Here is a 144,179-nt window from a genome sequence, read left to right as displayed (position 1 = left end):
AGGGCCCCCCGTATATATATGTATATATGTATGTATGTATGTGTGTATGTGTGTGTGAGAGAGAGAGAGAGAGAGAGAGAGAGAAGGGAATAGGTGGAAATGGAGGGAGGGTGAGAGAGAATGAATAGGGGAAATTGGTGAGTGTGTAACAAAGAGTGAGAAACAGAAGATAGAGAGGGAAAAGAGAAATTGGGAGAGAGAGAGGAGCAGCAGAGAGATCAGCCTGAACAAGAATATATAATAAAAGTACTCACTGTGGTGGGGGGCTGACAGGGAGATCCTTGCTGCAGTGTTTTCTTTAGATCCTTGTGACTTGCTGGGTCCTCCTCCTCCCCTCATCCGCACAGGCAGTGCACCATCTCCAGCACCACTCGGACACCTCCTGAGAGCAGCTCTCACCGAGAACTGCTTCAGGCATCCATTAGTCTGGTCTGCTCTGGTCCCGGACAGCAGGGGTTGCTGGGACATGTAGTTTTGTTTTAAGTGCCTGGCTGCCAGACAACTAAAAGAGAAATCAAGGGCAGAGATAGCTGGTAAGGAGCTATTTAATATTTATAGTTGTAGGACCCGGTCCGGGCCCCCTTCTCTGTCAGGGCCCGGGACTCCAGACCCCACAGACCCCCCTGTCGGCAGGCCTGTCCTTGCAACAATAAAATGGCACTCTGAGAAGGTGGCTGGTAACTTGGGTGGTACCTGGCAGCATAGGTGCCGATTTAGATTTTTGCTGGTGGGTACTCAAGCCAAAAATATTGGGGAGTGGCTTCATGGGGAAAGGGCGTGGTCACAAAATAATACCAATTTATATTACACAGCACAGTTGTCTCCAATATTCAAATTACGGAAGCAGAGTTCCCCTTTTTACACATTACAGCAGCAGAGTACCAAATACATAAATGCCCCCATAGTGCAGGTAAATAAATGCCCCCACAGTTCAGGACTCAGGCCCGTGGGTGCTCATCAATTTCTGTGGGTGCTCGGGCCCTTGAGCACCCACAGAATCGGCACCTACTGTATGCCTGGCAGACGAGCAAGTAGCAGATGAAGTAAGCAGTGAGTGATGATGAACCTCCTCCTCAGATGTAGACAAGGTGAACATGTTCAGCTGTTCACCTGCCACGCCAGTCACTTCTGTCACACTGTGAGAACTCTGTGAAGCATCCATCTCTGTCAGCTACTCACCTCAGAATGATTCTGACAGTGCCCGGGAGCACTTACGTAAGTTCTGACTGACTACGCTACAGAGACGTGTGGTGAGGTCAGTGGTTGGTGAGGCACTGGCAGCAGAATGACTTGGTGAAGGGGAGTGGCGAGTCCTACAAACATCAAGGGCGCCATAGCAGCCTCAACCTCCATAATGGTACCCTTATATGCCGTATCCAACAGTAATACACCATTTACACATATTGCCACACAGTAAAGCCCCTTACACATATGGCACACCTTAGTAATGCCCTTTTAAAAATTATGCCACACCTTATTAATCCACTGATTCAAATAATTCCCCCATACACAAACTGTTTGCTACACATTATTTATGCCCTTATACACATAATACATCTTACACATATGCCCTACATGTCTAATGCCCAAATACAAATAAGGCCTTTTACACATATGCCCCACATTATTTATGCCCTTCTATACGTAATGCACCTTACACATATGCCCCTTATATTTAATGCCCATATAAGGCCCTGTACATATATGCCCCACATTACTTACAGTATGCCCTTATACACATAATGCACCTTACACATATGTCCTACATTAATAATGCCCATATACACATAAGGCCCCGTACATATATGCCCCACATTATTATGCCCTTATACACATAATGACAAATAATGGCCTATACACATTTTTAAATTCCCATATACACATAATGGTCTTTACATTGCCCCACATTATTAAAATTGCTCTTACACAGATAATGATAATGCACCTTACACATATTCCCATTGTCTGCTCCCCGGCTCTCAAAGTGGCAGACGGTATATCCAACTCCCAGACAGGTGTCCCCCGGCACCTGCATTTCCCCTACAGCCCTCCCGTCTCTGGCTTTCACCCGAATACCCAGTTCCTGCCCTGGGGCTGCAACTTACCCTCATGCTCCGGGCAGGGCTCCTGGGTTCTCCTGCTGGATGCATGTCCCTTTGGCATGTAGCTGTCAGCTGACAGCGGCCATGTGCTTGGAACACACAGCACTGCAGAGGCGCCCACAGGGGTTGGGAGCCGTGTATGCCGGACATGCTGGGGTGCGGAGATCCATGTGGGGAAGGAGCGCTTTCACCTGCCAGGTGAGGGGGGAGTCGGTATTTGGGTCCGTGCAGCCGCCGTGCAGCTGGGTTGCTTCTGCTGCGCTTGACAGGAAGCAGAGTGAGACCAATCATAGCTGCCTCAGTGACAGGACAAGCACCCCCTGTCACTGAGGCACCGCTATAGGTGCTGCTATACAGGTTTTTTCAATGGCATTTTGCAGCCTGCTGCTTGGCCCCGCCCCCTGCCCGCCCCCTGTTTCTGGGACCTGAACATTGATAGCCGGAGGCACGGCTCCCAATGCCTCCAAAACCAATACAAAAAAAAATGATGGTGTAAAAATTAATAGGATGATATAAAGCATATACTTATGACACATAATATGTGTCATAAGTATTTTCTTTGTATTATTTTATTATGTTTATCATTAACGACAGGGGAGGCACTGCTTAAGCTTATTCAGAAAGCATAGCTACGGTAACTGACAAACGTCTATCAGTACTCTATCCATATTTACTACTGAGATCGAATCGCATCGCATGGATTGCATGGCACTAAAACAGACATGCAATGCGATGTGATTTCCTTGCACAAGCGTAGGTATGTTAATTGGGCGCACGGCTATTACATAAGAACCTTCTAATTTTATTTGGGTTGGGAAAAATATGTCTATATAATGTCAACACCCATCATGTTGAAGCGAGATGGTCATAATGTCGATGTTGCAAATGTTGATTTTCATCATGTTAACAGTGATGAAATTATGACATGCCTAAATGAAAGCATACAGTATCGTCCCCTGTGGCCCAGTAGTGATTTCCTGTACCTGCTCCCGATGGCTACAGTGGCATCTTTCGGCAGGGCCGTCTTAACCATTGTGAGGACCTCTCGGTAAAATATCCCCAGGGGCCCACCCCACCTACAGACGTAGCCAGCCTCTTCCTTGCAGGGGCTGGCAATTCTATCACCAGCCCCCACCAGCAGCTGGCTCTCACCAGGGGTGCACGCGCACGATACACTTGCTCGCGCCCTGTGGCTACAGAGCTGGCTCCACCGCCTCCCCCGGTGCCCCTCGCTGCCCTGCTGTCCCCCATATTCCTGAAGTGGAGACGGGCGGGGACCCGCAGTGGCGCCATCCTGAAACTGGGACACGCGTGTGTGTTGTAACGCTATTTGGTGGCAGGGTGGGAAGCGCTGCTGAATTAGAAAATACTGGCCGGACGCTGATTGGTGCCATCAAATAGCACTACAAGCTCCCAGACCCAGCCTCTGCTGCCCAAACCCCGCTGCCAGCGACCCGCCACCACAGCCGGTCCCCGGGGCAGTGCTGGCCACTGGCATGGGTTGACTGCATGGCGACCAGGCCTGCATGATATGTGGTGCTCTCCCTGATGGTGCTGATACACCTTCCCCTCCCTGCCCTAATCACTGTTTGCAGCCCTACCTGTGTGGAGGCTTGGTGGTACTAGGGGACCTGCCTGTTGTGACCCAGAGCCCCGGTGGAGGACCGCTAGGTGCTGACTGGTCATGCGGCTTGCTTGCTTCCTGCTGCTGGTGAGAGGGTCAGCCACCCTGTGGGCAGTGATGTGGCTGGTCTGGGAGTCAGGTAGGAAGAGCGGCTGCACAGTCGGAAGGTGCCAGAGAGATGGGGCGGCAAGGTGACTGCGTGCCCGGTGATTGCTTGCATGGCCCCAGGCAGAGACGTACGGCATGGGGAGGAGTTCAGGGAGGTCTGCAGAAGTGGCAGAGAAGTGGTGGCTAAGCACACCAGAGTCTCTGCTCCAGAGTGAGAAATATAGGAGATGCTGCGGCGCACCCCTCTCAGGCCAGGAAGCTGTGCCATCTTTCCCATTGGGGTGGGTCCCTAGAATCCTTGGGCCCCTGGGCAACTGCTCATTGTGCCCAATGGGAAAGATGACACTGTCTTTTGGGTCCCTGCAGTGATGTGCTATCCAGGTCAGAACTCTGACCCAGAGGCATTTCAGTCCAGTGAGTATTTCTCCATTATCCCTAACCCTAATTGTGAAAATCTGGAACTCTTTAGTTAGAACCGATCTCTGACACAAATCTGAGAATGTGTCTTTTCACACAGGGACTAGATTTGCAGAGTTGCAGAGTTGAAATTGTAGTTAAAAGACAGACAGACATAATATATTCAGCTATATGACTTGCTTGTGGGAAAACTATTTTGCAAGTACAGTAATTAGAAAATTCAGCAATCAGCGGCCAGACAGAAATGGACATAGAGTGTATATCATATTATTTTTTAATTAGGTCTCTGTGTTTATGCCAATACCACTTAAGCATTGCAAGCAAATGTAAATTGACTATACAATGCCCAGTGTAGAGATGTGTGTGGTGTGGGATATAGTTGGCATGCCGGCAGTCAAAATACCAGCACCGGAATCTAAACATTAGTGAAGAGTCCTGTTCTAGAACCCTGACACTTCTCACACTGGGTGGTGGTGGGGTTTGGGGGAAGGCAGTGGGGGAATAGGTTAGGTTTAGGCAATAGAAGGAGAGTTATAGTGTGGAGAGGGTAGGGTTAGGCAATGAGGGGGGTTATTAGGGTTAAACTATGGGTTGCAATGGCGCACACAGCAGGGGTTTCTGGGTATACAGAAACAACCCATTCTGATAAGTGCTGTCCTGCAGAGACTCTGCTTCTCGGGACAGAGAACGGAGTAGCTGGCCGATGTACATTGAGAACTGCTGTCAGTGATAGAGAAGGGTCGTTCGCGAATGAAGCAGAGCTTTTGGACGGATCACATAAAAGACTGAGTAAGCCGCCGATCCCAAAGAGGTGAACCATCATTCTTTTACCTTCAGTTTCGTTTTTCATTTCAATGCATTTGCCTGATCTCAGCACTGCCACCTGTGGCAGCTAAGATGTACTAACTCTGGAGACTGAGTACAGTGCGGCGATTGCAAGTAAAAGAAAGAATAACAAGGCTGCTGCTGCTAGGGATGGCCATCAGTGCAGGCGCCATCTGTAGATGTGTGTGTATCAAGGAAACTCACGGACACCTGTGCAGCTTCAATCAGGTGCGTCTTTATTCCAGCTCCGGCTAACACTGACTGCCCGGCCAGCCGCGTGACCGGAAGTGATGTCATACCTGGGTACTACAAAGACCAAGATGCATCAGATGCATCTACACCATTGATGGTTGCCATCGATGGCGATTCTGCACCCACCTATCGATCAGTGTTTTACTCTACTCGTCATGTATGGTCTTATTTGTTCAGCTCACTTTAAAAAAAAAAAAAAAAGTAAAAAAAAAATGCCAATAAATGATTATTGTAAAACTAATTATGCTTTTTTATTATCAAATTAGCTCTTTTTTTTTCATAGTGAGCCGAGGACCCGTGTAAAAGATCTGTATCTCTTCATGGAGTGATCCCCTGTATCCCGGTTTGTCTTAGTGACCCGTTTTGCCCATCTCTAGTCAGTGACACTGCAGTTCCGCCGGGTACCTCTAGGGGCCGTCCTCTCCACTTGTGCCCTGCTTTCCTTAGTTTGAGCACAAAGTGAAAGCAGAGCTGACGAGGGACAGTTCAGCTGCAGGATAGAGCTCAGAGGCAGGAGCATCAGAAGCAGGCAGCGTGTGGGAGAGATCTGCCGTCACACTGAGCAGCTGGGATACTGCAGTGCAAGTTATTGATAATATTGTGTGTGTGTGTATTTTCTCTCTCGCTCTCTCTCTCTCTATCTCTCTCTCTCTGTCTCAGGAGCAGTCTGTACATAGACATGCACACATGCACACACATTGGAAACCCCCCGTATAAATCCTGCGTTTGTCCCTGGGTTGGGGGTAGGGGGCTGTTCAATCACAGCAGCCCCTGTCAATGAAGCATTTATAGAAGTGCTGCTTTTACCATGTTTTTTTTTAAATTGGGCTTTTATAGCCCACAGCTTAGCCACGCCCCTTAGCATTACACTTGTCACTTACACACTTTTTCATTTCCCTTCTGCCATGTCATCGCACAGTATATGTATGAATTATGGACTGAGCATTTGATCACAATAAACAAATGAATGGTGGAACCGCTCTACCAATTGGGTTACTTTAAGGAAAATGTATAATGATGTCACAGTAATGTCTTTTTTTCAAAGCTATATCTTCTTGTTTCCAAAGTGTAGTTTCATCTTCTTATATCCAAAGTATTAGCATCCCATTGGCCTCAAAAATAAAAGTGAAAAGAGAATCACTCAATAATATTCTCAATAAATGTTGGCTTCCTGCTACCATGAATTAACTGTATTGTCTAAAGGCCTCAACCAGGCCTGTTATGAAGCATGTAAAACAAAGCCAGACCACTGGATCTCACAAATCCCTGGAATTCTTCAGGAATGTTGCTCCCAGTGTCCTCAAATGTAAGTATAAGAACTCCATATAGGGCAGTATTCAATGAGAATACTGACGACAAGCAGCGAATCCTGTTTAGGATTCGCTGCACATTCGCCACTGCTCGCTGCGTTCCGAAGCCTCGCCGGCTCCAGTATTCAACGAGTCAGGGGCTCACTGCCCCTGACTGGCGAATTTTAACTCCTGCGGCGATGCCGCAGGGAGCCCGAGGACGGCGGCAGGCAGGGAGATGGAAGTCTCCCTGCCTGCCCCAGAATGTTTGTGGGGGAGAGGTGGGCTCCCCGGGTGCCAGGCAGCACAGTCTGCCCCCCAGGGGTGCCAGCAGGGGACCGGGTATATTCACTACACCCGATCATGCATATGTAATGTTCGGGTGCAGTGAATATATGAATATCTAATGAGCGGCTCCGGCCCCCTGCTGGCTGGTCTGTGTAAAAAAAAAAAATTTAAATTAAATATACAGCACATGAATAAAAATAGCATGCCCCTCCTCAGAATAAAATTCCTGATTTTTTGACACCAAATGTAAAAAACAAAACACTTTATTTTAAAAGTTCACATTCCACTTCACCATAAAAAGATAGCGATTGCTACTCGGTGAATCATGGCGAAAAAAACCTTGAAATGTATTCGCCATCTGGTCATTGAATAGGGTGATTTACCGTTTTAGTCAAAAATTTGCCTTACAGCACAAAATCGCCATAAAAACTTGGCGAATCAGCCTCATTGAATACCGCCCATAGTGTAATACTGAAACAATTTATTCAGATAACATTCAAGTAAAAACAAAATGCCTGGTACCATAAGTAGACAAATGCAAAATGGGTGTTTGTGATCATGTGCAGAGATGGATCTTATCCAGGTACTGTAGGATCTCTAAACTATTCAAACGCATGAACCACAAAACGTGCAACAGGATCCTCCACAAAACACCTACGTGTATCAACCTAAAGAGGTCTTCATCACAACCTGAGGACCTCTGAGCCCCTCTGCTTCCACTGGTAGTGTGGCCCCTCTACTAACACAAGATCTCTACTCCCATCTACTTACATAGGACCTCTGATTATCTCCGCTTACAAACGACATCTGCTCCGCTCTACTTATGTAAAATAATAAATGTTACCCTCAGTTTTACATTTTTTTTTAATACCAATTAACAATTGATTAATTTTGCCCATTTATTACACCTAAAAAATAATATTATCCTCTCAATAAAATGAAACAATAATTTTCCCACTAATATGATAGGGATTCTATTGCCACATGGAAATCTATTGCCACTTGGGGAAGGAAGGGGTTGGCGCTAATGTTACTAAGGGACCAATGAATAATGGGGGGTGCTAAACCCTCCTACTGTAGTTGTATATTTTTCCCACAAAAATATTTAACCATGTTTTTAAAAAGATATCATTAACTTATTTAAATAAAAATGTACAATTGGTTTTGCATTTTTTTAATGATAGCTTAGGGGTAAATTGAATATCCCCCCAAATACTTTTTTAGGCGATTCCACTCATGAGATCAATGGGGCGAATGAAGAGAAAAAATAAATAAAATCTGCATTTCCTGCCCAGAATTGCATAAAATCTCTTGGTAAAACAATTAATCTCCTATTCCTGTAAAACCCTATGGATGAGATTAATCACCTGCAACTCATGCCAGGCAATTAAAGAGCAACATTAGGTTGCCGACGGAGATCATCGCACCACACTGCGATTACAGCCTCCAAACAAGCGATCTCTGTTATGAGACTGGGTGATTAGAAATGATGATTATTATAAGTAGAATGTTACATTCACCAGCGCAATTTGAAGCAATGTCGAAAATAGCTACAGCACCAAATGATTAAAGGTCATTAATGTATTCAACAATGGCTATATCTCATTTACACCACACAGATATATAATACAATGTTTGTTATTTGAGGATTTTAGAGAAATGATATGCAGTTAGATAATGATTTTGTTCCTTAATGGCAAGGTAATTATATTATGGAATATACCAATAAAACAAATAACTTTATGTATGAATAATGGAGCATTACCAGTTTGTAGGCTGCTGCTACTGAGTAATTAAAGCATAAGTAATTTATGTAATTGAACAAGTGAAGACTATTACTGAAGACAACTACCCACACGGCTCCACTAAGGGAAGGTATTTTCCAGCTGGTGCTTGTGAAATAAATATTAGTGAAATGAACAGTGCTGTATATTAAAATATAGAGAGAAAGAATAACATAAATAATAGAGTATATTAGTTGCTGGGAAGATACATTGCTAGAACTTACACCTTGCACTTTAACGCAAATAAGGTAGCATATATGGTATAAGACCCCACCCCACCCCACCCCACATGCACACACAGCATTTGTGGTTATCATATATGCCATTCAATAAAAAAAAATATATACTGTATATATAATTTTTCCTTTTTTTAATATTATATATCAGACCTTTTCATACCCCCACTATCCAGGTCGGCGTGGAGTTGATTTTAGATAGTGTGGCGAGCGCAGCGAGCCACCGAGCCCGAAGTGTGGTGAGCGGATTACTTTACATGTATCCCGCGTCCCCTCGCCACGCTTTGGGCTCGGTGGCTCGGTACGCTCGCCACACTATCTAAAATCAACTCCACGCCGACCTGGATAGTGGGGGTATGAAAAGGTCGGAGGACTCGTACCGCCGCCCCTGGCAGGCTCGCTGCACTCTCCACGCTTCGGGTTGGCGTTGATAGTCGGGTGGCGTTGACAATGGTGGTGCATTTAACATTGTAAGCACCCATCAGGGTGCTTGTACAATTAGAAATCAAATTGCATCACATGCTATATTGCATGCCGCTATATTGCATGCGATGCACTACGATGGAAATCGGGGGTGTGCAAGGTGTGCAATGATGGAACAGCATGCGAATCGGCTAAAAAACGCGGAAAATTGGCTGAAAATTTGCCGAAAATCGGGCAAAAATCTGCAGCAAAATCGCATCCAATTTTTGCATGCGATTTGCGCCCGATTTGCGGCCGATTTCGCGGGCGCCCTGATAATACACAAGTACCATTTTTTCTGATGCAAGTCTCATCTTACTGTACTAGAAAATATATTTTCAATTAAGCACTGCATTTGTATTGTATACTATCACTTTAAAACTGCACAGGTAATAAGATAGACAGACACCCATTGTATGGATCCCGAAGTCTTTAATTTATATGTGGTTCAATAACATGCTGCTACAGTATGTATATTACTAGTCTGTGATAGGAACAACATTCATCAAACTTCTACAATGTTGCCAGTTGATTAATGGTCTGCAACAACTAATCTATAATAGGTCTGGAAAACCTTGGAATCAAGTGCAAGAATGACCAGATTATATGGTTATGATACATCATTCAACCTTCTGCCTGCCTCATGGGCTTCTGTATACAGTGCGCACAAATTGCTATCTTAACCAGTTCATTTTTTTCATTTGCTGATCAGAAAATCATTTGAATTTCATCATGCACTGCAGTGTTTAATTTGACCAGCAGATGGCGAACTAATGAGATTTCTATATAATATACTGTAAGATGTATAGTGAATGCTATTTATGGAATCAGGCTTTTTTTATTATAGTATAGTATAATAAAAAAATATATTAAGTGCTAGTTAAAAAAAATGTAATACATTACATTAACAAAACAAATATTCATATTGTCATTGATTTATTTTAAAATAAAAAGGAATTGTGTTTTCACCAAACATTTTATTAATCATACCTTTCTGGTACACGGGTAAAATTTGCTGTAACTCATAGCTACCAGACAGATTAAAGATGAGCAGAGTGGAAAATAGCGATGAGGCCTCGTAACCTTCACCTTTTTCCCCCAGCTCTTTCACCCTTATTTATTTATTAACAGTTTCTTATATAGCGCACACAAATTACGCAGAGCTTTACAGAGCATAGTTATGAGCAAAAACACAACAAATTACATTACAAGACAATTTAGGACAAGTACATGGTTAATATGGATAGTTGCATCAGGGGAAAGGACACAATCATCAGGGTGGAAGTGGTTTTTATATTCTAAGAAAGGCACATGAGGAGAGAGGGCCCTGCTCGTGAGAGCTTACATTCTAAAGGGGAAGGTTAGACAGACAAGGGTGACACAGAAGGGAAAGAAGTGGGCATAAACAGTAGGTTAGGATGAGAGATGGTCAGGTTTTATGCAGGAGGGTGGGAAGGGGTCAGCTTAGTCTTTGATATTTTAAGTCTAAAAAAGCGCTGGGTCATCCAAGAGTAGATAGCAGAGAGACAGTGGATAGAGGGAGAGAGATCAGGAGAGGAGAGGTAGATTTCAGTATTATCAGCATAGATGTGATAGTGAAAGTCGAGATAGCACATAAGCTCACCCAGAGAGGACGTATAGAGAAAGAGAAGAAGAGGGCCAAGAATAAAATGTCGGGGGACACTTACTATCAATGGAAGATCAGGAGAGCTGAGGTCATTAGAGGTACAGCTGGTCATTTTCAAAACTGACAGTGCAAGTACAAGCTTTAACAGTGATAGTAAAAGTTGTTTGCAGATGTAAAATGCTGATGTTATGGTTGAATTGCCAGATTAAGCAGCCAGGAGTAGTATGTAGTGTGAATGAATTTAACTCACTCAAAGCAGACTTTGGTTTTCTCAGTTGTTGTTTTGTCCTTCAGTTTCACTTTGGTGTAACGCTGGTATAACGCTGTCGTTATGAATCAGTTTTCCCACTTTAATAATGGACCACTTTAATCTAGGGCCACAGATAAACTCTGGCCACAGCCTATCCGGCCACAGCCGTAAGCAATGACAACACTTCAGCTTTACCTTTTCTAGGGGCAGATTCTTCCCTAAACTATGCAATTAAAAATCACTACCTAAACCAGGCATGTCCAAACTATGGCCCTCCAGCTGTTGTGAAACTACACATCCCAGCATGCCGTGCCATAGTTTTAGCATTCCCTAATAGCAAAACTGTGGCAAGGCATGATGGGGCTTGTAATTTCACAACAGCTGGAGGGCCATAGTTTGGACATGCCTGACCTAAACTAAAGGCCTCCCTTGATAAAGCTGCGTCTAGCAGTGAAACGTGTTAGATTTATCTCTCTGCCCACTACCATCGCTGCTCAGCTTAAACCACACTGGTTGAATATCCATTGGACCTTGCCATCCATCTGGACAGTCTCAATACCACAGATTTTCTCTCGGTCTGCCCAATCGTGCAATTGCGCGGAATTTCGGCTTCTAGAGATTATGCCAGGACTCAATTCATCTCCTCCATCAGTTAAGGTTGTTGGTAATTATCCTGTGAAACCTGTTGACCATGGGTCCTCAAACTGCGGCCCTCCAGATGTTGTGAAACTACAAATCCCAGCATGCCTTGCCACAGTTTTAACACTGCCTTATAGCAAAACTGTGGCAAGGCATGCTGGGATTTGTAGTTTCACAACATCTGGAGGGCCGCAGTTTGAGGACCCATGCTGTTGACTGTCGCTAAGGAACTTTGGGGCAGATGTATTAAGCCTTAACAAGAGATAAATGCAAGGGTGATAAGGAGAGATAAACATCCAGTCAATCACCTGCTAACTGCCATGTTACAGGCTGTGTTTGAAAAAAGTCAGTAAGGAGCTGATTGGCTGGACGTTTATCTCTCCTTATCACCCTTGCATTTATCTCTTGTTAAGGCTTAATACATCTGCCCCATTTCTCCTTATGAACTTTCTTGGTCCTAACCAGTGATTTATAGGAACAAGCTCACCGGCCTAATATTGATGTGTCAATTTATGGGCATTTACTATGATTTTAAATGTGTTATTATGCATGTTCTCTACCCTGAAGCCAGCTGTGTTGAAAAGTAACCTCCCTCAATAGTGCTGAACAGTGTCAGACTGTCTTTCTTTTGATGAGAATTGGTGAAGTCTCGCAGTCATGTAGTAGTAGTAGCGGGAACACTGTGTATCATATGGGGGACACTGTGACATATACTGTAGGGGACACTGTGTGGCATAATGGGGACATTGTGCCATATGCATCAAACTATTAGGATACTATATGGCATATTGGTGCACTATGAGACACAATGTAATTTAATTGTTAAGGGCCTCCGAAAATAAGTTATCCTGGACCCCCACAATTCTTAATCATGCCTTGGGGAAGAGATGTATCAAACTTGAGAGAGATGTTTTAATCCTTGGAGAGTGATAAAGTCACAGATAAATGACCAGCCAATCAGCATCTAACCAATGCTACAGACGGCGATTTGAAAATGTTGAAGTGCTTGGTATCTGCACTTCATCTTTCTCCATTGGTCGATTCATCTCCACACTATGAAGTTGTCACAAACCGTGGGTCTCAGCCCCGTCTGAGACCACGTCCATTACCTTCCCGGTGGTCAGCGGTGAGAGTAAGGCCTCTGGTAGCTGTCAGCGCCTGGCGAGATGTCCCATGTTTGGCTGGTGTTGACCCGTGCAATCGACATGCCGGCACGCTGGAGCCCGCGCGTCATGGGCGCCGCCATGACACATGCGCTCAGCTGACCAGAGGGTCCAATCCCGCGGTCCAGCCAGGGTGACCTCTGACCCACACACCTGCACACCTCTCAGGTGTACTCACTCTTTCCCTGGACTGATTGGTGCTGCTGACGCTAACCAATCAGTGCGCAGCAAGGGGGATATATTCCGGCTTCTAACTCACAGTCATCGCCTTGAATATGTGTTCATCTGACCTCAGTCCCTCCTGTGTTCAGCTGTTTCCAAAGGCTCCTGGTTATCCGGTCTCCCCGTGTACCTCTCGCAGTTTCCTGCATACTACCTGGTTTATCATCTCCAGAAGACTCCTGCCATTCCACTCTGCAGTCGAGTATTACTCCTGTTACCATCTTTACCTGGCATACCATCTCCAGAAGCCTCCTGCAAAATAACCATCGTGCAGTTGAGTGATCTCATCGACCCTGCTGTCGACATCAGTGTTGACACTTTCACACTGTGCCCTCCAGAGACTATTCCAATTCCCAGTGTCTCCAATATCACTACCACTCTCCGCCTACGTCCAGAGGACCAGGGCAGAGGGCCGCGACCTGCCTGTCAGACGCAGCGAAGTCCATATCCCCTTGCGGGGGTCTCTGGTGAATACCGCTGGCAGGTTAGACTCCGCGCCTCTGTTTCTGGTTTCAGCCAACATTCTGGTACGCAAGGCAGTGCCTCTGTGCATGTCATTCATCAGGCCTCCGGCCTTCCGCTACACAGCGCCCTCCACTGGTTCACCACGGTCAGGGCCTGGAACACAGCAGACCCAGAACCTGACAGTATATTCAAGGCCGATGGACTCGGCCCAAGACCCAAGTGTGGGACCAGCGGTTCTTCAAAATGTTGCTGCCAGAATGGAGACCCAAGAAGCTACTCAGCAGCAGGTGATTAAATTCTTACAAGATGTATCCAGTCGGTTGGACACCCTGCAACAGTCCCTGTCGACTTCTGTGTCAACCACTACCGTAAGATCAGCAACACCAGCTTTATCATCCCGTCTCCACCTGCCAGCACCCACCAAATACGATGGTGACCCCAAGACCTGCAGAGGGTTTATCAACCAGTGCCAAATTCAGTTCGAATTGGTTCCTCATAACTTTCCTACGGCCATAATTAAAGTCGCATACATGGTGTCATTATTAACTGGCTCGGCCCTGAAGTGGGTATCACCCTTATGGGAAAAAGCAGATCCTCTGCTGACAGACTATGACCAATTCCTCCTGACCTTCCGCCGCATATTCGACTTGCCAGGTCGACCCGTGTCAGCAGCTACCGACATCCTCCAGGTTAAGCAAGGGTCCCGCCCCATGGGGCAGTATGTAATCCACTTTCAAACTCTCGCGTCTGAATTACAGTGGAACAATGAAGCCCTGACAGCTGCCTTCTGGTTAGGAGTTTCTGACCGGATCAAAGATGAGCTGGCATCTCGCGACCTTCCTACCCCCTTGGAAGATCTCATATCTCTATGTGTCAAGATTGATCTACGTCTTCGTGAGAGAGGACTAGAAAAACACAAGAAGTTAATTCCCAAAGTTTCTCCCAAGATTCGTTCTGAGTCTCCTACGCGTGAAGAACCAATGCAAGTGGGTAGACTGACTGACTCCCAAAGAACGCACCCGTAGGCAGCGCAATCGCCTGTGCATATATTGTGCTGCTCCTAGCCATTTCATTAACAATTGTCCCGAGCGTTCGGGAAACGACCGGGCCTAACCTGCAAGGGAGGAGTCAGGTTGGGTCAAGTGGCAAAATCTCCTCCAGAATATGACTTTGTCTTACCCGTATCTTTGGATACCCCTACTGGTACCCATTCCAGTACCGCCCTGGCAGACTCTGGCTCGGCCGGGAACTTTATTTCTCAAGACCTGGTCACTAAACTGAAGATTCCAATGGAACCATTAGTTCCACACCTAGCTGTGACAGCAGTTGACGGCAGCAGAATCCCAGGCAGTGAGGTTCGCTTCTGTACCAGTCTCCTCACCCTCAGAGTCGGCATGCTGCACCAGGAACAGATCAAATTTCTCGTTATTCCCAAATCTTCTTATGAAATCGTCCTTGGTCTTCCCTGGTTTCGTCTTCATAACCCAAACATCAATTGGAAGACGCTACAGATCGAGCAATGGAGTTCTCATTGCCAACAGCAGTGTATCAAGTCAGTGGTGCCCACTCGTTCAGCCAATGTAAAAATTCTTCCTGGCCTCCCTGAAGTCTATAGTGAATTCGCTGATGTGTTCTGCGAACAGTCCGCTGATACTCTTCCTCCTCATCGTGATTGGGACTGTAAAATTGACCTTCTCTCAGAGAAATTCCCCCCTAAAGGTCGAACTTACCCATTGTCCGTTCCTGAGACACAAGCCATGTCGGCATACATACAAGAGAATCTTCAGAAAGGCTTCATCCGGCGCTCAAGTTCACCAGCAGGCGCAGGTTTCTTTTTTGTAAAGAAAAAAGATGGAGGCCTCCGTCCGTGCATCGATTACCGGGGTTTAAACAGTATCACAGTCAAAAACAGTTACCCCCTTCCTCTTATTACAGAACTTTTTGACCGAGTGCGAGGTGCCCAAGTCTTCACCAAATTGGATCTCCGTGGGGCATACAACTTAATAAGAATCTGTGAAGGTGACGAGTGGAAGACCGCATTTAACACCCGGGATGGTCATTACGAGTACCTGGTAATGCCTTTCGGTCTTTGTAATGCCCCAGCAGTATTCCAGCAATTTGTAAACGAGGTCTTTAGGGACATGCTCTACGTTTGCCTTGTGGTATACCTCGATGACATTCTCATTTTTTCAAAAGACTTATCCTCTCATCGAACTCAGGTCAAGGAAGTATTGTCTCGTCTTCGCAGAAACAAACTGTATGGCAAAATCTCCAAATGTACTTTCGAAGTCCCTTCTGTGCCCTTCCTCGGATACATCATTTCTGGGTTCGACCTACGTATGGATCCAGAGAAGTTAGAGGCTATTAATGGGTGGTCACAACCCACTTCCCTCAAAGCAGTCCAACGCTTCATAGGGTTTTCCAACTACTACAGGAAATTCATTCGAGGCTTCTCCACGCTGATTGCACCCATCACCGCACTCACAAAAAAAGGGGCTAATCCAGCCAACTGGCCCTCAGAAGCCATCGCAGCCTTCCAGTTTTTAAAACAAGCTTTTGTCACTGCTCCTATCCTGTCCCAGCCTGATGTCGACAAACCCTTTTTTCTTGAGGTAGATGCCTCTCACATAGGAGTCGGTGCTGTACTATCTCAAAAGAACAGTGATGAAAAACTCCACCCCTGTGGGTTCTTCTCTCGCAAGTTTCTTCCAGCAGAAAGAAATTACTCCATTGGAGACCAAGAATTACTGGCCATCAAATTAGCTCTCGAAGAATGGAGATATCTTTTAGAAGGTGCTAAGTTTCCCGTGACGATCTTCACAGATCATAAAAACCTCCTGTACCTCCAGTCTGCCCAGTGTATGAACCCCCGACAGGCTCGTTGGTCCTTGTTTTTCTCTCGTTTTTCTTTCAAGCTGTTATACCGTCCTGGCACTCAGAATGTGAAAGCGGATGCCTTATCACGTTCCATGCAAGAAGATTCTGACCTACAGGAAAATCGGCCCATTCTGGACCCCATCGCCTTTGCTCCCACTCAGGTGTCGCCTGTGCCTCCTCCTGGTAAAATCTTCGTTCCCACTGAATTACGTCAGAAGCTTCTTTCCTGGGCTCACAAGTCATTGTTCTCTGGGCATCCTGGCGCTCAAGGGACATTAAAAATTCTTCAGAGATCCTATTGGTGGCCACAGATTGGCAAAGAAGTAAAAGAGTTCGTGGCATCATGTCCAGAATGTGCACAGCACAAAGTATCCCGACAAGCCCCAGCCGGCCAGCTCCATCCTCTGTCCGTTCCATCTCGTCCCTGGACTCACATTTCAATGGACTTTATCTGTGACTTACCCAAATCCCAAGAGTACAACACCATATGGGTAATAGTTGACAGGTTTTCCAAGATGGCCCGATTCATCCCATTACCCGGCCTACCGTCCGCTCCCACTCTGGCTCAGCTGTTTGTACAGCATATCTTTAGAAGTCATGGCTTGCCTAGCGAAATTGTGTCCGATCGGGGGGTACAATTTGTGGCACGGTTCTGGAGAGCTCTGTCTCATGCATTCCAAATCAAATTAAAGTTTTCTTCAGGCTATCATCCCCAATCCAACGGTCAGACAGAAAGGGTGAACCAAGATCTGGAGACCTTCCTTCGTCTTTATATATCATCCTCGCAAGATGACTGGTCGAGACTCCTCCCGTGGGCAGAATTTGCTCATAATTTCAGGTACCACACAACCACTGGTCATTCCCCTTTCTTTATAGTCTATGGACAAAACCCCCGGGCCCCCAATTTTGAAATGTTACCAGCGATAGAGGTACCTGCAGCCGCAGCAGCCATTAACCATTTCTCTCAAATCTGGCGAGAGGTTCATTCCAACATCACGAAAGCCTCAACAAGGTATAAATTCTTTGCAGATCGCAAGAGAAGAGCTGTTCCTGAGTTGCACCCAGGAGATAGAGTGTGGCTTTCCACACGGAATCTCAGACTGAGAGTTCCCTCTATGAAATTTGCTCCCAGATTCATTGGTCCCTATACGGTTCTACAAAGGATCAATCCTGTCGCATACAAACTGAAGTTGCCCAAATCTTTACGCATCCCCAACTCATTTCACATCTCTTTGTTACGTCCTCTCATCCTGAATCGCTTCCATACTTCCTCACCCTCACTACCCAAAGTTCAAACCAGCAGGGGAGTAGAATTCGAGATTAATAAAATTGTTGATTCTCGTCGGAGGTATGGGCATCTCCAATATCTCGTTGATTGGAGAGGATATGGTCCTGAGGAGAGGAGTTGGGCAGATGCAGAAGATGTACATGCCCCCCGACTAATCAAAGTATTTCACGAAGAGAACCCGTCCAAGCCTAAAGGGTGTTCGGTGCCCACCCTAAAAGGGGGGGGTACTGTCACAAACCGTGGGTCTCAGCCCCGTCTGAGACCACGTCCATTACCTTCCCGGTGGTCAGCGGTGAGAGTAAGGCCTCTGGTAGCTGTCAGCGCCTGGCGAGATGTCCCATGTTTGGCTGGTGTTGACCCGTGCAATCGACATGCCGGCACGCTGGAGCCCGCGCGTCATGGGCGCCGCCATGACACATGCGCTCAGCTGACCAGAGGGTCCAATCCCGCGGTCCAGCCAGGGTGACCTCTGACCCACACACCTGCACACCTCTCAGGTGTACTCACTCTTTCCCTGGACTGATTGGTGCTGCTGACGCTAACCAATCAGTGCGCAGCAAGGGGGATATATTCCGGCTTCTAACTCACAGTCATCGCCTTGAATATGTGTTCATCTGACCTCAGTCCCTCCTGTGTTCAGCTGTTTCCAAAGGCTCCTGGTTATCCGGTCTCCCCGTGTACCTCTCGCAGTTTCCTGCATACTACCTGGTTTATCATCTCCAGAAGACTCCTGCCATTCCACTCTGCAGTCGAGTATTACTCCTGTTACCATCTTTACCTGGCATACCATCTCCAGAAGCCTCCTGCAAAATAACCATCGTGCAGTTGAGTGATCTCATCGACCCTGCTGTCGACATCAGTGTTGACACTTTCACACTGTGCCCTCCAGAGACTATTCCAATTCCCAGTGTCTCCAATATCACTACCACTCTCCGCCTACGTCCAGAGGACCAGGGCAGAGGGACGCGACCTGCCTGTCAGACGCAGCGAAGTCCATATCCCCTTGCGGGGGTCTCTGGTGAATACCGCTGGCAGGTTAGACTCCGCGCCTCTGTTTCTGGTTTCAGCCAACATTCTGGTACGCAAGGCAGTGCCTCTGTGCATGTCATTCATCAGGCCTCCGGCCTTCCGCTACACAGCGCCCTCCACTGGTTCACCACGGTCAGGGCCGGGAACACAGCAGACCCAGAACCTGACAGAAGTCTAATTAGTTACCATAGATAACGGTACTACAGTATTTTTTCGTACTACAGTATATTTGATTTTAAGACTGCCATTGTAATGTGTACAGTATATAACTTATTTTAATGTGGATGAGGATTTGTTTTGTAAATAAAACTACTAGTACCCAATCAGGTGCTAGATAACTACTAGCTATCCTTACTTGAAAACATATTGCTTCTCAAGCTCTGAGTCTCTCCAAATTATTAAATTTGCAGTTGACATTGCTATAGTGGGTCTTATTGTTAACAGTAGCAAAACAGATTACAGGTTGGAAGTGTCCAGACTGGATTCCTGGAGTAGGGACAACTGTCTGGTCCTAAATGTGGATAAGACCAAAGAAATGATTGTGGACTTTAGGAGGTGCCACCAAGATTCATACTGCCTACTAGTCTTGAATGATCAACAAGTTGAGACAGTAGAGTCTTTTAAAATTTTAGGCATAAATATGTCAAAAGACCTTTTATGGAGTACGCACATAAACATTGTCATAAAGAAGGCTCACCGGCGTATGTTTTTCTTGAGGAAACTACGTTCGGCTGGTATGTGTAAGAGAACTCAATTGATGTTCTACTCTAGTGTTATTGAAAGTGTTCTCAACTACGGTGTTATAGTATCGTTCGACTCCTGCTCTGCCGCTGACCTCAAATCTCTTCAGAGAGTGGTATCATTGGCAAGTAAAATAATTGGGGTTGCCTTCCCAAGTATCCAACATGTATATGGAAATCGGCTCCTCTCAAAGGCAAAGAGAATCCTAAACCAGACGGTTTAGAGAGAGTTTCTTCCCAGTAGCAATTTGTACCCTGAATAATTAGTGGGAATAATAGTTGTATTTAAGCATGGTCTTGTATTCCGATTTCGATTCCTTTTATTTGTTTTTCTACGCTGTACTGTTCACACTTGAATTTCGTTAAGGGTTCATTGTATGTGGGCATTTGATGATAATAAAGATATATTATATTATGTGCCAATATATTCAACAATACTATAGAAATGAAGGTGAATGTACTGTATGCATTGCTGTATAACAGTTGTGGATGTTCTGTGTAGACGCATCAGGAAGTTAAAGATGTTTCTGTGACAGCTGACAATACAGGCTGACTTGAGGAGGAATTTGGGAAACACATTCAAGGTCATTTACCAAAGACTGCACAATGCTCAATTACTGTGATTGCCCATTATCGATATCATTATGTCTAATTACATGACTCTATTATCATTTGTGTACAAAAAAGACAGGCTGTGCAATGGACATTCAATGGATTGCTCTGCATGAGGAACAGTGTTAAGAGAATCCTATATCGTACTGTAGGACAGATGTACTAAGCCTTGGAAACATATAACGTGGAGAGAAATAAAGTACCAGCCAATCCGCTCCTAAGTGCCATGTTACAGGCTGTGTTTGGAAAATGACAAGAGCTGATTGGTTGATAATTTATCTCTCTCCACTTTATCACTAGCTGAAGCTTTGTATATTTCCCCCTGAATGATTGCTAAATAAATACCTCCCGGAATGGCCAGGAGGCTCCCGAAAATCATGTCTGCCTCCCGCGCCCCCCCCCCCCGGAAAGATGGGCAAGTCTCCCGCTTGCCCCCTTCCCCGCTGATCGTATTACTGGCATTTACCACAAATCGCGGGTCCACGGAGATGGGACGGGGCTAAAAAGATACAGATCGCGTAATTTAGTCCCACTCCCTACTCACAAACCCGCAAATCGCAGTGTTTGCATGGTTTAGGGGTGGGGCTTTGAGTTGTTCCCGCCACGTGACCATGAGATTCGGCTGGCCTCTACGGGCTTCTCCCTGAGAGGCAAATGTAAAAGTCAGCAAGTATGCTTTACCTGTGTGCTTGGAGGTAGAGATCTGTGTGTGACACTGCTGAAAGTGCAGGGGTGCTTTAAGAGAGGAGAGGCCTGTGTGCAGCATCCTCAGTTCACGCCCCCACCTCTTCTCTGTTGGCAGCAGTGTGAAGTCTTAGTACTAGAGGGCTCAGGCTCTACTCTGCATTCACAGATCTCCATAAAAATGGTGCAGCAGACATTTTTTGGGCAATCTCTGTAGTGCTACGGCCTTCACTGTGGGACTCAAGAGGGGTGAGCATAAATAAAATGGGTGCAGTATGTGTGGTGTGGGCCCCCCTGACCGCACACACTGCACCCATTATAAATACACCACAGTGCAAATGTCAGTATACGGCTGCCTACATACCGTAATGCAACAATGCATGGTGCTCACAGATGTGTACAGGACAGAATTTAAGTGATTGATGGATTCACATTCATGTGATGGATAAATGATGCACATTAGCTTTGTTTCTTGTTTCTTTTTCCAAGTGCAATTTAAAAAGATTAGATTGGAAAACTTAATATAAAAAACAAATTCCTGATGTTGTGTTCTATCTGGGTCCGGCACCCCCTGGACGCAGACTACGCTGGCAACAGATCATTCAGAGGATACAGATAATACAGCAGTAACTAGCACTAGAAAATAGCAGTATAACCAGCACAGAGTATAGGGCAGGCTGGGTAATATACAGTAGGGAACAACTCCCAATGAAAACAACCAGGAAGGACAAGCCCCCTAATCACCGCAGTTGGTCAGCCAAACACACAGGCAGACTGGTAATGGCCTAATTAGGACAGGTGGGACTGCACATACAGAAGGTAGGTTGCAGTAACACAGACCTGCCAGAGGCGGCTTGTAACATTAGACATCCATGAGACATGGTTTGGAAAAAAACATAAAAATCAGGGGCAAACGCAGGATTTCTATAGGGGGTTTCCAAATGTTTGATTTTAGTGCTTTTATTGCCAGCTCGTGAAGAATACTTTATAGCCTTCCCCAAACAAAGTACAGTTTATATAATATACAGATGGAGCCAAGCTCATCTAGCCCGGCTCCATCGCAAACATGCACTCCCTGCGAGACCCAACTCCGTTACGGGCAGTGGCGTAGCCACCGTGTGGCAGCCCCCACCACTGCTTGGAGGAGCAAGCGCTGCGGGGGGCGCCGGGTTCGATGCAGTACAGGTGCTGTCAGTGTGAGAAGTGCAGAGGCGGCCGGCGGCAAGATCAGCAAGATGCAGAGAGGGACCTTGTTGATCTTGCTGCCGGCCGCCTCTGCACTTCTCACACTGACAGGCAGCAGCGCCAGCAGCAGGAAGCAGGGGTTAAACCCTTCCCTCCCGGAGGACCTCACTGTCGCGTCGAGAAGACGCCGGATCCGTTGCCAGGGATACGCGGCGGGCTGGACATGGAGCCGCAGGTCCAGGCTTGGAGCTACTTTCACCGCAGGAGCCCTGTGACCAGGTACCATGGCGGCTGTGTGCCGTGGCCGGGGGGGGGGCGCCACAGATTGTTTGGCTTGGGGGCGCAAAATTTTAAGTTACGCCCCTGGTTACGGGAGTGCACAGAGGCACACACGTCTCACACACACCCACGTCCCATTCACTAGTGTTCTCATAAATCTTTAACATAAACGTAATGCAAATATACATTTGATACGTGCACAGAGATGGAAATAGCCAACAAGTTCTTCTATAACAGGAAAGCATGTGTCAAGAAAGTAAAATATTTCTGTTATAATTATATATTCAAACCAAGGCTACATCCGTAATTATCCTGGATAAGGAACATTATTTGCAAGAAGCTTTCGCTCAATTATCTGAATGCAAATATTATGAGAAGTTAAAATCTCATCCAACTAAAAGTTTAATTAGAATACATAAGGATCTTTAGTAGATTATACAAGAGAATTAGATTTATTTCACAATGAAATTCCAGCAATGGCAACCTTTTGTTCTTTCTCTGGACTTTGGTTTCTGGGGGGAAAAAAGCCCCTGTTTTCTTGCGCAAAAATGTTCTCTTTGAAAAATGACAGTTGTGCAGTGTTAAAAAGAAACCCGCAAGGTTTGCTAATTGTTTTTCATTTCCAAATAAAAGCAAGTAAATACAAATGTACAAGAGAGCATCCGTAACACCGTCAATGGACAAACAATAATTGAGCGTGGGGAGTGAATAAAATTGAGTAGAATGCTTCTACACAGAAAGACATACAAGTACTGGAACACGCAATCAATGCAGTCACATGCTGGGAAAGAACAAAAATATGCAAAATAAACTCAGATCAAAGAAAGGAAATGGGCAAAGGAGAAAGGGGGAGCATACAGGTGCGTCATACAGGTGCATCAGATCAGCCTACAGCAATATACATATATGATAATTACTGTACTGTATAAGGGGACTTCATAAAGTGGAAGCAATTACTGAACCAAGGTTGATAACTGATCAAAGTGGGATTTAAGGATGTCAACTGATCAAAATGGGAAATCCCTTACAGTGGGGGAGCTAAATAGCAGGAAAACAACTACAATTATAAATGGGCCTCCATCTCACCTATTTATTAGCCAAATGTGGGCATGGACCCAGACCGATGCATGTCCATACATTCTGTAGGCCCTTTACTCTTATGGAGCTGAAAGACCTATTGGAGTCTCGTATGTGAATGCATCAGACTCTAGACATACCCAACAGAAAAGATTGGGGCCCTTTGTAGCCATTCAACTAGCATTTTCTGGCAACCTTTACTACAGGTACCAGAGCCATGGTGCCACCATAAGGGCCATTTGGGACCTCATAGATGAATGCACCAGACTCTGAACATGGCAAAAACAAAAGACTGAGGCCTTTAAAAGCCAGTAAACTACTATATCCCTTCAATCACAGGCACCATTTTTACCATGGCACCAACTGCAAAGACCAGAACCAATCGGTACTCCAAATCCTCTATCTGGCATACGAATAATATTGGCATCCACGGGAGACCCGAAGACGTATTATCTCTAAGACATGAGTGACACAGCAATCTGACTCCCTAGCAATGCGTAATCATTCTGAAAATACTGTATATGGTGCAAAGGGTGAATCAGGGGAATCAGTTATCCAAGTCTTAATATACAATTGGATTTTTGTTACCCCACATTCCTTCCCTACATTTATGCCTAGATCCTGGGGTATTGGTGCTAAACCCAAGACATTTCTTTATTTATATAGTATATATTATAAGGGTCTGGGCCTGGATCTAGTAGGAAGCTGTTCACAGTAGATCCCACCAGTATCCTAGGGAGATGACAGACAAGTGATAGGCTAGGGCAAAATAATCCCCTTGGGGAGATTAGTGTCGACTTCTCCCCAAACCAATTTGATTATATAAGGGATTACCCTCCACTCCCATACCCTGCACCTTGTGTCTCATGGTAATAAAGGACACATCAAGCTACTTGTGTAGTCATGGTCCTCTTACAGACATTGCATTACCTATTGCCTAGTTCTTCTTTAATGGTATTTTTTCAGGTTTGGCATGTACAGTATTTAAAAAATGTATGGTGTATGGAGTTGCCAGCGAGTGTAATACTTAGGTTCATCCACCAGATGTAAGTTGCGCATATGTGAGGTCTCCGATTAAATACAGTTCAGAAATATAGTGCAAGAACTACAGTACTTTACTGTATGTTAAATGCAGTATACAGGTGTGTCGGCAGACACGCAGTGATCATATGTGTTGCAGATTAGCCCAGGGCTACAGTAACTAGAAATGTAAGCATACAGTACAGACAGTACAGTACTGTCTACCTTCCACATGGATGGAGGACCACTACTGTAGGAATAAAAAACATAGTAAAATACTTTCACTGGGCTTATTCAGCATCTGGTACAGCAGCCAATGAAATTCATTGAGCATCACGTTGTCACTGTAGTGATCATCTGCCTCAGTTGTCTTAGTTGGTTTGTCGATGGTTACCATGCCCTTTTCTTAGGGTTAGGTTCCCGCACAAAAATTCAAGGGGCAGCTAATAATGTCGAAATCTGCTCTGTTATCGATTTCATGCTGGATATATTTCACATGGGCCCTTATTCTGATCTGTGCGGCCAGATCAGAATATGCGGCCAGGACCGTGCAGGCGAATCCCTGCCTTCCATACGGATCGCCACCTCCGTCCGTACGCGGATATGTGGCGGTCCGCATGAAAGTGGACGGGGATACGCCTCCTCCATCTTGGGAGCAGCCCCTGCATTCGATGGTCGCCGAACATCGAATGCAGGGCCGCACGCTCCACCAGCGCCCGCCACCCTAGACCACACGGACACTTGTCCGTATGAAATCATGTATGGGGGCGGGCAGCTGACATCCGGCGATGTCAGATGCCCGCCCCCTACACATGCGTCACGGCTTCATTACCATGCATACGCCCTGCGTTTGCATGGGAACGCCCATGAAACGCGGGGCGTATGCATAGGGTAATGAGGCAAAGTAGCCCCTCACGCCCCTCTCCGCCCCCTGTGCGGCGTCTAAAGAATAGGTACGGAGAAACCGCCTGCACATGCGCAGAGTGACCTCTGCACATGCGCAGTCGGAAACCATCGGCGGTCCGACCGCATGCGGAAAAATCCGCACAGAGCAGAATAAGGGCCATGGTAAGGCTCCTTTAAATACACCCCCATATAACAGCAAGCAATTTTGTGCAAATTCGAAGCGTGCAAGATTGTGTGCCGTTGGCAGTCTTTACATGTCACAGCAACGGCACCTCTCAAATGAAAGGATTGAAATTCAATCCGTTCAAATTTACCCTCAAGTGTCAATATGATCGTTTATAAAAGGTTCAAAATAAGTACAGTATGTAACACCTGCTTTGGGTGCATGTAAGGGGCTCACTCTAAACCGGAGTCTCTTCACTTCAAAGTTGATTTCTGCCTGGTGTGGTGTCTGGATCAGAATGCACAGAGGCATTTGATGAGTGAATTTACATTTTCGGAGGATTTCATACCCATAGTAGCATGAAAGCTCTGCTGGGTGTGGCTTATGGAGCTTCTATTTGGTTGACAAATGCTCCCCTTCTTGGAGTCAGACCAGTCCTGCACAGGAGCCAATTAAATGAAAACATTAATATTCTGAAATGTTAAACATGAAGTCCTAATGGGCATATGGATGATAGGTGGACATTAAGTAGCTTGACAGTCACATGGTCGACTCCATTTGGTCAAAATGCTTTAGGTCAACTTGGTCAAAAGGTCTTCAGTGCTTAAAACTCCATAGGTACAAAAGGTGAAGAGGTTCAAATGGTTGACACGACAATGCTTGACACATGGATGTTTTTCTTATTACTATATTTACATTTTTCATCCTTTACCTTCCACGTGGACTAGGATTGGCAATAGTAGCCAGTTCAGGGTACAATATGGGAATAATTAAGCGCTTGAATATGTGTTTAAAGTGAGAAATTATATATATAAATTAGGGATAAAATGAAAAATAAAAATAACCATGTAGCATGCCGTTTTTAACCAAAATAAAAACATGTATATTTGACAGTTTAATGTTTACAACTCCTTTTGGAGTTTTTTGGAAGTGCCGTTAGCAATGATGTTGGTAATTGAATTCTCCGTTTCTCTGAAGTTATAGCGTTAGGTAATGTCCAGGCAGTTCGTTGTTACTATCTGTCCCTAACTGTTACCTTATCGCTGTTTTCCTTCTCCGTCCACGGGAATCTTCAGCCGTAGTGCTCACTCGTTACCGGAAGTGCGGGGTCCCGTCTCTGTGCAGCGTCTCCGTGTAGCGTGTTCTGCGGCTTACTTCTGACAGCTTGTGTCGGCTCTCAATTTTTCTGTATCCACAGGAACATCACCACTAGGGCAACAACCCACAGAATCTTTGCAAATGATGGATGAAGATATGGAAATTATTCTACAGCCGGTCGAGTCGTCTTCACCTTTTCAATTGGCGCCGGTCTGGTCTCCCATTCTCTTCTCCTATCCTGATTCCGTTCCTGACGTTTTCAGGTCCCGGGATGTTCGCCACCAAAATTGTTGTGGATAAAAAAAACGTGAACAGCTGCTTCCAAATTCAACGTTTTAGTTGATATCAGGGAGGGGGGGTTGGCCAGGTCCAGATGCTGGCTCAGGAGTCACCAACCTCAGGAGGGATACAGCAGCAAGGTCCACAGTGGGGGGGTCACACACTTAACTCGTTTCGGACTGCTTGGTCTTTCATCAGAAGTGATCCATGCTTGTTAGCTGTCATCTGTCCGATGTAATGTGGAGAGTAAAGTTCTTAAGATGACTGACAGATGGCTGGGCCAATGTAACTTACTGATGGAGCCATTACTTTACGTACATCGTGCTACAGCACCAGCTGGATAGCCTAAAGCCAAAGTCCCCTCCATACACCACAAGTATTAGAACCTACATGACAGTTGTATACCCTTCATTACATACACATGGGCAGTATGACTGGCGAGTCCCTGAGCACCCATATGCGATGAAAAATCATGCGACTTAATATCAGGGGCGCCGTGATAATACACAAGAACCCAGAAATTAATATAAAACAACAATAGTTTTAGCAATCCAACCTCAATCACTGGCTAACTATAAACAAACAGGGTTTCTATTACTGTAATCACAGTATAAGCTCAAAGCCCGTAATATCAAAAACAATAAACCACCACTGAACTTCACTTGAAATACCAAAAAATAATCTTGGAAGACAAAATTAGAATATCAGGCATCACAACAGTTGTCATTTATCTGATCGCCTGCTGTTGCGGAATACAATACATGGACAAAACTAATCAGAAAATAAATGTACAAATTTCAGAACACTAAATTTATGACCAAGAGCTGAGATTCACATTTTATCTAATCACTGCAAAATAAAAAAATCTCTCTAACCCCTCCAGCTTTGTAATCCAAATAGTTTTAAAAGATTTGAGGGATGACAACTACACGAAACATTAGAAAAGTAAAACATAGTAAAAAATGTTCTATGCAAAACATTGTCCAGTAATCGGGCTTAACATTGATTTTGAAATCACCTGCTTTTTGTAATATTAATGCAAAAAGGTTAATTACATCCAATATTGTACTTAGACACATTGGGGTGTAATCAACCCGCCCCCCCCCCCCCCCCCCCCCCCCCCCCGATGGGGAAAATAGCGGCAGGGCCCTATTCAATGCTGTCTTCCCTGACAGCATTGAACAGGGATCTCGGCAGAATGGGCCCGATTTTTCAAGCAGTCTGGCCCGTTCTGCCGAGAACTATTGTGGAGCTCCCGGCCGCAGGTCGACAATTTATGGCCGTATCTCGCGGCCACATCCCCGCTGCTTTATTCATCTATATATATATATATATATATATATATATATATATATATATATATATATATATATATATAGAGAGAGAGAGAGAGAGAGAGAGAGAGTCTAAAATACAGAATTGCAAAAAGTTTATTAATACATCACCAATTATTGCTGCAGGTCGATATTTTGGTCTACAACAAGTCATTTGTCAAGACAGACACAGATTACAGCCTGGCAGCAGAATGAAGAGCATTGTGGTGCACTCTGCCTCGGGCGCCTCCTTAAATGGTCATTTCTAATGATTAAGTGATTACACCTGACAAAGGAATTGTTGTAGTCCAAAATATCGACCTGCATCAATAATTGGTGATGTATTAACAAACTTTTTGCAATTTTGTATTTTGGACTTTGGTGAGTGCTCTCTATGCAGACCACACAGGTCTGTATCACAGTACTTGTATTTGGTACACTGAGGGCCTTATTTTGGTTCACTCTTTCTGACAAAATCCTTCTTAGATGGACAAAATGACGTGCACTGCAGGGGGGCAAATGTAAAATGTGCAGAGAGAATTAGATTTGGGTGAGCTATTTTGTTTCTGTTCAGGGTAAATACAGACTGCTTTATTTTTACACTGCAATATAGATCTCACTTTGAAGAAAAACCCCACCCAAATCTATCTCTCTCTGCACAAGTAACATGTGCCCCCCTGCAGTGCACATGGTTTTGTCCATCTAAGAAGGATTTTGTCAGAAAGAGTGAACCAAAATAAGGCCCTGAGTGTGTAACCTTAAGTGAAGCACCCTGCTGCTATATGTTATTTGGGAGTGCGGATTCCTGGAGATATATATAGATATACAGTATATATATATATATATATATATATATATATATATATATATATATATATATATGCAAAGAAGAAAAGAAATGAAGCGCACAAATCAGCAATAAATTTATAAATATTTACTTCTGTATATGCTGACATACATTGGGTTAAAATCTGAAAGCTTGCCGTGTAAGCAGGGCCAAACAGCCGGACCAGGCGCCGATGTAACAGCCGCAGGCAGTGATCAATTGCAGGCGGAGCGCATCAAAGTCGGGCAGTCAGCTGGGAGCCTTCAGGATACAACACGGACCAGACCAGGACGTCACCACGTCGGGAACAGGTAACCACGCCCAACGCGTTTCGTCACAGCTACGGACTTCGTCAGGGGGTGTGACTATCCCCTGACATCCACACACTTTTATATGGTTTACACAGGTGCTGGTCAGCAATCAATAATTAAAAAGGTATCAGATCATTACAAAGACCTGGTTAAAAACATTGTACACAGTATAAACGCAACATATCCTGTTTGCTGATACATATCAAAAAGGTTATAAGGACTATTATATAATTATGAATAGATAGAAAAATAGAAAAATATAAAAATAGGAATATAGAAAAATATTGAAGTAGAAAAGTAATATAAATATATATATTTTATTTATGAAAAAATAAAAAAGGACTCTCAACTGAGAAATATACAAAAAGTGCAAGTGCTATATATGAAAAAACATTTTTTTACTTATATATTATACTAAGTTTATTCCAAAAAAGTGCCAGTGCAGGAAAAACAGAATAAGGCTATAATTAGCCTACCTACACATTTAATTGACCATATAGTGAAAGTAATAAAAAATATATGAAAAAAATATATTAATTCTTTCCGAGCCGTATCAGCAAGCAGAATTCACAAATTCTAAAAGGAGACAAAAATACAAAAGAAAATTTTTATACAGAATATAATCAGTAACATATAATTAATACATCTTTACTTCATACTAAAAAACTCATTAAATTCAAATGGGATAAGTCAGCATACGAAATTCCTAAAAAAGTATATATGCAATATATATAAAATCCTGATAAATCAACTAACCTACGTAGACAGACATTGTTTATAGAGTATAAAATAAAAAATCGAAAATCGAAAATTGTTAAAAGTCAGTTTCAAATAGCAGCAGGGGATAAGGGAACATATACTAAGTTGCGGCAAAAGAATAAGGGAGAGTTACGGCCCCACACAACGGCATTATTGCGGGCACCTGTCATCGTGTCAACAAGCGGGGTTATTCACCCGACATCACTCATCGACACTACAGGTGTCCACAAAAAACGCTTTCAGTGCAGGAAAGGTGTAATCTCGCAGCCCTCATTCATGCCAGCAGGACTCAGTGTACCCAGCGTATATATCCAATATGTCTCACGCTTTCCAAGCTTCAGATTGAGATCCCCACCCCTAGTATCCAGGGTGACATGTTCAATAGCTTTAAAGGAGAAATTCTTCAGATCAGAGTGGCAACAATTAGAAAAATGTCTAGGAACACTATGAAGTAATACATTATTCTTTATACTCCTCATATGTTCCAAAATGCGAATTTTTAGTGGGCGTTTAGTTTTACCCACATATCGTTTTCCGCATCTACATTCAAGCAAATAAATAACATTATCAGTGGTGCATGTGATTCTACTTTTAATTTCAAATGATTTCGTTTTATCATCATTCCAAACCTTCTGCCGATCTTTACTGGCATATTGGCAGATTTTACATTTAGTACACGGGTAGAATCCTTTCAATTTCTGCAACCACCCAACCTCCTCATTAACCTTCAAGTTGCTAGGAGCCAAAACAGATTTAAGAGAATTAGCCTTTTTAAATACAACCTGCGGTTTCACAGGTAAGATTCCTTTCAAGAGTGGATCTAATAATAAGATGTCCCAATGTTTACTTACTATCTTACGAATTTCATTATCACAATAGTTGAATTTAGTGATAAAAGGAATAAACACATTATTAGTGGCGGCAGGGGTGATTTTTTCTTTATAAACCAGCAATTCCTTCCTCTCTAGATTTCTTGCTCTCTCTTTACATTTGTCGATTAGTACATTTGGATATTTCTTTTCCTCAAATCTTTTCACATAAATCTCAGATTGTTCATCATATTTCTGGATAGTGTTACAGTTTTTCCTTATCCTTCTAAACTGAGAATAGGGGATGTTAGAGATCCATTTATTATAGTGGCTACTGTCATGATGAATATAGCTATTGCTATCGACAGATTTTATATGCGTATATGTGGCCACCTCAGTTCCCTCAGACCAATCCTGAGTGTCCAAGACCAAGTCCAAAAAATCAATTTTATTAGGACTGCATTTCGATGTAAATTTTAGATTGTAATTATTTACATTAAGTCTCGCAACAAATGTTTCAAAGGATCCCACATCCCCATCCCAGATGATTAAGAGATCATCTATGTATCTCTTATAACATTTAATGTTGGATTTAAAAACATTATTTATCTCAACATTATTCTCCTCCCATTCACCGAGATATAAATTCGCCAAACTCGGAGCGTAGGGGGTCCCCATAGCAACCCCCCGTTTTTGTAGGAAATACTCTTTCTGGAAGGTGAAGAAATTGTTCTCCATAACCAATCTGAGACATTCAAGTAAAAAGGTACAAAATCGACCCTCTATGTCGACATCTTTTTCAAGATAATGCTTAACACCAGAAAACCCCCCCTCATGGGGTATGGAGGTGTAGAGGGCTTCCACATCTATTGTACACCACAAGTAGCTCGCTTCCCATTTAAAATTCTCAAGGAATAACAGCACTTGTGTAGAATCTCTAAGATAAGATTTAAGGTTAACAACATATTTACGAATGTGTATGTCGACAAATTCAGAGAGAGCAGACGTCGCTGAACCAATGCCAGCGACGATAGGACGCCCAGGGGGTTTTTCAAGACGCTTGTGAACCTTAGGCAGGTAATAGAAAATAGCAGTTGTCGGATGCAATTTTATCACATACTGTGATTCTTTAAGAGATAAACAATTCTCCTTAACCCCTCGGTTCACAAGTGTTTTAATTTTCTCCACTACATCAGTAGTGGGATCAGCGCTTAATTTAGAATAAGTTGAAACATAATTCAGAAGGCGATATGCCTCTTCCATATAATCTGTTCTATTAAGCACTACAATCCCCCCCCCCTTGTCCGCCTGTTTAATAATAATATCATTATTATTCTCAAGTTCCCGAATAGCGGTATATTCATTTTTTGACATATTAGTTTTTTTATGTTTGTCATCCTTACACAATTTTTCAAAATCCTGTTTAATCAAATAAGAAAAAGTTTCAATGTAGCTTCCACGCGATTCAACAGGATAAAAGTTGGATTTAGGTCTCAATCCAGACCCTGATCCATTATCGGGACCTTCCAATGTATTCACAGGGACATCATTAAATTTAGCGAAATGTCGTTTTAAAGTTAGTGATCTGCTAAATTTATTAGCGTCAATAAATAAGTCAAACCCATCAGGGCCTTTTGCAGGGGCGAAAGAAAGACCCTTAGACAAAAGCAATTTTTCATCATTTTTTAACTCGTAGTCTGAGAGATTAAATATACCAATATTATCTATTGATTTTGGCGTCTTATTTTTAGTCCCCTTTCCGCCTCTCTTTCCACGTCTAGTGTGTCTTGCTTTCGTTTGGATTTGACTACAGGACTCTCCCATCTGTTGTTTTCTGAGGGGTAGCGTCCCTTCATTTGCACTCTGTCTAAAAAAACTTCATTTCTGGAGCCATGGGCTTCAGTATTACTCAGGGCTTGAAATCTGTTACTTAAAGGAATATCAAATCTGTCATTCCTTATATTACTTCTATATTTGTTCCTATATTTAGGTTGTTGCCAGTCTGAATCACGCCGTTGGCGCCATCCTTCATTACGTTGTCCTTGCCATCTGTTTCTATTATAATTCTCATCTCTATTTTGTCTGATTTGGGGCCAGTTACGTACATTATCATTACGATAATCAAGCAGGTCTCTTTTAAATTTCTTTACCTTTGTCTCAATAACCTCATCCTCAATTTTATTGATTTTGAGATCACTAGCTCTTTTTAATACCAGGAACTTCTTCAATTCTTTAATAGGTTCCGTTTTCTTTTCAAGAACTGACATTTCAAGGTATACATCGTTAGTCTCCTTTTTTCTTTCGCTAACAATTAATTTCATTAATTCAAATGAGCATGAGTCTAGAATTTTAAACCAAGCATCAAGGAACTCTTTACGTTCATTACCAAAAGTGGGATTTTTTAAAATCCTCAATCCTCTTGGTATGCGTTTAGTGGCTAAATAATTCTCAAGTGTGGTTATTTCCCAACTAAGCTTCATTTCCTTCAAAGCTAATTTTTCTAATTGGGCACAGATGGAATCCAGATCACTACACTCATCAGAAGCTGGATTAACATTTTGTTGTCCTACATCTAAGGCTTCATTAAACCTTTTATGACAGTCCTCAAACCTTTTAAACCTTTTATCCATAGTGGATATCAGAAGATAGGGGTTACCGTGAAACACCAGACAATAATACAAATAAACAAGAGAATTCACAGATAAAATACAATGACTATAGGCTCAATGCAGCACTTGGTAAATGGTAGTAGATAAACAGGAAAGAAAATACCCAGCGCAAAAAAGTCCACAGTCTCGTTATAGGGTAGGTCCAATGTCCCATATAATGTGTGCAGCTTCACTAGCAGGATCCAACCACGAATCCAAACAGGGGTATGCTTGCAAAGAAGAAAAGAAATGAAGCGCACAAATCAGCAATAAATTTATAAATATTTACTTCTGTATATGCTGACATACATTGGGTTAAAATCTGAAAGCTTGCCGTGTAAGCAGGGCCAAACAGCCGGACCAGGCGCCGATGTAACAGCCGCAGGCAGTGATCAATTGCAGGCGGAGCGCATCAAAGTCGGGCAGTCAGCTGGGAGCCTTCAGGATACAACACGGACCAGACCAGGACGTCACCACGTCGGGAACAGGTAACCACGCCCAACGCGTTTCGTCACAGCTACGGACTTCGTCAGGGGGTGTGACTATCCCCTGACATCCACACACTTTTATATGGTTTACACAGGTGCTGGTCAGCAATCAATAATTAAAAAGGTATCAGATCATTACAAAGACCTGGTTAAAAACATTGTACACAGTATAAACGCAACATATCCTGTTTGCTGATACATATCAAAAAGGTTATAAGGACTATTATATAATTATGAATAGATAGAAAAATAGAAAAATATAAAAATAGGAATATAGAAAAATATTGAAGTAGAAAAGTAATATAAATATATATATTTTATTTATGAAAAAATAAAAAAGGACTCTCAACTGAGAAATATACAAAAAGTGCAAGTGCTATATATGAAAAAACATTTTTTTACTTATATATTATACTAAGTTTATTCCAAAAAAGTGCCAGTGCAGGAAAAACAGAATAAGGCTATAATTAGCCTACCTACACATTTAATTGACCATATAGTGAAAGTAATAAAAAATATATGAAAAAAATATATTAATTCTTTCCGAGCCGTATCAGCAAGCAGAATTCACAAATTCTAAAAGGAGACAAAAATACAAAAGAAAATTTTTATACAGAATATAATCAGTAACATATAATTAATACATCTTTACTTCATACTAAAAAAACTCATTAAATTCAAATGGGATAAGTCAGCATACGAAATTCCTAAAAAAGTATATATGCAATATATATTAAATCCTGATAAATCAACTAACCTACGTAGACAGACATTGTTTATAGAGTATAAAATAAAAAATCGAAAATCGAAAATTGTTAAAAGTCAGTTTCAAATAGCAGCAGGGGATAAGGGAACATATACTAAGTTGCGGCAAAAGAATAAGGGAGAGTTACGGCCCCACACAACGGCATTATTGCGGGCACCTGTCATCGTGTCAACAAGCGGGGTTATTCACCCGACATCACTCATCGACACTACAGGTGTCCACAAAAAACGCTTTCAGTGCAGGAAAGGTGTAATCTCGCTGTCAGCACCGAGGGTTCTTGTGTACTCGGCAGTGACCGTGGTGGGCCAGTGGAGGGCGCTGGGTAGCAGGATATAGAAGGTTTGGTATGTGACCTACACAGGGAAGCAGGGCACAGTAGCTCAGTGTTGGCAACTGACAGTGAACAGTCTGGAAGCTGTGGGAGTTGTTGACGTAGGATGTCGACAGTCAGATGGGAGGCGACTGGAGGCACAGGTATAGGAACAGGATGGATTCTCAGATGAGACTGGGAAGCCTGGAGTCTTGGGAGCTTCGCTGACACAGGAGAAACTTTGGGGGCAGATTTGAGCAAGAGACTTTATATAAAACATACACTGGGAACCCAAGCAGAGCGAACCAGAGGGTTGGCGGAGACCAGAAGCAGGGGCGCGGAGTCTAACTTGCCAGCGGTGTTCACCAGGAAGTCCCGCAAGGAACTATGGGCTTGGCTGCGTCTGGCAAGCAGGTCGCGGCCCCCTGTCCTGGTCCTCTGGACGCGGGCTGGGAGTGAGGACACTGGAGAAATGAGGAAATGTCTTTGGAGACGGCCTGAGAGCCGGGGAAGATAGTAGACAGCCTGGGAGCTGTGGGACGGCCTGGGAGCCGGAGTTGTAGTTGGCAGCCTGGGAGCTGCGAGACGGCCTGGGAGCCGGAGATGACAGTTGACAGCCTGGGAGCTGCGGGATGGCCTGGGAGCCGGAGTTGTAGTTGGCAGCCTGGAAGCTGCGAGACGGCCTGGAAGCCGGTGATGACAGCTGGCAGCCTGGGAGCTGCGGGATGGCCTGGGAGCCGGAGTTGTAGTTGGCAACCTGGGAGCTGCGAGACGGCCTGGGAGCCGGTGATGACAGTTGGCAGCCTGGGAGCTGCGGGATGGCCTGGGAGCCAGTGGTGATGACCTGGGAGTCGTCAGTACAGGATGTAGATAACCTGGAGAGAGTGACAGAACCTCTGGAGACACTTGGGAAAACAGTTGACACAGGATGTCGACAACAGATGTAGGTGTGACAATGCTTGAATGCGGCAACTGGTGGACGTCGGAGATGACACGGATGTTGTTAGTCACCAGGAGATGACGGCAGCACAGAGTCTCTGGAGGCCCTTTGGGAAACAGTTGACACAATGTCGACAATAGATGATAACGTGACAATACTCAGATGCAGCAACTGATGGACGTCAGGGATGACACAGATGTTGTTAGTCAGGGATAGACGGCAGAAGCTGAGTGTCGACTGTGAGGTAGACAGTGCCTGTCGGCAGATCAGGACTGAGATGGAAGAAAGTCACTGATAGGTTTGAAGGTAGTTTGGCCTGGGAGCCAAGGGGTCTAGCCTGAGAGCTAGTGGAGATTACTAGCCAGTGCCAGTGGTATCCTCTGCAGGGAATAGCTTGCTCACTCAACCGCAGGATGGAATTAGCAGGAGTCTCTGGAGATGACCGGAACCAGGTAAGTAGGAGCAGTAGCAGCAGGACACTTGGAGATGGGATCACAGGAGACTGGATAACCAGGAGCCTTGGAACTCTCTGTCTCTGGGGTAACCACTCAGGAAGCAGAATGAACAGTTGTTCAAGGCAAGGAGGACTCTGGGAAACTGGCTTATATTCCTCCAGGTGATTGCTAATTGTCTGCAGCTGCAGCAGCAGCAGCAGCCAGAACTAAGAATTATACCTTCAGTACCTGGAGCATGTGACTAGTGCAGAACTCAGGAAGCTTCATTGGAGTTAATCACTGAGGAATGGAAAGCAGCTGCAACAGCAGCAGCTAGGAACCAGGCCAGCATCAGGAAATAAATGTGAATCAAGTCAGGTTTGTGACACTCGCAGCCCTCATTCATGCCAGCAGGACTCAGTGTACCCAGCGTATATATCCAATATGTCTCACGCTTTCCAAGCTTCAGATTGAGATCCCCACCCCTAGTATCCAGGGTGACATGTTCAATAGCTTTAAAGGAGAAATTCTTCAGATCAGAGTGGCAACAATTAGAAAAATGTCTAGGAACACTATGAAGTAATACATTATTCTTTATACTCCTCATATGTTCCAAAATGCGAATTTTTAGTGGGCGTTTAGTTTTACCCACATATCGTTTTCCGCATCTACATTCAAGCAAATAAATAACATTATCAGTGGTGCATGTGATTCTACTTTTAATTTCAAATGATTTCGTTTTATCATCATTCCAAACCTTCTGCCGATCTTTACTGGCATATTGGCAGATTTTACATTTAGTACACGGGTAGAATCCTTTCAATTTCTGCAACCACCCAACCTCCTCATTAACCTTCAAGTTGCTAGGAGCCAAAACAGATTTAAGAGAATTAGCCTTTTTAAATACAACCTGCGGTTTCACAGGTAAGATTCCTTTCAAGAGTGGATCTAATAATAAGATGTCCCAATGTTTACTTACTATCTTACGAATTTCATTATCACAATAGTTGAATTTAGTGATAAAAGGAATAAACACATTATTAGTGGCGGCAGGGGTGATTTTTTCTTTATAAACCAGCAATTCCTTCCTCTCTAGATTTCTTGCTCTCTCTTTACATTTGTCGATTAGTACATTTGGATATTTCTTTTCCTCAAATCTTTTCACATAAATCTCAGATTGTTCATCATATTTCTGGATAGTGTTACAGTTTTTCCTTATCCTTCTAAACTGAGAATAGGGGATGTTAGAGATCCATTTATTATAGTGGCTACTGTCATGATGAATATAGCTATTGCTATCGACAGATTTTATATGCGTATATGTGGCCACCTCAGTTCCCTCAGACCAATCCTGAGTGTCCAAGACCAAGTCCAAAAAATCAATTTTATTAGGACTGCATTTCGATGTAAATTTTAGATTGTAATTATTTACATTAAGTCTCGCAACAAATGTTTCAAAGGATCCCACATCCCCATCCCAGATGATTAAGAGATCATCTATGTATCTCTTATAACATTTAATGTTGGATTTAAAAACATTATTTATCTCAACATTATTCTCCTCCCATTCACCGAGATATAAATTCGCCAAACTCGGAGCGTAGGGGGTCCCCATAGCAACCCCCCGTTTTTGTAGGAAATACTCTTTCTGGAAGGTGAAGAAATTGTTCTCCATAACCAATCTGAGACATTCAAGTAAAAAGGTACAAAATCGACCCTCTATGTCGACATCTTTTTGATGTCGACCCAACTTGTCGACCCAACTTGAACACGATAACAAACACTAGCACCACCCTCACACGCCAACTAGCGTTACAGCTCAGCTACACAACACTAGCAGCTTAAATACCACTTCTTCTACCCCCCACACCTCCATTTCAAACACACACCAACTTCAATTCCAAACAAAAATACACACAGACACCCAACTACCTAAAAAAACCAGAACACACTCATACACACAACACCATTACAACATCCCTTTACATGCACACCACCACTACAAACACTTATTTAATAGCGCACACAACACACCATACATTAAAACAACAAATACACAGAGTACTCTAAATTACTCATGACACAGACACTCAAACACAATCATTACTTTACTCATCTAAGCATCCCTGATACCGCTTTTTAATTAAACAAAACAATACACACCCCCTTCCACATCATATGCTCTCTATTTAACACATTTCACCTATAACTCAAGTTGCAATACAGGCATCTTTCATACAATTCTAACCATCTTTCTCATATACAAATGTTCACAAACTAAGGGGGCGCAGCCCCTTACGACGGTGTGAAGAGCGCCCGTAGGGCGCGATGAATCACCTAGTATATATATATATATATATATATATAAATATATATATATATATATATATATATATATATATATACAGGTAGTCCAGCAACGCTCTGGCACTCCCTGCTTAATGATTAAACTGCTCAGGTGCCCTCCCACAGCTGCACTGGTATCCACACAGACGGCTGAATACAAATCCCCAGCGGCGGCACTCAGGTAAAGAAATCAAACAAGCCAGCTATTCGCCAACGTTTCAAATGTAATAACACATTTTTCGTCAGGGCAACAATACATAATAAGAAACACTCACCATTTATCCAAGTGACTGCCATCACCAGACCTCCCACTCAGCGTGGCGCACGACCCCCTCCGCAGTCGCACCCGGAAGGCGTCACCCAGTGCACCCATCACCACCATTTTGGAAACTGGAACAACGTAAGGATTCAACATGAAAGTACAGGCAACTTATATACATGATACAGAAAACGCTGTATGTGTATTAAAACTAGACATATATATATATATATATACAATGGTTGGTAGGCAGTGGCACTAAGGAGTCTTTAAGGTGGTGGAGAAAAATTCTTTATTGCTAAAACGCTGACATCTCAATATTCCAACGTTTCGGGGTCAAACTCGCCCGTTTTCAAGGTGAAAACGGGGCGAGTTTGACCCCGAAATGTTGGAATATTGAGATGTCAGCGTTTTAGCAATAAAGAATTTTTCTCCACCACCTTAAAGACTCCTGAGTGCCACTGCCTACCAACCATTGTATTGACCTACCTTGCGGGGGGCACCGGAGCAGCTGTACCTGACTCAGCAGGAGTGCCGGACCGACCAGAGACCTATATATATATATATATATATATATATATATATATATATATATATATATATATATATACAAACAAAAAACAGGCACTCTGGGGAACTTTTTTCAAAAGTGTAATAGCAAAAAAAATACACCAACGTTTCGGGGGTCTGTGCGCCCCTTTTTTCAAGGTAAAAAAATGGTGAAAACGATTCAAAGTTTTCACCTTGAAAAAAGGGGCGCGCAGAGCCCCGAAACGTTGGTGTATTTTTTTTGCTATTACACTTTTGAAAAAAGTTCCCCTGAGTGCCTGTTTTTTGTTTGTATGTTGTCCAGTTACTGGAGGCACCAGGGGTCAGAATACCAGTTGGGAGAGTGCCAGGCCGCATTGCACACTATATATATATATATATATATATATATATATATATATATATATATAAATATATATATATATATATATATATATATATACATGCATCCAGGCTCCAGCACTCCAACAGCAGCTGCAAACTTTGCCTACCCCGGTGTCTTCCTAAGGACAATTGTCCTGATATACAAGGTACGGCAAACAGGCGTCACTCAGGGATTAATTATCTAAAGAAAACACAGACTTTATTCCAAGGAATAAAGTCCATGTTTTCTTTGCATAATTAATCCTTGAGTGACCCCTGTTTGCCGTACAGTACCTTGTATATATATATATATATATATATATATATATATATATATATATATAATATATATATATATATATATATATATATATATATATATAGTAGAAATAACTCACAACAGCGGCACTCAGCAGGAACTTTTCAACGTGTGTATTCAAAACCAAAAAAACCAACGTTTCGGGGCCCGTGGTGCCCCTTTGTCAAGGTGTGACAAAGGGGCACCACGGGCCCCGAAACGTTGGTTTTTTGGTTTTGAATACACACGTTGAAAAGTTCCTGCTGAGTGCCGCTGTTGTGAGTTATTTCTACTATTCACTGAACCCGGAAGGCACCCAGGCAGTTGTACCCCAATGGGTGAGTGCCAGGTCGCCAAACCACTTTATATATATATATATATATATATATATATATATATATATATATATATGTGGTATTATTATACTGTAGGTTGACTATATTATTATGTGGCTGTAGGGAGTATTTTATATTTATTTTATGCATCAACAATTCACGTTCACATGCTGGCATTTAAATATATGTAAATATATGTGTAACAATGGCTTCTTGATGTTGTTTGGAATATACATATATAGTGGTAGATGCTCAATTAGTTTAGTAATACCACTCAGGTGCATGGGAGGGAGGGGTAATACTGTGTAAGTAAAAAATGCGTTGTTCCCCCCAGCTCACTGAATTGTATTAGTGACCAGTCTAGAACACTACATGATAATAGAATTCAGAGATATTGGTTACATATATTTGCACAAATGTATAATATGCCCCCAAGCCATTGTCAAGACTTCACTGTATAATGGGGGTTCCTAGTGCTATATATATAGAGAGAGAGAGAGTGAAAAAGATGATAAACTGTAATTAAAATATTAAAGAGATAGTGTTAGTGAATATATATGGCTCCTTACTTAAATATATCTAAACTAATATTCCATGTGGCATATCAGGACCTGCATCTCCTCCTAATGCAGGCTCACAACAAACATATAGATATTGGCAGGTGCTCAATTAGTATAGTAATACCATTCAGGTGCATTAGAGGGAGGGATTTATAGTGGGTAAGTAAAAAATGAATTGCTCACTGAATGGTATTAGTAACTAGTCTTGAACACTACATAATAATAGAATTCAGAGATATTGGTTCCATATCTTTGCTCAAATGTTTGGAATAGTAACTTTGTATTAGTTTGAAAATATATATTTTGTAATCTAAACATAATCCTAACATGTGTGGTGGAGCCAGTCTAATACGTTTGAGAAGTGTTCCAGCAGCTTGTGGTCTACTTTCCCCACTGTTCTGTGACTGTAAATGTATTGATGGTATTTCTCACATCCCACTGCTGTAGTCAATATTTCTTTTTAAACTGTGCAAAACTGATCTGTGTTTGTGTGATAGCATGGGATGCATAGGCTCCAACTGGCTCGCCTTTTTTGCAAGCATCGCCCTTAGCATTTTGAGAAGCATTCACTTGAATCACAGCACTTTATATGATATCAAAGAAATACAATATTGTTCCTGTGTGTTGGGTTATGAAGTTTCAAAAGCTGTAACAGGAATGTTAGAATCGCATATCTGTTCTGTATACACTTTGAGTAAGGTTTTAGGAGTGTCTGTCCCTTGTAATCAGGAGGTGAATTAATGCTCTTATCTCAGAATTCATAGGAATTCTAGAAAGTATTTTTGTGATGAACTAATTGGTTATTAATATTAAAAAAAAGAGGCAAATGGATCACCCTCGGGCGCAGCAGCTAGTTTTGTCTCAACACCTGATGGAGAGACACCACTCATTGGAAAACCAAACAGTAAAACACAAATTCAAGTGGAGACACTTTCCTTATCATATATGATGTTCAGATTGAAGAAGATCCTAGTGTGGATCGAAACGCGTTGTGGGAGCAGAGGAGAATTGACCTGGTTCCTGACTTAAAGTCTGCGGCCCATAGTCGGATGCTTCCTGGTTGGATATTCCGGAATTCATTCCAGCCATTAAAAGTTTGTTGTGACCCTACATTGCATGGTCTCAAAGAAACCTTTATGGGAGCATCATACTATGTTTACCAGTGAGTTGGAGTATGCACCACGTATTCTCTTTGGTGACACTTCCTTGGTGGTCCTAAAAAGATACCTTTATATGAAAGAACAACATTTGCACACTGTGATTTGGGGTACAATCAGATTAAAGATACCTTGATAGGCTTCAGTACATCAATGTTGATGTGAGTCGGGTACGCATTCTGTTTCCTGAACACATCCGGTGGAAGGAATAGCCACACAGCCCCTATATATCTGCACGGGTGTAGATAAAGATTTTATGTGGACATACCTCACTATATATTGTGTATATTATTATTTTTTTTCATGGACAAATACATAGGAAAATTTGCTCATGAGGAAAAATCTGCGTACTTCTTGATGAACAATCTGAACATCATATACGATAAGGGAAGTAATTTTTCATTGTTTATAAGCGCTGGAGTGTCTCCACTTGAATTTGTGTTTTAGTGTTTGGTTATTAATACAGTATTTATTTATTATTTATTAACAGTTTCTTATATAGCGCACACATATACCCAGGGCCGGCGCCACCACTAGGCAGCTTTAGGCATCTGCCTGGGGCGCCGGCCACTGGAGGGCGGCAGGAGAGAGCAGGATAGATGGAGGTGGGGAACTCTCCCCCCCCCCCTTTGGAGCCACTCAGCCGCCGCCACCGCTTCTCCCCCCCCCTCCCCCTTGGAGTGACAGCGGTTGGAGGGAGGATGGAGATGAGCAACTACCCGCTCCCCCCTGCAACTCACCCACCCGTGGAGCCTGGAGTGACGCAGCAGGAGGGAGCCGAATTCAGGTGAGCAAACCCCCCCTGTGGAGCCGCTGCGGCATCTCCCCCCCTGGAGTGACGCGGCGGTCTCACCCGGAACCCCGGCAACCCCCACCCACCCCCCTTGGAGTGGCGGCCGAATCAACCCCCCCCCCCCCATCCCCTGGAGCGGAGTGGCGCGGCGGCCGAATCTCCCCCATCCCCCCGTGGAGCGGCAGCCGAATCCCCCCCCAGGCGTGTGAGCGCTGGAGTGCCCCCCCTGCCTGGGGCGCTCCGGTGCCCTGCACCGGCCCTGCATATACCACAGCGCTTTACAGAGAATATTTGAATATTTAAATCAGTCCCTGCCCCAGTGGAGCTTACAATCTATATTACCTAACACATCTACATAAACACAGACATTCTAAGGTTAACATTTTTGGGAGCCTACCAGTATATTTTTGGACTGTGGGAGGAAACCGGAGTACCCGGAGGGAACCCACGCAAGTACGGGAGAATATACAAACTCCTCACAGGGCCATGGTGGGAATCGAACCCTTGAAAGAGAGATAGGGTGAAATGTACTAAGATGGGAGTTCTATGTTAAACTGTATGTTGCTATGGGCAACCAATCAGAATATGCTTCTTATTTATTTAACACCTTCTATAAGATAATAGTATCTGATTGGATACCCATAGCAACAGCCCATGTGAAATAGAGAAAGTACCAGCCAATCAACTCTTAACTGCCATTCTATAGGCTGTTGATATATAGCAGTTAGGAGTTAGTTGGTTGGTTGGTAGTTTATCTCTCTCAACTGTATTTTTCTCCAAGGCTTAGTAGACCCCTATACTGTATGTCTGGTTTCTTATTTGGCTGCCGTATAGCAGTATACATGCACAATGTCGTCACCAGAATGTTAACATAGTTTGAATATTGACATGGGCAGATTGACAACAATTAATAAGTCAACATTTACATTGTCAGTAATTACAGAATATCAACATAGCATAATGTCAACTTTGTGAATGTCACCAGATGGGGTTTTTAATTTTTGGGTTAGGCAACAGTTATGCTTATGTACAGGGCTGTGGTTAGGGTTAGGTACAGAGTTATGCTGTGGTTAGGGTTAGGTACAGGGTTAGGTACAGGGTTAAGATACGATCAGGTAGAAGGATAGGTTACTATTAGGTATAGGGATAGACTGTGGTTAGGTACAGGGTTATGCTGTGGTTAGGGTTAGGTATGGGGTTATGCTTTGGTTAGGGTTAGGTACAGGGTTATGCTGTGGTTAGGGTTAGGTACAGGGTTAGGTACAGGGTTAGGACTCTGGTTAGGTATACAGTTATGCTGTGGTTAGGGTTTATTTACGATCAGGTAGAAGGATAGGTTCCTATTAGGGATAGGGATAGACTGTGGTTAGGTACAGGGTTATGCTGTGGTTAGGGTTAGGTTCCTATTAGGGATAGGGATAGACTGTGGTTAGGTATAGGGTTATGCTGTGGTTAGGGTTTAGTTACGATCAAGTAGAAGGATAGGTTCCTATTAGGGATAGGGATAGACTGTGGTTAGGTACAGGGTTATGCTGTGGTTAGGGTTAGTTACAGGGTTATGCTGTGGTTAGGGTTAGGTACAGGGTTATGCTGTGGTTAGGGTTAGGTACAGGGTTATGCTGTGGTTAGGGTTAGGTACTGGGTTATGCTGTGGTTAGGGTTAGGTACAGGGTTATGCTGTGGTTAGGGTTAGGTACAGGGTTATGCTGTGGTTAGGGTTAGGTACAGGGTTATGCTGTGGTTAGGGTTAGGCTCCTATTAGGGATAGTGATAGACTCTGGTTAGGTATAGGGTTATGCTGTGGTTAGGGTTTAGTTACGATCAGGTAGAAGGATAGGTTCCTATTAGGGATAGGGATAGACTGTGGTTAGGTACAGGGTTATGCTGTGGTTAGGGTTAGGTTCCTATTAGGGATAGGGATAGACTGTGGTTAGGTATAGGGTTATGCTGTGGTTAGGGTTTAGTTACGATCAAGTAGAAGGATAGGTTCCTATTAGGGATAGGGATAGACTGTGGTTAGGTACAGGGTTATGCTGTGGTTAGGGTTAGTTACAGGGTTATGCTGTGGTTAGGGTTTAGTTACGATCAGGTAGTAGGATAGGTTCCTATTAGGGATAGGGATAGAGACTCCCTATTAGGGATAGACTGGTTAGGTATAGGGTTATGCTGTGGTTAGGGTTAGGTACAGGGTTATGCTGTGGTTAGGGTTTAGTTACAATCAGGTAGAAGGATAGGTTCCTATTAGGGATAGGGATAGAGACTCCCTATAAGGGATAGACTGGTTAGGTATAGGGTTATGCTGTGGTTAGGGTTAGGCTCCTATTAAGGATAGGGATAGACTGTGGTTAGGTACAGGGTTAGGTTTATGCTTCTGTTAGGTGCAGGGTTAGGGAACACATCCCCTCGCATGGTACCGAGTGGATAAGGCAGGGGGGGAGTGGCTGGGCAATCGGCCGGGTGGTGGGCAGCTTTAAGCCACTTGCATCAAGCGGTGTTGAATCACCTCCACAATCCAAACAATGACCTATATGCTCACCTCTAGAGCACCCTAGCCAGTATGTTCGTCCAAACTTACGGTGTAATTTTTATACCAAACCACTGATGATGAGAAGGTGATTGTGGCTATATGCTAAATAAATAAGAAGTAGAATCTGATTGGTTGGCAATGTCCCAGCTTCAAATGAACTCCCATCATAGGAAATTTACTCTTTTACTTTGGTTGACAGGTGCCATGTTGTAGGACCTAATACCCTTCCAAAGCCTTAACCTTTACACACACACACACACACATATACATTTTTCTTTGTTCCTTACCTATTATTATACGTTCTTATTAAGTTGCAATATTTGATGACTCAAACACCTTTTTTTAGCAGATGAATGTGCTGCTGTACAATGTGCAATGTCATATGAATGTGACTAATATCTATTGGATATGCTACAGTGAAGCTGGGATTCATCAAACAACAATTCAATCACCCTAGACAGGATGTATTTTGTAAAATACATTGTTTTATCTTAAAACAAGTGTGAGAGTTATCCTATTAAAACAGTAAGAGAATATATATATAGAAGCTACAAATAATGTCAGGTTCTGGCAAATTGGTCTGAGGGGCAGTGAACTAAACCCTCCTATGTTGATTTTCTTTTCAGAACAAATTGATGGAATCAGCTCAGTTGCCCATTTTCTGAAGATGAACTCAGCGGGTGTAATACTGCTTTTTCAGGCAGTTGAACTAAATTACATAACGGTGTCAATTTAAGAGAAGGAAAACTTGTGGATTACACAAAATTGCACATATGTTTACATAACAGTTCAAAGTTTTCCAGTTATACATATCATAGAGTGACACTTATACAGTACAGGATATACTGTATATTGTGCAAACTTCTAAGGCCGAAATTTTGAAAAAAAATAAACGTATTCCCTTTTTGTTAGAACAGGGCGCATACATACATGATTACAAGTGTCAACTTGACTGGTAACTGGTTAATATAGCTAGTAGTAGTAGTTTGTTTATTTATAAGGCGCCACAAAGTGTCCGCAGCGCCGTACATAGCAAACAAAAAAAACAAATTACAAGGTAACGTACAGGGTGTGATGATAAAATACAGCATCAATAGGGGTATAGCTGGTAGAACTAAAATCAGCTTCAGTTCTGAAGTAGGTGTCGAAATTGTCGAGGAGACTGAAGATGAAGTAGAGGAAGGGAAGGGAAGAACAGGGCAGGAGCGCTGGTGAGGTAAAGAGGTAGGGTGAGTACGTGAGGAAGGAGGACCCTACTCATAAGGTAACAGACTAAAAGGAGGTGGGTGGACGAACGAAAAACAATAGGATAAGTAGGAATGGATGGGAACGGATGGAGGGGTAGGGTAGGCAGGATAGGAGGAGAGAAAGAGGTTAGGAGGAGGAGGAGGGATAGGCTGCAGCGAAAATGTAGACAATTGAAACGGTAAACATGCAAAAGGTCAACAGGGTCAAAAAGTCAACAGGTTCAAAACAAAAACTTATACAAGGGAAATCGAGCTGTGGAGGGGGCAATGTGCTATGTTGAATATTTAAATGTTTACATGTTTATAAATTCACTAGGTAAAAGCCATCTCTATTAGTCAATGGTAGTACTTGTGGAGGGCGACAGACTATTGGTGTGTATGTGGCATTGTAGTGGAATTAGCATAAAATCACAGACACAACTGCAGGAAAAGATACAATGGCTACAGAGCCATCTTAACCGCATTATAGGCCCCCAGGCAAAGCAGTGCAGCGGGGCCCCTACCTACACAATCACTCACAAAAATGTAAATTATGAAAACAATTAAGATAGAGATGGAACAGTATGACATTATAATACAGGTACTTGTGTATTTTGGCGGCGCCCATCGCATCGCATACCATAACGCATACGATGGTATGCGATGCGACGCGATATCGTACGATAGTGCACGATGGCATACAATTTTCAAATTGTATGCCATTGTACATGGCATACAATGCCATACGATGCGATGCGATTAAACATTGTATAAGCACCCTAATGGGTGCTTACAATGTTAAATGCACCCCCACGCCACCCCCCCACTATAAACGTGAACCCGAAGCGTGGCGAGCGGCGGCGGTACGCGTCCTACGACCTTTTCATACACCCACTATCCACGTCGGCGTGGAGTTGAGAATAGAATAGTGTGGCGAGCGCAGCGAGCCACCGTGCCCGAAGCGTGGCGAGCGCAGCGAGCCGCCGCAGATACCTGTGAAGCCCGCGAAGGGACGCGTTTACCTGTGAAGGTATCCGCGTCCCCTCGCGGGGCTCGATGCGCTCGCCACGCTTCGGGCCCGGTGGCTCGCTGCGCTCGCCACACTATTCTATTCTCAACTCCACGCCGACGTGGATAGTGGGGGTATGAAAAGGTCGTAGGACGCGTACCGCCGCCCCTCGCGGGCTCGCTGCGCTCGCCACGCTTCGGGTTCACGTTTATAGTGGGGGGGTGGCGTGGGGGTGCATTTAACATTGTAAGCACCCATTAGGGTGCTCAAAAGCACCCTTTAGGGTGCTTATACGATTTTTTATCGTATAGGGGGTCAAAATCGCGTTGCATCGCATGCCATCGGGTACATGGCAAGCGATGCGATACGTTCATCGTACGATGGACATCGGGGGCGCCGCCAAAATACATAAGTACCATAATACATTTGGCCCATTATTACTTGTATTAATTTGCTATCAGCTAAGTTAACAAATGCCCATGTGAACAGACCATAAGAGTAGATATGACATGGCCATTCAAAATGCTGACAGAAGAATGTTGTTATGGTCAAAATATTAGACTCTTCTGACCTTGCAAAGCTTTGAACAAGGGGATTGGCCATTTAAAAAAAATAAAATTCTGCTGCTTACCACGCCGCATGGGGAACCCAGACCATCATTGCCGCTGCCGGAGGGTTCAGGGCTACCGCAGATGGGGTCCACCAAAGTGACCCTGGACCACTGCCACAGGACTCAGGACCACAATTGCCACCGCCAGACCTGGGACCACCACAGTTGTTGACCTCCATGACCTTCGGCTAGGACTACCATTGCCGCCACTGCTAACAGACTGCTGCCAGGCATCCTGGCCATGACCCTATCCTGGACCACCAGCTGCACCCGGGACTACTGTACATGGGGGTCCCACCCCAGCCACAAGACCCCTGCCAGACTGCTTGCTGCAGGGGACCCCAGACCAGCACCGCCGCTCCCCCTCTGCCAGTGTATTAGCATAGAGGTCTGCCTATTGGCTGATCCTCGCCATATACCTGCCAATCAAAGCCCCGATAAACCAATATTTTTAAACATGTTTTAAAATCTGATTTGGCGATCCTGATCATTTTTTGTTTGAGATCGCCAGTAGGGCAGCCCATACATTAATGATTGATTGTAACAATAATCTCCAGAATGGAGGATTGACACAATTTATTGAAGGTGTATGATCCCCTTAAGTCAAAACTGCAAGTTTACATAACTTTAAAAACTATTCACGTATTGCTATTTTTTGTCTAAGTAAAGGTATTTTTCAAATAAAAATATGTTTTTGTTTTAACAGTATCTGTGGCCTTTCATTCTGAGTAAATATAAAGTGCAATTATTATCCAAGACAAAGTAACATATGTATAGCAATCATTAGTCAACATGTGCACGTTAGGTATAAATTGGGCTTTCACAATTAACTATATTAATGTTTATCAAAAAATAACTTGCTGTATTTTTAAAACTTAATGGGGACAAACAAATTACCATTGTTCTATTGTATGTTTGGTATTATTTAAATACAAATATCAACATATGCATATAAAAGTGTGTTTCTAGGACAGTCGTTACAAGTAGATTCGCTGTGATATGCAGCATGAAAGCTCTTTCAGGACAAATGACATTACATCTTTTTCTACACCAACATTTTGGTAATATGGCTCCTACACTTATTGAGGCGCAACTCTGGGAGGCAATGGAGTCATCTGCCGCCGGGCTCCAGCTCCCAAGGGGGCATCTCTCCTCCCCTGCAAGTTTGAATCAGTTCATTGAAATGAAAGCTGTCCATATCGCTTCTGTGGCTGACTTCCTGCCCTAGTAGGGCCATAGACATCACAATCTCTTTATTTTAAACATAATATATATAAAAAACATGCTGAACATACACACACATGCATACATATATTTATATAACGTGTTATGTGTGTGTGTGGGGGGGGCACCAATAATTATCTTGTACTAGGTGAATCATTGCGACTCAGGGCGCCCTTCACAGCGTTATAAGGGGCTGCGCCCCCTTAATTTGTGAACGTTTGTATTGTGTGAAATATGGTTAGAATTGTATGAAAGATGCCCTTTATTGCAACTTGAGTTATAGGTGAAATGTGTTAAATAGAGAGCATATGATTTGGAAGGGGGTGTGTATTGTTTTGTTTAATTAAAAAGCGGTTACAGAGTAAGATGTACATTGATAGTGTGGAGGGTACAGTGACATTTGTGGGTGTGTGGGGGGTGTGTGCATGTTGTTTAGGTGTGTGTGTGTGCAATAGTAGTAATAGTAGGGTGTTTTTGGGTCAGCAGCTCCCCATTGGCAGAGGTCACGACACAGGAAAACAGGAGGCTGGGTAGTGATAGCCGTGTGTGGGCATAAGGGGGACTAAAGAGGAGGGTGGGGGACACTGTGCAGCTTCTGCCAGTGGGTGAGGGTCCAGCGTGGCAGCTCAAGAGTACAGGACGGTGACCCTGAGTCAGTGTCTCCTCCTACTGGGTGGGAGTTAGGGTGCATGAGAGCAAGAGGCTGGGCTATGAGGCCTGATAGGGGTATGTGGGCGACACAGCATCAGCGACTCCCCAGTGGTGGAAGTTACGGTTCAGGAGAGCAGGAAGCTGGGTAATGATAGGGGTGTGTGGGCATATGGGGGACTAAAGAGGAAGGTGGGGGACACTGTGCAGCTTCTGCCAGTGGGTGAGGGTCCAGCGTGGCAGCACAGGAGTACAGGACGGTGGGTCCTGAGTCAGTGTCTCTTCCTACTGACTGAATGGGCCGTGGGTCAATCAGAAATCGCAGGAGGGGGGGGGAGTGCTGCGAATCGTGGGAGGGATGCATGGTGAATCGCGGGAGGGGGGTGCGGGGGTGCCGTGAATCGCAGGGGGGCCCATGAATCGAGGGAGGGGGGATCGCGGGGGGCGCAAATCGCGGGAGGGGGTCCGCGGGGGGGCCCACGAATTGCGGGAGGGGGTTTGGGTCTGCAAATTGCGGGAGGGGGGCACGTGGGGGCCGTGAATCGTGGGAGGAAGGGTCGCCGCGAATTGCTGGAGGGGGGGTCATGGGGGGCCCGCAAATCGCGGGAGGGGGGTTCGTGGTGGTCCTGCGAATCACGGGAGGGGGGGTCGCCGGGGGTGCCAGGAATCACTGGAGGAGGGGATTGCTGGGGGCCTGCGAATCGTAGGAGGTCGTCGGGGGCCCGCGAATCGCGGGAGAGGGGGGTCGCGGGGGTCCCATGAATCGCGGGAGGGTGGATCGCGGGGGTCCCGCGAATCGCGGGAGGGGGGGTCGTGGGGGGTGGCGCGAATCTTGGGAGGGGGGGGGAGTTGCGGGGGGCCCCGCAAATCGTGGGTGGTCGTGGGGGGGCCAGCGAATCACTGGATGTCGCAGGGGGCCCTCGAATCGCGGGAGGGGGGGTTGCGGGGGGCCCACAAATCATGGGAGGGGGGTCGCGGGTGTCTGGGGGGGGGGTGCTGGCAGAGGGGTGGGGGGTGCGGGAGTAATGGTGGAGGGTGGCTGTCCCTGGGGGGGGGCGGGTTTGTGTATCCCGCTGGGCGGGAACGTTATATACACAGGGGATGAGTGACAGATCTGGCTAAATATATCAGATTGTACAGTATGTATAGTACCTTGTGGCATGGATAGTTTATGGGCTCTTTGCTCACTGCAGTCCGTTTTTTTTTTTTTTAATATACATGGAAATAATTATTTATATGAATTCATTATATGTTCAAAGGTGTCTTAACCTGGATCAACGGGGTGGAGACACAGGAGTTAATTCAGACCACCCAGCATTCTATGGGCAAGCCCACAAAAACGGCGGGCGCGCCCATGGAAACGCCCAAAACAATTTGGCGGATAGTGGGCATCTCAAAAGTAAGTATAGACTTAACTTTTCAGAGCGAAGTTTAGAGATGTCATTCAATGGAGAGCGACCATTGAATGATTTCTCTTCCTTGCAGCCACATGTGAGCGGATGTGTTAGCGTACACATCCCCTTGCATGCTAGAGTGGGGATTCGCTTGGCGAGGGTGTGCGTTTGTTTGGCGAGGCGGCATTTACCTGCAGCGAACATATGCAGGCTAGCGAGCAGGTCTGAATCAGGCCCACGGTCCTAGGAGAGTAATTTGCATGATTTTGTATTAATTGAAGCTTCAACTTTTCAGCTTATTAGCAGGCGCAGTTGTAAGCGAGCCTCACCCTTTGATATTAGTCTTGATAGACTTATATTCAACTCAACTTATCAGAAAATACTGCAATGCTGGGTGCACAATGGCCGCTGTATTTGACGTTTCATTTTGAACGGGTGAAAAATCGCTGGTCCATTGGTGCACAGACCTATCATCCAGATAATGTTTATTTATGTCACACTGATAGAATTACTTTATGCTACAGTATGTACATTAGTGTCATAAAATATTTTGTACAGGTTGAGTATCCCTTAACCGTACATCCCTTATCCGAAATATTCTGAAAACCGTGTGTTTATGTTTTTCCCGCACCTTTTTTTTATACTTACCTTATCCCCCAATGTCCACAGCGGCCATCGGAATCTTCAGCGGTATCCCAGTCCCAAAGATGCATTGAACAGGTGTGCCGTTGACATCACCGGCGCACCAATGCAATGTCTCCTTGGGACCGGGGATGCCGCTGAAGAGGATACCGATGGCCGCCGTGGATGTCGGGGGGACACCATGGATGTCATGGGAGTATCAAGTCACCAGCGGGGGACCAGTAAAGTATGAAAAAAAAAGTATTCCAAAATCCCTTATCCAAAATGCTTGTGGTCCCGAGCATTTCGGATAAGGGATACTCAACCATTTACATCCGTTTATTGGTATATAAATGGCTTTGAGTTCTTTGTATTTACCGCTTTGACATTAATTTTCTTTTATGCAACTCATGCTTTTTGGAATCACTCTGGGCTCCCCCTTAAAACTATTAAAAAAGGGGGATTTTTTTTTTTTTTTTTTTTTTTTATTAATTTTTATTGAAAAGTTTTTTCTTTTTTCACCTTCATATACACGACAACAAAAACATTACAATTATGACAAATACAAATGACATACGACATACATAAGTAGTGCAGTGTAGAACAATCTTCAATCAATTCCGATAAAGATAAAAAGAAAAACAAAAGAGAAACGAAAAGGAAGGAAAAAAAAAAAAAAAAAAAAAAAAGAACAAATTCATTTTGATTTGGCAGGTCAAGTACATTGATTTGGTAGTAGCGTCAATTCTGTTCATATACAATCAGCTAGAAATACAGGTCATTATGCGAAAGCATTCTTCCAGGAACTTGATGGTGAAAGATTTGCCGTTAATTTCCTAATCTAGGGTCAATTTCTCCCTCCCTCGTCCCCCCCTCCCCCCTTCTCCTGAAGAAAAAAAAAAAAAAAAAAAAAAAAAGTGCTCTTTGTGATTCGTGTCCATGTTATTGCTAATATATACATCGCAATCCTAATTGCAGTGTAATCATTGTGGAATGTTTCCATTCAGAGTGAATTTGCATATGTGAAATAGCATTATTATGCTAGATTACCCTATTCGCCCACCCTCATCCCCCCCTTTTACCCTCCCTACCCCACATTCCCACCCTCTCCGCAATTCCCCGCCCTATTTATATATGTCTTGTAATGTGGCAGTGTACAATGTCATCCTTGGTGGGAAAAAAAAAAAAAAAAAAAAAAAAAAGAGGGAAAAACAGGGAGTAGATATGGAAACAAGACCGAAAAGAGGAATTATATAGTATAGTATTTTGAATAGTACCATTTCTCCCATATAACATAAAATTTGTCTATAGCGTTCCTGGAAGAGTACACATATCGCTCATGCATCATATTTATATTAGCCAGTGCAATCCATTCCTGGACATCTGGACTTTCTTTAGCCATCCACCTACGGGCGATAATAACCTTGGCTATTGCACACAAATTTATCAGTAACTGTCGGAACCCCGACGGGACAGAACTAGGCCATACCCCCAAAATAATTGTCAGCGGACGGAATTCTTCTTCCGCCAGCCCGATACTCATCAGTGCCTTGCCTATGTCTTGCCAAATCTTCTGTACGTCACAACAATCCCACAATAAATGCCAAAACCCACAACCCATGGCCTGACACTTCGGGCATCGGTTACAATAGTCCAGTGAGAAACCAGCAATCCTATCAGGAGTTAAATATGTGCGGTAAAGAATATTTAATTGAACTTGCTGAATTCTTATAGAGTTAGTAGACATACGGGGGATGTCCAGCGCTACCCTCCAATCTTCGCTATTAATCTCCGGAATATTTACCGTCCATTTATTAGTCAGCCCTTCCATATTGTCTATTTGCGTATTTGTCTGGAGGAATTTATACCATTTAGAAAGACATTTGTTGTTGCCTATAATTTTCACAAATTTTTTCAAAGGGGAAAAAAGGGGGATTTTGGATTAGTTGCACAATCCCTAATCTACTAGAAGGCATTCTCCCTCAATGCACAAAGCAATATCATTCCTGTCTTAATTAAACTTCAAAATGATACAATAGAGAACACTATTTTCCTCATCTGTTTATCATAAAGTACTCTACCTATACTGTACACGAAGAATGCAAAGTGGCAGAATGTGCCGGTAAAATGGGAGAGAGAATTGCAATTGGCTCCATTTGTAATGTCATTTGCATTTTACAGTTTTTTTTGTGTGGTTTAATAACATTTGAAATGTCGAATTAGAATGATTAATTCTTACTATCCTACTAAGATAAAGTGCGCGAAGGCTGGATCTACTACTCCTGGAATTGGTTAAGGAGCTTAAAGTTTCATCTTTATGTCGCATTTCCCTCCATTCCATGAAGTGAAATGAATCTTTGCCAAGGGCTGTAACGTCTTAAATGAGAATGTAATTGGTATACGTATAATCCACGGATTCACTTGTATGGATAATACTGTATAAAGCATTTTTATTTTTAGAAATTCGCAATAAGGAAAATGAGTAAAAATGCAATTCACCTCTATTTCATAAGTTGGGAAACAGAAATATTCTAAAAGTTCATGTAATTGGATGCATTTAAATGCATAAGATCCAGTGAGATAGTAAAGGTTGTATACCAAATGGCAAGTTTTTCTTAATTGCTTATATATTTAGTTTATCCTGCCAAACTTCTTTTAGATCAGAAAAGCTGTATACTTGATTTTAAGAAGTCATGGTACATAAATAGTTTTCTGGAGATTTATACAGAAAAAGTATAAATATGAGTTTCTCTGAAGGCCCCCATACACTGCAGAGATTTGGACCGATTTCACCCGTTTCCGCCAGATTGGGCTGAGAAAATAGACCAAAATCGGATTCATGTGATGTTCCATGGGGTCCGATGCATGGCCCAGTGTGCAGGTCCGACTTTCAACTTGAACCCCCCTCCCGGTGGCTGAAAACAGGACAGGGGTCACATACAATACATCACATGTGAAAGGACCGCATGCGATGTATTGCATGCGATTCTGCCGCCCAGGAAGGTCCAGGGCAGCTCGTAGGGGATAAGATGGCCATACAGAGCTGTGATATATTGCAGTAGTGTATGGCCAGCTTTAGTCAAAAAGAGCACATCCAGGGAAATGTAAGCCTATACTCCTACCTCCCAACTGTACCAATTTTTTACAAAAAGTCCAGTTTTTTGGACTATCCGACGTGTGGACAGCAAAGTCCTACGGAGGGGGGCAGATTGGAGGTCCCCCTACACAGCATCTAGTTACAGGAGACAGAGGGACTTTTTCAAGCCACACATGTGTCATCCCTCAAAGCCATGCCCCCTTTTGCTGAGGCCACACCCTGTTTTGGGTGGTGAAGGTGTCCTGATTGGGACAATGATGATGGTGTGATGTATGGTATGGAGTGTATAGCTGGCCATATATGATTTCACTGGAACGTGTGATGCATTGTGTGTTTTCTTTGTGCACATCATGAGGTGTTTAGGTACAATGCGCTATCCTGCGGTTGTGAGGTCAATCCTCAGATCATGTGTGCTGCACGAAGGAGATGCAGACTAGACACATAAGATCTGGGAAGCTGCTAGGGAAATCATGACACAATCAGGATCAGATACTGGTCTTTCTGATGTATGGCCAGCTTATGTATTTTTAGATACTGTACGTTAGTTTCTTAAGCTACTTTCCAGTCTTCCAGTGCCTTCCACTAATTATTGATTGTTTAACGTGTGTCCAATGTCCTGAGGATACACTCTTGCTACATATATACACAAAGCTTTGAAAGGTGCTTAAGGGGAAAGTGATCAAATACCAATTGGCTCATTGGTTGATTATTAATTATCACTTTCTATTTTATCACTTTTAAAAGCTTGGTGCAGCAGTTCTCAAACTGTGGGTCCCGGCCATCTCAGCATGGGGTCACGACTCCATGTTGCTGACCATCAGGCTGATGACTTTTCTCATTTCAGTCAGTGATTCATGGAGTCTGAAAAATCTGTTGAATTGTCTTATTTTAGTCTCCTCACATCATCTTGTGCCTCCACAATGCTGCCAGGTACTTCTTTACTTTCACGGCGCCAGCATGGCGCCGCGCGTCAGAGTCCCCTTGCGGGGCTTGCTTTGCTCGCCCGCGCTGCGGGCTCGGTGGCTCGCTACGCTCGCCACGCTAATTAAAATCAACTCCATGCCAACATGGATAGTGGAGGTATGAACTATCCATGTTGGCATGGCGTTAACTTCGTTTATTTTACTTAGTTTGTGGCGAGCGTAACCCAGAAGTACGCGCGGCGCCATGCTGGCGCCGTGAAAGTAAAGAAGTACCTGCTGCCATTATTATTATTATTATCGTTTATTTATATGTCACCACAAAGGTTCCGCAGCCCCTGACAATACACAAATGAGCAATAACACATAACAAAGTACAGTACAAGACAATCTAGGACAAGTACATGGTAAATATGGACAGTTGCATCAGGGGATAGGACACTGAAGCAATCATCAGGGTGGCAGAGGTTTATATATTCTAATAAAGGCACATGAGGAGAGAGGGCCCTGATTGTGAGAGCTTACATTCTAAAGGGGAAGGTTAGACAGACAGGGGTGACACAGAAGGGGAAGAAGAAAGTATAAACAGAATGATAGGATGAGAGATTGTTGGGTTTTATGCAGGATGGTGGGAAGAGGTAAGCTAAGTCTTTGATATTTTAAGTCTAAAAAGCGCTGGGTCATCCAAGAGTATATATCACAGAGACAGTTGGAGATATGAGTGAGGATAGAGGGAGAAAGATCAAGAAAGGAGCGGTAGATTTCAGTATTATCAGCATAGATGTGATAGTGGAAGCCGAATGAGCAAATAAGCTCACCTAGGGCATTATTCTGCTCGGAGCGGCCAAACGTGCGTACGTTCGCCATTACCGCATGCTAGCCGTACGCGGCCGTTAGGGTTAAGTCCACCCACAAATCAGCCGCTTACGTACGGGCAGAAATACCGTAGAAGGGGAGTGGCGTACAAATGAGCGTACGGCAACGTACGCGGACGGGCCAGCCCTTGCACTCCGACAACAGGCGTACAACTGAGCGTACGGCGCCGTCTACGGCCGTCTTTCCTCCGTCTCCCGACCGACTTCTTGCGGAGATCTGAGCGTACGCCAGTTTGCACGGACGGGTCCCTATTGTTTTCAATGGAAAACTCAGCTTATGTCACCGCTCGTGAGAGTGAGCGTACGTCCGTGCACGCTGGCATACCCTTCACATATATGGACCTGCAAATCTTGCCTCTCAACTACTTATCTGACAATTGATTAATTAATCTATTTGTTATTCACTTATTGTTTTCTATTAACTCAATTGTCTACCTTAATAAAGACCTAATAAAACTACATTTGAACCCACATTACATGTATATTTGTTATGTTCTAATGTGGCATTTTAATCACTATCTATGTGTCCCCATATTGCTGTTACTTTTAAATCAAGTTATGTTGGTGTTTCTGTATATGTACTAAATTATGTACGTAATTACTTTGTCCAAAATGTGTAACATGTATACCTACCCTGATGTTATGTGTGATGTTTTAATCGAACAACATTAAACATTCATGCATTTTCACTATGTGTTATTTTACTCAAAAACACACACATTCACACATCAATCATTACCCCTCACCTCAAATTACAAGTATAACTTACAGTACACATCTGTATGTACCTACCCTTACACGCCCTCTAACATATTTATTATTAAAAACACAGGCAATTTCGAACTGTAATCAAACTTTTATTTGATACAAAAATAAAAAGGGGGGGGGGATAAATAAAAAATTAAAGGCGTGCCTCCAGAAGTCCAAAAAGGAGCTGGAGGTACACCAGGGTCAGCATGATTTCCCGCATGAGGGCTGCCACCTCCTCCTGCTGCTGTTCAGTGTCTGTAATGAAGGGATAAAACAAAAAATTAATATATAACATACACAAATGTTTGTTGTATTTGTACATAATAAAAAGTTCAGAGTTATGTGTGAAGGCCACATACATTTAGAAACTACATTGAAGATGGGTCTGCATTAAACACAGTACTAAAAAAAAATATGTTAACACACACATACTGTACATAGTAAATAACATTAATTCAATTACTCCTTCATCAATGAATGTATGCTGTATCCCAATTGGTACTTTGTTTTTGGGGGACTGTCCTCTAACCTCACAATTAGCCTGTGCTATTTAAGGGTTATGACATTGTTGTGGCTTAAGCACTCCTTACTATTTTAAATTTAGGACATTGCTGTACAAATTATAGGCCTACAGCTATGTTTGTAAAGCATGCATCCGCATGGCCTCACACACTATTACCAAAACAATCTCTACATTTAAGTTGCACCAGTGGCAGATTAAGCCTCTGGGGGGCCCGGGGTACTTTAGAGCGGGGGGCCCCCTTGCACTTGTCATTACTGGCCGCACACTGCATGGGCGAATATTATACTGTCAAAACATAGAGTAAAGGCAGAATAAACTTGGTCAATGGTTACCTGCAGGGGATATATATATATATATATATATATATATATATATATATATAGACAGGGGGTTGGCGGCACTCGGAATAATAATAGACACCATATATATATATATATATATACACACACCACATGAAAAGCCTGTGTTTGTCCCTCTGCCCCTTACTCTGGAGGAGACCTCACAGTCCTAGTGCTGCCTCTGATTAAAAACCCTCCTATGACTAAGCTGCTGCTGCTGTTCTCCATGGACCTGAGAAGCATGTAATGAGCTCCACCAATCAGAGCTCAGCACAAACTTCTCAGCCTCTGTCCTCTGGTGCAAAGTGTCATGGGACTTAGTCAACTCCCAGAAATGCACTGCACACTTGTGCAATCAGTGTGCCTTGGCTCCCGATGCTCAGCACCATAAATCATTGTCACATTGGCAGATAGGTGAAGCTGCAGCACTACCCCACCCATGCACAAAACATTTAGCTAAAAAAAACAAAACATAACTTAAACATTTTATTTTTAAAAAATACATGAAAACCACAGGGGGCCCCTAGCTAGAGGGGGGCCCAGGGGCACTGACCCCTTGCGCCTCCATTATAATCCGGCCCTGTGTTGCACATCATGCTGGGAACTGGAGTTACCCAACACCTGGAGCCACATAACTACCACACCACTAATGTCGGATATCTCATTGGATGTACTGTTATGTCAATTATTCAAGGGGTGAGGCATGGCCACACTCAAAAAAACCACCAAGGGGAGCCTTGTTCCTGGAGAAGGACAGGACACACCTCATGGTCGGCCTGCAGTGATATGTTGCAACTAATGTTGATGTTGGATACACATATGTGGTTGTTGTGATTGTTTATGTGTAGAAATGTGTAGGTCAACATTAGACACATTATTTACTTACGGCTACTTGAGCCATCCTGGTTGCCGCTGGTTGGCTGTGCAGTGGTTGGGGGGGTCAGGAGCAAGGTGGATGGTCCTGGAGTTTGGCCCGAGGTAGTGGGTGTGAGTGGGGAGTGGAGAGGTTTGGGGGTGGGTGGTGGAGAGGTGTAGGGGGGTAGGAAATGGGGTGGGGAGGGGGGGGTGGGGGTTGTGGAGGGGGGGGGTTGTGGAGGGGGTGGGGGTTGTGGAGGGGGAAGGGGATGGGGAAATGGTGTGGGTCCAAACTGCACCCATTGTCTCCAGTGTTGGGGAGGGGGTGTGGGTTGGGGAGGGGGTTGTGGAGGGGGTGGGGGTTGTGGAGGGGGTGGGGGTTGTGGAGGGGGTGGGGGTTGTGGAGGGGGAAGGGGATGGGGAAATGGTGTGGGTCCAAACTGCACCCAGTGTCTCCTCTTCTTCCTCCTCCTCTTCTTCCTCCTCCTCTTCTTCCTCCTCCTCCTCTTCCTCCTCCTCTTTCTTCTCCTCCTCCTCCTCCTCCTCCTCCTCTTCCTCCTCCTCTTCTTCCTCCTCCTCCTCTTCCTCCTCCAGGGCTGCCTGGTCCCGGGCTGCCTGCTCCCGGGCTTCCATACGTGCCCTTGCCCGTGCTGAAATGTTCATGTTGATGGCATCGAAATCGAAGATTGGGATTCATAAAAAAGGGGGAAAGAAAAATTCACATTAGTCATGCTCATAACCTTCAAAATTATCATTGCTGTGAAATTTCAGACATTTATCATGCAAACTATTTGATATCCTACACCCAAAAACTGATCAACTACTTAAACCCCCCCCTATACACCCCCTATACACCCCCTATACACCCATATACACCCATATACCCCCCATATACACCCATATACACCCATATACACCCATATACACCCATATACACCCCCATACACCCATATACCCCCCATATACACCCATATACACCCATATACACCCATATACCCCCCATATACACCCATATACACCCATATACACCCATATACCCCCCATATACACCCATATACACCCATATACACCCATATACCCCCCATATACACCCATATACCCCCCATATACACCCATATACACCCATATACCCCCCATATACACCCATATACACCCATATACCCCCCATATACACCCATATACACCCATATACACCCATATACACCCCCATACACCCATATACCCCCCATATACACCCATATACACCCATATACCCCCCATATACCCCCCATATACACCCCCATACTCAGGAACATATTTATAAAAAGTACACAAAACATTGCTAAAAAACGCTGACATACTAGTAATCAAAACTTACATCGGGCAATATGGCGGCGAAGGCTGCTGAGTAAAACCGGCTGCCGCCGGCGCAGGTCTGACCAGCGCCGCTCAACCTGCCCCAGGCTTCTGCGGACGCCGGTCGTAGAGAAGATGAGGCGGCGGGCAGCAGTATACGCCCGCCGCTTGTCGGCATTACTGACATATGGGCCCCTGGGCCCCAGGTGACGGTCCATCACTTCCACCAGGGCCAAAAGCTCTGAGGTGGAAAAGGGCCTAGCTCTTGGACAAGTCATATTGGCAATGGCGCAGTTATTAATTGCAGGTACATATATCACTTTTGGTGCTTGCTGATTGGTCGAAAAAATTGTTTGTTTGGTATTAACTTTATTAATCCCTCTTACATTAACAAACTGGATGCGAATAGAAACTTACGCGGACCGTTCCGATATACACACACCACAACCAACAGCATGCATTCAATGAACAGAGAAGTACTGTATTTACAGTGTGCGGAAAATAATACACGCAACCCTCTACTTATAACTACGCTGCTTAAAGGGGGCACGATGCACCGATATGCATACAGAGAAGTACTGTATATACAGTAGGCGGAAAATAATACACGCAACCCTCTACTTATAACTACGCTGCTTAAAGGGGGCACGATGCAACATGTTGCTATATGACAATTTCATACACATTACATATGTAAGGAAAGCATTATAACGTGATGTTTTGAAATGTGACTCACAAAGCATACACGAACTCCAACAGATACCAGCTGACAACACTCGTCATTGGAATGACAGGTGCCCACATTTCACGATGTAGCACAATGCTCCACAACCTGTGTATGTGCATATTCAGGTGTTTGGTCAGGTGCGTTGAGACCTGCGTAATTTAAGCGGCAATTATCGCGGGAAATATCGGCGTAAATTTGCATCTATATTGCGTGGAAAAATATACGCCCCCTTGTTCATGGCGGGAAATTAACATATAAATATTCAGTCAGATGCAGGCCACAATTGCTGCAAACATGTCTGACTGACGATTCAGCAGCAGAGGACGCTCTGCAGAGAGCACAAGCAGAATCCCTGCTTGAAGCATTACAGAAGAGGGAACAGGAGCGGAGAAGGAGGGCCCAAGAGAGGAGTAGCCTGCAAGATCAAGCGGGCCCCTCAGTAACAGGCCCTGGTGAACCTCCACCAGCTCCACAAGGGCCAAGCAACCAGCCAGAACAAGAGGTTGCATCTCTCCAAACAGGTGTGACCCAGCAGGTGCATGGTGAGAGAACTGGGGCCACCAGAAAACGTGCTGCAACATCTAGGGTGATGACTGAGCAGGATACCACCACCAGAAAGAGAAACCCTGCATTTGTAGAGGCCGAAATGTGAATTCTAGTGCCCAGGGCACGCGAATGGATTGAATTGGCAACCAGGAAGCCGGGTGCCAGTGCAAGGAGAAACCTTTGGGACAAGATCACAGAGGAAGTGAACCAGGTGTCACCAGTGGTCAGAACTTGGGACGCGGTGAAGAAAAGGTTAGTGTGTTTGTCAGGGCAATTTTTCAGCAGTCTCCAGCAGGAACTGAGGCCCTTATTCTAGTTCACTCTTTCTGCCCAAATATTTCTTAGATGGACAAAACCATGTGCACTGCAGGTGAGGCAGGTGTTACTTGTGCAGAGATAATCAGATTTGGGTGGGGTTTTACACCTGCCTCACCTGCAGTGCACATGGTTTTGTCCATCAAAGAAATATTTGGCCACACATGGCAAAAAAACATAAGATCACCCACACTAGGAAATGTCACGTAGCTAGGGGTACCACATAGTCCCTTTAATTCCGGACACATATTAATTACACAGGTTCTGTGGCTGGCTGACTTCAATACTCCACTTCACCTAATTTTAAACTGCCACAGAACCTGTGTAAGTAACATGTGTCCGGAATTAAAGGGACTAGGTGGTAACCCTACACGTAGCACAGTGGTGCACATATCTCATGGTGATATTTGTATTTTAAAACTTGTAGGTGGACTGACTTCAAAAGTGCACTGAAGAGGAAGATGACTGACCGGTACAACCACAGCATGTCCACCGGGAGCGGTCCTATGCCTGACCATTTGGAGTATACCCCCCTGGAGCTGGACTCCTGTGACGTGATCGATGTGGGGGAGATCAGGGGGATCTCCAATATGGACAGTGAGCTCCCGGCGGAGGTCTTTGCTGCTGCTTTTGATGGTAAGTCACAGTAATGCATTGTATTTAGAAAGATATTTTTTATTGCGTATGTGATGGTGACATTGTTTTCAATTCTTATCCTAGCAGAAGCAGAAAGTCAGGATGTACCGGCAGCATCTTCCTCTGCAGAGCCACAGGTGGAGCAAGTGGTCCAGCCTCCACCAAGACGTCGCCCCCAGCCCCAGCCACAGGAGACATGGAGTGAGAGCCTGTTGGTGACGCTGGACAGGATTGAGCAGCAAGGGGTGGATGCTGCGATCCGTCAGCAGCAGGTGGCGGATTTTCTGGCGGAGTGGAAGGCCACAAACCAGCTGCAGGTTGAGGCCTTGAACCGCATTAATGAAACTCTGGCGGCTGGCATGCTAAGCATTGGCCAACACCTCAGCCGCCAGAATGAACTTCTTGCGGAGCAGCTGTCCACCGCCAGGTCCCTAAGGGACAATCCCCCATCTGCTGCCCCACCCCAAGCTGCTCCCCAACCTTCCACCTCGGCTGACCCTCCTGTGTCGACTAGGGGAAGACGCCGAAAGCCAGCTGAGCCAAAGGCCCCTGTCCCCAAGGCCCCATCTAAAAGGGGCAAAAAAGGGCCCAAATGAGACCTGGTTCACTTCCTCTGTGGTTGGAGGCCAAAGGTTTAAATTGCACTGGACATCCGCTTCCTGAGTTGCCCATCGATCCATTTGCGTGCCATGGGCATGAAAGTTCGTATTTTGACCTCTACAAATGCAGGATATTTTTTTTTGGTGGTGTGTATCTTGCTTAGTATTCACCCTGGTTGTTGCAGTACGTATTCTGGTGTCCCCATTTCTTTCACCATTGCATTTGCAGGGTAACACATGTTTGGAGATATGCAACCTCTTGTTCTGGCTGTTTTATTATTTGTGTGTCTATTTTATTTGTTTATTTGATTTCTCACATTAAAGTGTCAAGCTGTGATGCTGAACAGCAAATAAATTTATTTTACAAATTAAAACAAAATTGTGGTATGTGTAATTTCTTGTGTGAAACAAATACTAGATTTATGTGTACTTACTGACCAGGGTATTTTTGAACATTTGTTGAAGTGTGGTGGAAGTTTCCCATGTGTAACCCTCTCCATGGCCATTCCCATGTTCCTATCCAACTTTTCCCTGCTAATTAGTTTGTGTCAGCACATGTGCAGAGCAACTTAATAGGTGAGAAAGCAGTTTGTGTGCAGGTGAGGTAGCTCCTACAGTAGTAGGTAAAAGCAGGTCCAGAACAATGCTTTCCTCATGGAGTGGGTGAGGCAGACAAACAAGGGTGAAAAGGTACATTTGTGTAGGAATGCATATGTGTCCTCCCTAAAAAAAGATGTGTGAATGGGCCAAACATGATAAATTAGCTTGTGAACAAACATGCATAACTTTTTAAATATATATGATTTTACAGTGTCATAAGCAGATGTAGGAATCCTTTGTTAGAGAGATGAGAGTGCAATAATGTGATTGGTGGCATCTTACATCCAGAGTGTAGTCAAATCCAAATGATAGCAGATGAGATAGTGGTACAGGTCATTATTTTGGGTACTATACAAAGATTGTGTGGAAAATAGTGGTCATGGGCTTCAAACATTGCTGAAACATCCTTTGTAGGTGTTAGATGTGGTTTATGTTATTGTATCCTAAATACAAAACCTATGTTAGTATTAGAGTGAACACGTTGACACATGTCGACTTGTGTAGATTGAGTGTGCTACTGCGTAAAGTCTATGAAAGCACGTAGTGAATGTGTCTGTTTAGCAAATACCTACCTTAGCGTATAAAAAGATTCTTACCTTAAATTAAACAAACCTTTAAATGTGGAGAAGTATAGAAACATAAGCTTCCAATGTGTTTGCGTGCTGTATGTGTGGCTTGCAGGCAGTAAAATCATGGTTTGGAGTTAATAGACTGCAGCATTGCTTATTACATTCAGGTGTATGTGTTTGAGTAGTAATCAGCGTTAATTAGCCAACTCAGGCGCACGCTGGCATGCGGTATCTGTAGGGGTGGTTTGAGCTGGCGGTTGGCGGCCGCCTGTTTGGTGTCCGAAATGAACGGTGCCTTAGTCGATCGTGCGGTAGTAGCACCGCTCATTTTTGGTGCACACCCCCGTGTACGCCCATATTTACGCCCATTTTCCCCCATTATTTCGGCCGCTCCCATCAACACGCCCCTATGCCGCCCCATTACCCGTACACTCGCGTACAGGTTTTTTCGCACGTTGAGACACCGGCCGTAAGCGTTGTGGAGTGTTCGCGCCGGCGCATTAGCGTATCTGCACATGCGCAGATCGTTAAAAACCCTGGGACGTACGCGTACGGCCCGGACGCTCCAACCAGAATAAGGCCCCTAGAGAGGACATGTAGAGATAGAGAAGAGGACCAAGAAGAAAGTGTTGGGGGACACCTACTATCAATGGAAGGGCAGGACAGGTGGAGGCATTAGAGGTACAGCTGTGCATTTTTCAAAACTGACAGTGCAAATACAAGCATCAACAGTGATATTCCAAGTTTTAGCAAATGTAGAAATGGTGATATTACGGCTGAATAGCCACATTAAGCAGCCAGGAGTAGTATGTTGTGAGTATGAAGTGAGCGCACTCAAAGCAGTCCTTTGGTTGTCTGAGTTGCTGTTGTATTCTGTCCTTCTGTTTCACTTTGATACCAAGTTGGTTGTCAGTTTCCTTCATTTTCTGTCCAGTTTAAGTCCAGGCTGAAGTTAGGTAACTGTTTTCTCCCTACTTAAAAATCTTCCTACTTTAAAACTGACAAAATATCTATAGTCAGCTTTCAATTGTCAGCCTGCTATCCTCAATAAGTACTCAAAGCTGTTTGTGAGTTCATTGATTGATACCCCACCCAGCCAGTGTCCCTCTCCCACTAGCAATAAAACTTAGATAAACAAATAGTAAGAGGCTACATACCATCCCAGCCACTAATACATTCTAACTCACTTTCAAATCTTAGAAAAATATTTGCACAATTACCTATATATAGTATATTGCAGTATGCAAACAGCTACTTCAATACTGGTGTAATAGCGGATGATATTAGTTACCTATATATAGAATATTGCTCCCATATATGTTCTGTCTGGCGACTACACATGTGATGTGATGACCTTCTGCAGTAAATTGCTGGGGTCCTGTCATTATTTTTACTGCTGTCTGATGGGGTCCCAGAGCAACATAGTTTGAGGACCCCTGGCTTAGTGCATGTGTACCTCAATTGAAGATGTGTCAATGGTCCTGATAAGTCAGATGTTGATGCAGTGGCGTTACTACAAAATGTGCACCTCCCCACCAGAAAATTTTGGCAGCAACCCCCCCTAGTAAAGTTAACCTCCCCCCACCCCAACCCTGCCTTGCCCCTTTGCTTTCTGTCACTGCCTGGTCTGTGGCCGAGACCTGCAGATCTACTTGTCTGCAGTCCCTGCGCTCCTCCTGCTGCTAATGAGAACCGCTTCATATAAAATGGCTGCCCCTGACAGTAGACCGTTTTTAAGCATGTTAGAGGAGGCCGCTTCCTCATCTAGCATCCACAAAAACTGTCTGCTGTAAAGGGGCGGACATTTTGTGAGGGCCATTTTTCATAGCAGCATAGGAGCACTGGGACAGGACCACAGACAAGTAAATCTGCAGGTCCCCCAATGACCACACTTACTCAGCACCTCCCTGCCACCGCAATGTCTGCGGGCTATTGTTACACCACTGTGCTGATGCATCTGTGGGTGGTCTTTGTGACAGTATTGCACTCCAAGTACCTTTATTATTCTATTAAAAAATGCATGAGATATGGGAAAAAACAAAGAATGATACCTACTTTAGATCTCAGAAGCTGCTGGTCATCTCCCCAACATTTTCAATTGGAGAGGTGGTTGCAGGACTAATTAAGCTAATTGGAAGCTTCCAATTGCTTAAGTAGTCATTAGGTGGGTTGTCACAAGGGTGCCAGAGCAATTGCCGCAAATTCTTTCTAAAATTAGCAATTTTAGTGAAAATCAGACTTGCTATTGGGTGCAAAAATCAGACTTGCTCTTGGGTGCCTAAAAAAGGCGCAGACTTTCTATAGAAAGTACCGCATTTCATTTTCACTCCTTTAATTGAGTAGGAAAAACCCATCAGCTGCGAAAAACTCCAATCTCTAATGAATATGCACCATAGTGTTTAGGTGCTGGGAATAGACAAACTGTGAGCGGTGCTCTACACATGGTAGAATTCCTTTTTAAGGGCATATACAGTATATATTTTTTATGTATATATATATATATATATATATATATATATATATATATCAGAGAAGTAGACTTTTGTTTGTGCTCTAGATCAGTGGTTCCCAACCTGGGGTACTAGTACCCCTGGGGGTACTCTGCAGACCAGTTGGGGGTACTTGGAAATAATATTGGTAATGGCGGAAGAAGAAAGTCTCCCAATGGCAAAAGAAGTCTACAATTGACATGTTGTGTCATTTCCAGTTCCATCTGCAGCGTCATCAGCGTCTCCTCGTGCTTTTGCCCAACCAGCAATTCACTGATAGCCACTGTGTGAAAAGTTGCCCCGCACTGACATGGGTGGAAGAAGCATTAATCCTACAGGCGATAGCGGGAACTCTGGAGACAATACACAGCCAGCGGCCAGACAAAGACGGACCTGATTCCTGACCATATACTAGTCCACGGCTACTCCTTAATATTAGGACACACATAGCGCTCACTTCCACTCAAAAGTACTGTGGAAATTTCAAATTGAGAGGAGGGGTACTTATAAATGAAAAGCCTAATCAAGGGGTACGGGAGAGAAAAAAGGTTGGGAACCACTGCTCTAGATAGCAGCAGCTCTCTATGTATCCTTATATATAGAGTGCGCTGAGTGATGTCCACCACCTTTTACATACAATTCAACGGTAGCCTGGACAATTTTAAATACTAACCACTACACCATCCGCACTGCCATAAAATTGTTTCTATTAATGTGGTATTCTATTCTGAACCGTTTAAAGACTAAACCAATAAATAAACTAAACTAAAATACATGAAGGTGAAGCAAACCTACAATAATGCAAATAATTAAAGTCTTTATTCTTATAATGGAAATTAATTTGTAAGTTCGATTTTATTGAAAAAATATAAGCTTGGTAATACTATCACTTTAAAGGTTTATAAAGAAGTTTTCTAACTAGAATCTCTGTGTACAAGAAGAGCATTCCATGTAAATTAGTGGCTCCTTCTTTGTAACATATCATTTATTAATGCTGACTGTATATTCTAAGCTCTGTAATTTAAAAATGATTTTTGTTCCGGGTAGAGATGACAATTTACCAGAATTTCATCAGGCATGCTGTACCTAGATATTAAACCAACATAAACTCGCTTTATTACTGTAATAATCTACGACTTTAATTTATTTACTCTATTGAACGCATTCTTGCAACAATGGTATATACATGACGCATTAGCATATATGAGACTTGCATCAGAAAATGAGATGCATCCGCTTAGTGATTTTGTCAATTAACATTAAACTCAAAGGATGGCAAAGCAGAAGTCATTGGATTTATTTACATCTTTATGGATAGGCATCTTTGTATTTTGCAGCCCAAAAAACGTAATTATTTCTATGGCTCTTGAAAATGGGAAGAAATTGTTGAGAGCCTACAAAATGCCTTAAGCTAAATATTACATTTTTGGGTTATAATTTCTGCTACGTTGCAGTTATGAGAAAACAATTCCGCTTTTGAAAAAATCACGCGGAAATGTACATCGTTGTCCATCTAGTAAATACATAAATCACAGTGATACAATGAGGGTATTATTGTGGACCAAAATAAATGTTATTGGTCATTGGCTGCTTACCTTTGGATTTGTTATACATTTATGTACCTGTATGTCTAGTACCCAATTCTTAGACCAGCGTTCTGATTTTATATGTGGGGATCTAGAAGTTTCCTGCAGAGAGTTACATCCAGCCATAAGGTTGCAAACAATGACATTCTATTCCAATCATGCAGTGGTCACTGGATGCAGAGTTCCCCACAGATTCCGATACTAACATTAGCAAGCTGAGTGTTAGTGCGCCTTATTCATATTTGTATGTAAGCCCTGATGGTTTACTTTGTGCATAAATATGATGTTTTGGGGTCAGTTAGGAGCAAGACCTCTTCTGTGCTCAAAATTATTGTCATGCACAATTCTTCAAAACGGGGCTGTGTTGTTCCCATTTTTGTTCAAAGTTTGCTTATATTCAGAGGCAGAACTCTGGGAGGCAATGGAGTCATCTGCCGCCGGGCTCCTGCTCTCAAGGGGGCACCTCTCCTCCCCTGCCATTTTAAATCCATTAACTGAAAGCCATTGATATCACTTCAGAGTTCTGAAATATGTGTTCTATCTCTCTCTATAGATATACTGTATATATGGCTGTTATATTTCATAATAGACAATACAGAATATACAGTATATACTTTTTATAAGGTTTTGTGTGCGTGTGTGGGGGGGGGGGGGGGGCAATACACATCTTGCCTCCGGGCAACTGGGACGAACTTACGCCACTGCTTATATTGATTCTTCCAATTTACAGCACTGAATCAGTGGCATTTATATAATGGATGGAGTCTGTGCAGTGACTATGGGCCCCTGGGTCCATGAATGCCATCCAGCACCTTTTTCTTTAATATGTACCTCTTTGGAGTCGCAGTGGCAGCCCAGTAAAATCATGTTCGTGTTCAGTGGAGAAATGGCATCCACCCAATTTCCTGGAGACCTGCACATGCACAGTAGACTCCAACACAGAACCAGAATCTACTAGTGAACAATCAAACTTGGCCTGCTGTAGAGAAGGGTAGCCTGGACAGGAAATGCCCATGAGCCCCGTCTCTCTAAATAGTCCAGATGCATCAAACTTCAAAAAGTGATAAAGTGAAGAGGGATAACCCACTAGCCATTCTGCTCCTAATCTTGCCATGGTTCAGGCTGGGTTTGAAAAAATGCAGGAGCAGATTGGCTGTTTTTTGAAGTTTGGTGCACCTGGTCCAATATGTTTCTATGCAGTAGTGTTTTTAAATTTAAAAAAGGACTAGAATCCCGAGCAGTCAAGGAGATTCTAATTCTTTTCTTTTCCTTATTTTCTATTAGCGGTTATGAAACAAAAGCATCCTGTAAGTATAGTTGGTATGGATAACAGCACATTGTCTTCACATTTTACCTACTCATGCAGTCATTTTTTAGAAATGTTCATCAATCATGGAACTCAAGCATGGGAGCCTGAAGTCATAAAGCCAAAGCTGTATGATTGGAATATACACATTTTGATTATTTAGAGTTAGGCGCAAATCTGGCCAATTGGATGTAAATCTGCGCAGGACGGAAATATTTTTCAATACAAGGGATTGCATTTTTAGTTATTATTATTATTATTATTATTATTATTATTATTATTGCATTAAGGGAAAATACTGCTGGCCTTATAATATAGCAGATACTGGGCAGCTATATTTTTCCACTGTAATTTAGAGTTCAGGTATGATGTGACCATTTGTAAACCTGTAACCTGCAACCCAAACATTTTTTAACCACATTTACTGACAGCTCAATATGAGGCCACCAGTTGGAGAGTGAGTGATAGCAAAAGCTGACAAAAAAATGTAATAAGTTTTTTAGATTTTACCTTTACATTTCTTTAATGCCCCTTTCAGACCGCATATTAACCGGTATATTGCCGTTTTTTTACCATTTCAAAACGGTAATATGTGCGGTCTGAAAGGTCCAGAGTGAATTTACCGTTTCAAAATAACTGGTATTTTAAAATGGTGAAAAAGCAGGGTCCTACCCGTTTCAGACCCCCATCAGATCCCCATCCAGAAAGCAAGCCGGGGTCACCGCCGGAGAGGAGGGGATGAGGCAGAGGGGAGGCAGGAGACGCAGTCCCGACACATCAGCAGCGGCTGCACATCCCACCCCAGTGTAGCCGGCACAGGACCAGGGCAGCAGCACAGGGTGGCCCTCCGGACCCACCCCTGCAGGTGGCAGCACTTGGCACAACTTCCCTGCAGAGAGAGAGAGAGGGAGCGCTCACCTGCCCCTCACCATCCAGGAGACGATCCCTGCCCACTGTGCCCAGGATGCCACAGCCAGGAGTGCATGGAGCCCCCACACACAAGTGGCTGAGACTGCGAGTGGGAGAGAGCCTGCCTGGTGAGAGAGAAAGTGTTGAAGGAGTGGACCACCACCCAGGCTGGCACTGCCCAATTCCTCCTCAGCCAGGTGGGTTGATGATGCGTGGATGTATTGGAGCACTGCATGGTCCTGACCACTGGCTTTGACCCTGTATTTGAAAACGATTTAAAAAACGCATCTGCCAGTGTAAAAAAATGGCATTTAAACGGTAATATACCGTTTAAGAGAAGCAGTGTGAAAGGGGTTTTAACCTGGCAGACCCGTTTTTGAAAACCTTTTCAAATACAGGGTCAAAGCCAGTTATGTCTGAAAGCAGCATAAGTTTAACCTACTGTACTGGAGTTTCTAAACACAAAGCAAATTACTTTGTATAAGATTTTTTGTATCCTTGTGGAACATTAGTCAGACTATCATGTGTGAAAATCATAGAAAATATTTATATATTTTTTTGTACAGCTTGCTGTGTGTTCAGAAAGCCCAGTAGTTGTTGTGCCCCACAGCATTGATACATGTTGTTAGTTAGTTGTTAGTCCACAGTTTGAAGTCAGTTGTAGAAAAATAACAGGAACAAAAACTGTTGGTGTTTTTGTACAACTGGTGTGTGTGTTCAATACAGCTCAGTAGGTGCCATGTCACTGGGTTGATAAATAGAAGCACTAAGTCAAAATGGATCATGATCAGTTGATAGAGTAGCAGGATCAGCAACCAAGTATGGTATTAAAGTTGTAACTACTGAAAGTCACGATCGTACTACAAAAGAAAGTTTTGGAAAGTTCACATTAAGTTAAAATCTTAACATTAAAAAAGGGCAGTGGTATCCTTTAAAAAATGACAAATCAGTGCACACACAAAAAAAAAAACTAAGGCAGAAGAACAAATAATGTGTTCACAGATCCCTGAGAAGAGACTAGGGGTGACCAAGGGCCTTATTCAGATCTCATCGGTACCGATGTTGCGCGTCTGCGCATGCGCAGGCGGGTAACTGCGCATGTGCAGGCGTATGGTGCGTGCACCCACGGCAACCTTTCGGTTCGCCGGGTGGACGCACCCATGCCGGCGTGGGGGGGGGGGCAGAGATGGGCGGGGGCGCTGGGCTGCCCCATTACCATATGGGAACGCCCAGCATTCCATGGGCGTTCTCATGGTAATGAGGCAGTGACGTGGGTGTAGGGGGGCGGGTATCTGACATCACCGGATGTCAGCTGCCCGTCCATATCCATGCCAGCGTGCACGCAAATGTAAGTGACTGATAAGTCACTTTTATAGGCGTGCACGCTAAACATCATTCGATGGTCAGTGACCATCGAAAGATGTGGGCGGTTACCCGAGCCATGCGAATGTATGTTTATGCAAAACATCCATTCGCAGCTGTTCGGGCGAAGCCGCACTTTGACGGGGGGGGGGGGTCGTTCGCCGGGCGGGGTTTGGTGGACTCGCAAGGCTGCAAATTCAACCTGAATAACCCCCCAAGTTAGCTATGCGTGAGTCTGACATTTCTCACCCTGTTCTCCTACCATTTCTGCAAATGTGTGGATCAGAAGTACAAGTAACGGTGGTGATGATGACATAATAGAAATTGAGAATGCTAGTGTGGAAGTGAAAAATATGAGGGTGCTATTTGTGTACTATTTAATGCCATGAGGATGATGAGGATGTTGATAAGTTAAGTAAGCCATCAGTGGCAGCTGTTCTTGCCATTTTAATTTTAAAAAATCCAATGTGATGCCTGGCATAACACCGAAAACTTTTGTTGAGAATTTCTACCCAAATCCATGTTTCTGAAGGCATTTGCTCCATATGTGAGGCCCAATTTAGGACAGGTAGAGACATTAACCATCTAGGCATCTTCTCTGACATTTGCAGCAAATACATTTTACAGTATACAATTTATTTTACTAAATTTAAAAAATTGTAATTATTGCCCTCAACATCAACCTCAACCTCCTCAGCTCCACAAACAAAAAAAATTGGTTTGTGGGCCCCACACAAACCAAGCACTTCACCCACAAAAGTGGGTCGCTGAAGTGCTTGGTTTGTAAAACTGCATGTTTTAATATCCAACATAATAGTGGGGGGAGGAGCCGAATATAATTCCATCTTGCAATTTTTTTTTATAATGGCCTGTATTTTCAGGCATAGTCTTTTTTTTGGCATAGATATTTTTACTGGTTATAGATTGAAATGTGTTGATTATACCATCACTACTAGGACTCTATCCCTCAGTGCCTTAGAAATGTTGGGTGAGATTTAATAGGATGAGAGTTTCAGAAAGTGAGAGATTTGGTGAGAAATCTCCAGTTTTTTTAGTGGAAATCATTTACACTGCTAAACCAGTTTGATGTTGCATTGTAAATGATTGCCGCTTTAAAAAAACTGGAGATTTCTCACCAAATCTCTCACTTTCTGAAACTCTCATCCTATTAAATCTCACCTGTTATTTCCTCACCCCTCCATACCTCCTATTGAGAAAGCATGGGTATTGAGTCCCTTGCATGCCTCTTTTCACCATCCTTTCTTTTATCAATTACCGACCTTAGTGAAAAATTTCCCTTGGGTCCTTCGCTTGGTCTTATTACTCTCAATTTAGACATTGGGTGGAAAGGGTGGTTAATGTTCCCCATTCTTTCCGTGACCCACGTCCCCCCCCCCCCACAACCCCCCACCCCGACTGTATTTTGAAGAGATTAAATATAGCTTCTTCACGTGGTGCCATATCCTTTTGGTATGGCTTATTGTCGCCTCCAGATCTGCTAATTAAGTCCCCTGCTCAACGAAATTGGAAGAGTGACCTTCACCGCACATTTACTCTCAAGCAATGGGAAACTATCCATCAGTCTTCTTTTTACTTCTCTAAATGTACCAAACATGCTGAATGCATGTTAAATTACACCATAGACTGTATTTTACCCCAGCTAAATTACATAAAATATGGCCTGCTACCTTTAAAGTTTGCAGGTTTCTCTGCTATCATGAAGGTACTATTTTTCATGTGTTTTGGGATTGCCCCATTATACAGCCTTTTTGGCTTAAAGTCTCTGATGTTCTAGGTCTTACATTATCTTCGGACCCCTCTGTGGCTCTATTACATTGGTATCCTAGCATAGTACCCCAGCCTGCCCATTATGTTTTAGGCCATATTCTATTATGCACCAGAGCCACTTTTTGCCCAACACTACAAACCCCCTTTCATACCCCCATTTGACAAAGTAGTTTCTAAAACTGAATTTCATTTTGACCAAGGATGTCTCTTATTCCACAACACTTTTTTCTCCTGGTATAAAATGGTTTCCATGGCATGTCCATGTTACAGAGGGAAAGGGAACTTCGCCAACACATACCATGTCACAGTCTCTGTGTTCTCCTTTTGATTTGAACGAGTCCCCTTCAGCAGCCCATGTTGTCTAATGTAATTGATGTACTTTGATTGTCTTGCCTCCTTTTTCTTTTTTGTTCTTCTACTTAATATATGCCTTTATATGACCTGCTCCCTCAATATCCTTTCCCTTTGTTGCCCCCTTTTATTTTACCCCCTTGTTATTATTGTGAATTCTTGAAATAAAAATGTAATGCAGAAAAAAAAACATTACTAGTTTGCAATACAATTTAAAATAAACATGTGTGTTTGTGCCATCCTTTGGCCAATACAGGTGATGAATACTGTGAACTGTGAGACGGTCAAAATTGACTGGAAAATGACTAGAAATGAGTGGTATTGCAGCTAATAATACTGTTAGAGCAAAACTAATACAGATACAAAACTGAAATTAAAATACGGAGGAAGGCACACATCTCTAATACAGATGTCATTTTATATTGTTGCTGCAGGATGTAGCTGTCATTCCCCCCATCCTTCACTGCCATAGACCCCAGCAGCCTCTCTCCCCAGCCCAGTACACACACACACCGCTGTGAGCTGTGCTGGGGAGAAAGGCACATCTGCAGACTCAGGGGCAGATTTAGTAAGCTTGTGAAGTGATAAGGTGTCTGTTTTTTATCACCGACCGATCAGCTCCTAACTGTAAAGTTACAGGTTTGGTTTGAAAAATGACTGGTAGAAGCGTATTGGTGATAAAAACCAGACACTTTAACACTTCACCGAGCTTAATAAATCTAACCCCCAGTCACTACTCTCTCTCTCCCTGTGGGATGTGTTTGGAGTGGTGGTGGATTGCACACACCTGCCCGCTGTCTACCGCCTACCTGTATTTGCCATGCCCCCTTTGATTGCCTGAACCCAACACAACTGTCAGCACCCCTGCCTATGGACAGCAGGGAGCATACATACTACTGTATGTTGCAGTACGCAGTCTGTGACGTACATGTAGAGATAGATAGATAGATGGATAGAATACACTTTTCTTTAAATGTTTTGGGCAAGAGCCTTGCACTCTGATACTTATTACTATACTCCTGTTTAATTCAGAGGACAATACACATATTTTATTCAGGATATGAATCAAATATAACGAAAACATTTTTGCTATAGCAACCAGCACATTCCACAGTAAGACAGGTGGCCATCTGTTCTGTATTCAGGATACAATGTATTTAAAGATTTCAATATGCCTTCATCTGAAAATGAAACATTTGATCAGCTATGGAGCACTGCCATATAACAGGTGATACGTTTAGTGCACTCTTAATTTTTGTGTGTAAAATGACACAAAGAGCGCATTCATGTAAACGGTTCAATAATGATTTCCAAATAAATTATTGAAAAGTTAAGAGGTCTTCCCATGGTGTGCATGGAATAGTTTATTATTATAAGCGGGTTTGTATACAGTATCTTAACAGTTATCCCTTTAGCCTGTACACTTGGGAACCTATTCTGGTTGCTTCGCAACCGAATAGGTTCGCAGCCCGACGATGGTTGGGTTGTGCGCATGAGCATTTCTACGCATGTGCATACGCATGGAGAACATTCTGTTTGCCAGGTGCAGGAACCCTACACATCAGGCGGGGGGGGCGGAGATGGGCCTGGGGCACCAGGCAGCCTCATTACCATATGGGAACGCGTTTCATGGGCATTCTGATGAGAACGCTGGGCATTCTCATGGTAATGAGGGCATGACGGACAGGCGGGGGGCGGGCAGCTGACATTACCATATGTCAGCTGCCCGCCTACAGTACTTCCCCCCCGAGTGGACATGCATATGTAAGGATGCTCAGAGCAACCTTACATATACATGGGCTTTCGCCATCATTCGATAGTCGGCGATCATCAAATGATGGGGGTGGGTCCCCAGAGCCTGCGAATGGATGTTTATGTTAGACATCCATTCACAGCCAGTGCGGGCAAACCCACGCTGTGAGGGGGGCGGGCAGCGCGGCATTCGCCAGGTGGGGTTTGGTGGACTCACAATGCTGCGAATACGCAGTCTTGCGACTCAACCAGAATAACCCCCCTGTGTTAGAAATATATGACTTGCACAAGCTTCCTGGGACGCTTCCGACACAACATGTCTTTCATTTGTGCACATTGATTCTTCCAGTCATTTGCACAACTCCTCTACGACGAATAAACTTTCCCATTGTGTCAAATGCTAAAACAAAGAGAGCTGAGTAGGTATATGCACAAAAATAAGAACCATACTTCCACATAAATGATATGTTCTATGTAATAAATAAAAGATAACAAGAAATTGAGCATAATGTCTAATGTGCATTTGTCCTATTAGGGATAGCCTATTAGGACATACATTTTGTATGTGCTGTCATTCCGTTCTGTATGTTATGATTGATGACATCCTACTGTCTATACTGTTTTGCTGTACTAGATGGATGTATTTTGTAATATTATCCATGGTCACTGTAGAGCAGGACAGAGAATAACGGTGCCTTGCTCCTAACCAGAAGGCCTCTTCTGGCCATGTTTCCAATCACAAGATAGATTTCTACATTTTCCAATATTGTAGGATGTATCACAAAGAATACTGTATCTTATTTAACATTATTACAAACATTTAAATGGTATATTTACATATGTAAATTAAGCAACTGATGTTGTGCTAGGATGTCAAGGGGACACACAGGACAGCCCAAACTACCAAGAACCTCTAACACACACTCTGAACGCAGGAAAGACATTGTTCTAACAACCATTTCCATTTGCCAACGAATCCCCTCTATATACCCAGAGAGTGGAAACTATTGGTTGTCACAAACTGGGAGGCAGAACAGAACTCTTCCTGGCAAATCAGAAGCTTCCCCTCAACCAGATGGTGATGGACCTGTATCTGACTCCTTTTGGCCGCCTCTATTGACCCCCACAAAGACAGCAACCTCTCCTCCGCCTGTCCTGACTGCCTAGGTTTCAGTATGGTGACCCACTGTGGCACATGGACATGAGAGTAACGGACCTGCCACTCGCTGTGGCGGTATGCCATGTCATATCTATCCATCCATCCATACTGGTACTTAGATGCCACCAACACTTCCAGCTTTATCTAGGATTATGTATATTCAAATAAGTATATACATTAAATTAAAATTTTACTTAATAACAACTGCTATATAACTTGAAGTAACAATTTGAATAATGTTATATTAGGAAACAATCCCATTGGGAATACAAACTGGAAGTGACAGACAAGAACTCAAAGCACAAAAGGTGTAGACACAATAAATATGTCTAACAGGTCAGAGCAAACAATTGTAGAGTACCTGTAGTTTAAAAAAAATCTGCTGCTCACAGGCCTTTTCCTTTCTTAAAATGCCCCTATTCGGAATATCAGACATAAATGAGGGTATCCACTGATCATCCAGCAGTGTATAGTGCATTAGAGGTGGGAAAAAATACAAGTGCAATGCTAAAAGCAACAGAACTTTCTAACAAAAGCAGGCCATACAGTATCTCCAGAAAGAGGGCAAATAATGTAGAGACTGTATAAAGAAGGGCAAATAAAATAGTGCATGACCTATCATCACAGAACTTGCCAGGAAAGACTAAAAGATCTTAATATGTTTGGGGCAGAGAAGGGAAACGAACCAGACAAAAAACTAAGGAACAATTAGGCTTTTATTTACCAAAAGGATACAGAAAAAGTGTCAGACTAGACTGTCTAAGAGATTGTTACCTTCTGTCAACTTCTATATTTCTGTGCAACCCTTCAGGACCCAGAGATTGAGATTTTTCAATACTTGTGTAATATCTGGGCGCCCAATTTTTTCATTGTATTGCATTGCATCGCATTGCATGCAATATAGTGGCATACAATTTATGCAATGCGATTTTTCATTGTAAAGACCAGATTTTTAATTGTATAGTCACCCATGGGTGATTTCATACCCCCACTATCCAACTACGCATGGAGTTGATTTTATATAGCGTGGCGAGCGCAGCGAGCCACCGAGCCCGAAGCGTGGCGAGCGCAGCGAGCCCAGCGAGGGGAAGCAGAATACATGTAAAGTAATCCGCGTCCCCTCTGCGTAAAATCAACTCCATGCGTAGTTGGATATTGGGGGTATGAAATCCCCATGGGTGACTATACAATTAAAAATCAGGTCTTTACAATGAAAAATCGCATCGCATTGCATTGCATGCCTTAAGTAGTGGCATGCAATGAAAAAATCGGGAGCCCAGATAATACACAAGTGCCGATTTTTCAGATAAGAATTTTTCTGCACTATGGATCTGTATACCCAAAAACCTTTTATTTTACTTTGTCTCCTAACATTGTACTTCATGTTTCTTTTTCTTGTTTTTTGGAATTTATGCAGGGCCGGCGCTACCCACTCAGCAGCTCCTGCAAAGCAGGGAGGTGCCATGCTGTAAAGGCGCTGTCTCCCTCCCTGCTCTGCTAAAGCTGCCTCAGCCCTAACTGTCACTGCCTCCTGCACGCCGCCCACAGTACCTGTCTGACAGCGGACGGGCGGCAGTATAAAGAGCTGCTCCCTGCACCGTGAGTGCACGCCGCCCTCAGTGCCTGTCTGACAGTGGGCGGCAGTATGGAGAGGCTGAGCAGCTCCCTGCACCGCACACACACTGTCCTCCTCCTGCGACCTGCCCCCTCTTCCTCACAGACACTTGCGCTGAGGCATGTAGCGCTGTCTGTGAATGCCTGGTTGACATGTCATGTCCGGATCCGCCCCCTACCCATTGCTCCCTGCGCCTGTCAGCTGTCAATCAAATGACATACAGGCAGCAGCACCGCATCCCCTTCCTTCCCTCTTCTCAGTATGCTGTGCCAGTGCCAATGCCAGTCCTCAACACTCCGCCCTCTCTATCTCCTCCCCTCTTCGTCCATCTCCTCCTTCTCTCCCCCCCTTCCCCCTCAGTCATGAGAGGGGTGTAATGGCATCCTCAGCGTCCTGCCTACGCAGATAGAAGAGGAGGGATTGCACAAGAGTTAAACAGCAAAAGAACTGCGTCTTTTATTATACGTTTATATAACACATTTTTTAATATTTGTAGATTTTTTTTATATTAATTTAGACACTTTTTAAATAATGGGCTGGGTTATGGGCCTAAAGATGGCCCATAACGTATGATATTCTTGCAGTGTGTATGGGCACCTTTAGTGCCTGCAACATTTTGCGGACACAGCACTGAGATGGTGTATCATACATGTATATGCACCCGAGATCCTCCATAGGATCACATGTTGCATATGCTCCCACAGTAGGTCTGCAGCTTGTTGCAATGGCAATGTGAAAGGGCGCAAAATTTATGGTTTGCAGGAGGGCGCCAGACACCCTAGCACCGGCCCTGAATTTATAAAATATCTTGGGGGCTTAAATTGCTATAAAAACGCACAGAGAATATAGAATATTTCCTCACATATGGGGAGCCATGCACAAAACTCATTATTAGCATTGACTATTACTATATTAGTATTTACAACGGGATCTGGTTGGCATACCAGTGGTTGCAATGCCAGCAGTTGGATTTCAGATGACGGAATCCCATAACTGGCCATATAGAAGACTGGTGGTGGGTTCCCAAAATCCATCACAATTCCTACGCTGGAATCCGACTCTCAGCCTTTTGATCATTTAAGTATGCTGCAGAGGGTTTAGGTTAGGCTGCAGGTGGGGGTTTAGGTCCTAAGGAGGAAGGGTTAGGATGATGCACTACAGGGAGTATGATTAGGGTTAGGCTGTGGGGGGTAGGACTAGGTATGAAGGGCCAAATGTATCAAGCTTCAAAAAGGTGATCAAATGGAGAGTGATAAACAGACAGCCAATCACCTCCTACCTGTCATGTCACAGGCTGTGTTTGAAATCCCAGCAGCTGTACATAACCAGGACATTGCACCAACAACAAACCAGGTCAAGCCCTAATACCATCAGACGCTCCCTGAGTTGGAGGATAACATCACTCCTAACTGTCCTATCACCATCGGCCAAATTCAATTGGGACAATACCAGGAAGCATCTATAGGAACGGACACTGAGACTTATCCTTGGAAAAATTGGGTGACTATCTTGGCTCTACCTTTCATCATTATCAGTACCAGCCATTCTATATGTATAAAGTGTATTTTAATAAATGTATTTTTTATCTTCACCTGTTGCATGTCACTAGATAAAAGCGCGGTTTCACATCCCCTTCTTTCCTTATGTGTTTGAAATATAACAAGTAGGAGCTGATTGGCTGGTTGTTTATCACTCTCCACTTTTTGAAGCTTGATACATCTGGCCCTAAGGGAGGGTTAGTTTTATGCTGATGGGTAAGTTAGGTGTAGGCTAGGGTAAGGCTACTGGAAGGGGGGAGGATAGGTTTAGGAACTAATAGGGAGGGTTAGTGTTAAGCTGATGGGAGAGTTAGGGTTAGGTTGCAGGTAGGGAGGGTTAGGAAGCGAGGGGGAGGGTTCACATACAGATGGGTCTTTTCCCATCTTGGCAGGGGATGGCGCTGGCGTCGCCAGCCGCCATCCCCCGCCAGCGCCATGGCGATCGTGAGAAGGGGACGCGCGCGCACGAGAGGCGCGCGCGTCCCCTTCCGACGGCGCTTCCATACGTTTCCCCGGGTCCCCGCCGGCTTGCCGGCGGTAACCCGGGGTCCCCGCCGACTGCCCGCACCCCCCCTAACCCCCCCCCTAACCCTGTCCGTCTCCCTGAGGCGGAGACGGACAGGGTTTCCGCGCGTCTCAGTCTCCTCGCTGGCGTGGCTGCTGGCGGGTCGCCAGCGCAGACGCCATGGCGACCCGCCAGCAAGGTTGGGACAAGACCCATCTGTACTTACCTAAAAGGTGGCAGGATCCTGACCATCAAGATACCACTGTGAATCTTCTGACCACCAGCACCCCAAGTGCTGAGATCGCAATACATCCCTTTACATTTACCTGTAGCAGATGAAAAATAAATGCCTTGTAAAAGAAAAAAAAAGTGTGTTATTTTCTAGGACATAACAAAAGAACAGCCATCACTGGTATTTTTACAAAATAATTGCAAATTCTCTAATTTTATATTTAGGTCAAAATTCACAAGATTTTAACTAGAGGTTGAGTATACCTTATCCGAAATGCTCTGGACCACGAGCATTTTGGATAAGGGATTTTTGTGGATTTTGGAATATTTTTGTTTTTCATACTTACCTGGTCCCCCGGCGGTGCCCCGATGATCTCCGGACATCCATGGTGTCCCCTTGCATCCACGGAGGCCTTCGATATCCATTTCATCTCCGGTCCCAGGGGTGCATTTCACGAGCGTGTGGTTGCGCTGGTGACTTCATCGGCCCGCACACGCAATGTATCCTTTGTACCGTGGATTCCAATGGCAGCCGTGGACACCGGGGGACGAGGTAAGTATGCTAAAAGGGGTGGGGGGGCACAAAAAACCCAAATTATTCAGAAAAACCACAGTTTTCCAAATAATTCAGTTTTTGGAATATACGGATAACGGAGACTCGACATGTATTATATTTGATCACTTGAATAGTGTTGGACCCAAGGTGCTTTCCATAAAATATGATGCAGCTTATACAGAAAATGGAAGAGAAGCATATAATCCACATTCTGGGCACTGCAATTTATTGGAGAAATGAATTAACTGGTACTCTAAATTAATTAAAGAAAACAAAATGACAAGGACCTAACTAAATCCTGTCCAACAAATTAGAAAAGGATTGGAATGTGTTTAAATGACAGTGTTTCAATTTTTTTTAATCTTTATTAATTGTACGATTTGTTATTTTGAGCAAATTATATTAAAGGGCATATAAAGAAATGAAAAGTTTAAGTATTAATGTTATAGTATATATTTTATTACATGCAGCAGTTTTACTTTGGCAAAGTATCAATATCCAAGTTCAGATGTTTGTTCTAAATTGGAGGGATTCTGTCTAATTATATAAAATTTTATATATACTGTACTATATAAAGGGTGGCCTGCATAGGACGGGATGTGTAGCTTTCCAAATTTTGCAGCCTTTGTACCAAGCTCCAGAATAGGATACATTCCGGAGCTTGGAAGCGGCATTACTCAATTGAAGCCTACTGTATGTCCTTCTCACTGCAATTCCTCCTGAGAGGGATCCAATCTGATCCCTCCCAGCACCCATGCAGATACAGCATCACACTGCACATGAGCATAAGGACTCCTGTCAGGGGCGCCAATGGTAGCTCCGCCTCTGGAAAGGCAGCAAAAAGCCTATTACATAAATATTTTTTTTGTCCTGGTTCTGCCAACTGGGGTCGCCCCTGGAAGTGTTTTCTGGCACCCCAGGGTACTGAGTCGCACATTGGACCTTATTCAGATCCATTCGGTCCTCCGCATGTTTGCAAATCTGCAAACACAAGGTGTGTGCACCCACGGCGAACTTTTGGTTCATCGGGTGCATGCACCCTACACAGTTGGCGGGGGGCAGAGAAGAATGGGGGGTGCCGGCCAGCCCCATTAGCATATGGGAATACCCAGAATTTCATGGGAGTTGCCATGAGAACGCTGGGCATTCTTAAGCTAATGAGGCCGTGATGGGCATGCGGGGGGGGGGGGGCGGGCAGCTGACATCACTAGATTTTACTATATAGGTGTCTCAGAACTGCAAGCGCTGGAGAAATCCTTCAATGGTTGGCGAAAATCGAATGATTTCTCCCCGTCTGCGAATGGATGAGTATGTAAATCATCCATTCGCAGCCGTGCGGGGGGTCCTGCATGTGAGGGGGGCAGCCAGGACAGGCAGCGTCTGATGGACTCCCAAGGCTGCGAGAATAAGTCCAGTATGGGAACCACTGAACTAGGGATTTACTGTTTCTTTAATTGTTTACCTGAGACTTGTGGTTCACAACCTCAAGTGGGTCTGTTTATTAAGCTTCTGGATAAATAGCTGCTCCTGGAAGGCAATGGGCCTTATTCTAGTTCACTCTCTGACAAAATCCTTCTTAGATGGACAAAACCATGTGCACTGCAGGTGGGGCAGATGTTACCTGTGCAGAGAGAATTAGATTTGGGTGGGGTTTTACTTCAAAAGTGAGATTTATATTGCAGTGTAAAAATAAAGCAGCCAGTATTTACCCTGCACAGAAACAAAATAACACACCCAAATCGAATTCTCTCTGCACAGTTTACATCTGCCCCTCTGCAGTGCACATGGTTTTGTCCATCTAAGATGGATTTTGTCAGAAAGAGTGAACTAGAATAAGGCCCAATATCCTTAAGACCAGTTATGTTTTGTGAGAGCAATCATAGTGTTATATACATTTCTGTAATATACACCACTGTAATGCAGGCATTCCCAACCTTGAAACTCAAAGCACACCAACAGTGCAGGTTTTAGTGATGCCCAGGCTTGAGCACAGGTGACTTAATTAGTACCTAAGTTATTGTGATCTGGTTAAATCAACTGTGGGGACTGTGGTTGGGAATGCCTGCTATGAAGGACTGCATTTGTTGTCACATAAACAGGACCCACTGTACACTTATTTACATATCACAACTGTGGCTAGAGATACCAACATTAAAGGTTGTTATACTGTGTACTGTAGATGGAGTCTGGATTCAGGACTACTAAATTAGAAGATTAGCAGTCAGATAGGGCTGTAGTTCATGCTTTTCTGATAATGAATCAGTTGATTACTCGGATATCTGCTTACTGGTTACAGTAAATATCTGTGGTATTAGGACTGTCAAAGGGTCATCACTGCTTTGAAGTTTTTGATAGTTTTTGATAGTACAGTAAGTAGATCCTAGTTAATTTATTGCTGCACATATACAATAATTGTAGAGAAATTTCAAAGAAAAAAGGTTGTCAGCCATAACTATTGATATCACTGCTTCATTTCATTAAGTTAGTGCTGTATTACAACAAGTAACAATAATAAGTCTTATTTCAACATTTATTGTATCGTTCTACAAAATATATGTGGCAGTATAGTTGTGCTAAACGTACATGTCGGTGCTTGAAATGTATGTATATTTGTGCTGAAATGTACAGTATATTCATCTCTAAACTGCACTTCTTCATTACACTTTGTGTACTTTCTGTGTTTGGGCTGGGACCCCTTGCCTCTCTGTTGTGGTGTGGAGGAGAGGACTAACAAGTGCACTGCTGAAGATTGATGTTACAGCAAAAAGCTGAACTAGGGATGTAGTATCCAACTCTGATGTAACATTTACATATATATTCAGGGTATAACCCTTCTATACCAGAGAATCCTGCAGCAGGCATAGCAGTAATACGTCACAGTATGGGGCTCAATTATCTAGGGGAATATTTAAAAAAAAAAACAGGTTCTTCAAGAAAAGGCCTTCCCCATAGTGACAGCATTAAGGCTCTTCCCAACTCCTGGGAAATGAGTGTAATCATAATATACTAAGAATAGCAAAAACCTAATTTAGTATATGGCTCTAATACTCAAATCCAACCCTGTCAATCATTAATTGCCTCGTCTGGTTATTGTAGAATTGCAAGAACCAGCATGACTAGGGATTCAAGGGTAGATTTATTAAGCTCGGAGAAGTGACAAAGTGTCTGTTTTTTTTATCACCGGCCAATCAGCTCCTACCTGTCATTTTTCAAAAAAAGCCTGTAACTTCACAGGTAGGAGCTGATTGGCCGGTGATAAAAAACAGGCACTTTATCACTTCACCGAGCTTAATAAATCTGCCCCTCAGTCTCTACTGGGACTAGTCATATCCCATAGTACAGTATATACATGAATACAATAAAATGAAATTCTTCTATTTAACATGTAGTCTCTCCCAACCTCGCATGGCTATCCCAGAGCTTTTTTTCATTCCAATTCTTGTTTCATGTGGGGGAGACCACCATTTCCAAAACTTGTACTTAAAGGGTCTATTCTTGGCTTATGGAGAAAGCTATGAGGGGAATTTTTAAACTATTGACAAAAGAATCTTATTATTATTTTTTTGTGCGTGTTCATGAAAACCAGGTGGTAGTTACATTGTTAAATTGCTACCAATAGATATTGTTTCACGATCTGTCTATTCTATCAGTGTTTCCTCATTCCTGCTGCGGTGAAATGGACTATATATAATCATTGGAAAGAGCCCTCAACTGAGAGCAGCTGTGACAGTTTGAAATGAGGATCAAGAGCGGCAACTGCTTAATAAGTCACATCTGTTATGGATGACAATCTCCAAGTGGCCGGTTCAAATGCTTAAAGCACAGAGGCTTCATTCTGTTTATAAGAAAATTATTTTCCATGCCAAGAAAGAACTAAGTAGAAATATTGACCACTGTGTTGCCACTTAAATCTCAAAATCGTAGGCACGTATACTTTCAAGGCACAGTATTTTGTCATATTTTCAAGAATCCACTTATGAATCATTCAGAGGATTGAAGCCATTCATATGAAAACATATTCTTGTCTATGATGTGAATTAATTTGGCCACTGAAACCAGTTTGATCTTGCTCAGTGGGATCTTGCCGATGATTATTAGTGGCAGGGTATTATATTTGTCCCAAGGTCTCCAGAACACAAACATTTCCCAGTGATTCCCAGTTTGGCTTTCCATAAACCTAATTTTGTATTAACGATTCCCATACTTGTTGAGTAATTCCAAAAGTCCAGTTATGACCTTAGACTAATGTACAATTCTCCCTAACAATCTATACTGGTCATGGAATCCACAGATCTTCTGACAAATTGCAACTACCTTTACTGAACTTTTAGATCTTCACCATTGCCAACCACACCGATGCAAAGTAATAGCTTCCACCATGTTATCTAAATCTCATTGGCGTTCATAATTACCTTGTACTGTATTTACAAGGTAATCAATATTTGGATTACTATTGTGTAAAAAAATATATTAGTTGGAAGACGAGTCAAGTTGCCCATTGTAATTGTTTTATACCCACCCTCTGACCTCGATGTCAGAAATTGTGTAACCGATTGAAAGGTAGATGTATCAAGTGGCAAAAAGAGTAGAGAAGTGGATCAGTGGAGGAGTTTCCAATAGTAACCATTCAGCTTCGAGGAAGTACTTATCAAGTACACTAATTTAAATAAGTATAAATTGCAACCCCATAGTTATGTAGTCCACACAAGTGCTGATATTAGTTTTTAAGTTCTAAGGATTTGAACTGACAAATAATAAAGTAAATACAAATGACTAATTTTATCGCCATCATGGTCATGGTCATTATTTACTTTGACTATAGACCCTTGCGTGGTGAACTTTTAAACAAAGTGTTGTTGTTGTTGTTGTTGTTGTTGTTTTAGAAATATCAAAATTATTTTTACTAATTTACAATTTTTTTTTCTAAAAGGCAAAAAAAAAGCATGGGTGGATTAAGGGTGCTCGTGGCTGTGTGCACATCGGTGGGCTAGTTTTGCTGCAAACACATTGTGTTGTCATTTTCACTTAGTCATACTAGCTTCCACTTAATCCTTATAAAATTCATCTTGTTATTGTACCGATTTTTTGTAATGCTCCAACAAAATGTTAACTGATAAGTAGAAAATAAATTCAAAAACATGAGTTTCAATGGCATGCTTTAACACAATACGTATATCATTATCGAGACCAACTTGCAAACTTTCTTTGAGACATAACTCACTGTGATAATTAACTGTTTTTCAGTTTTAACTCTGCATATAAATGAGAACGACAATGAAATTTTTTTAGGTGCACAGAATCAGAACATGTTCATGGTACAGTTGCCATTAGACCAGGACTTGGACTACATTCGTTCACTATTTGTGTTTGAGTTTGCCATTTAGCAATTTTTTTATATATTTAGGGGCTGATTCAGATCCATTCAGTCTGGTCCCAATTCGACTCTTTATCCGATGATGGGGGGTTTGCGCACTCACCGAGTCGTTCATTCCAGAGGGTGCGAGAGAGTGGACACTGGGCTGGAGCAGGGAAATGCTCAAAATGTTATGGGCGTCCCCATGAAAACGATGGGTATTCTCATGGGAACGCAGAGGGGCCGATGCCTATTCGGACGAGCACAGTATATGCAGCCTAGCAAACCGGTCTAAAAAAAAAGTGTTTCAACCCATTTTGTGACAGTGAACAGGATCTTCTCTGTGCTTAAATTATACATAAACATCTGTAATGTACTCCAACGCATTATCTCAAGCCATTGACTTCTAATTATATATTTTTTTTATCTGCAAATTAAGCACTGACTCTACTGTGTAACATAATTCTATATTACCCAAAGTACATCAATTGTTAGTGTGTGGTCTGTTCTCCGACAAGGACTTGGCAACTAACCTTCCTGAGCTTACCAATGAATGGCTAATAATTACATACAATAACATTAATGAAGACTATGGATGAATGCTCTGTCTAGACAGCAGGGTATCGAACCACTTGCCAAAATCTTGAGACATAGAGTTTTTGGCTATGTAGACGATGAGCGAAAAAAACACGTAAATGTTTAATGGCCCCTGCCATATTGCTGGTGACGATGCAGGGAGCATTGATCTTGCAACTCAACTAGTGCACCGTTGACAGTTATTGAAGACTGTTCCCGAAAAAAAGTTGAGATTTACAGACAATAGCCTGGCGACTGTTGTTGGTTGTTTTTGTGTGATCAACTTTATTTCTTTATTTATGTATTTATTTATTTATTTATTACTTGCAGAGATGCATAAAATACATTTTACACAAATGACTTACTGCAAACACATCAATTCTCCAGTTTAAATTCTGCAATGAAAAGCAGGAAGATGATGATCTGTTACAAATGCCCCGAGGTGCTGGAAAAAACTATTCTCTAGACAGGAAAATTGCAAATTCAATCTGTTATCCAGGTAGAAGCATTTTACTATTTTTTTTTTCCTCCCAGTGTCGGTGCTGAAATCTAGATAGAAACAAATATATTCTCCGGTAATAAATCTTATGAATGTTTTTCTTGTATTGTGTCCTATATCTGGTCTGCCTGGCGATATGATTATTTTATGCAGTGGCTTATATGTTCAGACAGAGCAATGTTTACTGTATGATCTTATAGAATTGTCTCAAGGTCATACAACGATTTTTATCTCCCTTTTTTAATGTAGCTTTTCATAGATCTCTACCTAATAGGCAAGATATTGCATGTATTATTTCCAATTAGTGCACTATTGGAATAAACAGCTGACATTTGCCAAGAGCTATATTTTTGCAATAAACAGTCTTCATTAGTGTGTTTTCTAGATGAGAAAAGGTAGCCTTATGACCAATTTCCCCCCTGGAATTGGGTTTTCTGGGAATGATATAGTTAAAAGTTTCAAATAGTAGTGAGGAGGGGGTTATTTTTGGAGTGTAGCACTAAACAGCAAATTCTAAATGTAACCTTTCAAATTAGAGAGATCGTATGATTGTGCTGTTATCTCTTATAAGGGCAAGTTGCACTAAGCTTCAAAAGTGTTAAAATGGAGAGTGATAAACAGCCAGCCAATCAGCTCCCACCTGCCACATCACTGACTGTATTTGAAAAATGTCAGGCAGGAGCTGATTGGTTGGTTTTTTATCACTCTCCATTTTATCACTTTTAGAGCTTAGTGCATCTGGCCCTAACTGACATAACATCCCATTTATAGGGCTTGGTTCTGTTCTGCGAGTAATGCCAATGTTTTTACAAATGTCCAATGTTTTGCGTAGCAAATATCCTCAGAAACCATTACTGCACAATAGGCGTGTAAGTTCATACCGGTGGCCCAGATGCGATATCCCCCACCCCCACACACAGACCGTATTTGTGGCCACTATATACAGAATGATATATCCCTCAATCTAATAACAAAAAAAAAGTTGGGGACCCTTGTTCTTATTATTGTTGTATAGGAACCATGGTGAAGGATATCATGTGACATGTCCTAGGGGGGCCTGTGCTAGCCGCTCTGCAATGACATCACTGATTATGCCCCATTGGTCTGGTGTACCGTTCGTCCCAGGATGGGCGTGCGCCGTGTGTATGAGTTATATAAGGTAAGACATGTTGTTTTATTGTTATCCTGTGGAAAATGCTATATTAACCCCTTCCCGACATTTGACGTACATTTACGTCATGGTCGGGAAGTACTTCCCGACACATGGCGTAAATGTACGTCATGGCTTTAAACTGTCACCGCGTCTATAGACGCGGTGACAGTTTAAACATGTCTGCTGTCCCTGACAGCAGACATGTCCCTGCATGCCCAGGGGGGGCAGCGATGCCGCCCCCCCGTCGGCGATCGCTGTGATTGGCTGTTCAGTGTGAACAGCCATTCACAGCGTTTTCTGTGTCACCGGCGAATAACGTTCGCCGGTGACACAGGGATCGGAGGTGATTGGAGCTGTAAAGTACAGCACCAATCACCGCGGGGTGTAAGGGTGACACTGGTGTCACCCCACCTCACCCCGCCCGCCCCCAAAGGCCGTGATTGGTTCGTCGGACCGACGAACCAATCACAGCCATGGAGGGGGGTTTAAACTAACGGTGACTGCACTGCAGACGCCATTCCGGTCTGGAATTGCGTGCAGTGCGGTCACCGTGCCCAGCTGCCGCGATATACTGACCAGAACCCCTCTAAATACTTACCTGATCACTGCCTGGATCTTGCTTCTTCTTGTGACATCCTGTGCTGTGTTGTGCTGTGTTGTGCTGCTGCGAGTTATTAGATAGAGAGATAGAGAGAGGGAGATAGAGAGAGATAGAGAGGCCTAGTGACAGAGAGTGCTATATTTTGTGCTGCTGCAGTGTGATAAAGCTATAGATAGAGAGATAGAGAGAGATAGAGAGAGAGAGATAGAGAGAGATAGAGAGATAGTGACAGATTGTGCTATATATTTTTTATATAACTGACTGCTGCCCCCCCTTTTGTGCTGATCAGTATAAATTAACTGATCAGCAACTTTTTGGGGGCGCAGGTTTTTTTTTTAGATATATATACCTGTCAGTGCTGCTGCTGCAGTGTCATAGAGTGAGAGATAGAGAGATAGAGAGAGATAGTGACAGAGAGTGATAGAGACTGCTATATTTTGTGTCTGCTGCCCCCCTTTTGTGCACCCCCAGCAACTTTTTGGGGGTGCAGGGGTTATTTTTCATATATATAACTGTCAGTGCTGCTGCTGCAGTGTCATAGAGTGAGAGATAGAGAGATAGAGAGAGATAGTGACAGAGAGTGATAGAGAGTGATATATTTTGTGTCTGCTGCCCCCGCCTTTTGTGCTGATCACTATATCTGAGGTGATCAGCAACTTTTTGGGGGTGCAGAGGTTTTTTTTTTTTATATATACCTGTCAGTTGCTGCCAGTTGCACTGTCAGTTGCACCAAAGGTTGTGCACCTGCTGCCCCTCACTGGTAATCAGTGTCGCATCACTGATCACCTTTTTTTTTTTGTGGGTGCTGTGGGGTCTTTTTTTAATTTTTTTTTACACACACTGTGATTTTGTGGGTGTCCTGTGGCCACTGTGCGCTGATCAGTGACGTACATCACTGATCAGCTTTTTCGGCACAGGGTTGATCTATTTTTTTTTTTTTTTTTATCAAATTCCTGTTGCCTTTGAGCGCTGTTCAGTGACGGACGTTACTGACCAACATCTGTGCTCAATTTTTGGCGCAGGACCTTTTTTTTTTTTTTTTAACCCCTTCAATTTTTTTTTTAACCCCTTCAATTTTTTTTTTTTAACCCCTTCAATTTTTTTTTTTTTTATAAAGTATTTTTTTTTTCTGCACTACATACACACTACATACTACATACCCCCCGGGTTGAAATAAAGTTTGTACCCCCCCTACACTATACACGTGTTGAAACATTTCACTACCAGTAACACAAAAATAAAAATGGCATCCCAAATGTCATCCCAAATGTCATCCCAAATGTCATCCCAGTCATCCAGAAGAATGTATTCAGCGGAGGAGGCATATGCCATGCTTGCCTCTGACTCTGACACAGCCAGTGATGCAAGCGGGGAATTTGAAGGATTCGTCTTAAGCTCCTCTTCCTCCTCTGGTGATGAGGGACCCCCTCAAAGACGCCCCCGTAGAGCAGCTGAGACCCCCCCCCAATAATTGATCTCGTATGGACCCCACCACCAGACAATTTTGAGCCCCAGGTTCCTGAGTTTTTGGCCATGCCAGGAATCCAATTTGATTCCACAGGTCTCAGAGAAATTGACTTTTTCAAATTATTTTTCTCTGATGATTTTATAAATTTAATGGTGGACCAAACTAATTTATATGCCCAGCAGTTTATTGCTCAAAACCCCACGTCATCATTTGCTAGGTGGACCCCTGTAGATGCAGTAGAGATGATGACGTTTTGGGGTCTGGTGTTTCATATGGGCATAGTAAAAAAGCCAGAAATTAGGCAATATTGGAGTACAGATGTTCTGTACAGCACCCCATTTTACCGTATGGCCATGCCCCGGGCTCGATTTGAGACGATCCTTAAATTTTTGCATTACAACGATAATGCACAGTGCCCACCCAGAGATGATCCCACCTTTGATCGGCTATTCAAAGTCAGGCCGGTCATTGATCATTTCAGTGCCAAATTTGCAGAGATGTACATCCCTGAAAAATTTATTTGTATTGACGAGTCCCTTATACATTTTAAAGGAAGGGTTAAATTCCGCCAGTACCTTCCCAGTAAGAGGGCAAGGTATGGCATAAAAATGTATAAGCTGTGTGAAAGCACCTCAGGGTACACCCACATGTTTAGGGTATATGAAGGGAAGGATTCAAGAATTGAACCGCCAGAATGCCCCCCCTCCCTCGTAGGTGTTAGTGGAAAAATTGTCTGGGATTTAGTGCACCCCTTCCTGGATAAAGGTTATCACCTCTATGTGGATAACTTTTACACTAGCATCCCCCTGTTTAAGGCCCTTGGTTCAAGAGGTACAGCAGCTTGCGGTACTGTGCGCAAGAACCAAAGAGGCCTCCCAAAAACGCACATTGCCCAAGTAATGAGAAGGGGTGAAAGCAGGGCACAATCAGCCGAAAATATGTTGTTGGTCAAATATAAGGACAAGAGGGATGTCCTTATACTGACAACAATTCACGGAGACAGTACCACCTCCGTCCCTGTACGAGGTACCAGTACCCACACCTCAAAACCTAATTGTATCCTGGATTACAATAGGTACATGGGCGGAGTGGATCTTTCAGATCAGGTACTGAAGCCGTACAGTGCCCTGCGGAAAACAAAAATCTGGTACAAGAAGCTGGCCGTGTATATCATCCAGATGGCACTGTATAACGCTTACGTGCTATTCCGTTCTACCGGCCAGAGGGGGACATTTATGCACTTTCAAGAGGAAGTCATAAAGGGCCTAATATTTGGGAACCAGCAGGCAGAGGGCCCCAGTACTTCTAGTACTGGCCCCCGTATTGTACCAGGGCAGCATTTTCCTGATGAAATCCCCTCCACTGGAAAAAAGGGCAGGACACAAAAAAGGTGCAAAGTTTGCTATAAAAAGGGAATAAGAAAGCAAACTATTTTCCAGTGTGACACTTGCCCCGACAAACCCGGCCTATGTATAAAGGAGTGTTTTAAAATATACCACACATCTATGGATTATTAGGTTCATAATTTCACCGTGCTTCGGGGGTCTTGCTAATGCCACATAGCACCCACCATTCATTCCACCAGAATCTGAGCCGCAAAATCCAAAAATCACTCCTTCCCTTCTGAGTCCTGCCATGCACCCAACTGGTATTTTTCGGTCACATGTGAGGCATTGCCGTACTCGGGAGAAATTGGGGCACAGATTTTGGGGTGCTTTTTCTCCTTCATACCTTCTGAAAATGAAAAATTTTGAGCCAGAACTGCATTTTTTGTGTAAAAAAATGTAATTTTTCATTTTCACTGCCCAGTTGTATCAAAATTGGTGAAACCCCTGGGGGTTTGAAATGTACACTATACCCCTAGATGAATTCCCTGAGGGGTGTAGTTTGCAAAATGGGGTCACTTGTGGGGGGGTTCCACTGTATTGGTGCTTGGGGGGTCTTGCTAATGCGACATAGCACCCACCAACATTCCACCAGAATCTGAGCTGCAAAATCCAAAAATCACTCCTTCCCTTCTGAGTCCTGCCACTTTTTGGTCACACATGAGGCATTGCCGTACTCGGGAGAAATTGGGGCACAGATTTTAGGGTGCTTTTTCTCCTTCATACCTTCTGAAAATGAAAAATTTTGAGCCAGACCTGCATTTTTGTGTAAAAAAATGTAATTTTTCATTTTCACTGCCCAGTTGTATCAAAATTGGGGAAACCCCTGGGGGTTTGAAATGTACACTATACCCCTAGATGAATTCCCTGAGGGGTGTAGTTTGCAAAATGGGGTCACTTGTGGGGGGGTTCCACTGTATTGGTGCTTGGGGGGTCTTGCTAATGCGACATAGCACCCACCAACATTCCACCAGAATCTGAGCTGCAAAATCCAAAAATCACTCCTTCCCTTCTGAGTCCTGCCACTTTTTGGTCACACATGAGGCATTGCCGTACTCGGGAGAAATTGGGGCACAGATTTTGGGGTGCTTTTTCTCCTTCATACCTTCTGAAAATGAAAAATTTTGAGCCAGACCTGCATTTTTGTGTAAAAAAATGTAATTTTTCATTTTCACTGCCCAGTTGTATCAAAATTGGTGAAACCCCTGGGGGTTTGAAATGTACACTATACCCCTAGATGAATTCCCTGAGGGGTGTAGTTTGCAAAATGGGGTCACTTGTGGGGGGGTTCCACTGTATTGGTGCTTGGGGGGTCTTGCTAATGCGACATAGCACCCACCAACATTCCACCAGAATCTGAGCTGCAAAATCCAAATATCACTCCTTCCCTTCTGAGTCCTGCCACTTTTTGGTCACACATGAGGCATTGCCGTACTCGGGAGAAATTGGGGCACAGATTTTGGGGTGCTTTTTCTCCTTCATACCTTCTGAAAATGAAAAATTTTGAGCCAGAACTGCATTTTTGTGTAAAAAAATGTAATTTTTCATTTTCACTGCCCAGTTGTATCAAAATTGGTGAAACCCCTGGGGGTTAGAAATGTACACTATACCCCTAGATGAATTCCCTGAGGGGTGTAGTTTGCAAAATGGGGTCACTTGTGGGGGGGTTCCACTGTATTGGTGCTTTGGGGGTCTTGCTAATGCGACATAGCACCCACCAACATTCCACCAGAATCTGAGCTGCAAAATCCAAAAATCACTCCTTCCCTTCTGAGTCCTGCCATGCACCCAAATGGTATTTTTTGGTCACATGTGAGGCATTGCCGTACTGGGGAGAAATTGGGGCACAGATTTTGGGGTGCTTTGTCTCCTTCATTCCTTGTGAAAATGAAAAATTTTGAGCCAGAACTGCATTTTTGTGTAAAAAATGTAATTTTTCATTTGCACAGCCCAGTTGTATCAAAATTGGTGAAACCCCTGGGGGTTTGAAATGTACACTATACCCCTAGATGAATTCCCTGAGGGGTGTAGTTTGCAAAATGGGGTCACTTGTGGGGGGGTTCCACTGTATTGGTGCTTGGGGGGTCTTGCTAATGCGACATAGCACCCACCAACATTCCACCAGAATCTGAGCTGCAAAATCCAAAAATCACTCCTTCCCTTCTGAGTCCTGCCATGCACCCAAATGGTATTTTTTGGTCACATGTGAGGCATTGCCGTACTCGGGAGAAATTGGGGCACAGATTTTGGGGTGCTTTTTCTCCTTCATACCTTCTGAAAATGAAAAATTTTGAGCCAGAACTGCATTTTTGTGTAAAAAAATGTAATTTTTCATTTGCACAGCCCAGTTGTATCAAAATTGGTGAAACCCCTGGGGGTTTGAAATGTACACTATACCCATAGATGAATTCCCTGAGGGGTGTAGTTTGCAAAATGGGGTCACTTGTGGGGGGGTTCCACTGTATTGGTGCTTTGGGGGTCTTGCTAATGCGACATAGCACCCACCAACATTCCACCAGAATCTGAGCTGCAAAATCCAAAAATCACTCCTTCCCTTCTGAGTCCTGCCATGCACCCAAATGTTATTTTTTGGTCACATGTGAGGCATTGCCGTACTGGGGAGAAATTGGGGCACAGATTTTGGGGTGCTTTGTCTCCTTCATTCCTTGTGAAAATGAAAAATTTTGAGCCAGAACTGCATTTTTGTGTAAAAAATGTAATTTTTCATTTGCACAGCCCAGTTGTATCAAAATTGGTGAAACCCCTGGGGGTTTGAAATGTACACTATACCCCTAGATGAATTCCCTGAGGGGTGTAGTTTGCAAAATGGGGTCACTTGTGGGGGGGTTCATAAATTTTAGCATCTTATGGTGCCTAGAAACCTACATGGTGCCTAAAAAATAATCTCATAAAAAGGAGGCTCCAAAATCAAGTAGGTGCTCCTTCTATTATGAAGCCTGTGGTTTGGTCAACGTGCACACTAGGGCCACATATAGGATATTTATGAAAACAAAAGAATTGGGGGAATCAATTTTTAGTCACATTTCTCTAGTAAAATCTACTGTGTTCCTTAGAAAAATGTATTAAAATTGCAAATCTGCAAAAAAAATGAAATTTTGAAATTTCACCTACACTTTGTTTTAATTCCTGTGAAACACCTAAAGGGTTAACAAACTTCCAAAATGCTGTTTTGAATACTGTGAGGGGTGCAGTTTTTGAAATGGCATCATTTATGGGGGTGTCTCACATACAAGTCCCTCAAAGTCACATCAGAACTGAACTGGTCCCTAAAAAAATCAGTGTTTGAAATTTTCTTGAAAATTTGAGAATTTGCTATTCATATTGTAAGCCTCCTAGTGTCCAAAAAAATTAAAAGGAAGTTGAAATAATGATGGAAACATAAAGTAGACATATGGTCTATGTTAGTTATTAACTATTTTGAGTGGTATGATTATTTGTCTCACAAGCAGAAAATTTAACATTTTGCAAATTGCTAAATTTTCCATTTTTTTCCGACATTTTGGTATTTTTCACAAAAAAACACAGACTTTATCGACGAAAATTTACCACTAACTTGAAGTACAATGTGTCACGAAAAAACAATCTCAAAATCACTGGGATAAGTAAAAGCAAAAAAAAGTTATCCCCACTTAAGTGATACATGTCAGATTTGAAAAAAAGGGCTCTGTCAGGAAGGCAAAAACTGTCAGGAAGGGGTTAAAAAGCATTGAAACACTGACTTATTACTTCTGATCCATCAGAGTCTGGTTATAGTGATAGAGTGCTGTACCTCGTATGATGTCTGTATCTGTATGTGAGGTCAATGTATGCTGGCCAATTTAAGAGGCTGTGAAGTACTATTGATGTACCTGTATTGGAGTTATTCTATTGAATCTCTGTCAGGGCACCCCCAGTAATATCATTGTTTCATCCAATGATTCCTGCTATACAAAAGACTGTTGTATATATTTTAATTGGATTTTTTTTATATTTTGCGTTACTGCACTTTTTTCATTAGTTTTGCTGCTATGACTGAGGGTTATATGTATGAAGCAGTGATAAGGGAGGGGAAGTGATAAAGTGCCTGGTACTTTATCACCGGCCAATCAGCTCCTGACTGTTAAGTTACAAGCTGGGTTTTAAAAGGGACAGTTAGAAGCTGATTGGTCGGCAAAAAAAATTCCACGTGGTGTGAATGTATGGAATAGCCCTTTTATAGGCATGATTCTGCTATTTGTCATAAATGGGTTTTTATCATTATAAATGTTCCCTCAATTTAATGTTACTCATCATTGAACAATTAACCAAGGAGATAAACATGGTAAAAAAGAAAATTGTAGTATTTGAATCTACCTACAAGGCAAATTTAAGGAGTTATCCTAATACGCAGAGGTTAAAGTGAGGGGGAACAGGGTGGAACTGAGTTCCACCACCTCTCATGGTTAAAAGCTTGAACACTTGATTACATTTTAAAAAGATGAATAAATACAGGTCAACACTGACTTTGAATTACACACAGTTTACCAATGGACTAATTCCAATTGGACAACCTGGCCCAGAAAGTCATTTTTTTAGGTGGAATAAAAAAACTATTTTTGAAAGAGACAGTCATCCACAGAGTTTAATTCTTTAAATAGTAATCAAGAGACTAACAGCATGAGATCAAATATTTAGAAGTCACCCTCACCCTTTAGGAGTGACTATTTGGGCGGGCACCACTGTAGAAGGTGTAAATTCACAAGGAGAGGGAGACAGGGTGAGAGAAAAAGGACATGGCAAAAAAACCAAGCCAGCCTTGCAGGACCTACTGTAGACATCAATTTATCATCTTGTGACCTGTTCCCCACTGACCATAATGTGCTTTTTAAAGGCCTCCCTTTTGTACCATCAGTAACTTTTGAACCTTTTGAATGGAATGTTGAACAACATCGCCTTTCGTAAGAATTAAAACGTAAAGATTTATTTGTGAAGTTTGCGACTAATACTGCTCATTTCACCATTTTACCTCCACAACTCACTAAAGTTTTGCCTTGTTCAGCATTTGAACCCCAGTTGTTTAATCAGTCTACTGTATCAAGACCTACATAAGCTTATTTGACGATGAGCTGTCCTTAGAGACTTCTAACCTTCCTCCTCTCAAGTTTAATCTTAACAAGTTGGAACGTACTGTGATGGAGACTCTGTCCAAAAACCATAATCTTACAATACTATCACAATAGATAGCTATAGCCCCACCCACATTTACACTTTTACACCCGTATTGTCTTATCTCTTTATGATGGACTGGGCACAAACTACACAGCGCGAAGAAAAATTGGCATATGTACCCTTTCATCTGCATTAAAGTGGAAGCTTAAGGCATGTTTTCATTTAATAATGTGTTATAATTTAGAAACACTTTTACATGGGGAACCATTTTAGAGATAACAAGGCTTAAGGGTGCATTCAATGTATTATTGCTTGAACCACTCTTCTGGAAATAAAGTTACAGTAGATACCTGTAGATATTTAGCATTTGTTCCTGTGATCTGCAACATAACTGTGTTCTATTTTACTAATGTTAACAGTCATCAATAAGGATTGTCTACACATTGTTGTATTTTCGAAAGTATTTTATTTATTATACTGTAAAAATTGGTACAAATTGATGTATATTGTTGTTGTAACTCATCAATAAAAATGTATTTATAAAAAAAAATATCAGGGATGCCCTCCTTCGAACTTTCTTTTTGGTACCCATCTTTTATACCACACCGAAGATCCACAAGTCCACAATAATAGATCCCCTGGCAGACCTATCAGCGTTGCCAGGGACTCTTTATTTCAACCTACATCTAGCTATATTGATAGTTTGCTACAACTTTGCATTTGCCATCATCCAAGATACCTCTTGGATACGTCTACATTATTGCAAACATTGCAAGCATTACCTAAATTGGATCCTGATGTCAGCCTTTGCAGTGTTGATGTGTGTAGCCTTTACACAATCTTTGTGAGTAGCCTTTACACAATCCCACATAAAATGGGACGTACGTCAGAGAGATGTTTTCTGACAAATAACCAACACAAGGACAACAACAAGGACAGATATTCATTTAATCATTTAATTACTTAATCTCATACTCATTCAAAATTTATTTTTATATGACTGTAAATTTTTTCTACAACTAATTGGTTGTGCAATGGGGCCAGTGGTTGCATGCTCATATGCAAACATATTTACATTACACTGTGAGTGAGAATAAAATAAATTTTTTGGATGTTGCCATTTCTTGTAATGAGCGTATGTTATCTACTAGTAGTAGTAGTACGTTTATTTATAAGGCGCCGCAAAGTGTCCCCAGCGCCGTACACAGCAAACAAAAAACAAATGACAAGGTAACGTACAGGGTGTGTTGAAAAATACAGTATAAATAGGGGTATAGCTGGTAGAAATAAAATCAGCATCAGTTCAGAAGTAGGTGTCAAAATTGTCGAGGAGACTGAAGATGAAGTAGAGGAAGGGAAGATCAGGACAGGAGCACAGGTGAGGTAAAGAGGTAGGGTGAGTACGTGAGGAAGGAGGACCCTGCTCATAAGAGTTAACATACTAAAAATAGGTGGGTGGACGAACGAAAAACAACAGGATAAGTAGGAACGGAGGGGAACGGAGGCAGGATAGGAGGATCAAAAGAGGTTAGGAGGAGGGATAGGCTAGTCGAAAAAAGTGGGTTTTGAGGGAGCGCTTGAAGGAGGTAAGGGAATCAGAAAGCCTGATGGGTGGCGGGAGGTTGTTCCAGTGCAGGGGGGCAGCGCGAGAGAAGCCTTTATACAAACCTAAGGATAGGAATAACCTACTCCCAACTCTACAATTTTACCCTTATGCACTCAGACTGGCCCATTCTGTACTCTACCCCAAATGTAGAAAACAGCTATTTGCAAACACAGAGAAATTACAGTACGATGAGTTACTGTATAAGCTATATTTAAATACCAGCAATAGGGAGTTGTGTCACTGCTGTGCATGTGCCACTGTGTTTGCAAATGCATGTGCAGTTTCATACGTAATCACAAGTACATGAGAAGACCATTGTGCGGCATTTGTGAATATGGGTGGGCACTGGCTGATCACCAAAAATAATGTAATGGGAGTGTCATTTGCATGTTTGTGCATAATTGCTGTCCATATTTGTTGCACAGCTCTACCTGGTGGACTCAGGACTTAAGCAATCCACTGATGTTTTATCCTGAATGGCGATGGCCGAAATTGGGGTGGGCGCTGATCTCATGCGATGTCATCTGCCCACCCGAAACAGGCAGGCACGCCAATGAAACACTGAATCTGCCCATCAGAAACCTCTGCCTGTCGCTGTGGGGGTTTGCACATACACATAATCGTGTATGTGCAAACCCCCACCATCGGGATGTGGTCAAATTGAGACCTGTGGGAACATGTCTGTATAAACCCATTTGTTCCTTTATTAGTTGTACTGTTTAGTCACATGGAATGATGTTATGAAAATCACATTAATATGTATGCAAAAAATATAAATCAAAAATTGCAAATGTAAAGGTGCATCTTATGAGGATTTGTGGATGGATTATCTTTGCCCTCATCTCTCTTCCCACCATGCTGCAGTGAAGGGAAAATTGCACTGGGCGCACCTATTCTACTGAATACATTTCTGCCATGTAATCTTGGATGTCATCTCGCCACCTCAAACTCAAAATTTCCAAAACAGAATAAATTATATTCCCACCAGCCAAGAGTAGTTACCAACCTGATATCTCTATCACTGTTGAGAACACAACAATCAATCCTACGCCACAAGCTCTCTGCCTAAGGGTCATCCTCGACTCTGAACTGTCCTTTAGTCCTCAAATTCAATCTGTCTCTAAATCATGTGACATACTATACATCTAAAAAACATATCCAAAATTCGTCTGTACCTTACACAAGACATTGCAAACACTCTAATCCATGCACTCATTATATCACACATTGATCTTAGCAATAGCCTCTTTACTGGTCTTCCTAAGAAAAGACTCTCACCACTACAATCTATTTTGAATGCAGTTGCGAGGCTGGTCGTCCTAGCTAGATGTTCATCGTCTGCTGATCTATCCCTCCATTGGTTGCCTGTATTTTACTGTATTTATTATAAAATTAGAGACATGCAGGTTCGGATTTACCCAGATCTCAAAACAGGATCTTATTGGCTATCTAGCTGTCACATGATTTGGAGTCAAAACAATAAGATCACATTTTGAGATCCGGGTAAATCCGAACCTGCACATCTCTATATAAAATACTTCTACTCACATAAAAGGCCATTAACCTTTATACACCAACACATGAAAATTCACCTCTTTAGCCAAGCTTATCATATTCCGGAACCCCCACACAACCTCCATTAGCATCCATATCTAATTGCATCCCAACAGGGATGTAATCTGGTGGGATTGCCATGCTACGGAATTCTATCCTTATGTATCCATCCTATTATCTCCTATTATCCTTATAGATTATAAGATTGCGAGCAGGGCCCTCCTACCTCTAATGCTGTGTACACACGGTCCGATTTCCTTTCCGATGTTGACGATATAGTCAACATCGGATCGGCATCAGATCAACATCGGATGCAGATTGCAAGGGTTTTAACCCTTGCGATCCCGATCCGATCCCGATGCGCATTCACGTATCGGAAGCCAGAAAGTCTTGGCTGCCTTGTCTATATAGTACAGATCTGCACTATATAGTCAAGATAGGATGCAAATCGGATGTGCCTTAAGATCCTATCCACGATCCTATCTGATCAGATCGTGGATAGGATCTTAAGGCACATCTAACGTGTGTACACACCATAAGTCGGTTTGTTTCTACCCAGTTTGTTTAATCACTGTTGTTTCCAACCTCTAACCCTCTTTCTTTACCACCTGAACCCTCTGGCACTTTCTCTTCATTTGAGCCCACAAATGAAAAGGAAGTATCCACACTCTTCTTATCCTCTTACTCTACTACCTCTCCTTTCGATCCTATACCTGCGCAAGTCATTAAAAATCTATCTCCTGTGATTATTCCAACCTTAACTAAAATCTGCAATCTCTCCCTTACTACTGGTACTTTTCCTTCTCTGCTCAAACATGCAGTGATAACTCCTATTCTAAAAAAACAGAATTCTGACCCTAACTCTCTCTCTAACTATCGTCCTATATCTCAGCTCCCATGCCTCTCCAAGCTACTGGAGAGACTTGTCAACTCTCGCCTCACAAACTTTCGTAACTCTAACACCTTATTAGACCCACTTCAGTCAGGTTTTCGCTCTCAACACTCCACTGAGACAGCACTGACTAAAGTGGTGATTGATCTGGTAACGGCTAAGTCTAAAGGCCATTACTCACTACTTATTCTTCTTGATCTTTCTGCTGCATTTGACACCGTCGATCACTCTCTTCTCTTACAAACACTACACTCCCTAGGTCTTAATGATACAGCCCTTTTCTGGTTCACATCTTACCTATCTGATCGCTCTTTCAGTGTTCGCTTCTCTAACTCTACTTCGTCTTCATTACCTCTGTCAGTCGGAGTTTCGCAAGGTTCAGTCTTAGGTCCTCTGCTCTTCTCAATCTATACCTCCTCTCTTGGCAAACTAATCAGCTCTTTCGGATTTCAGTATCACTTGTATGCTGATGATACTCAAATCTATCTATCAACACCAGAGTTGTCACCAGTGGTTTTGGGTCGAGTTTCTGATTGTCTCTCTGCCATCTCATCTTGGATGTCTTGTCGCCAACTCAAACTCAATATTTCCAAAACGGAATTACTTATATTCCCGCCAACTAAGAACAGTTACCATCCTGACATCTCCATCGCTGTTGACAACTCGATAATCTACCCTACCCCACAAGCTCGTTGCTTAGGGGTCATCCTCGACTCTGAACTGTCCTTTCTTCCCCACATTCAATACAACCCTATCTCACACAAGACACTACCAAATCTCTTATCCATGCACTCATTATATCCCGCATTGATTATTGCAATAGTCTCCTAACTGGTCTTCCCAAGAACAGACTCTCACCACTGCAATCAATTTTAAATGCTGCTGCTATACTGATCTTCCTTGCAAGACGCTCATCGTCTGCTGATCCGCTCTGCCAGTCCCTCCATTGGTTGCCTGTGTATTACCGTATTCAATATAAAACACTTCTACTTGCTTATAAAGCTATTAACCATACTGCACTAGCATATATCTCTGCACTTATCACAAAATATCTCCCATCTCGACCACTACGCTCTACACATGATCTGCGTCTCTCTTCTGCACGGATCACTAGCTCCCATTCATTATTACAGGACTTTTATCGGGCTGCTCCCACCCAATGGAATGCCCTTCCACGCACATTAAGACTCTCCACCAGTTTCCAAACTTTCAAGCGTTCCCTGAAAACTCACCTCTTCAGGCAAGCCTATCATATTTAAGTTCTACATGCATAACCCTCCGAGGCACTTATGTATTATATAGCTTCCCTTCTGGACTTGTAACTGCTATGCTATTACTGGTGCCTGTCCTTATGTTTCCCCCCTATATCCCTATAGATTGTAAGCTTGCAGCAGGGCCTTCCTACCTCCAAGTCTGTCTGTTGTTACCCAGTTTGTCTTATCACTGTCTACTATTGTAAAGCGCAACGGAATCTGCTGCGCTATATAAGAAACTGTAAATAAATAAATAATTGGACAGCGCAACGGAATATGCTATGCTATATAAGAAACTATCAATAAATAAAATAAATACTGTAGCTAGACCAGTGAACTCCATCTATTTTCTAAATACCGCTTTTCTAAAGTAAAAAAAAGAGTTTCTTAAGATTATTAAGTTCAAACAGTAAAGTGTTTCTATCCTCATTCCAAGGTTAAATGAGAGCAACTTACCTGTATGCATGCTGTGACATAAAATATTGATATACAGTGCCATTTAATCAGTTGTAAACTCTTATAGCAGAACACTATGCCTGTGCACAGAATTATAACACAGATCCAACATCTCATTTATATTGAAAATGGTAAATAGCTTTGTATTCTTCTGGGTGTTTATAAAATGTATCTGCCCTTGGTTAAATAAACTTTGATTCATGAATTGAAATTGAATTGGAATAAATGCAACATTTCCTTTCCTTATTAATTAATTATTTTCGCATTTTAGCAAGAGGCCAAAAAGGGTGCAAATAGAAGATTTTATTATTGTTAAATCTGAATCACTTCAGCTGGGGATTATGTTATGTGATGCTGTTGGAATGCCAATGAAGAATTTTAGCTTGGAAATCTACCTTTGATATTCCTTTTAGGAATTGGAACAAGAGTGAAGGAAGAATACATTTAGTCTTTGGATTTGATTTAAATATTAAATGCATAGATTGATCATTGAGTATTGCAATATTAAGACTTGAATATTGGAAAATATACATGTCACATACTACCAACGAGTTAACCATGACCAAACAATGGGGGTCATTTCTGATGGTGGTATGCACCTAGAAACACAAGTAAACACTAAAGGTGCATACACTGTACACTTTTTTTGACCAATTTCATTGAAAGACCACAATGACCAATTTCCCTTGAACCCAGTGTCCTAGATGAAAGATGTGCATGAAAGATGTTGACGAAAGACGAAACATCTAGCTACAGTTTATAGGCTCTTTTTGAAAGATATCCAAATTGAACTGCATGCACCATTGACAAACAACCTTGATGAACAACTGGCGGGTAAATGCATCATTATTTGCCGTTCGTTGCATTCACAATGAAAGATATTTTTTTCCAATTTTGTTCAGAATGGCCTGAATGAATGAAATTGGTGAAAAAAAAATTGTACAGTGTGTATGCACCTTTACTGTATATTCTGACAATCTACAGTATGACCCATGACAAGGAATGAAAATATAAAAATGGCCATCCCATGTGTTCCACTTTAAGAAGAACCCCCAAACTTAAAAATATTATTGGATGTAATGCGTCATTTAATAGTTTGCCTGAGACCAGGGGAAGCTTCAGAAATGGGGCTCCAGCACAGTTCAAAATTAAAATAGGGGAGGCATGGCAACTGCATCCAACTGCCATTTAAAACTGACTCACTGGCAGTTGGTGCGGCCCACCTATTTGAATTTTGGACAGTGCTGCAGCCCCAGTTCTTGCACCTCACCTGTCTGAGCCCACGATGACGAGATAACAATTGAAATATAGATTTTCTCATCACTTAGAGAGAGATATGTCCAACTTTTGAAAGATATAAAATGTAGAAGTTGCCATAGCAACCAATCAGCTGTTTACTGTTGATTTACACTGTGCTAGATCAATACTAGCTACAGTATGTGCGACTACATGTTGTCTGTCTATAAGGGTTGATTTAATATATTATGATTGGTGCTGTGATTTATAAGGTTGATAATAAGCAATGATAAGATAAACACCACTAATTTAGATTGTGTATAAATACAATGAGATTGCCTTGATGTACTGTAGGTACACCTCTAGAGCAGGTCAGAATGCTGCCACATACTGTAGCACATGTTTCAATGGGTATTTCTCATAGTGAGCGCATCTGTGTTACTTTCCAGGTGATTCTCCAGACAGATATCAGATATATCAAGTCTTGAAGAGAATTAAAGTAGAGTAGTCCAAAGCAACCCAACAGCTTTCGTCATTTCAAAGGCTCTGCTAGATAATTGATAGACACTGATTTATTTCTTGGGGCAACTTCTCCACGTTATCCCGCACCAATGCTTGTTCTATCTCCCTTTCTATGTCCACTGAGGATGGTGATGACAGCTCCGGTTGGTGCAGTTGCAGAGATGCAACTTCCATTTACAGCTGGTGTCCAGAATATCAGCTCAGAATCCAGGCCATAATATAATGTAATGCAGTTCTCTGGATGGATGAGAGCAGCAGTTGACCATTTCCTTGAAAATGCTGGAAAACTGGCATTCAGATAGTACCAGGTTTTTGTTCCAACCAGCCAGATCTAACAATAAATCTGTAGACAGGGCTGCTGAGAGGTATGCTGGGCCCTGGTAAAATTTTGGGGCGTGGCTTGTGGGAGGCATGGTCACCTCCTGCGATTAGGAGGCCCCCAAAATGTTTAGGGGGTGAAAAAACATTCTAAATGTGAGGGGAAGGGGCAGCAGCAGAACACCTACAGCATGTGCTGTGCTGACAGTAGGCTCAGCATGAGCTCTCATGCCGTCAGTGAGATGCTCATGCTAAGCCTGCTTTGAGCACAGCACATATTGTAGGTATGTGCTGCTGCTGCCTGGGAGGGACGGAGTGGGAAGGGGGGGGGTCGGATTAGAGCCCCCGCCGGGCCCCTCCAGCAAGCCAGGGCCTGGGTAATTAGAACACGCCCCCCCCTCTCCGCGGCACTGTCTGTAGATGTATGGTCAGCTTTATTTAGAGACATCTTAAATATTTAATTAATTGAGCAGGAATAGTGTTCATAAATTGAAGGTCAAACAAGGAAGTTTTTTTTTTTTTAAACGTGCTTAAAAACTGCCCCCCCCCCCAAATGTATTATCCATAAATGTATTACCCAGGACATCACTGCCCAGGACACAGCTCCACTACATTACAGTGGCAGAGGGCATTGCCTGTCATTTGAAAAGAAATCTATTGATGTTGCCAAAGTTTTGTGAATGTATAAAATTTTACTTATTGAAAGCACCAGTTTCACTATTTGTGGCAGGATTAAGTACTGTTACACACACACAATAAACAAATGATTGATTATCTATTGATACAATATTTAATGGCAATAAACTGAATTGTGTGAAGATACTATAGACAGACAGATTTCTCTACTTAAAGGGTTACATTACACCGCTGTTATTTTTTAACTTCTCATAATTGTCCCATCATAAAAGAGCCGGGGATATTTTTAATTGTATTGTTGAATTGCACAACTTCCTCTAGTTTCATTTCTTATATAGGCAAATCTTTAGATTTCATCTTCCCCTTGCTGTACAAATCTATTTGCACTTTTTTTCATTTTAGTAGTTCATATCAGCATCTAGATATTTTCTATCATTTGTAACAGTTGCTGTGAGCAAAGTTCATTATTACAGATGAGAACCGAGCCAAATCGAAGCAAAATCCAGTCAGGATCCACTGAGGAGATTCCATCCAAACCGAGCCCCTGTCCGAATCTTCCTGTAGTTAGTACATGATTTTAGCATTTTTTTAAATAGATTTTTATCAATGATTATCAATTTTTAAATTGTTTTCTAAACTGAACCGAAATCTGAATCTGAGACAAAACACTTGATGGTGGTTTTGGCTAAACCAAAACACATTCATGAATTAGGACCAAAACCAAAACACAGAGGTTCATGGACATTATTGAAACCAAAACACAGAGGTTCATGCACATTATTATTATCATTTACATAAACAAGGTAACATATTACTTTTATCTGTATTATACTATGTTAAAATACTATACTTGGTATAAAAATAGACTCCACCCCCCCCCCCCTCTCTTGCTGCCTACAGATTTTAGCAAGCTCATCGTGGTTCCAACATGGCATGTGTGTTCGTATTCCATGACGCATGCGCGTGCCAACATGCACATTCATCTGGGTCACACCCGCACACCATTTGCATACTATTAGCTGGTGCAGCCAGGGTCCTAAGTTGAGGGTTTACCAAGTGCACCAAATGGCCCCTGTGGCCATATTGTAGCCACAATCAGCATGGCTGCATCTGTAGCTTTCCACGCACTTCCTAGTGGGCAGAATAGGAAAACAATCATTACAGACTCAACAGTTGTGTGAAGAAAGTGGGGCAAAAAAGACACAATCGCATAATTTAGCCCTTCCCCCTAACTGAGAAAGTGCAAAACAGAGCATTTCCCTGTCTCGGGGGGTGGGGCTTAATGACATCACAGCACTAAAACGGTTATCATAGGAATGGGGGCATACAGGATATTATAGGTAAATATATACCTGCACATTGTGATGGTTAAACTGTTTTCCTTCTCTCATCCATCCATGTAAGTTTATCTGAGGTGAAGATGAATTCTGCTGGCAAAATATACTATATTCTGCCCTGCTGAAGGTTTTACAATGAAGTCAACAACATTCACACTGATAAACCAACAAATGACACATATACAAACGGTAGCACCTTGGGATATAAAGATGTTAATACCAATCACAGAAGATTCAAAGAGCCATAACAAAATGCGTTCCTGTTATATTTCTATTGGGTGAGCTGCATTAGTTCTCGAATTATTTGTAAAAAAATAAAAAAAAACACAAAATACAAAAAAAGATAATAATAATAATGTTGCTTTACCTGTAAATGGAGTGTTTAGGACAGGAGATTTGTGTATCAAGCATTGAATTATGTAATCAGCTTTGGTAGGAAGAGAGTGATGAGAATAAATTCAGGTACAACTCCATATTGCTTGAGGACAATCTGCAAAAACATTATTCCACAGAATAATAAAGAACACGAGAGCTTTTTTCAGAGAGTAACTAAAGGTCATTTGGTCTATCAAGACACATCTTCTCCATACTGCATTTCCCCTAGGAAGGATTCTAATTGTTTCTTCAATGACACTACCACTCTTTTGCCTCAACATCTTTGCCTACAGCAGTTCCCAGCGCTTATTATTCTGTACATGAAAAGGCACTTTCAGATATATTTTGTGAATTTATGTTTTCATTTCCATTTGTCCTATAACCCACAAAGGGCTGCAAAATAATTTGTATTAGAAATATGTATAGTACAAGACTTTCGGACTAATGAAACACTGTTGCTTTTATATAGTGACAATGCAATTAGAGTCGGGCAGTCATGGTACATTTATAGTGTCTAGCTTGTACATTTCTCTTGTTATTTGTTATACTAAGTATTCCTTTGGGGAAATGTCCTTTTTTGTTAATGTTGTTGATATTATTGTTGATGTTCGTCTTGCTCAGCGATAAATAAACACACGGAGAAAAAACTGGGAATAGAGAGTTATACTTAGTTGTTTTAAGTTTAGAAACAGAATATATCACGGTCTATGAAACTTTTGTGACTCCCAATTGTACTATGCTCAATAATACACTGGGACTGGCCCGTTCTAGACTCTGAGCCACACTCTACCCAAAGTGTTCTAACCAGCAATTTGTAAGCACAGAGAAAATACAGTATGATGAGGTACAAGCTATAGTATATTCAAAGCAGCAATCATTTCTAATCGCAAGCCAACCTAGTTTGGCCTTTTAAATCATTGCTGCTTTATATCAACTGCAGCAGGTACATAGACGATATTGCAAAAGCGGATGGTAGTCATAGGCCTTTACATTTACATGCTTCTCTTGTTTGAGCCATGCATGCTTCGAATTAGGTTGTATGCTTTATTATGAGCAGAAAGATAAAGTACTAACTAAACAGCTCCTGATTGGCATTTTTCAAACAGCCAGTAAAATGACTAGGAGCTGATTGGCTTGTATCTCTCTACACTTTAGTTTAGTATAATATATCTACCACCAAGATCAGACTGGTCATCTGACCATACTGGCAAATATAAATCTACTCACTGGTACCTCCAGAACGGGTAAAGATTCCTCCTTGATTTCAATAGCAGCCTTCACCCTCTCTGAAGGGGTTTGCTGTATGATATTTTGTACCAAGCTACAAAAGCTGGCCCTTTCGAAGCCTCTGTAAACTTGGGCTTCAGCCATTGTAGTCTATGGGATAAATGTATTTTTTCCAGGAGAAGGATTATCAGAATCCCTTTCTAGTAAATGCCACTAATACATGGATTGTTATATGACCATGCATGGATATTATTACTTAAATGCATGCATAAATGATTACCTAACTTTTTACACTTGGCAGTGATGGGTGTTCTATCTAAGCATTTTTCTGCATTTCTTTTTAAACTGCCCTGATAATTATGTGGTGCTAAGAGATTACAATTATAAGTGTTTTATTGGTAATTATACCCCATAACATTTTTTTTCTTTACCTTTCTGCTGCTTTGAAACTGTGGACTACTGTCTCCTGCAAATTCTTAACTCTCTCCCTCTACGTGATATGTCCCTCTCTTGGCTGTTCTTCTTTTCTCCCTGACCACTTTGTTTCTGTCTCCTCTCATGACTCCACCTCCTCCACATGTCGACTAACCGTTGCTGTCCCCTAGTGGTTCTGTTCTGGAACCTTGCCTCTCTGCTATATCTTCCTTAATGATGTTCAACATTTTCTTAAACTTAACAAGTCTAAAGGTGGCCATACATCATAAAGACCAGTCTTAAGACCCCCTTACACTACAACAATATATCTGATGCTGAAATTGGATGAAAAGGAGTGATTCCAGCCAATTTGGTACTTTGGTGTAATTTTTTTGCATAAGATATATCTCATGCGATTAATCAAGCCACGATAAATCAAATTAGATATATCTTCTGGTACACAATTGTACCATAAGATATGATAGGGGAACAAAGATACAGAGAATAGGAAGGAAAAACACCTGAAATAAAAATGTGATTAGTATTCGTTTACAGCTCCTTTGAGCATAAGTGATGGAGTCCGTGGGGGTGCTGTGCATTCCCTATCTCTATAGAACAAGGAGCAGGGTGCAGACAAGGAGACACCCGCACCCTGCTCCTTGGTCTATAGAGGTAGGGAAAGCACAGCACCCCCATGGACTCCATCACTTATGCTCAAAGGAGCTGTAAACGCAAACTAATCACATTTTTATTTCAGGTGTTTTTCCTTCCTATTCTCTGTATCTTTTTTCCCCTATCCTACCTTAACATTAGTGCTCATCACTCATTTGATTGCAAATCTCTTTTATTGAGCAGCTTACCCAGTTTTAGCGCAGTGGCACAACTTTCTTTTTCTTTTTGTGTACCATAAGATATATCTGATGGGATGGGTTAGAGCACTAGAGGGACTGGAAATGTCAGTCAAACTTCCTGCAAAATATAGCGTCTATGATATATTGTATGTTCAAAAAGCACTCCATTTTCCATCCGATTCCGGTATATCACAAGTGCGGTCGGACCAACCTAGAGGCTCCTACGCGACTCTCACAGGACCGTGCATCGCATCGGATGGAAAATACAAACAATGTGGCACTTTTCAGACAATATATCAACCCGAATGTTCGGAATCAGCCAAAATCGTGCAAAATTGTTCTAGTGTAAAGGGGCCTTTACAATCATGATTGTGTCCAATTTCCCTTCAACTCCCCGGCAGTCCTTGGTGGTTTTTGGACACACAATGTACTCACAATCTGTCATACAATCCGTCATACAATCCATCAGCTGCATGATTGAAGCTTCATTTAAATAGGGGGGTGGCCTACTACTATCAAAAGGATTGAAGTACCAAAAATCCTGTTTTTTTTATTAATTTTTTAATTTAGGTTGCCAGCAACTACCAATCTGCTCACATCTGCTGCACTACTCTATTATTAAATAGAATATTTGGTACTTATGTAGTATCTGGGCTGCCGATTTTTTGATTGTATGCCTTAAGTTAAGGCATACAATCAGATGCGATGCGATGCGATATCGCATCGCATCGCATACGACCATGCGATGCGATGCGATGCGATGACCCGATTTTTCCATAGGATTCAATGTTAAAATGGACTGAGTCCATTTTAACATGGAATTCAATGGGAAAAAGGGGTCCTTTTCATACCCCTACTATCCAAGTGGGCATGGAGTTGGATATAAACCTGTGGCGAGCGTAGCGAGCCACCGAGCCCGAAGCGTGGCGAGCGAAGCGAGCCCCGCGAGGGGACGGTATTCTGTGTCCCCTCGCGGGGCTCGCTACGCTCGCCACGCTTCGGTCTCGGTGGCTCGCTACGCTCGCCACAGGTTTATATCCAACTCCATGCCCACTTGGATAGTAGGGGTATGAAAAGGACCCCTTTTCCCATTGAATTCTATGTTAAAATGGACAGAGTCCATTTTAACATTGAATCCTATGGAAAAATCGGGTCCATCGCATCGCATCGCATCGCATCGCATGCGATATGGTCGGGTGCGATGCGATGCGATGGACCCGATTTCAAAATCGGCAGCCCAGTTACTACATAAGTACCGAATATTTAATATATTATTAAATATAATGAAGCAATTTCCTTAAAAAAACTCAGAGTAGTGAGAATTGTGCAAAAGGACATCCACCGCTCTCTTCAGCCACCTGCCCGTCTGCAGCTGGAAACTTCTGCAGCTCCCAGCATCTTCACTACCATGGGCCGCCTGGAAGCTGTACCTCTGTTCTCTGCTAGTCAGGGAGGGAGTGTCACATGACTCTGGTTGTATGAGCCATCTAATGACAGATAGCATGTGCTTAAATGCCCGCCCCCCCTCCCCCCGACATGGTTCGCACATCCCCAGCCGCACTGCGAATGGATGTTTTTCATAAACATCCATTTGCAGAGTAGCATACGGGGAGAAAATAATTTGATGGCCGCTGAACAAATGATATTTTCCCCTGCTCGCAAATCTAGGTCAGTCTGGGCTGACTTAGACTTACGGCATCCAAATCTGAGAATGGGGCGGGCAGCTGACATCCTGTGACATCAGCCGATGCCCCCGGCAGGTAGGTGCCCGTCTGCATTTGCGGGGGGACACCCAGCATTTTTCCCGGGCGCACCCATGCGCCACCCCCCTCTGTGCGAGCGCCAAGGCGACTATGCAAGTCGTCAAAGGCACCCGCAACAGCAGCCCGGCACATGCGGATATGCAAATGTGCCGTGCTAAAACATCAGTCCCCCCCATGCAAACACGCCAGGGACCAAGTCAATTAGAATTACCTCCACAGTGCCTCAATCATACAGAACGATTCTTTTCCGCATGATTTTGGCTTTATCCATAGGCCCCTTTATTTTAAGCTCCAGTGTTGCAGGAGTTGAAGGCAATGATTTAAATACTCCCTGTACAAAGCTGTCTAATATAGAGATACTAAATAAATAAGGGATGATAATAGAAATTGACTCTGTCATCATTGAATGCATCTTTGTTTGTATCCAACCTGTGACGACCAGATTACACTTTTTTTTTTAAAAATCCTTTATTTGCATGCAAAACATATTGCATCTATTTAATATTGTTATGCTAATGTTTTTGCACAAAAGTCTTTCAGTATCAATTAATCAATTAATATTCCTAAGTAGGGCTAGGATTGTTGAGATGGAAAGAAATTGGCTGATGAATGTATTGGTCACTTCAAAAGCGCGTTTAAATCCATCTTCTTCTTATCCTAATGAATATGGAAGTATGCCCACTGTGTGATTAGATTTTAATGACTGCAAGGTCGTGCACTCTGGAAGGCGCGATTCTGCTCGCAAGGTCGGTGGCGGCGAACAGTGCGCCAATCCGAAAATAAACAGGGAACCGTCACGGATATATTTTTCCTTTGGTAATGCCCATGAGAGGGTAAGGTCAGCAGGTGACTCTCTGCTAACTTGTTTTGAAGCTGAAAATTAACTTCAAAGCTACACTGTATCTCTCAATACACATTGAATTAGCTCTAACAAATGGCTCTAATTGAAATGCTAACAGTTTGGTTATGATGACGACGCAGAACTCTGTGTAACACTGCTGCTGAAATAGTGAATGCACAATCAAACACTTTCATCATTCACATTTGGAAGCATGTTAACTTTATTTAAAAGGAGGTAGCATAGCTATTGACTGCTGCATTGCTGTGCTGGGATACTGGATTTGTATCTATAAATGGGTGAATGAAATCGATATACCACCCACTAGAGAATTGGGAAACCCTGTCTCCATGTATAAAAACAATCCCAATTTGCAAATCATCAAAAGAGATTAGTGATAGTCATCAAGAATTAAGTGTTAGAATTATGTTTTTAATATTGTTATTAGTGCCCAGCTGCTTAGGGGGCCTCCAGCCTAGCCAGCAACAACACTTACTGTACTAGGTTTTTTTTTTATTAAATAATTCCGGACCCAGCAGAAATAACTACTAGCAGATACTCAATCAGTTTAGTGATATCACTCAGGTACATGAAAGGGAGGGGTAATACTGAGTAAGAAAAAAAAATGGGTACTTGTTTCCTAGCACGGCGCCCACGATATTAATTTGTATGACATCTCATCGCATCGCATGAGGGCATATGGCATGCGATGCGATTTTAAATAGTAAATTAAAGCCCTCTATACGATTTTTAATTGTATAAGCACCCTAATGGGTGCTTACAATGTTAAATGCACCCCCACGCCATCCCCACTATCAACGTGAACCTGAAGCGCGGCGAGCGCAGCGAGCCCACGAGGGGCGGCGGTACGCGTCCTCCGACCTTTTCATACCCCCCCTATCCACGTCAGCGTGGAGTTGATTTTATATAGTGTGGCGAGCGCAGTGAACCACTGAGCCACGAAGCGTGGTGAGCGGATGTGGAATACATGTAAAGTTATACGCGTCCCCTCGTGGGGCTCGCTGCGCTCGCCACACTATATGAGTTCAACTCCACGCCGACGTGGATAGTGGGGGTATGAAAAGGTCAGTGGAAGCGTACCACCGCCCCTCGTGGGCTCGCTGCGCTCGCCACGCTTCGGGTTAGCGTTGATAGTGGGGGTGGCATTGGGGGTGCTTTTAACATAGTAAGCACCCATTACGGTGCTTATACAATTAATTATCTTATAGGGGCCACATTTAACATCGAAAACATTAAATCGTATAAAATTGTTTAAAATTGTATAACATTGGCTGCCATCGTGTAACATCGCATCGCATACCATCGTATGACTTACGGTCTGCGATGCGATGGGCGCCGTGCTAGGAAACAAGTACCAAAAAATGTTTTCCAAAGCACACTGGAAGATAGAGATATAAGTAAGCCCCCAAGCCATCCTACAAGGCTTCTCTGAGTATTGGGGTCCCTATTTCTATATCTAAGTGCAGAGAGCAGCACCCCAAAAATCAGCATGAGTCAGAAAACCTATAGTATCACATCACTGAAAAAACTAAAGTGTTAATAAGTGTTAAGCAGCCAGAGCTATGTACTAAAAGTAGAGATGTGCGGGCTCGGATTTCCCAGATCCGAGCCCGCACGAACGTCAGCGGCGCTCTGAGTTTCCCGCCTCCATTCTCGCCGGCATTGTCCGGCACCGGATTCTCGCGAAATCCGGGCCGCTACATAAAGAGTGAGCTTGCGGAGCCATTTTTCACTTGTGATTTGAGCTGGATAGAGAGAGCAGGATAGTCTGTGTGCGGAGCTTTGTTAGGTTAGGGAGCTGTGGTTTTTTTTGCTGCTGGGGCGACTGCCAGTGCCTACTAGTGCCACTGTCTGCTCTGCTCTCTGGTGGTGTGTGCTCTGCACTGCCAGTGGCTGGCTGCCAGCCCAGTCAGCAGTAGTACCTCTACCTGGCCATTTCAATCATACATGTGTATATGACTGCAGTGTGCACTGTTGTAAAACTTATTAACCACTTGTATACCAGTCTGCTTGTGCATCTGCTGTATAATTAATAATACCCCCCTACTGGTGTATTTTTTACAGCCTTATATCAGACATGCGTATATGACTGCAGTGTGCCCTGTTGTTAAACTTATTAACCACTTGTATACCAGTCATCTTCTCCACTTTGGAAAGGAGACACACGCGCTACAGAACCCCTTACCCTGTCCGTAGGGTTGATGTACCCTGCAGCAATAACTAATGAGACGCAGGAGCGTCTCAGTGCAGGCGCGACTGAGATGCTCCTTCATCTGAAAAAGATGGAGCGCCTCTCCGCCGGCGTCAGCATGATCCCCTCTCCGGCAAAGAGAGGGGATCATGCTTGCACCGGCAGTGTGAGAGACGCGCTGACTAGGCTTGCCAGGGACACCAGGGACAGAGATGCAGTTCCCGGCAACACTTGTGTAGTTTCATGGCGGAAGCCTACGCTGATAACATAGCTTAGCCTGGCAACGTGAAACTACACTAGTAAGGCAGCCTTTGGGCTACGCTATTAGCGTAGCTTCAAACGTAGCGTAAGCTGCCGCCGTGAAACTAAACAAGTACCAATATCTCTTTGGTGGTGCCTAATTCATTTACTGCCATATATATAATCTCTTTCTGGTGGTGCATAATTAATTTACTACCGTATATATAATATCTTTCTGATGGTGCCTAATTAATTTACTGCAGTATATATAATATCTTTATGGTGGTGCATAATTAATTTACTACCGTAAATATAATAACTTTCTGGTGGTGCATAATTTATTTATTACTGTATATCTTTCTGGTGGTGCCTAATTAATTTACTACCATATATCTTTCTGGTGGTGCATAAATAATTAACTACCCTATGTCTTTCTGGTGGTGACTAATTAATTTACTACAGTATATCTTTCTGGTCATGCATATTCATTTACTACCATATATCTTTCTGGTGGTGCCTAATTAATTTACTACCATATATCTTTCTGGTGGTGCATAATTAATTGACTACCGTATATCTTTCTTGTGGTGCCTAATAAATTTACTACCGTATATCTTTCTGATGGTGCCTAATTAATTTACTACCGTATAATCTTTCTGGTGGTGCCTAATTAATTTACTACTGTACATCTTTCTGGTGGTGCCTAATTAATTTACTACCGTATATCTTTCTGGTGGTGCCTAATTCATTTACTACAGTACATCTTTCTGGTGGTGCCTAATTAATTTACTACCGTACATCTTTCTGGTGGGGCCTAATTAATTTACTACCATACATATTTCTGGTGATGCCTAATTAATTTACTATCGTATATCTTTCTGGTGGTGCATAATTAATTTACTACCGTACATCTTTCTGGTGGGGCCTAATTAATTTACTACTGTATATCTTTCTGCTGGGGCATAATTAATTTACTACCATATGTATAATATCTTTCTGGTGGTGGAAAATTAATTTACTATTGTATATATAATATCTTTCTGATGGGGCATAATTAATTTACTGCTGTATATATAATACCTCTCTATTGGTGCATCTACTGCCGTATATACTTGCACTCCAGTGGTGCTGTCCTGTGGTGTAATATATTGCATAACTCCACAAAAATAATGGAGATTCAAAATATGGAGAATCAATTAGGGAAAGATGAAGGGCCACTTCCTCTTACTTCTGAATCTGCTGCAAATGCAAGTAGTAATGATGACATAGACGATGATATGCCATCAATGTCGTCTGCCAAGGCCGATGTCTAGTTTCAAAGTACAGGGCATGTAAATCCAAAAAGCCAAAGTTGAGTAAAAGGAGGACCAAAAAAATAAATTCAAATCATTGGAGGAGAAACGCAAAATTGGCAATGTACCATTTACGACACGGAGTGGCAAGGAACGGTTAAGGGCCTGGCCTGTATTCATGTGTGGTTCATGTGTGGTTCAACTACACATGACAAGGCAAGCCCTCCTACTCCCCCCTTTAGAAATTTGAAAATATTTCAGCTTTCATCAAAAACACAGCAAACATTTCTGCCTACTAAAGAAGACATGTTATCATAAACCCCCAAGGAGAGTCTAAGGGTGTTGGTGGTTGCGATGCCTGACGTTCCCATCGATGTACGGGAAGAGGTGGCTCCTTCCACCATTTTCAGCCCTCCCTCTGCATATGCCAGATTTTCGTTTCAATTACTGAATTGGTTGATTGGACTGAACATCTTAAACTGGGTACACACATGGCCAACCTATCTAAGGATCCGTAAGTGCATGTACCCTTGCTAATTGTCTGCCCGATGTGTGGTACCTGATGTCCCAACTGGTTTGGCATTTAAGAATGCCTCCATGGTAAAGATGAAGTGAATGGTGGACTCTACTGCAGGTGTGCTGACCACCTGTACATACAGCCAGATGTGATGATATGCACTATCTCTACATATCTTGGCCATAAGTTTTTCTGTGATACTGTATGTCTGTATACTACATCTTTCACTGTCATATCTGGTGTAGACACCTGCTGAGACGCTTGCAATATATTGACCGTATGGATGATATTCTGTACAGTACAGTATGAGCCAGTGTGTAGACAGCTAGAAGCTATATGGCCAGTTGTTGATATACTTATCTATTCTATACAATAACATAAGAGTTAGGAATTGCACCTGACACTGCATTTGCAGCTGTTGCTTAGCAACGCCCACCAGCTTCCTTAATCCTGATGCTGTGATTTTTCTGGCTACCAGGCTTGTTGCCATGGAAACATCCGACAGTGTTGCAATACCTCCTGGATCACCAGCTTTCCCTCCAGCTGTTCTGGATTGGATGCAGGAGAGGCTAAGTTCCCAGTCACCTGCTGACCGGTGAATACCCAAATATTGCCAAATCTGAACTGACCACTCTAAGGCATTCCTCCCAACATGACCCTCTCCAGGAGGGACACATTGCTCTGCTCCTGCACTTCCCTCTTTATGTGTGATTGCCATCACCTGTGTCGAAGCACCTTTCTTATCCATTTACCTGTTCAACACAGATGAAGGTAATCAGGCAATAAGAGGATTCCATGAGCAGAGCTTTGTGTCGCTCCTGGAGAGGGTCATGTTGGAAGGTATCCTAAGGGCCTGCAGGTGCACTGCAGGTGGGGCTGATGTACCATGTGCAGATAGTTAGATTTGTGTGGGGCTGGACTTCAAACTGATATCTATATTGCAGTCTAAAAATAAAGCAGCGTGTATTTACCCTGCACAGAAACAAAATAACACCCAAATCTAACTTTTTCTGCACATGTTGGGGGAAAATAAATAAATAAATAAAAATACGAATTAAAATGGAGACAGTCATCCGTTTAGTGCGGCTGCTAACCAAACACAAGGAGATTCAGTGCGCAGGTTGCCAAAAAAAGGTCACCAATTTTAAGGTAAAGCGCAGCACAAACCATCTAGAACCTATACGAATTAAAACGGAGACAGTCATCCGTTTAGTGCAGCTGCTAACCAAACACAAGGAGATTCAGTGCGCAGGTTACCAAAAACCGAAGCGGTGATCTCAGTAACCGCCACAGACAAGGTGCAGCGTCCGGCCAGTTCCTGCCTGCACGGTGAGCGGTGTGATACACGCAGCTCCCCGTAGCAGACAGACGGCGCACGCAGCCCCAAGAGTCCGGGACCCACAGTGTACACTGGCACCCACGAGTACCAGACCCGGAAAAATGGAAGAAAAGAGGTACCTGAAACTTGTGTCCAAAGTAAGGACAGTATAGAAATATCAAATAGCGGGACGCCGCTACGACCATTAACTGAAGGACTTAATTCTGTTATTTCTTTCTGAACAGAATATTTTCATTTCCATTTCATCTTTTAATTTTTTTCATCATTTCCATTTTTTATTTATTTATTTATTTTTTCGTTTATAAAGGAGTGAAACCTATTGGTGGGATATGTACACACAAGAATTGTGACTTTTATAATTTATGTTTTGAATAAATTAGAAATTGCTTAAGACATGCATTGCAAAAAGTCTGTATAAATTACACATAGAGGTCACCAATTTTAAGGTAGAGTGCAGCACAAACCATCTAGAACCTATACGAATTAAAACGGAGACAGTCATCCGTTTAGTGCGGCTGCTAACCAAACACAAGGAGATTCAGTGCGCAGGTTACCAACTAAAATCCATAACATGTTGGGGGAAATTGACATTCTTTTTAATTTATTTATTTATTTATTTACACTGAAGCCTGCACGGATCTTACTGATCCGTGCAGGCTAAAGCCAAATACTATTATCCTGGCGTATTTGGCGGGCAGTTTGCTGATAATTAGCGGCCGTATTTTAATACAGCTTAGTAAATTAGGAATCACCATTCTTTTGAATGGTGATTCCTATTTGTATTTCCCAATGGCATATACATTCATATTTGTAAATAAAATCCGAATACGAATATGTGTATTTTTGGCATAGTAGATGCCAAAAATACAAATACGCCTAAAAAAATTGTATTTTACTATGCAAATACAAATTTTTTAGGCGTATTTGCCTTAGTAAATTTCCCCCGTTACATCAACCCCAACTGCAGCGCACATGGTTCTTCCCATTAGAAAGAGTATTTGCTTTTGCAAGTGAACCAGAATCAGGCCCTGAGTTTCACTGACTCACAGTAAATTTCATAACATAAAGCTTGCGTATTATTAAAAATGCATATGAAACAATGTATGGATCCCGCCTCTATGCCATAGCATACAGTAAACTAACATTAACACTCACAAAAATGTAAGGATCTTGCATAAATAATAACTCTTTATGGATAAGTCTAAAGGGAAATGTAAAAATGTTTCATTGAGGAACATGGGAACTTTCTAAATTTATTGGAGGTGCTCCTCCAGACAGTATTGGGGGGGAAATTTAGGAGTTCTATTTCATATGGAATGTTGCTATGGGCAACCATTCAGATGCTATCAATGATCTTCTAGAAGGTGCTAAATAAATAACTAAATTCTGATTGGTTGTCTTAGTAAATTTCCCCCTATGACCGAAAAAATGGAATGCATAAACTTTGATCATGGCTGCACTAATATTGGGGGTGGCTAATATCCAGGGCCTGAAGAAGACTGATTGATTGTGGTTGAAACAGCTGTTGCTGCCATTACATTCTGACTGTATTGGATCTTTATAGTTTTTTTCAAGCAATAATGCTGCTACTAAAATGTGAGTGTTGGTCCTACTCCTTTTACTTATTTCTTTCAGGAAAAACTGAGCGTTACATACCAATAATTCTGGATCCTGCATCACTTCCTATCTCTATGCCTCACAGATATTTCCCAAGTTCTGCACTTTGGGGATCAAGACCTGCCCCGCTGTCGGCCTGAGAAAGAGGTGGGCCTTTGTGACCGATGGGCATGGTCTATGCTAGAGGGGTATGGTCTAGCACCGCAAGCCCCATTTTTTGGCAACATGGAGGTGTGCCCAGAACTCCTCAAGCAGCCGAGCAGCCGCTGGCTCCCTCTCCGCATACAAAGAGATGCCATGCATATGCACATGTCGTATATTCGCTGACCTCCGGCTCCCCCGACTACCCCAAATACACACGTGGGACAGTCTGCAATTAACGGGACTGTACTACTGTAATTGGGACAGTTGGCAAGTACTGTATGTATATATTAGGGATGCGATTTTTCTAGAGAGGTGGAATTAAGTGTGGCGCTCCTGTAATTCTGCTGCCTGTATTTCCAAAACCCGTGGATCAATCCCTATTGATCCATTGAATGTACAGGTGAAAAGAAGGGGGGTAGGGTTCTGGAAAAGATGGCGCTGAATGAAAAGTATGTCTATACTTATCTTTTCATGGAGATCCTTCTAATTGATGGTACTTTTTACTTGAGGTTTCGTCTCCGAAAGGGTGGATATATGAAAAGATAAGATATGGAAAATAGAGCGATATAATGGTCTATTTCTTCACTGAAGGGTTAATCAAAAGAACATCCAGTGTCAGCAAGGGGGCGTACCTTACTTACAATGGAATGTTGTAAATGACACATATAATGGTATCTTTTAGATGATGGGTGCGTGGCCGTACTCACGGCGTATTGGATGATAACACTCCTCAAAAGGTTTCTTTAAGATATCCTCATTCAAAGGAAAAATGTGTGCAAATCTTTTTATATTAAAAATAATTTATTTTTATAAAAAACACACAAAAATTAAAAATAATTAAAATGTGTCTTTCACTACTGTGGTGTAATGAGGGAGGTAAGGAGATGGGGTCCTGATCCACGGTGTAGTACCGGTATACACCCAGATGTCAAATAGTAGGATCTTACCTTCTCTCCAACCTTCACCTCAAAACACTTTCAGATAGAAAGGCACCTTCCTCCTGCCAACGCATTTCAAGCTGTAGCTCTTTATCAAGGCAACCATGAAAAGATAAGTATAGACATACTTTTCATTCAGCGCCATCTTTTCCAGAACCCTACCCCCCTTCTTTTCACCTATATATTAGGGATGTCCGATGGGCTCAATCATTTGTGCTCACAAATCTAAGTTAGTCTGGGCTGACTTATGCTGGACACACATCAGACCAACTTTCCGCCAACCATCCAACTAGTTGGTTGGTTGGACTGAAATCTGGTAATTTGCTCACAAACTCAGGAGAATGGACAAAAACATTCAATGAAATTGTTCAAATCAAATAGGTCCAACTACAGTACATTTTCTGAGTGACAGTTGTTGACATTTTCCGATTTGGAAAACAAATTACTTAATTACAAATCACATTTGCTCCTATCCAGTACCAGGTTTTTATTCCATCCAACCAACTAGTTGGATGGTTGGAGGAAAGTTGCTTTGATGTGTGGCTAGCATTAGACTTGCAGCGTCCTGGTCTGAGAACAGGGCGGGTGGCTGATGCCCTGTGATTTCAGCCATCTGCCCCCAGAAGGCAGGTGTACCCCCGTGTTCGCATGGGGATGTCCAGTGTTCAAGGGCGAATCCAGCTTTTCGTGGGTATGCCCAGGAAATGCCCCTGCCCACCGTAATTCCACCCCCCTTCCCCCCCAGGTGCGAGGACCAGGCTGACTATTCAAGTTGGCCAAGGAGCTGCACCTGCGCATAAGTGAATATGTACATGTGCAGTGCTTGGACATCAGTCACCAATGAGAACTGGAATCAGGACCATAGTGTGCATGGATGCCTGCTAATGTGCTAATGTGCGTGTATGTAAATAATAAATATGGCCACTATTATTTGCTCCACTACTTTAAAGTTTTGAGTCAATACTTTTTTTTTAGATATTTTTTAAGGTATGGTGAAGAGACTCTACAATTTGCTGTGGATAACATTTTTGTCATCTACGAAAAGTTTTAGTTTGCAAATAATTTTATCGACGTGTATACCTTCACCCTCTTCCTCCTTTCTGAGAGAACTTTCATTACTCGTTCAAATAATAAAGGTGATAGAGGGCATCCTAGACATACTCCACATTTCATCTCAATTTGAACTGATTGACAACCATAATTCTTAATCTTGCTATAGGGATTTTGTACAGCGTTTAAATGCACAATGTAAATTCTCCAGTGATACAAACCAGTTTTAGTTCTTTGAATATAAAATTCACTTTGCTGTAATGAATGATTAATATATGATTTTTTTTTTATTTCTCTTAGTTAGTCCGTTAGTGAAGTTTTATATTTTATCAACATTGTGCAAAATGCTGAAATGTTTATGAAGCCTTTTTGCTCTTTGTGTATGATCTTTGGTAGAATGATAACGAATGCACATTTTTATTTAGATTATCTTAATGGCCATATTAACCCTTTGAGTGCCATCATCTCTGTGATGCTCACATTTGTTATATAAATTCAAATAAATAAATGTTGCGTAAAAAAAGATATTTCCTATATAAGGTAAATATTACAGGTCATGATGATGAATGAAAATGTTTGCTTGCCAATTTTCACACCAATTTTGACAAATTCACTTGGCACTCAAAGGATTAAGAACATTTATGGGACACAACATATTACAATTCTCTGGTGCTTTCTTACCTTTTGTAATTACTTTCACTTTCAAAATAAAGAATTGCTATAGGGGGGTATTCAATCCCGGGTCAGACCTGTCAATCCGTCCCAACAGCCGTGACCCTGGCCCGTTTTTGTTTTGTTCGATCTCAGATCACCAGACTCGATTCAATGTCCCATCTGCCAGATGGTGAAAAGTGGACGTAAATGGCCATGGATTGTTTATATTCAGCCACGATCGTGACAATTCGCAGCCGAAATTGATAAAAGGGGGCCGTTCTGTTGATCTGCCTCTTCAATGCTGTCGGGAAAGACAGCATTGAATAGGTGGTTGCCGAAAATAGCAGCCGGGATTGAATACTCCCCCATGTCCCTTAGCCGGATTAAGAGGGTAGGGGTAGGGGATGGGTAAGGGGGTAAGTACCCCTGGGCCCTTCTCTCTGAGAAGCCCCTGCCGGAGATAAGTGAAGGTAGTTACCAGACAGCAGGGCCAGATTAAGGGACTAATATGAGAAGAGGAGGAGTTGGGGCCAATGGCATGTAAGCATGCAGAACCCATATACTATAAGCCCCAGTTTCTTCTTAAATATATAAAAGAACAAAAATTGCATACATGGGTAAAATAGGAACACAGTTGTAATACTTTTGATTTATAGCCAACCATGTGGCCAGCTGGTGTCGGTCTGGCGATAGTCATGCGGTCACGGTGATGGGCCTATTTCTATGTGGATGTTTGGACCTGCAGCTCCATCTGCCCTATTTTAAAACTGGTCCTGACGACGTTGCATGGTTTAGGCTTTTGTTCTTTCTCTGTGTTTTGTTTTGCTTCTTTGGTATTTGTGTACTTTTGTGTTTTTAATACCATTATTTTCGCTGGATTCTTTCCTTTTCGCCCAAATATAGCCTTTATATTATTGTTGATTTTGACAGGTTAATTGTTTATTTTTTCTTAATTATTATATGTTTGTTATTTCCTATTTGATTTCTTGTATACGGAATTGGCTAACAATACAAGTTTTAAATATTTTTATAACATAATAAGGTAAGGAGTTTTCTTTAGACTTACTGTATTGGGGTATTTATTTTAGATACTTTATTTCAATATTATTTAAGTTTTTTTTCATAATTCCTTCCTAGAAATAAAGTTTTTATTATCTCTAGAATTGTATTTTTGTGGTTTATCACTTTAGTAGGTTGAAATTTATATGCTTAATAATGATATAATGGAGAGAGAGAAAGGGTTGCAATATTTGGACGCACACCTTTGATAGTATCTCATATGAGAATTAGTATATAGTTTGGTTAATACTTAACCTTTATTTTTTATAAAATAGCAAAAAAAAAATCCTGTGATATATTATATATATATATAGATACCATAATACCATGGTGAGAGCTGCTGGGAGGAGCTGCACTGCTGGAAGGAGATGCAGAGCTGGGTCCCCTGTGTGGCACCAGGTCTCTCATCTGGCTGCGGGTCTCCCGCACGTCGGCGCCTCTGCTGTGCGCCGGGTCTGCTGGGTCTGTGCGGGGTACAGTCCCGCTGCAGACCAAACATCGGACCTCAATCTTTAGGGCCAAGATATTAGTATGCAGACTCAGCCTCCTTTCCTTTTTATGCTAAAAATGAGTAAGATTTGTAGGCTACTATTACATTTTATTATACATCTAATTGTTTTTACACTTTGAAAAATTGAGGCTGTATTCAATTCCGGGCGCTATTTCCGACCAGGGAAATAGCGCCCGCTGCCTATTAAATGCTGCAGTTTCCGACAGCATTGAAGGCAGATTCCGACAAAAGAGATCTGACTTTAAAACAATTTGATCTGTTTATTGGAAACGGAAGTGGATTGTCGAATTCACAGTCATTTCTCAACAATCCACGGCCATTTTTTTCACTGACACATCCACTTTTCACCACTTGACAGACGGAACATTGAATTCTGCTTGTGTAGTCTCTGTCAAGCTGGGCGAAAGGGGCCAGAATTCCGAATGTCAGAACGTTCTGACAGTCGGAATCCAAGATTTGAATACTCCCCTTATGTGATTTTTGGGTTTAGAAACTATTCCTGTGCAATATGTTCGCACGATAGATTGGCTTGCAGATAGATCGATTACTAGTTCGATAAACAAACTCAGTGATTTCGTTTTAAATACTGTTTCTATTTGAATCAGAACGATAATAATATAGCCAATTAACAATAAAATATTTAGAACTAATATCTGTTACATTTCTTGATTTCAAATTTGTTGTAATAAAAATGTGAATTAATTTAAAGACAATAAAAATACATTTGTTCATAATTACATATCTCATATCTCTAACTTACGTAATATATCTTTATTATATGACAGTATGCAATTTAATGCTCGTTCTGTGCTGAGGTTTTTTTTATTTTGTATGTTGATACAATTTGGTTTAATTACTGCCATCTTGTGGTCTTTTTTAAAATTTCATTCACATGAAAGGATTTGAAGGTTCATCAACAGAATAAACTGATACAATTACTGTACTGTAATAATAGAAATAAAGTCTCCCCCCCCCCCCCCCCCAAAAAAAAAAAAAAAGAATGTGTTATTGAATGTAGTATCTGGTTGTAAAGGACTACATTGTTTTAAATATTATCTGGATATCTCTAGAGTTATTATTAAAATATTAAGGTTTTCAATAAATGTGATGTGAAAAAAAAATACATAGGGTATTATTTACTAGTTTGTAATGGTGCCAACACATGGTGCAATTATCGCGATTTCAGTTCACATCGCATTGGTGCTCGTTCACATCGCATTGCTGCTCGTTCACATCGCATTGCATTCAAATAACACCGTGTTTATTGACCATTTCGATGCACGGTACCCCAAAGTAAATATCGCAAGGCCAAATAGTATGTGCATGCAGGTATTATTGAACTAGATTGCATGCACCATTGCATGAACTATTGTAGTGTAGTCAAAACCGGGTCTAGTTCAAATTTCATGTGGTTCTAAACGCACCGTGTGTACATTCCAAATCGCATAGCACAAATTGTATGGTTCAAATCACACCCAGCACACATCTCATTGTGTGTGGGCACCAAGTGAAAAGCGGGGATGTTTCCCATAGCAACCAATCAGATTCTGCCTATCATTTCTATACTGAAGCCCAGAAAATGATAGACAGAATATGATTAGTTGCTATGGACAACATCCCCATTTTTCAATTTTAGAAGCTTTAGCAAATTTACACCATCTTGGACATAATGCATCACCAAAATGCATGAATTTCAGTATACTTAGTAAATGTTACATCATTCAACTAGGCTTGTTCCATGTAAGGAAATTTAAAAATAACATGTGAAATACAACTCTCATCTTGTTAAATTTCCCCCTTTAACTTTTAACGTCTGCAGTTAATATTTCATTAAACAAACCACAAAGCATCATTTCTGAATGCATTTTATAGTTCGTTTCTGTATGGCCTCAGTCACTTAAAATGTATTATGTTTTCCATTTCTATTGTGTAGAAACTTTTTATAGGGCTTTACCTAATTTATATGTAGTGTGTAAAGGTTTTAGAGAAGATGTTTGCTGGGTTTCATCATTCTGTAGAGCTGTCAATGTTTTTATTCCCTTTACCGGGATTTAGTTTATCTTCTCCTATTGGTCTAACGACAATGGAATACATTTGATATTGTTTGGCAATGAGGTTGCAGACACAATTTGCTCACATTCTGCACTATAAAAAAAAAACAGTATGGAACAACTGTTTCAGAGACTTTAGAGCAGAGGAGGCCAAACCGGTCCTCGAGATCTACCAACAGTCCACATTTTCCAGGTTACCTAGCTGGTGCACAGCTGTAGTCATTACTAACTGTCACATTTTAAAACATGCTGCATTCATTCCTACTATAGATCCACAAGTTGCCTAGGAAACATACACCGTTGGTAGATCTTGAGGACAGGTTTGGCCACCCCTGCTTTAGAGGATGAAGGAGTATGTGGTATAAGGGTAGAAGAATTCTCTTTCTAAATGTGTATTGGTTACACCCATCTGGAACACACCTGAGCCCTACAGCTCTTAAATGCAAGAATATCAGGGGAGCGGAGCCAATACCATAGCTCTGTTTACTAAGAACTATAAGCTCTGGAAGGTGGCGGCCAAGGTTGTGGCTCACAGACCTGAAAGATTTGGGAGGCACCAGTCAATATGCTGGGTCATGGAATGCAGTGCAGAAAGGGTAGCGTTACTCTGTAATCAAAGATATATTATCCTATTACAGCCAACCTTTTTCCAAGTCATCTCAGTTATACCCGTATACTGGCATTCTTGTGAGAAAATAAGGACATGTCTGCAGCCTGAACATCAAGTCACCTCATATGCAGGGTGCATACTGTAGCTGTCAAACAGGGTTGGGTATGAAATACTGGTGGTCAGTATCCCAGTGCTCAGAAACCCAACAGTGGAATCCCAGTGAGTATTCTAACACTTGCCATAATCCTAACCATTAGCTTCGGCAGCCTTACCTTCCCCACCCACAGCCTACCCCTTTCCATCCCCTAGTGCCTAACCATAAACCTAATACTCACTTTCGGGATCCATGTGCACTGTGATCATTGGGATTTCACTGTTGAGATTCTGACTGTTGGGTTCCTGACCAGATCCCATCAAATATGCACAGTTATGTCACAAATATGGGAACTCTCCAGTGATGCCACTGCCATATATGTGGCCACATATGTGGCGATGGTGGTATCAATGCAGCCGTCCTGATTCTACCGATAGGAAATGGCCATACCAACAAATGTGACAACGCCTCATTCATGTCTGGAACGTTATCATGTTTGCCACATTAATGAGGTCTAGATATGATTTATATTAGTAGCATTTGCTGTACCGACTTGGTGTGCATATTTTTGTCGGCATATGAATGGCAGAATGCATACTTGACTTTGATGTCAACATTCTAAATTCTAGCACAGAGTTCCCAATGCCGACAATGACAGAATACCTTCATGACTTAAAGTCGGCATTGTGAATGTCGGCAGCAATTTTTCCCAATTTCACAGTTTGGTATTAGGTTTGGGTTTTGGTTAGCTTGCTGTTAGGGTTAGAGTTGTTAGGGCTAGCTACAGTAACTCTATGGAAAACACCATTTTTGCCAACTGTCTACGATCACAATGTCAACATTCTGGCAATGTCAGCATTTTGAATGTCAACTTCCTGTCCTTCCTGTACGTCAATATTCTGGTGTTGACATTTTGTACCACACCCATAAATAGTCTGACTGGATTACACTACATCGGAAGTTCCCAAACTTGCCCTCAAGGCACCCCAATGATCCTGATTTTAAGTATATCCATGCTTGACCACAGATTATTTAATTAGTACCTCAGTCAATTTAATTTAACCATCTATGTGGAGCCTTAGATATACTTAAAACCCGGCCCAGTGGGGGGATATGGGTCGGATTATTAACAGTAAAAAGGTCGACAGTCAATAGTTCGACCAGTATTGGTCAGTGAGCCAAAGGTTGACAAAACAAAAATATTGACATAATCAAAAGGTTGACACAAGCAAAAGGTCGACATGCAAAGTCAACATAACATGTCAACATAAGTTTGTTATATTTTTTAGGTGTCTATATCAAAAAAATGTCGACCCAATGTCAACCTTTTTGGTGTGTCGGCCTTTGGCCTGTCGACCAAAGTGGTCGACCCAATGACTGTCAATCTTTTTACTGTTGACCACACAACCTCATCCCCCAGTGGGGTGCCTTAAGGATTGCGTTTGGGAACCCCTAGATTATATTGTATATGGTTTTTTTTCCCTTGCATTGAGACAATAGACTATATTAGCAAATAACATAATTCCAAACATATAAACACATAGAATAAAATAAAAGTTCAATTACTGCAATCTAACATCTCTGCTGCTGTCATGGCTCGAAAATACAAAAGGTCTTGCAAATGTTCATAGGCAGAATTTGGCAACACTAAACTCAGCTGCAACACTAAGCTCAGCTGTGTATGTACAATACACATATACATACCAAATATGTGCTTGCCTGGCGTTTGTGTTTCTGTCTTCTTACAATAAAACATGTTGTTTGAATATTAATTACAGCATAGGATAAATGAAAAAAATGTTATACACAGCTGTCTCTAACCATTAGAACATTCTCTGTTGGCTTGTAACACAAAGGAATCTTTCATGGTGTTTTATGCATTGCTATCTGGTTACACATAGGAATATGACCAGTTTATTCTCACTCTAGGATGTTTAATCATGGCAAACAACAACATTTGCATTCATTTGCAAATAGGAACCTTCAAAGCTAACATATTGCTGAGCAAGGATACTTGTTCCCAGAGGAACTATATTAACATTGTTTTATGGAAAAGTTAGCCCAGGCATTTGTGTATTGTCTATCATGGTATAGCTATTAGTTTGCATTTCAATACATAAACTGTACTTATTTCCCTCACGTTGCATTTACTGTATGTATCACATAATACAATACAAGTATACAGTATAATGTGTCTATTTGATAATACAAGTGGTGTGTAGTAAGTGAACATCACATTTATTCAAATTATTCACCAGAGGAGTCTATGAACAGTTGCAGGCACTCAAATCACTTGGTGAAGCAGTTGGACCAGTCTGAAGCAGGTACAGTATGTCTATTATATGCTGGATGAAGGGTTTAATTCCAGCTTCCAGTAACTCAAAATGAATCCCATGCACCTTGCACTTGATTTGTGGGAACACAAAGTCACAGGGGGCTAGGACTGGACTGTACACAAGATCATCAATGACTATGTATTCATTGGCCAAAAATACCACCACTTGTGGGCAGGTGCATTGTTTTGATGGAGAAGGGCACCACAAGCATGAGTTCTTGGGTGGCGCTTGGAAATGGCTTCCAGCACTTGCGGCAGGCAAGTTGGAGTACCAGTGCCCAGTGATGCTGCACTGCTGCTTGAGTGGTATAGTAGCTACACGACCAGTCTTGGACATAAACCTACTACCATCTGCTTGGCCATGCTGCGCTAACATTCGAACTTCTGTGATGGTGCACTTTTAACTGAGGGCAACTGGGCTTACTGTTGTTTGGCCTCAGAATCGGAACTGTAGATCTAGGATTCAATAACATTAATGAAAAAGTTTGAGTGACCACCACCAAACCTGGCCAATTTGTTGCTGCACATTGGGCCAGATGTACTAAGCTTGAAAAGTGATAAAATGGAGAGTGATAAACCCCCAGCCAATCGGATCCTACCGGTCATATTTCAAACACAGCCTGTGACATGGCAGTTACGAGCTAATTGGCTGGTGGTTTATCACTCTACATCTTATCACTTTTCCAGCTTAGTACATCTGGCCCTAAGTCACCAGAGTCTTTGTCTGCTTTTGAGTCAACTTATGCTCAGGCTTAGTTTCTAATGGAGTATCAAGTGGATGGACCCCAATGAGCTACTTATCTCTTTATCTAACTGGCTCATGGTCACACTGGCATCCACCTTAACTGTAGCCCGCATTGCAGCAACATTGTCATTGGTGATGGCAGACACAGGATGGCCACAGCGATCCTTGTCTTCCATTGATATTGTGCCAAAATTCTACAAACCACTCAAACACAGTGGTTCAGGATGGGACTTTCTCCCCAAAAGTAACTTGCAGTCAGCCAAAACGCTTGCTGTTGCAGAAAACCCTTTGTAGTGGTAGAAGATCACGGCTCTCCTGTTGCCTTGGGCTTATTAATGACTTCTTCAATGTCTAGACACATTAATTTGTGCTGTCATGTTCAGGAGTGGGGACACTAATACTAAGAAGTGGCGGCTGTAGAGGTTGAAGGGTGCATGTCTAGAGCATCCAAATTTCACCCCAGACAGATCTTCAGCAACACTATGCAAGCCAAATGCAGGTGTGTTGGCGCAGATATGGTGTTGCAGCAGTCCACTTCAGGGAGGGTGAGAAATGGCCGGGTTGTTATATAATTAGTAAAGATGTGTGACAGAACATTTTGGCTGGATTTGGATGATTCATCCGGCTTTGGATTTGATTTTGCTGTCTTGACTGGATTTGCATTTTTTTATTTATTTTTTTAACGATCCAAACAAGTTAAAATGACATAATGTGGGCCTTTTTTGACCCTAGAGTATTATTGACCGCAATAGCATTATTTTTAGTCATTTGCAGACCACCTTACAGCTCACAATATTGTTTTCGGCCACTTTTGGCCAAAGTCTGCAGTAAGCTGGCTGGTTACTAAGGAACAGATGGCAGTTTAATACATATCAATGAAACACTGCCACACAGCAGTTGGAGAAATGAAAGTTGGTGCAAAATGGAATTATATCCTTGTATGCTTGTACAGTATGTGCTTGTATGCACAGTGGGGAACAGGGCAATAGGGCATAATTCGGCCATGATTGTATTGCTGCGAATTCACGGACCTGGCGATCATCTGAGGGACGCCCATGTGCACGGTCCGCAGTGTGCACACATGAGCCCTCTGTGCCATCACAGGTTTCAAAAGCCTCTGATCACAAGCTGCTGGGCTTCCCTCAGAAAATGCAGGCATCTCCCGGCCGTTGGGTAGGAGGGCTGCTGATGTCATCAACAGCCTCCTTCTCCCCATGGTCTTTGCAGCGCCAAGTGAGTCCTGGCTCACTCAGCGCTACAAATAGGAAATAAATAATTCAATGGTGAATGATTTTCCCCCTGTGTGCATGGCTGCATCTCGTACCCCTGGAGGCACTCTGCAGACCAGTTGGGGGTACTTGAAAATAATATTGGGAATGGTGGAAGAAGAAGTCTCCCGATGGCAGAAGAAGTCTCCAATTGCCATGAAGATAAACCACATTGTGTAACTTCTGGTTCCGTCTGCAGTTTCATCAAAGTCTCCTCGTGCTCTTGCCCAATCCACTAGGGCACTGCCCTCAGACATCAGCATTCATCTGCCCTCTGCTGACACGTGTGGAGGAAACAGTGGCATTAATCCTACAGGCGTTAGCGGTATCCTTTGAGACAGTACACAGCGAGCATCCATAACACAGAGGCACCTGAATCCTGACTGCAAGTTACTCCTCTGCTACTCCTTAATATAAGGACATGCTCATGCGGATATTTCAAGTTAAGAGCAGGTGGTACTCATAAATGAAAAGCCTAATCAAGAGAGAAGAAAGGTTAGGAACCACTGGTCTAGGGGATTGGTTTAGGGGATTGACTATCTCCTTATATCTGCAGTATATTTTGAATCTACTGCACATGTATATAAATTAAGCTTTATACTGTGATGAGATTGGGAGCAGCAAAATAATCCTGGTAGAAGAACAATAAATCAATGGCAGGTTAGAAGTGTGTTTAATCTCCAGGATCAGGTCATTTTATTTTTTGCTAGAAAGTTACAATTTTTCAAATTAATATGTGCAGTATATTCATTGAAATGTGTCATATACAGATGTAATAAATCTGTTCATACACAGGGCTGCAAAAATGTAGTAGATGCAAATTGAAATATTGTACCCACTGAACTGAAGTTTTGTGTATGTCTGACTATTGGGTGTGAGGGATTTTAGAAGATTGTCTCTGACTGTGGACAATTACTTCTTCTCTGGTAAAATGCACCAATCCTATTGCATTTTAAGATGAGGCCAACTCAACTCAACTTTGCTCAGCCAAAGTAGTCCTTCGAAAAAAGGTCTGTGCACATGTGTGGTTTTTGTTTACATGCATGTTTTTTTCTCTTCAGCTATTAGATCTTTAGCACATGCGCATTTGAACAAAATCCGGTGTTGAGATTAGTTCTGACCTGGACTGCAGCCTGTGCAGCCCACCTCTTATAAAAAGATTGGACCAGCCATTATGTGGATAGATAGATACAGATGGATAGATAGATACTGATGGAGCACCTCTCAGCCAGTGCCGGGAATAGCCAGATTTCATTAGCTGGTGCAGGCTGGCGGAGAGGCACTCTATCTGACGGGGATATGCGAATGTATCACACGCATGTGCGTCCCCATTATCATGGCGTAGTACAATGGGCGGGGACACTTTCACTGCCCACCTCCGGTTCAGGGAGATGAGCAGGGAGCGGGGGGACTGCAGAGAGATGCTGTGGACCGCCGGCGGAGGGCTCCGATGGAAAAGCCGCACGAGCGTCTCCTGCGCGCTGTGCCCCCTTCCGTCGGCTGGTGACCAGGAGCAGCTCTGACGGAAGCTACTCCATCTGTAGATAGATAGATAGATAATATAGATTGTTATATATAGAAAGATATCAACCTAAAACAACTAAATAACAGATACAGGGCGAGATGTACTAAGCCTTGAAAAGTGTAGAGTTATAAATAACCAGCCAATCAGCTTCTGCCTGTCATTTTTCAAACACAGCCGGTGATGTGGCAGTTAGGATCTGATTGGCTAGTGGTTTGTCACTTAGTACATACGGCCCACAAAGAATTAGCAGCCTCAATGCATGGGTCCCATTGCATTTTTTGAAAATGTAAATTATTTTTATATGTGCCACAGTTTTCTCATTTCTCCGGCTTGTTTTCCATGTCCCAGCTACCCACTGATACCACCTAGGTGCACCTGTACCAACATATAAATAGAAATAGACAGGGGAAAAAAACGAATTATTTGTAGAATTCTAGAGATTCACTTTGTAGAGCTCTGTAAGTATCTGTATACTGCCTAACAGCAAAGTGGATCCTGTGGTTTGTTTTATTTTTCTGGATATTTGACTTCTTTTTTTTCTTCAGTAAACATATGTTTTATACTTCACTGTCCTAAGTAACTCTTAATGGCATCTGTCACATTGGACCTGTGCCTGCAACCTACATACATTCTGGGGAGACACTCTTTTTGCATCTTAACTCACTGGATCTGGCTGTGTCTTTGTTCCCATAATATAACATCCCATATTGTTTCTCCATCTGTGCATATGTTTCATCCTTTCCAGGCCTCTCTTTTACCTTCATCAGACTGAAAATAAATACAAGGTTTATAGCTGGGAGCCATAACAACAGTAAACTATTGCAATACATGTCTCATACTCAACATTATGAGAAAATAACTTATTGGCACAATACAACTACAAAACATTCATAAAACCTAAAAACCTTAATTTGTTCTGTGAAGAATTTGTCTAAGTTCTCTAAAAGCACATATTGATGTTTCCAGTGACAAGTGAATGCAAAGGGATGACGACAGTCGGGATCCGGACAGTCAGGAAGCAGACGCCAACAGTCCGGACAGTCAGGAAGACACTACCGCCAACTGGAATCCTGGCACACAGCATTTATTTTCCTTTGTGGGGGTCCACTACCCCATAGAATCTTGTGGCGAGCGAAGCCCACAAGAGGCCTCATTGAGTTCCCTGTTGCCGGCATTCCGGTAGCCAGTATACCACTGTCGGGATCCGGAAAGCCGAAATCCTGACTGTTGAGAAAACCTAATGAACCTGTAATAAGATGTCAGGGCTAAGGCTGTTTGTGAACCCAGACAAGGCTGGAGTATGGGACCCTGACAAGAAATCCACAGATGTAGCAGGTTTAATAACAGGTTTATTCAGTAGTCATAAAACAAATCAGTAATAAACATAGGTAGAACAGTCAATCAAACCACTTGAATAATGCAATAACAGGGAGGATGCAGGCCAGACACCAAGTGCTCTTCAACAATGGTGGTGGCCGGAGAGAATGCAGGGTCAGCCACTTAATACACTGTAACAGTGGTGGTGGACTAAGATAATGCAGGTCAGCCAATTAATACATAAAGAGTACCTTGTATGATGCAGCAAAGACTGAACTGTTAGTGTGCAGAGCAGGACATTGGAATTAACCGAGGAGCAGAGCTGGAAAAAGCAGGATACTGGAATTGACCGATGAGCAGAGCGCATGGGCAAACGCAGGATTTTCAGAAGGGGGTTTCCAGAGGGGCGGAGCAAAGCCGGGTCAGTTGAAGTATTATAGATAGATCAAATTTATATAAATAATAATAATAATAATAATAATAAATATAAATAATTTTCTGGGGGGAGGATAGCTTGCTTGACTGCAGATATCTCCAGTTCCCGAAAATAGATTTCTTAGATTTTAATGGAATTAAAAACTAGAGAATCCCACCTACCAAATGGTATTGGGGACTAGGGGATCAGAGTTCAGGAGGCAGAGCAATCTGCCAACGAGAATATAAAACTACATACCAGGTGAGTGGAGCTGGAGCAGTAACCAGCTGCTAGAAGGCCAATATCTCTGGTTCTGGGAACAGTAGAGACAAGCTACTAGTGTCCCTCAAAGGGGGAGAGTCCCAGCTTTTGGAATATCCCCTCAGAAAAACTCTAATACCCCTTTTACACCAGAGTTTGGACCCGGGATATTGCCGCTCCAGTCCGGGGCAGGGCATGGTGTAAATGGGCTTAAAAAAAATAACACGGGTACTGTTCCCCGGGAATCTGACCCGGCAAATGTTCAGGGTCGGACACGGGGCTTATCCGGGGCTCAGGGTGGTGTAAATGGCCATTATCCAGGTTATTTGGTGGGTAGAGGGGCGCAAAGAGCTGATTGGTGCTTCTGCAGCTCTGGCAGATGATGTAATCTGCTGGAGACCCGCACAGGGCGCATGTAGCAGCGCAGCAGCAGCGTTACCACGCTCTGTGCTGCAAGCACACTCCACACTGTGTTTACAGCCTCATCTGCTGCAGCACACACTGGCTGTCACGCAGTGTGTTCCACTTTGGCTGACCCCAAACCTGATCTGCACCATCATGTCTGCAACTACAACACAGCTACTCCGTCTGCCATCTTTGCTGCAATGCTGGGAGCAGAACCCACCCCCTCCCTTTTCCCTTTCTTGTGACCTCATCTCAAACAGCCCAAAGGTCCATTTTTAATGACACCAGCAAGGAAAGACAGGGCTGATCCGTTTTCAGTGTGAAAGGGCCTTACCCGGGAATAACCTGGATTGAAGTGCAGTGTAAATGGGGTCTGAGGCAGGGCATGCCCTGGCAATTTCCCGTGTTCGATTTCCCGGGTCCTATCCGGTATTCTGGTGTAAAAGTGGTATAAGTCAGACAGAACCTGAAACATCTGACTGGGAAAAGCAATTAACAATCTTGGATGGGGACCACTACTTTGAAGTCAGATATCTCCGGTTCCCAAGGGCCGATTTTAAAAATTCTTGTACCCATGGAAAGAGGGGACCCTCAGCTTTCAGACTAGGGCCCTTAGACTCATGGGGGGGTTTCTAGGTACTCAGAAACCCCCCCTGCGTGCGCTACTGGAGCTGGAGACAGCAGGTCACCGGGATTGACCGATGAGCAGTGCTGGAGACAGCAGGTCACCGGGATTGAACAATGAGCAGAGCTGGAGACAGCAGGACACCCAGATTGACCGATGAGCAGAGCTGGATAAAACAGGACACCGGAAGTGACCGATGACCAGAGCTAGAGACAGCAGGAATGAACAGCATAAACCAATTGGCGCTTAATAGTGCATCAATCACACATTAAGTTAGTAAGAATATTTATTAATTCAATCTAAAAAAAACGGAATGATAAAAGTGGCAATAACAATTTCTGCATATATTCAATTAATATCAGCAAATACTGCTTGTGTAAACAAGAATAAATAATTGTCAAAATGCTTATATGAAGGAGGACGTCCCAGGTACCTATAATTTGGCACAAAAGTGTATAGGTGAGTAGTATTTAATTGCAACAGCCCAGGGCAGGTGCTAGGGTGTCCGGCGCCCTCCTGCAAACCATACATTTTGCGCCCTTTCACATTGCCATTGCAACAAGCTGCAGCCCGATTGTGGGAGTGGATGCAACATATAATATGGAGGATCTCGGGTGCATGTACATGTATGCATACACCATCTCAGTTGCAGGCACTAGAGGTGCCCATACACGCTGCGAGAATCGCATACTTTATGGGCTAGATCGCATCACACTGCATGCATGCATGCAATGTGTGTGCGATGCGATCGGAAAGCAGTACAAAAATTATGTGCAGCACATACTTTTTGTACTGTGCGATGCGATGCCCGCAGGAGAACACATCGCATTGCATGCTGCTATTGCAGCGTGTATGGCCACCTTTAGGCACATAACCCAGCCCATTATTTAAAAAGTGTCTAAATTAATATAATTTTTTTTTACAATTATTTAAAAAATTGTTATAAACGTATAATAAAAGTCTCACTGTTCTTTTGCAGTTTAACTCTTGTGCAGTCCCTCCTCTTCTATCTGCGTAGGCAGGACGCTGAGGACACCATTACACCCCTCTCGTGACTGAGGGGGAAAGGAGGGGAGAGAAGGTGGAGATGGAAAGAGGAGGAGATAGAGGGGGCGGAGTGTTGAGGACTGGCAGCTGACAGGCGCAGGGAGCAATGTTCGTCATTTGATTGACAGCTGACAGGCGCAGGGAGCAATGGGTAGGGGGCGGATCCGGACATGACATGTCATCCAGGCATTCACAGACAGCGCTACATACCTCAGCGCAAGTGTCCGTGAGGAAGAGGGGCAGGTCGCAGGAGGAGGACAGTGTGTGCGCGGTGCAGGGAGCTGCTCAGCTTCTCCATACTGCCACCCACTGTCAGACGGGCACTGGGGGCGGCATTCAGTCTGTGTGCACTCGCGGTGCAGGGAGAAAATCTTTATACTGCTGCCCGCGGGCGGCGTGCAGGAAGCAGTGACAGTGAGGGCTGAGGCAGTTTTAGCAGATCAGGGAGGGAGACAGCCCCTTTTCAGCATGGTGCCTCCCTGCTTTGCAGGAGCTGCTGAGTGGGTAGCTGCCCTGCAACAGCTCACCAATGTGATGTGGATAGTTGAAAGTTCTCTTAATTCCATTGTGTCTTTATTAAAAGGAAATGGTTTAGGAGGATATAGATAGATTTATTGCTGAGTCTTAAGCTGGCCATACATCAGAAAGATCGATCTTAAGATCGATTGCACTCATGATTGTGTACAATTTCCCTTGAAATCCCCAGCAGTCCTTGGTGGTTTTTGGACACACAATCTACACACAATCCATCATACAATCAGTCATACAATCCATCTGCTGCATGATTTTGTACACAAGATGTGCACACAATCTGCATACAATCCATCATACAATCAGTCATACAATCCATCTTATGATTGATTGTATGATTGTGTACACAAGATGTGCACACAATCTGCATACAATCCATCTTACAATCAATTGAGATTGTATGATTGGGTACAATATCTTTCTGATGTATGGCCAGCTTAAGGCAGGAGACGTGCCTCTTTCCTTGGTGGAAATGGTACCCAGTGAGAAATTTAGTCTGCAAACACCAGGCAGTTCCTGGAGAGCATTGCTGACATGCGCCTCGCTCCAATTATTAGCAGCTGCCATGGCTAGTGTTATTGATGGTATTGCCACACAATCCCTCCTGTGGGGGCGCGCACACCAGCCAAATTCCGTGCTTGTGTGCGGCAGCTGGTATGGCCCATTTTGAAGTGGTAGTGGCTGTGCAGGGCATCCCCAAATGGTGTGCAAATGGAGTAGGTCGTAGTGACTGTGTATGCACTTTCTGATGCCGGCACCCTGCCAGGTTCCCATTGCTGATATTGGCATCGGTGTGGACCGTCTTGTGTCTATGGGACTTTAGTTTCCAATTGCAAAGTGCAACAGAATAAACTGATGCTATATATAAGAAAATGTTAATTATACTGTTAGTAATAAACCCCTAGGTAAACAGGTCCTTGTTGAATAGCAGCACATACTGTAATCCTTAAATATTGCAGTTAATAATTGTCATTATAGAGATTACCCATTTCTAATTTGATTAACTGTTGATCTACTGTTCTTTTTCCTCTTCTTTTACTTTGAAATACAGTGCTGAGTTACTCACATATACCTGTATACTTCTGTTTTGTCTGGACTCATAACCTGTTGCAGAATATGCTTTTCTCTGTTCAGATATCAAACTTGTTGGGAAAGACTGTGGTGTACTGTACTGTCCCTGCTTATATTGTCACCTACCTGGCTTCTGCAATGACTTGATGCTGCACTGTAATCCACAAAAAATTCCTAGTGTCTGTAAGTGTGGCAACCCACTCATGGTGTGCCCCTGTGTTCCCCAAAGGGATTTTACAATTGCAGATAATATTGCCTGTAGCTTGTGCAGGCACACAAGGGGTTAAACAGCCCCAGCTCACCTGCACGTGAGCAGAGCATGCAACCCTCCTGATTGGCTGCCCGGGACGCATGAAGAAAAGGTCAAAGGTGACCTATGAGCCCGGCAGCGTGACTGAGGAAGCAGAGCGTGCGGAGAGCAGAAGGAACAAACCAAGCAGCGTGGTGTGTGCTGCACAGACAGAGAAGCTGAGAGAGACCCGGGGGGCGGCAGCAGAAGAGAGGGAGACTGTGCCACCTGGCTGAGTGGCGTGCAACAAGAGGAGCTGCTGACTGCACACTAATCCAGGCGGCAGTGACTGACAGTGGCTGCCAGTGTGAGGGAGAGCCGCCACATGTGTGTGGCAGTAAACAGGAGAGGCGGTATTGCAGGGGTCCCCGAGCAGGCGCTCTGACCCCGCCGACCCCCACTGATTCAAGAAGGCAGGAGCCAGCCCACCAGAGGAGCCGGGAGAGTCGTGACTGTCAGAAGCCTGCAACCGCAGCAGAGGCCACAGGTACCTTGCCACCCCTCCCCAGCCTGCTCACCATTTTGGGGTTCCACTTAGTCGCATAGCCCACTTGCTACCACCTTTCCCCAGAGAACCCACTGCCATGGCATCGGTCACAGCCTATTTGCTGTATTACTTACAGGGAGCTACACAGGGAACCGGAGCTTGCTTGTCCCTCTTTGCATGCCCCGTGGCAACAGAGCTCCCCGCCGATGACCGCCGACAATGACGGTCCCCCTCACCGCCCCGACCCTCCCCCAACCCTGCCCATTGAAGAGGATCCTGAAGGCCGCCATGGATGCTGGGGGATACAGTGGATGTCAGGGAACCATCTGAGCACCACCACCAGGGGACCAGGTAAGTATGGAAAAAAAATATTCCAAAAAACGAAAAAAATCCCTTATCCAAAATTCTTGTGGTCCAGAGCATTTCAGATAAGGGAAACTCAACCTGTATTATAGGTTATTTTCACTTTCACAAGAAACAGAACTTTATCTATAACAAACTGAAAATAAAGTTGCTTACGGATTTAAGCTTTCAGAACACACAGTCAGGGGTCAATTTTGTCTTTTCACGATGGATAGCTCAGCTGTACACCTCCACAATGCAGCCTTCCCGCCATACAGAAACATCTGCAGCGCTACTTTATTAAAGTGAAATCTGAAGTCGCAGTTCAATGACTTCCCAGGTCACATGGGAACAACAGTTTTGGTATTACATGGATTTTCTTTTGTAACAAAATACCTACTTTCCCTCCAGTCTCTTAATATTGAAATGGCACCATATATATATTTTTGTTTTTAAAGAGAAACCAAGAGATTAACAAAGTTCATCTAGGTTTCTCAAAGCAGTCAGCAATCATTTTTGATAGAAAAAGAAGAAAAGCAATATAAGTTGGATAATAAAGTCAATCTCTGCCACGGAAATAAACATGTGTGTCTCCGGTGTGTCCATCAGGTTTTTCATTTGAAAAATAATGGAAGAAAATAAATTGCCACATTCATTAAACAGAAGGTGTCAACCGTTCCCATGCAATGGGAAATCTTTAGTTCTAGTAAATCTAGCAGGTATAAAAAAGCTCTGTGTAATTGTAAATATAATAATAATAATAATAATAATAATAATAATAATAATAATAATAATAATAATAATAATACTATTATTATTATAATTATTATTAATCATTTTAATAATTGTAATTATATTAATAACTTTACAAATTAAATGGAAAAAAATTGACAATTAATTTTGTATTAATTTGTATTATTATAAAGTAATGTAAATAATCCATAACATACCAGACCAGGAGGAGGCAACCCATTGACAAGTCCGGAGAAAATGCCAGAAATCAGCAGATCCTTCCAAACCATAAAGCCAAACCGAAGACCTATAAACCTTGTATAGTATATAAAGTTGGATTTGGTGATACAGTATCTTGCATAAGCTGTGGCAGCCCTGGGGAAACCCCAGTGTCATTATCCAATTGTCATTAGCAAAACACACAAGTCCCATAATTTTTTTATTTTTTTTTATAAAAAAAAAAATTTTTATTTCAAATAAAGCAGAATGATTATACAAAAAATAATAGACAGTGATAAATTTAGTCATGAACAGCACATCATTGTACATACATAGTAATCCACTGAGTACAAAACAGTAAGTAGCAAATCATTTGTAAAAACGAGGATATTCTGGTAAAATAAGGATGTATATCCAAATAACCAAGTCATGAGCTATAGAGGTGTCGGCGTTTAAAGAGGGGTTTGCATGGTGTCTGTCTCTCTCAGAAAAGCGCTGCGTTTTGTTCTAGTGTGGCCATGTTGTACCACGTGGATAGGCAAACTATGTCACGTATGTGGTTTTTTTCATTATTAGATAAAGTGTGAATATATGGCAACCATATATCGAAAAACTTTTGGACTCTTGACTCTAAGTCTAGTGAACATTCAATCCATTCCATTTGGAACACATAAGTCAGTCTGGGTAACATCAGTGAAAGTGGGATTAATCCACCTAGATAAAATAGTTTTTTTGGCCACTGTGGCGATTTTAGCTAATAGCATTCTAGTCCCCATAGTAGGTTTTGGTAGCAAGCCATCAGTGTAATAGTTCCACAAGGCCCAAGGCAAGGAAATATTAAATGTGATACCTAATATATCATTTATATAAGACTGCACTTCTATCCAAAATGTATGTACCACTGCACATTGCCATATACAATGAAGGATATCAGCGTCAGTTTGATGACACTTAAAACAGTCCATGAGCTGTAGTCACGGGTGCCGGATGGGTTCCCGACAGTCGGGATCCCGACAGTCGTTTACCCGACGTTGGGATCCTGACTGTCAAAACGCCAACAGCCAGGTGCCCGATGGTCACCCGCTATTTTCCCTCGTGGGGGTCCACGACCCCCATAGAGGGAGAAGAGAATAGGTGTGCCCGCAGCGTGGCGAGTGCAGCGAGCCCGCAAGGGGCTTTTTTGCGCTCGCCATGCTGTCTGACTCCGGGCAGTCAGGATCCCGACGTCGGGATAATGACTGTCGGGATCCCAACTGTCGGAGTCCCGTACCACACCCGTAGTCTCATTCTATAACTTTTCAGCTTCAAATTTTCTCCAACTTCTGTTGCCTTGTAATGTGATTGTAAAAAAACTGTGAAAAACTTATGTCAACCTCGCGACCTGTTGACCGAAAGTCATGTTGAGTATTTGACCTTTGCGGGATTTTAAATGTCGGTATTTTGACCTTGTCGTGATTTTGCCAATGTCAGGATTTTAAATGTCGGTATTTTGACCTTGGCGGGATTTTGACCGTCTGTCAATGGCTGTCGGTATTTTGACGGTCGGGATTCCATACCAAGGGCGGGATTCTCTAAAATCCGCAGCCCTCTTCGCCGGTCACCGCATTTCTAATGACCGCATATTCTCTAAAATATGCGGTTATTAACGCAAGGGACAGCTCTTGCGGTAAGAGCTGTCCCTTGCGATGCGGCGCCGTTGCTGGACTTCCGGGTCTATGACCCGGTAGTCCGTCTGCGCATGCGCAGACTGACGCGCCGGCCGCAGGGCATGCTGGGAGGGATCCGTGATGGATCCCTCACACACCGCTGCGGTAAGAAGCCCATAGGCTTCTGCAGGGAACCGCCAGCTTTTGCTGGCGATTCCCTCCGCAGCGGTGACACTGCGGAGGGAGGTTAGAGAATACAGAAATGCGGTAAAAACCCCGATTTCTGTAATAGAGAATCTCGCCCCAAATCCGTAGACACATGAGGCAGTATGTTTTTTCTTATTAGTAGATGTTAATAACTGAGAGTAATGGCAGATGGATTTAGCAGAGTTAATTGATAATGATATAATTAGCACTCCCGCAGCGATCAGTGTTACCATAGTTACCACTCCACTGTGTTAAGCCATGTAAGTATGGCCTTGAATAGGTGGGAAAGAATTGGGTGGTATCCGTGCGCACTATTTTCACTGTGGAATAACTTGCAGCCCTCTGTTGCCAAGGAAAGAGTACAACACCCACTCTTAAGTATACTGGTTTTGGAGAGGTAGGTCAACAGGATAGGCGCATGTGATCCACAGCGGATATGTGAATAATCTGGACCCACAATGGGGATTATAATGACCAGAAAATTTTATTAACAAACAGGTGCAAATGCAAATGGTGCAAAAATGCAATGCAAATGAACAATACAGTTAAAAAGTGACAATGCAGTATTTTTCAAAGTG

Source organism: Crinia signifera, chromosome 2 (assembly GCF_055691185.1).
Source record: "Crinia signifera chromosome 2, ASM5569118v1, whole genome shotgun sequence".
NCBI lineage: Eukaryota > Metazoa > Chordata > Amphibia > Anura > Myobatrachidae > Crinia > Crinia signifera.
This window is presented reverse-complemented; position numbering follows the sequence as displayed.